The sequence below is a fragment of the Eschrichtius robustus genome, chromosome 3, assembly GCF_028021215.1.
Source record: "Eschrichtius robustus isolate mEscRob2 chromosome 3, mEscRob2.pri, whole genome shotgun sequence".
Lineage (NCBI taxonomy): Eukaryota > Metazoa > Chordata > Mammalia > Artiodactyla > Eschrichtiidae > Eschrichtius > Eschrichtius robustus.
In genome coordinates, this window is record NC_090826.1 from 103,459,349 (window position 1) to 103,603,527 (window position 144,179).

Genomic DNA, 144,179 nt, shown 5'->3' on the forward strand with positions numbered 1-144,179 from the left:
TGCGCTGACTTAGCAGAAAGCAGCCAAAACTTTATCCTCAGAAACGGACAGGCAGGGGAAGTTAGGACCCAGGACTAGATTAGAACTTTCTCTCCCCCAACTGAGCTAACATTTGGGTGTCCTGGATTCCCATCTTGAAAGGTACTTTTATCATTGATCGGTTTTCTCCTTTTTAATGAAAAGAACTATGGTCTAGATTAAGTTCAGGGACTTGAAAACCAATATTAGAAAGACTAACAGTGTAACTTTGAAGTCAGAGAGACCCGTGATTGGATCCTGGCAGTGCCACAGATTAAATCTGTAAGCTTGAAAAATGTGCTTTTCTCTCAGCCTCAAGTTCTGCATGTGTAAAATGGGGTTCGTACTAACTACCTGCTAGGTTGGCCATGATATTAAGTGAGATGATATACATAAATCTCTCAGCACATGAGCTAGGTAGCACACAGTGCTTTACAACTGTATTTTTTAAATTACTTACTAACGATTACTGAACATTTGCTATTTTATTAGTACATTAATTTGTATTAATTAGGATACTTTTGACATCAAATAACAAAAATTGCAAACCGACTGGCTTAAAAATTAAGAAAAAAAGTTTTTTCACATAGCAATATGTCTCCAAGGGGGGAGGGAGGTGTTTCCAGGGTTGATTAGTTCAGTGGATCAACAATGTCACCAAGGACCCAGGTAATTTCCCTCTTTGTCCCTACCATTCTTATCATATTGGCTTTGTCTGCAAGCCAGCTTTTCTCACACCTATAACTTGGCTAACACAACCATCATCACAACCAAGCACAACAGCATCCAAGAAAGAAGACACCATGTGTGCATGTGTTTTGCTTTGTTTTTTTAATAAGAAAAAAGAGACCTTTCCATTTCTGGCCATCAAGCTGTAGCCGATACTGGAATTGCCTTCTGTCATAAACAGCTATCAAACTGGATAAAATATATGAAGAATTCCATCATTGTTCACAAGCAGTGCAGGGTGAGCCCCAAGATAAGGGAAAAAAATTAGATGAGCCCCACCATTGCTTTGGCTTTCTTCCTGAAGACATTTCTGGATTACAGAGCAGGAAGGGGACCCATGCAGAGCAGGCAGCCACTCTGAGCTTGGGAGACACAATCCGAATTTGGGGATGTGGAGTTTGGAATGGGGGGCAGTGTGCTAGAGAGACTAAAGCTACAGAGAGAAAGAACCCCCCGTGATCTGTTTAAGGGGAAACTTTGAGTCTTTGGTCGAATACTAAGCTGTATAAACTCAAGAGTAAAACTGTACAAGGCTGGACAATAAAACAACTCATGAAGCTGCACAACTCCCAGTGTTCACACGGGAATGACAGCTGTTTGTATTCAAGCCAGCTAGAATGGTGAGTCTTCTCTGTATACCTGAGCATTTAGTAGAGATTCCAGAAGGGTCATGCCTTAGTAGTAAGGCTAATAGTAAGGCTAAACTAACCCTAAAGGCTACCTGCCTTAGCAAAGGTTAAAAAATCCTCAAAAGAATCAATCTGTTTTGTAAAAATATATATGTGTGTGTGTGTGTGTGTGTGTGTGTATACACACACACACACATGCCTCATGCAATATTTAGGACATACTTGTTCTAAAAAATTGCTCACTGTTTGTCTGAGATTCAAGATTAACTAGGTGTTCTGTGTTTTTATTTGCTAAATCTGGCTGGCAACTCAAGATAAAATGTACATGCATACCTCAGAGATATTTCAGGTTAAGTTGCAGACCACTGAAATAAGGCGACTATCACAATAAAGCAAGTCACATGAAATTTTTGTTTCTCAGCCCATATAAAAGTTATGTTTACACTATTCTGTAGTCTGTTAAGTGTGCAGTAATGTCATGTCTAAAATATATATATATACATAACTTAATTTAAAATGCTTTATTGCTAAAAAATGCTAACTATTATCTGAGTCTTTAGCAAGTTGCAATCTTTTTGCAATAGTAACATCAAAGACTACTGATCACAGATCACTGTAACAAATATAATAATAATGAAAACATTTGAAATATTGTGAGAATTACCAGAATGTGACACAGAGACACGAAGTGAGAAAATGCTGTTGGAAAAATGGCGCCAATACACTTGCTCAATGCAGGGTTGCCACAAACCTTCAGTATGTAAAAAAATGCAATATCTGTGAAGTGCAGTAAATTGAAGTATAGTAAAGTGAGGTATGCCTGTATTGTGGTTATGGAAGGTGTTAATATCAAGGGAAGCTGGATGAATGAGACACAGGAACTCTGTGCTACCTTTGCAACTCTTCTGTAAATCTGAAATTATTTCAAAATAAAAGGCTAAAAAAGGTTATAAAAGACTTTTAATAAAATGAGAAAATGTAATGTAAAAAACGCAGGAAACAGAGCTGTGTATTCACTATAATATTGTTTATGTATTTTTTTAATGAAATTTATCCTTATGGGGTAAAAAACATTGAAAGGAAATATATAAATATTAACGGTGGTTATTGCTGGATAATTATATTCTGTGTTGTTTTATTTCCTTTTTTTATACTTTTTAGATTTCCAACTTTTGTATAATAAGCATACGTTACTTCTAAGAATAAAAAAAAGTTCTTAATAGTTAAAAAAAAAAAAAGAGTCAAGCTTATCTGAAGGTAATTTAACTGCCTGCCCATATAAAGCCTATCAATCCTTAAAGGAAGATGACAAAATCCAGATACACAACAATATAATGATCACAATGCCTAGCATCCAAGTGCTACTGAACATGCAAAGAAGCAGAGAAATGTGTCTCTTAACCAGAAGAAAAAACAGTCTGTAGAAACAGATTAAAAATGACATCAAGGAGGAATTTTCAAAAAAGGAATTTTAGGGAATTCCCTGGCAGTCCAGTGGTTAGGACTCCATGCTTTCACTGCTGGGGCCCGGGATCAGTCCCTGGTCAGGGAACTAAGATCCTGCAAGCTATGTGGCGTGGCCAAAAGAAAAAACAAACAAAAATTTAAACAGCTATTATAAATATGTCGAAGAATTCAAGGTAGAACATGAAGATAATGAAGCAATAAATGGAAACTGCAAAAATAATGAAAAGAAACCTCTAGAGCTGAAAATACAATATCTGAAATGAAAAATTTGCTGGATGGGCTTACCAGCATAATCAATACTGCAAAAGAAATGATCAATGAACTTGAAGACATAGCAATAAAAGCTATCCAAATTGAAGCACAGACAGAACAATGTTTTTCAAACCATGGGCAGAGCCACAGTGACCTATGGGGTAACATCATGACTAACATACATATAATTGGAGTTCAGAAAGACAAAAAGGGTAGCAGGGGCAAAAAATACATTTGAAAAAATAGTGGCCAAATTTTTTCAAAATTTGATGAAAACTATAAGCCACGGATCTTAAAAATTTTAATAAACCCAAGAGAGGATAAATACAAAGAAAATCTCAGCAAAACACAACTTAATAAAATTTTTGAAAACCAATGATAACGAGGAAATCTTTAAAGTAGCCACAGAAAGATATACATAGTATACAGGAAAACAAAAATTTAGGCTGACAAGGCTGACTTCTTGTCAAGGAAGCCAGAAAACAATGAATGACATCTTTAAAGTGCTGAAAGAAAATGAAAACTTACAATCTAGAATTCTACATCCAGGAGAAATTGTTCCTTCAAAAAATGAAGACAAAATAAAGACATTTTCAGGCAAACAAAAGCTGGAGAATTTATCACCTGCAGTAGTACACTTACAAGAAATATTAAGGAAGTTTTTCAAGTGGAAGGAAAACAATACCAGATAGAAATTGGGAACCAGACAAGGAAATGAAGAGCTCTGGAAATGTAGGCATGTGGATTAATATGAGACATTTTTCCTTACTTTTAAATTACTTTAAAAGGTAATTGATTGTGTAACCCAAAAATAACAATAATGTAGTCTGAGATTTATAACAAATGTAGAAGAAAATTAATGAAAACAATAGCACAAGGGAGGAGAAAGGGAAATGGAAGTAATGTTGTAACCTCTTCTGTTTATATGAGGTAGGCTGTGACAAGTTAAAGATGCAGACTGTAAACAGAAAAACCACTTTTAAAAAGAATAGCAAAGAGGTATACCTAAAAGCCAAAAGAAGAGATAAAATGGAATACTTAAAAACAAAATAAAACTCAATCCAAATAAAGGCAGGAAAAGAAAAGACCAGTTGAGATGAATAGAAAACAAACAGGATCATAGAATTAAACTCAACCATATTGAAGTTGCATTAAATGTAAATGTTTCAAACAATCCAATTACAAGGCAGAGATTGTCAGGACAGATTAAAAAGCACAACCCAACTAGATACAATCTACTAAAACTGCACTTTAAGTAAAAAGTCACAGATAGGTAAAGGTAAGATGTGAAAAAGATATACCATGCAAACATGAATCTGAAAACAATATCTGCAAAACATGTATCTGGTAAAGGACTTGTTTTCAAAACATATATTGAACTTCTATAAGCTATTCATAAGAAGAGAAACAACCCAATTAAAAATGGGCAAACCATTTGAATAGACACTTCACCAAAGAAGATATTCAGATGGCAAATAATCACGTGAAAAGATACTCCACATGATTAGTCACTAGAGATATGCAGATTAAAACCCCATGAAAATTATACTACAGACCCACTAGGATAGCTTAAGTTAAAAATGTCTGACAATACCAAGTGTTGACAAGGGTGTAGAAGAACTGAAACTCTCATATGTTTCTGGTAAGAATGCTAAATAATATATTCCAAAATGTTATCTGGAAAACAGTTTGGCAGTGCTTTATAAATTTAAACATAAACCTAGCATATGATCCAATAATACTACTCCCAGGCATTTTCCCAAGAGAAAAAACTGTATGTCCACATAAATACTTGCTTGCAAACGTTCATAGTACCTATATTCATAATAGACAAAAACGGAAAAGAACACAGGTATGCATCAACTGATGAGTGGATAACAAATTGTGTTATACCTATAATGGAATACTGCTCAGCAATAAAAATGGATGAACTGCTGATACATATAGTAACATGGATGAATCTCAAAAGCATTATGTTATGTGAAAGAATCCAGACATACAAGACTATATCTGTATGATTCAATTTATATGACATTTTAGAGAAGGCAAAACTATAGTGATAGAAACCAGATCAGTGGTTGCCAGGGACAGGGTGTAGAGGGAGGAGATTGACCTCAAAGGAGCATGGGAAACTTTTGGGGAGATAGAAATATTTTTTATTATGATTGTGGTGGTTGTGATTATATGACTGTCTAGATCAGTAAAAACTCATCAAACTGTATATTTAAATTGGTGAATTTTATTATATGTAAATAACACCTCAATAAAGCTTAAAAATAATAATAAAACGAAAATTAAAACAAAACAGAAACCCAGTAATGGTAAGAAAGCTAGAGTAGCTATATTTATATAAGAAAAAGAAGACCTTTCCAAGAACCCCTCCCAGAAGACCTCCTTTAACCTCTCATTGGCCAGAATTTGCTCACGTGTTCATGCTTAAACTAGTCAATGACAAGGGAATAGAATTTATGAAGCTTAGCCTGGGAGCTTTAGAGAGCTCACGTTGTGGAGCGATCAGGAATTACCTGCTGGGCCAGGGGATGGAGGCAGTCTCCCTTGAGCCATATGGTTCAATAGAAGTGGGTGGACTTCTCAGCAACAGTGAAGTTCTATTAGAAAAGAGGAAGGGAGGTATATACTTAGAGTAACTGTAGCAGCTGTAACAAGTAAGCCCTCACATTTCAGTGACTGAACACCTTCCAAGCTAATTTCTCCCTAGCATGACAGGACAAGGCAGGTGTTCCTGGTTGCGGGCAGCTTTCCTTCACGTAGAGATTCGGGGACTCATGTTTCTTCCCCATCTCGTGGCTCTGTCACCTTAGGTGTCTGCTTCCACCTAGCAGATGGGGGAAAGAGACTATAAAGAAGCCACAGAACTACTTCTTAACGTGCTCCCCTCAAAGTTACACATGGAATTTCTGCTCATACTCACTCACGTCTAGATGCAAAGGGAGTGGAAATACAGTTCCCAGCAGGAGAGTTGATTCTCAGTGATAACTCCACACTGTGGAATGGGACACACATTCTGGTGGCAGCTGGGTGTCTGTCATGGTGGAGGTAGAGGTGGGGGCACTCACCACTGAGTGACAAACCAACAGCTTCTACCACAGAAATGTGTAATTTACCATTGCCCAGTTATCCCGCAAACAATAGTATTTTTGTCCCTACTTTACCGATGTGGAAAAAGACCCAGAGAGTTTAAATAACTTGGGTCAGGTCAGAGAGCTTTTGTCAGTGGCAGAGCCTGAATGTTTACATATGTTGTGTGACTCCAGTTCAGGTCTCTTAACTTTTATCGTACATCGCCTGAAGAAAAATGGCACCATTGCTTTCTTCATCATTTGATTTTTGGTGCTTCTGGCTTAGATGAGTGTCCAAAGGAAAACTTTTAAGAATGGGCCACACAGATGAGGAGCAGGTGTCTGCCTTACGCTCACCAAGTTCTTTTTTGTTTTTGTCACAGTGTCATGGACCATGGAAATGCTACACCAGCCCCTCTTTTCTAGAGTAATGTTGACCCATGCCTGGGCAAATAAAAGTTTAGTACGAGTAGGTCTGTTCACATAAATCCTAACTCTCTTATTTGGCAGGAATGACTAGTTCTCACGACTCACATGACAACCCCCCTCCCCACAAAATAACATGTTTCAGGTTTTTTTGTTTTGTTTTTAATACTAGAATGCGGTGAGAAGTGGTCAAATCTTATTTTTCTTGTTTTCATCATAATCTTTGACCACCTCTGGCATTCTGTATATCAAACATGTGCCCAAGACAGCAACAGAAGGATGGTCTAGAGGTAGGAAGGGAGCATGGGCAAAGGCAAGGGCTGGCAGAAGCCTTTTCCAATTTATTAAGATAGTAGTACCATTCACACCTCATTTTTTATTAAAAACAAACACAACATTCTTCCTATAGCTGCCACTGTCAGATGAACAGCCTGGTGGAAGAAACTGCTAAATGAGTTCCTTCTGATTCAAAGTCCTTGGTACATTACCTGAAAATGTGTTTACAGAGGATGAATTTCTTCTCCTAGAAGAGAGAGCCTCACTCAAGCCATTCACCTCTTTAATCAGATCTCAAGAACGTTCCAAGTAAATTTATTTTAAGCAATTTCCTCCTGGAAACCCAGAACAGAGGTGGTCATACCCTCCATTTGAAGTGCTAATAATTCTCACTGTAACTCCAGTCGGCTCCCTTGTCTGCATTTGGCATACTTGGTGAACTCATTTTAACACTCCGTAATCACTTTGATATACTGTGATATCGTGGACAAGTTACTTGGGCTCTCTGGGCCTCAGATGCCTCATCTGTAAAATGAGGGGGTTAGAGTAGATAGTGGTTTTGGATTATTTTTTCCTCAAATAAAATTTTATGTGGCACTCCAGTAGATAAGGGATAAAATTACACGCGGTTCAGGGCTGGCAGGACCGTCACACTGAGCTTGAGCTGTTGCCTGCATAGAATCTGGGGTCGGTTACCATCCATCTGCCCAGGACACTCTCAGACCACGCCAACCCTCCCACCCTTGTGTGCTTGGAGAGAGCGAGCCCTTTCTCATATTTGCTAATCAGCACAGACGAAGGAACGGCACACTTTTCAAGGGTTAGCGGAGGAGAGGCCGCTGCCTGCTGCTCTTGGAAACGATGGGCTTTCTCAGGAGCTCCGAAGACTCTGATGGGTTTCAGTGCCCTCTTCATCCCACCAGTACTCAAGTTCAAGGCTGGCTGACACAGGCGAATCACCTTCCGGCCTTTCCCTGGAAGCAGAGTTCGTTTCTTGTGATTATTACCTCATCGTATTTAATCTGCAAATGAGGAGTTAGAATTTAAAATGTCTCTTGAAGGGCAGGAGGTGTAGAATAGAATTTTACAGTAGGGAGGATAGGAAACTGCTTCCTACATTGTGTCACTGCCTGAACATAATAAAAGAAATGCAAATGAGAAAAGGTAAAGTGAGGGAAAGGGAAAATTATAGTGGCAAGGGAAGGAGGAGCTGGAAGTGAGGTAATTCAAAATTTATGCTGGAAGTCCTATTCCTTTCTGCTAGAGGAAGGCCACAGATTTGACCATAAGCTTTCTAACCACTAACATGAAAAGGAAAACTGCCAGTTATAATATTTACAAAGTCCATAAGGTAAAAAGAAACCAGTTGCTAAGGAAAAGCACAACTCTTTGTAGTACTGAGACCAGAGTAAAATTTCTCCCTGGGTCCTAAGTAGAGAGGCTGTTGCCTGATGTGATGAAGAGGGTCTGTAAACCTGTCCTTAGGACTGTTCCTTAGGACATCCCTCAGTACAGACTGATGGCACATCATGACAAAATGCAATTCAGTGAAAGCAACTTTATGGGGGTGCCGATAGGATATAGCCAGATATCAAGCTCACTGATGGTCTACTTAATTCATAATTCAGGGGTAGATCTCAGGGTACCTAAAGGAACGTACCGACTGCATTGACGCCGGTAATCTTCCATAAATACTGCTCTAGCCATCAATCAGCCCACCTGGGGCAGGTCTGACATCCTCCTGTGAGAGGCTGGGGCCGGGGGCGGCGCATGAGCACATCCACCGTGGCTGGGAAGCAGACCGCCAGGGTTTTCGTGGGCAGGCCGCCAAGATTCTCCTCAGAAAGTAACTTTGCATTCTTTCTAACTTAGAGGCACATGGGTGATCCAGGCCAGCCGCAGAGGCTTTATGTCATAAAGCATGGATACAACAATTTTGGGCCAGAAAGAATTACTGAAGCAGGGGCTACAAACCGGCTTCTGCCCCAGGGAAAGGAAAGCCATTCAGTAAAGTATCCCTAAAGTGGCTGGCTTGCAAAATGCCACTCCCCGGGTACCTTCCAGGAGAGACAAAGTTGTAAAAATGTATCTCTCTGCTCAGTGACTTGCTGAGGGCGATTATGAGCTACAAAATGGATAAAAACCGGGAGATATCTACCAAAACCGGTAGCTTGGTTTTGCGATCATTAATCTGAGTCCCCAGCAGTAGAGTAGGTAGGTAGCAGGGGTATTAATCCTAGTTTTCCATACAGCTTTGACATCTGACCGTGCCCTGTTCTCTAATGCTGCAAGGGCACACACCAGCCCAGCCCAAAGGGGTGGAAGTTCAAGAAAAGGAAACAGCAGGGACAAAGACTTAACTTTGGAAGAGGAACTAGAAAAGAGAGTTGCCTGGATTTAGATAAATCACACAGTCTTGAGGTTGGAAAGGACGGCCTTTGAAGGCAGCTAGTCTAGCGCCCCACCCAATACAGTAATTGCCCCGTGGCCCCCCTTACAGGTAGGCATGTAACCTTTCACTGAATGCTTTTTAGAGAGGAGAGGATAACACCAAATAACATAGCTCCTCTCATCACTGATGACTAACTAGTAATGACAAATGAGGCCAATTCAGTCTCTTAGCAACTTTTACCCAGTGACTCAACGTAACACCCAAAGCAAGTCTATTCCTCCTTTGAAACGCAAAACTTCACCATAATCTGAAGATAACTGCTCAGAGCTCCCTGTTGTCTTCTCCAAGTCTTCCAGAAGAACCTATTTCCATATAAGGTAACTCCCCTCTGGATGAGGGTTGCCAGACTTAGCAAATAAAAATGTAGAATGTCCAGCTGAATTTGTGTTTCAGATAAACAAGGAATACTTTTTCAGTTTAAGTATGCTTCATATGATATTCGGGACATATTTATACTGAAAAAGTATTCTTTGTTTATCTGAAACTCAGATTCAACTGGGCATCTTGTATTTTAGCTAGCCGCTCTACTCTGGATGCATTTTAGTTTGCAAGTGTTTTTAAAATGTAGTGCCTAGAACTTAAGGCATTGTTCCATTTGAACCCTCAAGCAGAGCTCAAGTTGGGTGAGAAAGGCTGGTGGAGGAATGGTAAGGGGAAGGAAGGGGGACACTCCCACCCCCACCCATGCTTCTGCGTGAAGACCTGGGTAAATTACCTTCCAGGGAAGGCAGAAAGCCCCCTCCCCGGCACACCAGCTCAGGGCCAGGGCACAAGTTCAGGCCAGGTGGGCACCTTTGGGTACCATCACATTCGGCAGCCCTAGCTTTCGGTAAATCATCTCCCCCAACATCCCGAGCTCCCTCTAACTATTTCCAACTTCTGCGATGTGGCTGCACTTCCTTCTTGTATTGGACTCTGCTGTCTCTATTCATTGTCGGAGGTATTTTCAGCCCGGGTGATAGTATTTTGGCACAATACTACACACAATAACCGGTGCCTCTCTAATCTACTTACCTCCCTTTCAATTTCCTTTGCTCTTCTGGCATCAATCTCCTCCCCTTCCTTTACAGCATTCCAGGTCTTTTGATACATTTAACTAGATTATAAACTCCTCTAGGGCAAGGGCTATGCATACGCTTAATATAGTCATAATGCCTCACTTTTGTAGAAAGCTTTTATTGCAAAAGCCTTGTCTCATTCCATTTTCTTATTTTTCTTCTCACATTTTCACCCCAGTGTCCCTGCAGGAGTAAATGCTTGGAAGTCACTTCTGGCCAGGAATCAAGGGCAGTTCCAGGCATCTCAGGACACTTTCCTCACTATCTCCCATTTTGGTCTTTGAGGTCAGAGGTCACAGAGCACAGCCCTGGGCAGGACCATGCTTAACCCATTTCAAACAGATAAGGCCCCTTACTGTTTTTGAAGCTTGTCAGATGGGCATTCCACAACTTCCCTCACGGCCTCACCAGCACCGAATGACTCTCACTCATCAGGAAATGAAGGCTTCCTCTCACCACCCCTCCCTTTTTAACTCTTAATTCCATTCTCTAATTCCATGATTAAATCTTAAATTTCTTTTTGAAATTTAGTAATTACTTAGTAATTACTTTTAGTAATCCCCTGTTTAACTTCAATAGGGGAAATAGACACCTGGAAACAATTCAAGGGCAGTTTAATGAAATTGATTAGTGTAATGAAATGTTGCCATTGAACACAGGCCTTTGCTGGCCATTCTGCTAAAGTAGCATCCAGGTCATCTGGAGAGACAGAGAGACAGAAAGAGAGAGAGAGAGAGAGAGAGAGGGAGTATGGGTTGGTGGAGGTGGCAAAGCTAACACACAAGGTCTGGGTGAATCTTAGGATAATCGGCAAAATCGGCAAATTCATTCCATGGGACCTTTTAACATTTCCATGTTCAACTTTAAACAATGTGATTTTACTGATCTCAGCAGGAAAACCTGTTAGGAGTGAGACTGTGGGACCCTCATGGAGTTTTCAGGGGTAATGTCTGCAGACAGATCCGTGTAATCAAGAGACAGTAATGGCTGGCTGTTGTGACCAGAGCCTCTGAGGGTCTCTGTGATCTGGCAGGAAACTCATGGAGGCGGGACTCACCTCCTTGGGGATGGGTGTGGGTCAGAGTTGCTGGAGAGTGAGCCTTCCTGCCCCAGGCAAGCCTACAGACTAAGCAAACTGAGAACAGTTCGTTGGGGCAGAAGCCTTACCTGTATAGGGGGTTACTCACTCTGGCAAATAAATATCTTTCATAATAAAAGCATCATCAGATTCCAGAGTCATGACTTAACAAACTGTGCTGGTCTGCTTCAGGTGCTATGTTCCTTTAGTTCGAAACATATTTTATCCTTTGGTAGTCAGGGCTATGCAAAGGATGTGGTGTTATGACCAAGCATCTGGAGTTATTAATTTAGCCTCATTTTCCGCTACAACAACAGCTGTCTTGGGCTGACTTTCATGACACAGTTAACTGCCCACCACCAACAGGCCACCCATTTTTAGTCCTCAGTCTACTGGCCCTGCCTGGACAGCCTTATTTCTTCTTTCCATTTCAACTAACCACTGTTGTTTCCATGATTGTAAGATGCACCATTAATTTAATAACATCTAGGTGTGGGGAAGGGAGGGGAGAAAAATCACTGTCACATTAAATATACAACATCTATTGTAAGATCACCCCTCCACCTCACAGCTAAAGACCTGCTGATCATTCAAGACTTGGTTCACAGTCATCCCCTCAGAGCTTTTTTGGACAAGCTTCCCCAGGACTGACCACTCCCTTGTGTCACAGCTGCACCTTGCAATGCTGTCACACCTACTAAGTCAGGATGCACAGACTATAAGCACCTCAAGGGCAGGAACTGTTATATTTACCCATGTATTCCCAGGCTCTAGCCCAGTGCCTAGCATTAATTCATTCTACAAATATTTACTAAAGACCTACCATATGCCAGGCACATGCCCAGACTTGCAATTTGTTTGTTAAACAAAAGAGTTTTTAGCAAACATCGACCCTGCAGTGACGTGAGAGATATAAAATGAGCATGTGACAGTCTCTTCGGCCCTTCCATTATTAGACAGAGATGGGAGCAATGTGTATGTTGTCAGCTTGGGCTGATATAACAAATATCATAAACTGGGTGGCTTAAAACAACAGACATTTATGTCTCACAGTTCTGGAGGTCGTGAAGGCGAAGATCAAGGTGCTGGTCCATTTAGTACCCGGTGAGGGCTTCTCTTCCTAGTTTGCAGACAGATGCCCTCTTGCTATATCATCACGTGGCACAGATATAATCTCTCTCGTGTCTTCTTATAAGGGCACTAATCCCATGCATGAGGGCTCCATCCTCAGGACCTAATTACTCCCCAAAGTCCCCACTTCCAAATACCATTGGGGATTAGGGCTTCAATATATGAATTTGGAGGGGCCACAGACATTCGGTCCATAGCATGTGCTAAACCAATTGTGACCAAGTGCCAGAATGTGTGCTTCAGACATTAAGCACTGTGTGTAGTTAAGAAAGGGAAAGATTTGAGCTTCTGGAGAAGCCAGGCCTTACTCTTCTCTGAAGTTCCAGCATCTCCCAAGGCCTAATATTAGGCTTGCATTTAAGATTGATTGAATTAAATTGAAAAATTTGCCAGAGAAATTCTAGAGGATTCTATGGGATGGGAAATGGAAAGGAATTGTAGGGTGGGTAAATGGCATGGAGAAAGGCTTGGTGACAAAAATGAATTGAAAAAAATTTTTTTTGGATTTCCCTGGTGGCGCAGCGGTTAAGAATCCGCAGCAGTTAAGAATCTGCCTGCCAATGCAGGGGACATGGGTTCAATCCCTGGTCCGGGAAGATCCCACATGCCATGGAGCAACTAGGCCCGTGTGCCACAACTACTGAGCCTGGACTCTAGAGCCCGAGAGCCACAACTACTGAGCCTGCACGCCACAACTACTGAAGCCTGTGCGCCTAGAGCTGGTGCTCCGCCAAAGAAGCCACCGCAATGAGAAGCCCGCGCACCGCAACGAAGAGTAGCCCCCGCTCGCTGCAACTAGAGAAAGCCTGCGCGCAGCAACGAAGACCCAGTGCAGCCCCCACAACAAAAATAAATAAAAAATAAAAATTTTTTATCGTGTTAAAATATATATAACATAGAATCTACCATTTTGACTGTTTTTAAAATGTACAGTTCAATGGCGTTAAGTACATTCACATTATTGCCCCATCAGGTATAAATTTTTAAGAGTCTCTTGCAGAAGGGTTCATACCTGGCTAAATTTAGGCACTTTTGTTAGTGGAAATAAGAAACCCTTGTTAGTGGAAATAATGATTATCAGAGTAAAAGCAATGTTCCTCTCCCCAATTGGGGCAGTTTCCCATTAACATCTGTGATTTGTTTTGCATATATTAATGAAAGGCTGTGGTATTCGGGGACTGGGGCACCAGTTCTGCTCCCTGTATGTTTGAATTATCCTTGTGACGTTTTAAACAATGAACACTAATTTTTTTCCCCCAATACTAGGCCTTTTGTGTTCAAATCAAAAGCACAAAGCCCCATTATGGGGGGGAGAAAAGAATCTTTATTGGCAACCAGTTGCGTCCACTTAAAGCAATAAATAAAAAGTCTAAACAGTACATTCCATATGAAGTACTGTAGCTATTAATACACTTGGGTTCCCAGGGTCCGCCCCCCTCCCCCCATGGGTCTATTTGTGGGGAGTGTTAATCAGTGCCATAGGCACCCCTGAGAAGGAAGGAGGTGGGCGAGGAGAGGCGAGGCAGGCCCACCCAACCTCAGGGCAGTGAGCAGAGCCTGTGAGATCTGGGTTCTGGTCTTGACACTTCGCTGTGAATCCCAGGGCAAGGCACCGAACACTTAATAAGGCCTCTGCACCTTGGAGGCTAGAACCCCCGGCCTTTAAAGTCCTTTCCTCTCAGGACTTCCCTGGTGGCGCAGGGGTTAAGACTCGGCACTCCCGATGCAGGGGACCCAGGTTCAGTCCCTGGTGAGGGAACTAGATCCCACATGCATGCCTCAACTAAGGAGCCTGCCTGCTGCAACTAAGACCTGGTGCAACCAAATAAATAACTAAAAAAATAAAGAAATATTTAAAAACAAACAAAAAAAGTCCTTTCATCTCTTTCAGTCATAGCCAGGTCCAAGCGGCTGGTTGGTGAGGTGCTTAGTTCAGGACAAGTGGGTGAAGGTGCGGGGAGTTAGCTGAGGGAATTGGAGCCCCCCCGTGGGTGACTCCAGAGTGGTGGAACGCGGGGTGGCTCGGAATGGAGCTCAAGCGATGGGATTTCCAGACGAGTCTTTCCAAGGCCAACTTTTAAAGGTCGGAGGAAAGTTTGTCGCGGGGCGGGGGCCCCGAGGGGGGAGCTGGGTGGGCTTCGACGCCTCCTCCCCTTTAAGCGGGTGGCCCCGGCCCTGCCTCTGTTACCTGGAGCGGGGAGGGGCTTGGGAAAGTTTGTGTTTGTTGCTGGCAAAGCGCCGGATGGGAGGCGCGGGCGGGCGAGCGCTGCGGTTCCTCCCTCCTGCTTTCGGGAAGCGGTCGGGGCTACACGCTCGGCTCGGCGGGGCGGCCCTGGCGCCCGGCTCCCGGTGCCCGGCCGGCTGGAGGAGGAGGGCGGAGGCGGACGGGCGGGAGCGGAGCGAGGGGCGCACGTCCGCCCCAGCGCTGGGATTTCTCGGCTTGCGAGGAGAGCGGAGCAGGCGCGCGGCCCAGGCGGAGGAGCGCTGACTCTGGAGCAGCCGGAGCTGGAGGAGGAGGAGGAGGAGAGGCGGCGGGGAAGGAGGAGGAGGAGAGGCGGCGGGAAAGGAGGAGGAGGGGGAGAGTCGCTCCCGCCCGGCGAGCATGGGGCGCCTGGCGCCGAGGCCTCTGCTGCTGGCGCTCCTGTCGCTGGGTGAGTGCGCGCGGGGCCCGGCGGGGCGCGGGGGACCGGTGGGGCGCGGCTGCCGCGCGCGGCCTGGGGCGCCGACGTTGCCGGGGCCACTCCCGGGAGACCGGGCCGGGGTCCGCGGGCGGCGGGGCCCGGCGGGGAGCGGGCGCGAATCGCGCGGGGTGCGAGTCGCCGTGCTCCAGGCCGAGCCTCGCCCGCACATGTGCGGGGGGGAGTGGCCCCAGGCCGGCTTCCCCAGGCCCTCCTTACCTGTTAGCCGCCCGCGGCCGGCTCACCTTGACCTCCCGGCCCGGAAGGTGCCTGCGGTCCCGGCCCGCGTCCCCGGCTCGGGAGCGGAAATCCGCGGCTTTGATCTGCCCCGCCATGGCCGAGACCGGCCGAACCGCGCTCCACACACACTCCCCCGCGCCGGGCTGCCTTTCCAGGGAAGCGAGAGGATCCGCCAACTTCCTTCTACGAAGGTCACCGGGTGGCCCCGACCGCTACAGTAAAAATCGGTGTGCGGGTCCCTCTGTCATGTTAGTTGTGGCTAGCTCTTCTGCCTCAGTCTTCTCCTTCAGCTCCTCTGAAGCTGCCTCGCTGCATATTTGCACACAAAGACCTGGGAGCCTTGGCTTCTTCAACTTTTCCTACCTGTTACTTTTTCTCCCTTACTGTCCCCTGTCTTCCACCGTCTCTCAACCTTGGTGCCTCTTGATTATTTGGCCCAGCGCCCTCCCGCAACCCAAGGAATCTTTGGTGTGATTTTTTTTTTTTCCCCTCTCCATCTTCCATTCACCCATATACACAGACACCATCTTCACATCGTATAATATGGTTATATTAATATAACCAAGTGGTTATCAGCCACAGAAATAATCTGCTGATTAAGTGCCCACCATAGATCGGGAAGGCTGACTCTTAAAAGCTTTGCTATCCCTGAAGCCCTTTGGTCAGTGTCAACCAGAACAGAAGGAATTCTGTGATCTGACCAGGGGTTCTCTTCCACACCCCTAGAGAAGGCAGAGCTGAATCTTTTATAAAGCACATGGTGTGTGGTGTCTGTCCCAGCTGCACCCAGGGTAAATGACTACTCTGCACTTACGGTCAGAGGGTCCCAGTGGAGACCTTCCACAGCCACTCCCGTCCAGCTGGCACCAGGCTCCACAGTGTCCCAACTCCCATGACTCCTGCTGCTGGCGGGTGGGGGGCAGGCTTTCTAGCTGCTACTGTGTTCTTTTCCTTCATGTCTGAGGGGTTTAATGGAACTCCCTCCCTAAAAGAGCTCACCCAGCCACATTGCTTTAGCTGCAACCAGGTGCAGAAAGCTTCCAGATCTTTCACCTAATTTTGTAGCATCTCTCTTGTGGTCTGGGATCCTAGTGCTTTTATCCTCTTCCTTTCACTCTGGGACCCTTGTAAGTTTTCCGTTCGTTGTACACTGCTGGTGATAATCCACACCCATTACATAATTGGCTGATGTGTCTGGGTCAGGCAGGGCCACGGCCACTGGTTGCACAGATTGTGCACTGAATGCACAACTCTAGGAGCTGCTGTTCCCTTCGTCCTCTGTGTGAATGACCATCCCAAAAGTTGTGCAATTCACAACCCTTGTACTAGTTAAGAGGGTGAGGCCAGGTAGAAATTTGAAAAGAATGTCCGTGAGTAACTGCTGAGGGAGAAAAAGGGAGAGGGGGCAAAGAGAGACCAGCAACAGCAAAAATAGAAGTGGGGAAAGTATAGCCTGGGGATGTCTTGGAGGTATTCCAGTATATCCTGCCCTGGCTGGACATCTCATGTCAACTACACACAGGCAGTGCGTGTGGTGTCACCAGCCAGTGCCTTGTCCCCGGACAGGCCCTGAACTTCATGTTCACCTGCTAACTTACCGTACCGAATCTCCCTTGGTGTGGCTTCCGTGTGAACTCCAGGAGGCCCTCCCTGTCGTGCTACTCTAGCACTGTACTGATTCCTGAAATCCAATATGTGGATATGCTAGATCATCTTTCCTCTTGTATTGCAACCTGGGCATAATCTTGCTGTCACTCTCTTTGACCTCTACGTTCACACTGTCGCCCAACTCTGTTCCTTTTCCCATAGTGCAGACTCGAGCGTCCTCCCTGTCCTTCCTGTATCTAAAGTTACTGTCCTAGCTCGGGTTCTGACAGCTCCCCACACAGATCTGACATCTACCTGTTTGACTTTTTCCTCCAGCCTCCCTTCTAAGTTCATCATTTTCCTGAAGGCTCGTTTCTGGAGGTCCCACCTTAGCTCATTAGTCCCTTATGATTTTCTTCTGAGGATGTTCTGCCCCGTGTATTCTCTCCCCTCCAGTCTTCTGTCTGATTCAGGTGCTTCATTCTAAGGAACCTGTTTGCTATCCTTTACATAGAATGTATGTGAACCTTCTGGCCTTTCCATTTCCCATGACCTGGGAATGCCTCTCCTGCTTCTCTTCTCTTACCTGTGTATTTCCTTTTCGCCCTAAAACTACTTCCTCCATAAAGCTTCCCTAAATGAGTGTACCTATCACAATCACAACAGAACCCACTCAGCTTCATAAAACAGGTTTTCACTTCCATTGCCTATGTCTGACTCATCTCATCCATCCATTTAATACAGCATTTCTTGAATGCCCAGTGTGTCCGTAAGAGTGTCCCAGACAAATGATCAAGACACAGTGTCTCACTGAGTGGTCAGTGGGGGTGGGCAGACAGTTAATAAAACAGCCAACTACAAGCCAGAATGAAATACCTGACATAGAAACCAAGTGCTGGTAGGAAGCAAGGAAGAGGATGATTAATTTTGACTTGGGGTTGGGGTTGATTTTGCTGAAGAGGTGACATTTGAGCTGAGCCTTGAGGATAATTAGTATTTTGAAAGAAAGGATGGAAGAGGCTTCCAGGCTCTGGGGAAAGGCATCCAGTGTAGATGAGTGAAAGTGCATGGTACATTCAGAAAGGGCATGTAAGTTCCATGTAACTGAAGGTGGGAGGAGGAATACTAGGAGGGCAAATGAAAAGTAGATCTGGGATGGATTCTGAAGGCTATTCCTGCAGTGCTGAAGTCTTCACTATGTGGGTGGGCTTGTTGGCCTTGTGGGTGCTGCCACACAGCCTGTGCTTCTCCCATCATTTATCTCACTATATATGATTATCTGTTCCTGGTCTAAATCCTCACCCTGATTATATCCCATGAGGCAGGGACCAGGTTGGTATTGTTCACTATAGTATTCCTCTTACTAATCGAGTGTCTGGCACAGAGTAGGTGTTTGATAAATATTGGCTGACTGAATGAATGCACGTGTATATCATTTTTCTGTGGGTCATGGGTTGCCATTGAAAATTTGCAGTGTGAGATTGATACAACATGGTGATGTGTTTGAGGAGGTCAGTCCTAGCATGCAGCATGAATTAGAGAGGAAGGTATGAAGATTGTGGAGAGGGATTAAGATACTCTCTCTCTCTTTTTTAAAAAATATTTATTTATTTATTTGGCTGTGCTGGGTCTTAGTTGCGGCATGTGGGATCTTTGTTGCAGCATGAAGGATCTTTAGTTGCGGCATGTGGGATCTAGTTCCCTCACCAGGGTTCGAACCCAGGCCCCCTGCATTGGGAGCATGGAGTCTTAACCACTGGACCACCAGGGAAGTCACTAAGATACTCTCTTAACGTGTGTCTTTTAAAAAAAATACTTGCAAATCCATCGAAGTAGTTTTTAAACAACGAAAACATTACGTCTATATTTTAAAATCCAAATAACATAGAAGGGTAATGTATTATTGTATTGGGTAGGCTAAATTTCTCTAACAAATGGAATCAAAGCACAGTGGTTCAACAATAGAAGTGCCTTTCCTAACTCTTCTTGGGGATGTTTCGGATGAAATGGTTGGGTCTGATCGCTGTTCCACACAGGCATTCTGGCTCCCAGGCTGATGGGCAGTTCTGCTGTCTTCAGCCCATAGTTTCTGAGATCACTTGGGTTGTCGCCGTTGCCCTTCCAGCCCTGTAAAGGGGAAGGAGCATGTAGTCTTCCTGGGCTAAGCCCGGCAGTGGCCCCCATCACTTCTGCACACATTCCATGGCAGAGGATTTAGTCCAGGCCACACTAACTGCAAGGGAAGCCCGGAAATGCAGAGGAATGTGGGAGCCCTGTGCTGGCTACTGTGGAAAAAGAGAAGAACAGATTTGGGGGACAGCTTGCAGTCTCGGTGTCACTTATAAAGGATATAAGGTAAAAGGATGAATGTGCCCACCCTCCCACTGGCCAGGCATAGCCACTCATATATAATGTACATGTGTCCGTAGACTGAATATTTTGTTTGGTCTTTTCTCATAGCTTCTACACAGGGCTCTGCACCTAACAGGCACAGAGTAATAATAGCTGCTATTTATAGCGTTCATACCAAGCGTCGGGCCCTTACGGACATTTTCTTATTGAATTCTCGCGACAACATGTTGAGAAAGGTACTGCTATTTTCTCCATATTACAGATGAGGAAACCGACACCCAGAAAAGTTAAATAACTTGTCCAGAATCATACAGCTACTCCATGGCTGAGCCAGGATTTGATCACAGGACCCAAATTTGGTCTCAACTAAGGAAAGATTGACCGATGTTCACCATAATCTTATTTTGTGTATCACTCAAGATGAGTTTAGACGAAAAAGTAAACTACTGGTTTGAAAGCAAAAGTGCGGTTAAAAAGAGGAAGGTCTGGGGTGAGTGCAACCCAGGCACGATTCCGGAAGGGAGGGGCAGTGCCAGGATGCACCTCATAGATGTGACAGCTCTGCAACCCCTAAGGCGTCACCACCCCTGCTCTGAGGAAAGGGACCAAATTGCAGCTTCCTCCAGAAAGCGCTGGAGGAGAAAGCCTGGCAGGAGGAACCCTAGTCAATCCATCCAGCTCAGCGGTCTTTGAAGTGCTGTGGACTTCAGAGAGTCCTCAGCTCTCATTTTAGCCTTGTTAACAGAATTCCTGTATCTGCCAAGCTGATTAATGCCTGCCCTGGCTATAATTATTCTTATTAGCCTGCTGAATAGGAACTCTAGTTGTCAGTGATCATTCCTTACAAGGTAGTCGTGCTAGTCGGCATTTATATGTCTATTTGGTTTCTGTGGCGAGCTGCTGAGCTGATTTCTACCCCATAGATTGAATGTACATTTTCATACTAGTGCTGTGTCTGGCAGTTAAATAAGGTGTGTGCTTGTCTGTCAGTGTGTGTCTGCATCTCACTTTATCAAATGAAGTTGTGGGGAGCTGTCAGGGCAGTTCATAGCTGTTCTGTTTAATTGCCTTGGTTTCTTAAAGGCAGGGTAGCAAGGCCCTTTGACTCTTCGCTTTGGGAAAATAACTTGAACTGGCAAAAATTCTTCGTAATTTATCTTCTGGAAAAGGCAAAGTGCTGCTGTTGGCACAGTCAGTGCTTTTGAGATCTTGGAATATTTTCCTCCACACCAACTGTAGTCTTTGCGAAGCAACAGAATTAGACCCAGTAGTTAACGCTGTCGTGGACCAGCAATGCTATTTCCAGGACACTAGAGATACTGGCGCTGTGGGCACATTTGTGTTCTTCAAAGGCTGATTTCTCCACAACACTCCCTATGTGTTTGTGCAGGATTATGCAGTCACTAAGCAGCCTGATTCAAGTTTAAGTATGATGTTTGGGGACCTTAATTGCATCCTGCTTTGCACCTTTATAAGTGGCCGAATGTGAAAGTATTTTCATCCCTCAGGATATTTCAGGGGAATGGGGAAACAGTGTTTGGCTAGTGTTGCTATGTCTAGGATAAATTTGGCTTAGAGAACAGAACTGAGCATAAGGGTCCTAGGCACATTTCAGAATGGGTGCTACTTTGGAATCCTACTGAAATAGAGGCAGTAATGCAGACAGGTGGGTCACTTCTCAGACCTTAAAAGTGACACCAAGCCAAGAACGTACTAATAATCGCTCTTCCGTGTTCTTACTTAGGGCTGGACTGGGCCAGAACCTCCCAGCTTGTGGGCCATGGTAAGGGACCCACATGGGGTTCAGGTGGGTTGTAGGTGTGTCAGAGTTAATTACTGGGTCTAATTCTGTTGCTTCACAAAGACTGCAGTTGGTGTGGAGGAAAATATTCCAAGATCTCAAAAGCACTGACTGTGACAACTGACACCCTCAGCCCCTGGAGCCCACAGATGAGAGCAGCCTCGAAACCTGAAGCCCTGTCTACCCTGAGAGCCATACAGCTAGTCCCATTTCCTATGTGTGCCGTGATTGGATGGAAATCGACAGTTCTGTCTCTTACTTGGGGAACCACAGCCCCTGAGCCCCAGCCTGGCCTTAGGATGGGCAGTTTGAAGACGGAAGATGAGAAGCTCAGTGACATGGCGAGTAGCTAGTAGCTCATCTATTTATTCAGCAAATACTGAGAGAGTGCCTGCGGCTCCAGGCCAAGCATTGTGCTGAGTGCTGGGGATTCTGCAGCGAACAGAGCCAACTCAGATCTGCCCTCCAGCGGTGGGACAGGATGCACTTGACGTGTGGTGGATGGTATCCCCGGAAGGTGCAGCACCACCTGGATGATGGAGGCGAGGGTCAAGAGCAAGTTCACGGGAATGCCTGTCGTTGGGGGACAGGAAGTGGAAGGGAGGGTTCTAGAAGGAGTAGTCACAGGGATGGCAGAGAACCAGGAGCTCACTCTATCAGAAGCCAAGCAGAGATGGATGTAGGTAGATTTGTTAAAGAGGGAATAGTCAAATGCTGCAGGAAAACCAGAGAGAGAAAGAGAAGCCTTGGATTTGGGGGCTGTGGAGAGGATGGAAGGGAGAGGTGGAGGGGGATAGGGCAGGAGCTGTGTGGTGTAGGACACATGGTTTCTGCAGTGCTGTCAGCCTTTTTAGCCCTGAGAGTGGCCACAGAATCCCCAGACATATCAGCTTGAGGTCATCTATATGTTCCCTTTCATTCTCTGTATAAATTTTTGAAAGTTTTCCCCATGTTCCTCTGGGTGTCCTCGTCCACGTTGATTGGTGGAATTAACCTTCTCTCTGACGGCTGCATTGAGGCCTTCAGCTGTCAGTTGGAATCTCCAGCACGGGGACTCCGGGGCAGTTTTAGAACCCATCTTTCTCCCATCTTCATCAGCTAAGATTTCAGTAGTTTGTATTACAAATAAACCAATACATGTGTGTTTCTAAACTGTTCCTGCTCTTCAAAATCACATAGGGAGAGGGCTTCCCTGGTGGCGCAGCGGTTGAGAATCTGCCTGCCAATGCAGGGGACACGGGTTTGAGCCCTGGTCTGGGAAGATCCCACATGCCGCGGAGCAATTAGGCCCGTGAGCCACAACTACTGAGCCTGCGCGTCTGGAGCCTGTGCTCCGCCAACAAGAGAGGCCGCGATAGTGAGAGGCCCGCGCACCGCGATGAAGAGTGGCCCCCGCTCGCCACAACTAGAGAAAGCCCTTGCACAGAAACGAAGACCCAACACAGCCAAAAATAAATAAATAAATAAATTTTAAAAATTAAAAAAAAAAAATCACATAGGGAGAGAAAAAATAGGGCTCAGGCTTTGGAATCAGGCCTCCATTTGAATCCTACCCTTCAGCACTGTGAAACTGGACAGGTTTCTTAACCTCTTGGAACCTCATTTTCTACACCTGTAAAAAGGGACTATTACCTCTCTTGCAGGTTTGTCATGAAGATTAAAAATAATGTGTCTAGGAAAATGCACACATTAAACTTCATGTATGTAAATCCCTCGAACTTTGCTACTCGAGGTGGAGTCTTGGGACTAAGCAGCATTGGCAGCACCTGGGAAGAGTCTCAGGGCCCAGTGCGATCTGCTGAGTCAGAGCCTGTGGTTTAACCATCTCCCCAGGGGATTCGAATGCTACATTTTGAGAAACCCTCATCTGGAAGAGTGCTTCACACATGGGTTATTTGGTGGCCTGGGCTTCCTTGGTGAGCTCTGAGGCAAAGACCATGTTCAGAGCGTCAGAGCTAGAGGAGAGTGGGACGGGCTGGGCTCTGTGGGAATGTGGTAGGCGGTCAGTTAGCCATGAAGGGTGGGGCTAGCTTAGGTCTGTAGTGGAGGCACTCAGCCTGGTTTCATGACTTTCTTCCACCAGGTTCAGCAGCCGGGGAGCAAGGCAGGGACATGGTGTGATCTTGCCATGAGAGGAGGGGTCCAGGAATCTGTCAAAAGCTCTGACAGCATCATGGAGACAGCTGGCCAAGGAGTCCAGGTGGGACAGGCAGCTGAGAGGCTGGAAGGCCTGGTGAGTCGCAGAAGGTTTGAGGGCCTGGAGGACAGGATGAGGGTGAAAAAGCAGATTCAGAGGCACAGGGGAGTGGGGGGGCCAGAAAGGTAGGAGGTGAGGGTCAAAAGAGGTAACTTCTGAGTCCAGGGTCTTGGAAGTGCCTATCCGAGGGGTAGTAGGTTGGGTGAGTAGTAGCCAAAGCTTTCACCTCTCACGTCATTTTGGCCAATTTACCTCTAACATCTGACTGGGTCTGGCCGAAGGGATTAGGAGACAAAGCTGTGACGTTTTAGAAGCATTAGTCCCAGGTGTTGTAGGGAAAAGGTCTTAACCTGTGACTAGGATGAATGGGGGTTGGGAGCAGGTATGCTGGGGAGGAACCAACATGAGGATTATTTCCTCCTTAAGAAATTCCTTCCTGGGACTTTCTGGTGGCGCAGTGGTTAAGAACCCGCCTGCCAATGCAGGGGACGTGGATTTGATCCCTGGTCCCGGAAGATCCCACATGTCACGGAGCAAATGAGCCCGTGCGCCACGACTACGGAGCCTGCGCTCTAGAGCCCGCGAGCCACAACTACTCAGCCCGCGTGCCACAACTGTGAAGCCCGCGCACCTAGAGCCCGTGCTTCGCAACAAGAGAAGCCACGGCAATGAGAAGCCCAGGCACTGCAATGGAGAGTAGACCCCACTCGCTGCAGCTAGAGAGAGCCTGCACACAGCAATGAAGACCCAACGACGAAGACCCAACACAGCCAAAAATAAGTAATAAATTAAAAAAAAAAAATTCCTTTTTTTTTTTTTTTCTGCAGTTGCATTTTTAATTAATTATTTATTTATTTTTGGCTGTGTTGCGTCTTCGTTTCTGTGCGAGGGCTTTCTCTAGTTGTGGCAAGTGGGGGGTCACTCTTCCTCGCGGTGCGTGGGCCTCTCACTGTTGCGGCCTCTCTTGTTGCAGAGCACAGGCTCCAGACGCGCAGGCTCAGTAGTTGTGGCTCACGGGCCTAGTTGCTCCGCGGCATGTGGGATCGTCCCAGACCAGGGCTCGAACCCGCGTCCCCTGCATTGGCAGGCAGATTCTCAACCACTGCGCCACCAGGGAAGCCCTTTCCTATCTTTTATATAACACTTATTTTGTGCCAGGCCCTGCATTTTCTATATATTAACTCATTTAGTAGGCTTCATAACCCCACGAGGTAGGTACTGTTATGACCTCCATTTGATAGAAGAGAAAACTGAGTCACAGAGAGGCCAAGTAACTTGTTCAAAGTCACACAAGTGGTCCAGCTGCTTGGGTTCAAGCCCAGATGGCCTGGTTCCAGAGTCTGGGCTCATAACCACAATACACTGTACTGCTCTCTGTCTTAGTACAGATATTCAGAGTCAAACACATGTTGGAAAACATAGAAAGGGATTGCTACAGTTAGTTAAGATGTGATAACATTTGTGTCCTCGTCTTTTAAAACAAGAGGCTGGGATTCTGGCCCTTGATCTTCCACTCACTAGTTTTGTGACCTTGAACAAGTTGCTAAATAGCTCTTAACCTCTGTAAAGTAAGGGGCTGGGCTAGCTGATCCCAAGGCCCCCTTCCATCTCCAGAATTCTTTGAGTTCATGCTGATCCCTGCTGTGGTCCAGATGGGCCGCTTGGTCCAGCCCTGGCTCCTCGCCCATCTTCCCCAGCACTCCTGTGTGCAGCCTGCGCCTTTTATCTCTCATCTGCCTGGCACCTCTCTGCAACGGGGCTTTAGTGCCTCTGAGGGCTCTGGGAACTGTTTGCTGTTCTGTCACTGCAGCAGCAACTACTTCCTCCTCCTAGCCCATCCCGTGTGGTGAAACTGGCATCTTTCCTCATGGTGCTCTAGGTTACCGAGGTATCCCCACCACTAACTGCATTTTTTGATGGACCTCTGAGAAAAATCACAAAAACAGTGAAACCAATAAAGCGTTTCTAGATGGCAGACTGTTCCTTATTACTGATTTTTTTTTTTTTTTTGAGTAAGTTTCGTTGAGGATATCAGCCACAAGTAAGTTGCGGTTGAGTAATCAAGTTTCAGCCCTCAGCAATGTGATTTGTGTTTTCTTCCCCATTTAGCTCTCACGTTGAACCAGTAGATGGTTATGCACCACGGTTCTCCTTTTCCTGACACCCCAAACCACAGCGAGAAGAGACACGGACATCTTTAGCTGGGTCCAAATGTTGACACCACTTTGGATTTTCCACGTTCCTATAGAGTAGGAGAGTTGAAATTCCGACATTGCCAATCAGTAGCCTTAATTGGCTAAGCAATGTGTTCTAGCATTTGGGGACTTTCTTCCTTTTCATTCTCTTAGCCTGGAAGGGGAGGGCGCAAGTGATGTTGGATACATTAACAGTGAAAAGGAAACATTCTGGAAAACCTCCATGCTGTTGGTAGGAGCCTGTGTTATGACCTCAGTCCTTACTGCATGCCGGCTGCTGCCCAGCCCTCCTGGCTACTTTGAGGTGCACCTGTGGATGCTGGTGTCGACCCACGTCTTGGACGTGGGTCTTTTGGGGGCTCATCAAGAACCCTCTGGGAGTGAATTCTCCACTGCATTTGAAGGGGCTTGCTGTCATATGCTATTCTGGAGGCAAAAGGGTGGATAGTGCTTTATAAATGCGCTGCCCCTCTAGGATGTCCTCAGAACAGAATGTTAGCTGATTTGGTGTCTGTCCAGTGTGCTGCTACTTGGCTTATGCTGTAGTGAGGAGTTTTAAAAAAAGGCAAAACCAAACCACTTTTGGCGCAACTGTTCATTTTTTCCATTTTCTGAAGGCTGGCACATCCAAATATTTTCTTATTTATTAGAAGGCATTATAGTCCATCCTCTTTGATTGGGAAATCCATACAGTATGTTCCAAGTTAAGACCATAGTGCCGTGGCAGGCACTTGGTCAGGTTGGTCGAAGTGAACACAGTTGCGAATAAATACATTGTGCCCAACTATTAATATATGACATTCCTGCTTTTCCTTGTGGCCTTATTTTTTAGTACTTCAGCAGCATTTAGAGACTCTTTACCATGTTTGTGACACTGTGACAGATGACAAAGGAATTAGGAAACGGAGTCCAAAATGGAAACCGAACCAGTTACAACTGAAGAGCAGGATGGATTGGTGGTGCTTTTTAAACATCTAAGTGGATGCATTACTGGATAGCTGTGCATATGGAGCTGTCAGAATTATAGGGATAAAACAGGCCGGGAGCTGCTTTATCGTAAGGCTCTGTGGAGCACGTGGGTCTGGAAGGCGGTTTGAGCCAAGAGCAGGAAAAGCGTTTCAGGTAGGAAAATGACCGGCACCGTTTCCCAGAGGCGGGCGTAAATCAGCGTGCGCAGGATGGTGTTCCATTTGGGGATTAGCTGACTTAAGCTGGAACAGTAAGAGAGACCTCAGGGAGCGTGGATATTAAACTCTGGGTCGGGGAGGTTGGAAGAACGGGATCAGAATCACCCTGAAAGTTGTCAGCGGCATTGTCGGCGCCCACAGAGACGCTGAGAACCCACATGCGTGGGGCTGGCGAGGTCTGCTGGGGCCCACAGGAAGCTAGTCTGCTAAATTAAGGTGATAAGTCAGGCCATAAGCCTATTTTTGGTTGTTTCTTAAGAGGAAAATGGCTCACAAAACCATTGCTGATGTTCCCCTTAGGTAGTTTATCGGAGCATCTCTTCAAAAGACTGTCACCAAATAAGAGACACATAAGTTTTAGAGGAAGGATGGGGAATTTTTTCCTATGGAAACAAGGTTTATGCAATCATGTGGTCTATTCATCAGAGTCCCACTTTAATAACAGTTTATTCCGCAAACAAGTTTTTTCCGAACATCAATATGAGTCCCAGAAAGCTTAGTGTTGAACCCGGCTTGTAAGTAACTGGGGACAGTGCTTCTGTTACCGCAGCTCTGGAATGTCACAGAGGCAGCGAGGTGGTATATACTGCCCAGTTGTACCCTCCTGTACAGGCCTAACAGGAGTTATCCCACAGCAGGGTATGTTTGGTCCTAAGAAAATGGCAATGGTAGAGCAAGCTCTGTGTTCTCTCCAGTGTGTTCATTGACAACATTTGGACCTCAGAGTAAAGAAGCCCATAATTAAGTTTTGATGACTCCTCTTGAAGTCTTCCCAAGCATCCCTCACTCCATGCCCTTAGAAACAACTGTGTAATCTGCGTACACATTGCCCCTCTCGTGTTTATATATTGTCTTGGAGTCACTTCTATTTGTTTGATTCTTTGGGGCCCAGTTCAAGCCTCACTTCCTGGGAGAGGTGAGCACGCATTCTGACCCGGGGGGAGGCTGCCTGTAAAGTAAGCACACAGCTGTGTCCGTTCCTTTGTCCTGGGCTCTCGCTGGACCCAGTCTTTCAGATCATGGCCATCGATTTATAATGCTCTGTTCACTAGGTTGAGTGTCTGTCTCACCCCAGACTGTAATCACCATGAAAGCAGGGCCAGGTCTGTTTTTGTTTACCCCAGTGTCTTAGGACTTTGAGTTACTGAATGATGAAATTATGTGTTTAGAAAACACCTATATATCTCATGTGTACATGTATAATACATATTGTACGTGACATATACAACGCATGTATGAAATACATATATAAAGTCTGTATTGTGGGCCTTAAGTCATAAAGGGGACAGAGGTTATCTGTGTGTCCTCACTGTCTTTTTTTTTTTTTTCTTTAATTAATTAATTAATTATTTTTGGCTGTGTTGGGTCTTTGTTTCTGTGCGAGGGCTTTCCCTAGTTGCGGCAAGTGGGGGCCACTCTTCATCGCGATGCGCGGGCCTCTCACTATCGCGGCCTCTCTTGTTGCGGAGCACAGGCTCCAGACGCTCAGGCTCATTAGTTGTGGCTCACGGGCCTAGTTGCTCCGCGGCATGTGGGATCTTCCCGGACCAGGGCTCGAACCCGTGTCCCCTGCACCGGCAGGCAGACTCTCAACCACTGCGCCACCAGGGAAGCCCCTCACTGTCTTTCGTTTGTGTGCTTACTATCTTTTTTTGTTACTACCGTAGCACTTCCGAAGTAATTGCAGGTGCCTTCATTTCTAAGACAGGTTGGTGGGATGGGGTAGGGGAGGAGATGGAGTCCACACATGAAAAGGCAGAGATGAGAAACTCCTCTTTCTTCCTCATGTGATTTTCTCCGTTCTTTCCTTGGCAGCTCGTGTGGAAGACAAACGACTCATGGTCCTCACTGTTCTCTCTCTACCCCCTCCACCCCTTCCTCCCTTTGTGGGGTTGTCACAGCCTGTCCCATCCCCGACTGACATGTGCTCCTTCCTGGGCTTCGTGTCAGTTGCTCACAGCGTGGGGAAGCGTACTTCTTCGGTTCCAGTGCAGGCTTCAAGTGCCTGGTGGCTGGGTTAGTCCAAACCGCAGACTGCCTTCTTGCCATCACTGTTCTCATAAGTGGCCAGCTCTGGCCACGTCTGCGGGAAGGGGCAGGGGGCTGCTGCCTGCAGCATGTGCCTTGTCTCACTGTCGGCCTGGGTCGTAACTACTCCTTATTATCTACCCTGTGCCAGGCTTTAGTCTCGAGCTCCGGGCATATGAGGACATAGTCACAGACCCGACTCCTGTAGCTGCCAGTCTCTATGTGGAGGCATGACATATACCCAGGAGAAGAGGTGGCCTCGAAGAAGTGTCTAAGGGCAATCCCCTGGCGGTCCAGCTGCCACTTCAGGGGGCACAGGTGCGATCCCTTGTCGGGGAACTAAGATACTGCAAGCTACGCAGCACAGCCAAAAAAAAAAAACCCAGAAGTGTCTAGTAAGGATTGTTAGAAAAAAATGCTGAAAGTTTAATGAAAAGGGAGAGCATTCTGGGCTAGTTTAGACAGAGGTGCTCTTGCAGAAAAGGTGGGGCAGCTGACACAATCCTCCATACCTGTTTGTATCACTACTTGTATCCTCTCTACCTGTATATGCATTTTTTTTAGGCTTTAGTGCTATGTCTGGATTGGGAACCTTTTGTAAGGATCCAAAGCACCCAAGTTGTTGGCTTCGCTAGCCCCAAAGAGTGACAATAAAACTGATGTGGCAAAATTTGGGATTTGGAATATTGAGATGATATCACTCCCTGGGGTGCTGAGAACGGGTCTCTTGATTGATTATGCTGTGCGTTACGGTTGCTCAGACCGTATGCTTTTCACTTTCTGTGATGAGCTCATCGAAGAGCTTTTTTGAAAATTCATCGATGAGGGGCAATTTCTGATACAAATGAGATTAAGTAACTCCTGTTAACCCACTTAGGTGATGGTCCAAAGATTAGTTCTGGCTCTAAAGTTCCAGTCTGCAGAAGTTCATTGAGATAGGAGTGATCCCAGCCATTGCATCAGCAAGCATGTTGCTGGGCTAGTTACAATGTGTGTGATGTGGTGATGAGCAGCGAGCCCTCTGTCCGCCATGGAGCTCACGGTCCGGCGAGGGCGGCGGACAAGCAAACGAGCCTGGGATGATCACGGTGGCCATGCCGAGTCGACCCTCAGCAGGCACGTTCTGAACTCTGCTTGGCGCTGGGGGCTGGGGCTGGGGGCGGATCAGGAAAGGCTTCCACAAGGTGGCCTTCATTAAGTCTGAACCATCAGTAGGCTTTGTCTGGCAGAGAAAGCACGGGTTGTTTGTTTCGGGCAGAGGGAAGAGCATAAGTAAAGAAATACACCTGTTTACAAAAGCTTGCTGGTCTTGTGTGAAGAAAACTTTTTGGTGGCTGGAATGGAGGGTTAAGTCGTGGGGGCTTCAGAGGGAAAGGGTGGAGGCTGGAGAGAGAGTCGTAAGATTGTGAAGAGCCTGGAATTGTCACCTAAAGGAGTTTAAGCCTGATGTCCTGAGTGAATGTCTATTTTTCCTGGTTCTGCCTTCCCTAAGTCCCTCATGTCCTTTATTAACTTAACATTTTAAAGAATTCTCATCGTTGGAGGACTCATCTCCTCCCAGCTTTTCTTTTTTCTTTTTTTTATTGGAGTAGAGTTGATTTACAATGCTGCGTTAGTTTCTGGTGTACAGCAAAGTGATTCAGTTATACCTATATAACTTCTTCACGTTCTTTTTTATTATAAGTTATTAGAAGGTATTGACTGTAGTTCCCTGTGCTATACAGTAGGACTCGGTTGTTTATCTGTGTTATATATAGTAGTTTGTATCTGCTAATCCCAGACTCCTAATTTATCCCTCCCCCCACGTTTCTGTGAGGCTGCCACGCTGTTCCATCGTCCTTGACTTTGACACTTGGCTAGGTGTTGGCTCATCGACTCACCTGATGATGTGGTTCTGCACCCAGCAGGTGTGCTGTAAAGAGCTGCTGAGTGAAGGAATGAAATATTGGATCCATGGGGTCAAGGTCTGTTCCTTAAAGGGCATGTGAACTCAGAGTCTTTTTTTATTCAAGTCAAACTACCAAACGGTACTCCTCACTGGGCCTCACTGGGGAAGCTGGCATAGACCTAGACCTCTGTACCACCCATGGCATCTGGCAGTGTGTCTGTAAATATCAAGGGCAGGCTTAAGGCCTTGTTGGGGAGGAGGGATGGACAAGGCAAAGGAAGGGCAGAAAATGGGCATAGGAAACAGTAAAATTGGGGGAAAGAGGACAAAGCTCCTCAAGGGAAGGAGTGGGGGAGAATTTTACTAACAGCTCAGGTGCGTTCATGCCCAGATGCAAGTTTAAACTCCTGTGAATCTCCCATTCTCTTTAAACTAGACTGAACGGAGGACCAGGTGTTCACACAGAACTTGGCAGACTCTGCTGGCCTGTTCAAACATGGGGAGGATTGAAAATGGCTGAGTATTGAGGGGTGCTAGGCAGTGCTGGGGCCTCTAGCAGCTGTTAGTTTTATAGAACACTCTAAAATAATCCTTGTGGCTAGATCTTGCCTCAGCTTTTTCTGTCTCTGATCCTTGGACAGAGAATTGTTTGAATCATTTCATGTTTTGTTGAGTTATTTTGGTTACCCACCAGTACAGATTGCCTCGAAGTGGCTTTTGCGTCTCTGTGTTGTTCTTTGGTCACCTAACTTCTCGGAACCTCAGTTTCCATATTTAATCCTCTCAAGGTGGAGTATTAAGTCATGTGAACAGGATTTGAAAACTCTGAAGCCATGCTATAAATGTCAGGTGGTTTTTGTCAGTTACTGAGTCCTTGAGGGCGAAGCTTTCTGCTCAGTACTTGGCTTGTATGAAGCCAAGTATGTGTGTGTGTATCAGGCTTCCATCAGAGGAGCAGAGCCACTGTGAATATTACGGAATAAGCCATTTAGTAGAGGAATTAGACTACACAATTTTGGGAGGAGCTGGGGCAAGGAAGGTCTGAAAAGGGATCAAGGAAAAGCCACTAGTCATCCCCCCGAAGCACTAGTGGGGGTGGACACGTTATTGCTGGCAGAGGAATCGAGAAGCCAGGCAGAGTGGGACTGCAAGCGGGGCACACGGGGCTGGGGGCGGGGGGTGGGGGGGGTGGGGTGGGGGTGGGTCTGGCATAAGAGTCTGTGTAAGGGTAGTTGCCTATTTATAGCTACCACCTAATGAGTTTGCAGCCAAGCATCTGGTGGTCTTGGAGCCGAGTTGGTCAGTAAAGATAGCATTTGGGAAGAAACCCGGAGCAGAAAGAAGAGCTAGAACAAACTGGAGCCCACCAACACCTGTGCATCTGTCTCTTGCTGCCTTGAACCCTGACGACCACCAGAGCACAATGGCTGTTGCTTCCTTGCCATCTCCCAAATCTCACACAGACTTAACGTCTCTTTTGTCCAGCTCTAACCCAGAACTGCACAGGGAGAAGCTTTCCAGGGAGTGTAGTTCCAGCTTAGCCATGTTGACTCAATACAAACCTGCACAATTTCGTAATGTGGAGTTAAGGGTTTGGCAAGACTGGCCTCCCGGGATCGCTCAAAGGCCATGGAACTGGAGTGACATCGTGGTCAGGTGATCTAGTGCTTCAGTGGTAAGAAGTTCACTTAGTTAATGATCCAGTCCTCAAGAAGTGACTTGCAGCTGTGTTCCTCAGTTGCCTCTCCTGTCTTCCTTGCCTTTCCTGTCTGTAGCGCCAGAGGGAATGGTTGTCTCGGCAGCAAAAGCTAAGGAAAGTTGCATTGACTGAAGAGCCTGTCAGTTCCCATGGAGCGTGAAGTCTTCTATCACCAAGGTCCCGTTTGACCTGGGGAAACAGATGCTTACTGTCCCTCTCCTCTCGTGCTATGAAGGCTAAAAGAATATTTGCAGATATGAACGACTGCAGACCAGAGCCAGAAACTGTCGTGTAAATGTTAAGTGAGAACAAGGTTGAGATCTCTGTACCGCCCTTCTTCACCCCCATGGTCTGGTAGTCACATTGTCCCTTCCTTGTGTTTCTGCAGCCAGCTCAGGTCAGCAAGGACTCAGGAAGTGCCTTCTATGGTCATCTTAGCTCCTGAGAAAATAACACACTTTGTGAGATTTAATGGCCACACCTGGACCTTGTCATCACTCTGAATTCTTTCACCTCTTGATTGTCAACTCTGATATCTCCCTGTGTGACCACAAGTGCTTTGCCTTCCTCCTTTCAGATTCCCTCGTATGTGTGGAACCTGTTCTTCATCCTCACTGTGATCCCCCTGATCTTGAAAGTTCCTTTTTTCCCAAGCCACTTTCACTTCCTGGGCTCTCATCCTGGTGGTCAGCATGCCAGCAGTGAGCTTGTTAACATCCTAAGGACCCTCTGCCACATTTCTTTGCCAGTCCTCATATTGTAGTTGAGTAACCCACACCAACCATAGTCTCTATAAGTCTGAGCTTTGTCATCTTGCTGGGGAAAATCCTACAACCTGCCCACCTGAGTTTCCTACCAATTAGGGTGTCTTTACTGCACCTCAGTGTGTTAGTTTTGTGATGGTTTTCCACTATATTCCTTCTAATTCTTATTCTAAACCTTGTCCACAATCTCCAGGATCTAAACCCCTCTCTGCTACTTCACTGAGACACTGGAGACCCACCTAAGGTTCCTCAAGCTTTTTGCCTCAAAACCTTGCTATATTTTTACCCATCCTTTTCTCCTAAATTCTGAGAAAGGTAAGGGCTCCACCTTTGGCTCTTTTTTCCTTTGTTTGTATACACTCTGTCCCTATGTGATCCCATGCCACTTGTGGCTTTGAATACCATTTATGTGCTGATGACTCTTCAGTGAATGTCTCTGCTTGGACCTCCCCCTTGAGCTCCAGACACATAAATTCACTGCCTACTCCACTGTACCCCCACTCACATGTCCAGCAGGCATCTCAGACTTCAGAGGGCTGAAAGAAATCGCTAGCCTTGCCTGATACAAATTCCTTCCTGTCAGTTACGTTCCCCTGTCAGTAAGTGGCTTCACGGTGCACCCAGGTGCTCAAGCCAGAACCTGTATCATACCAGCTCCTGTCTTCCTCACTTTCCACATTCAGAATGGCAGTGTGTCTTTTCATTTTATATCCAAAATATATCCTGGATCTGACTACTCCTGAGAATCACTGCCACTACAAGCTGAGGCCAAATGTCCATCCTCTTTTGCTTGGTCTACCGTAACTTCTTCCATTCTGGTGTCCTTGCTTCCAAATTGGTCCCACAGTAATCCGTCTTTCACACAGCAACCAGGGTGCTTCCTACAATAAAGCAGGCTCTATCTTTCCCTAGTTTTACGTGCTTCCCATTTCAACCAGCGTCCAAGGCCTCTGCCCCCTCGTTCATTATAATCCAGTCACACTCATCTTTTTTTCTATCCCTTGAACACCAGGCTTGCTCCATCTTAGTGCTTCTCTATTTGCGGGTCTCTCTGCCTGGAGCAGTCTTACCCCAGAGTTCTACCCCTGCCTCCTTCTCATTCTGGTCTGAACTCATAGGTGACCTTCTCAGAGGGGACTTTCCTGACCACACTGGCTAAAAGCAGCCCTCCCACATCCCCAGTCACGAGCACGTTGGCCTATTTTATCTTGATAGCATTTATCAGCGCTCTGGGCTTGTTTCCCCACTCTCTCCTTAACTGGAACACAAGCTTCTTGTGAGCAGGGACTCTTGGCCGAATGTCCGCAGTGCCTAGAAGGTGCTGAGAGGACCTGGGGAGGACTGGCTGACTTTCCAGGATAAACTGCCCACTTGTGCCCTTCATCTCCTCTTGCCTGCTTTGGGGTCTTTTCATGGCTGTACGCTCCCTTACTTACATCTTGATTATTCCTTTCTCCTGGCTGTTACTCTCCAAGTCCCACACCACATTACTGCAAATGCACTTCTGTGGAGGTTACCAGTGGTTACGTGGTCGTCAGTTCAGAAGTCTTTTCACAGCACCTATCTGCCTTGACTCTTCTGCAGGTTTGACATTGTTGCTCATTTTTTCCAAACTGAAGCATAATAGGATTCTCCTCTAGATATTGTGCAGGATGCAGATAGTATAGGAACCAGGTCTTGCCTTAGGAGCTCGCAGCCTCCCAGGAGCAAGCAGATGGGTATGTCCTTAAGTAAAACAGTAGGTATCACTCCAGCCTTTCCTTCTTGGAATTCTTGCATCCCTTGGCTGCTAGGACGTAAGCCTTTTCTGTTTTCTTCCTAACTGGCTACTATTCCTTTTTGCTTTTTTTTTTTTTTTTTGGCTTCTTTTCTTCTGCTTGTGTCTTAAATAATAGGAGCTCACTATGATTTTGTCCCTTTCCCTCTTCTCTGTACTCTGTCCCCCGGTGACCCCATGGACCTTCACATCTCCCAGATCTTCACCAGATCTCCTCTCCAAGCATGTGACTCCACATTCATCTGGGGCTCAGATATCTTCAGACTGGGGGGTTTCCATGCCTGGTGGACCTTTCAACTTGTCTGAATCTCACTGACTACTTTTCTCCTCTGTGTTTCCTTAGCAGCTCTCAGCTTCCCTGGGCATGTCTCTCATCTCGGTTCTATCAATGGATTCTTGTTCCAGCATGACTCTTAGGGCTGCTGCCTTTCCGCTCCTGCCCTTGCTCTTCTTTTGGTTCTTGTACCAACCTTTCCCCCAGCACCCCCCCCCAACCCCCGGCCCCATCATCTCCTAGAGGGCTTCCGACTGACCACCCGTGTGTGTGTCCACTCCAGCCTGCTCTTACTGCACTGCTCCGCCCGCCCTACTCTTCACCACTCCCCACATGTCCCCGCCTAGGCCTTTGCCTATGCTCCTCCCTTTAGCTCTGACCATCTTCCTCCTCAGCGTCCCCTGCCCAACCCCTACTCCCCAGCCATTTTTCAAAGGCCCAATTTAAATGTTGACACTGCATGAAGCTTTTCACTAATCCCTTTAGAGGGATGCACCCTCACTTTCTGAGGAACCCCAGAGCACTTGCTAGTACCTCTCTTTGGTTACTATATCTTTCCTCATGTTAGAGTTTTCACCTGCCCCTTATGACTCAACATACCGTAAGTCCCTTAAAAGAAGGTCCAAGGCTGATTTACCTTCCTCTCTCACATGTCGTCCAGCACGAGGGCTTCTTGCTCAGTAGTTGTTTGTTAAATGAGTCATACTGCATTTGTCTAGTTTATCTCTGTGAGGTCTTAGCTGAAGCTTTTTTAAAAAAATGATTCTAAGCCCTGCTCTAGTAGAACCTTATTTGCGTTTGGATGGGATTTTGAAGTACTGCCATATGTGACTTCATTACACATTCTCTGCTGGCTGGAACTTGTTTAATGTGTACATTGCTGCATTTTCATCACTTAGGGACTGTCTAGATGAAAGCCGGCATGATCCCTTCCTGCCAGGCCTCTCAGTGGCAGTCCTGCAGAGACAAAGGTTTTGCATTCATTAAATCAGGTACCGCAGTAAAGGTTCTATGAGAGTTTACAGGTTTAACCTTCTGTGTATTCACTTCTAAATCACATGTGGACTGGGAACTTCGCATAGCAATCCATAGGCCCCTGGTCTCTCTTAAAGGCCTTGTAAGGACTGGAGAAGGGAGATTTAGCCGTCATTTTACAAGGCAAAGTGAAATACCACAAGCTCTTCGGTTTCGGTATTTCCGTTGTACCTGTTCTACTGGATTCAGTAACTTACAATACTTATCTTACAAATGGCTCCGATTGTAAAATCAGATTGTTTGCTTCTAGGCAGCTCAGTGAGGTGATAAAATTTGAGCAATAATAGGAACAATTGCAAAAATCCTGTGCAGATCTGCTGTACTCTACAGGCCTTGATTTAGAATAATATTGATGATAACCCAGGAAATAAAATCTATTTCCCATGGATATCATAAGGGGGTGGAAGAGGGTGGATAAATACAGTTTCATCTTCATTAGCTCGTCTCTCTTAATGATTCCTCATGGTTGCCAATAGTGCTTATTGAAATAAACATTGCAGGAATAATTGCACTGAAAAACTTGCCCGACTTTTCTTCCCTATCTCCATCCGTTCTACATGATGGAAGAAAGTTGAAAGCATTTAATTATTTTCTTGAGTACTTCAGAGGTAGGCAAATAGCAATCTGGAAACAATTACCTATTGCATGTTAATTATCTGCACTGCTGAAAAGTCAGAGCAGTGGGCTTCCAAAAGTCCTTCCCATATGTTTTTAGAATCAAGTTCTCTTCACCTTTTTTGAACATGAAAGTGTGAGATATAGAGTTAGTGTCACTTAAAATAATGGAGGCAGTCTATCAGAAAAAAATACTTGAAGAAACTGGAAGTTATTTTTAACAATCCCGTTTAGAGAAATGGGATTTCTCTCCTCTATTTCATGTCAAGAATATATATTTCTTCCCTTAGTAACTCATTTTGGTTACTTTGTTGCCTATCTGGTTCACATTGCCTGTGGAGAATTTGAAATATTTTATAGGGAATTTCAAGCCGTTTCTTCTTCCCACTCAGGGCAAAGACAGAATCAACAGAATATGGTAGTATCAACAGTGCAGTTGAAGACAAAATCAACCCAGCCCATCTTTGCCTTGACAGTGCAGTGCATGGGCCAGATAAACCTGGGTTGAGTCCCTCACTTCATAGCTGTTATGACCTTCAGCAAGTTATTTAACTTCTCTGAGTCTCAGTTTCCTTGGTTGTGTGATAGGGGTGGTCTGGCATATAAGAGAGATGCAGTATGTTATTATTCCTCCTCTTAACTCTGTCCTAGCGTTGTGGAGAGAAATCTGATGATGAATCAAAGTGAACACATTACAAAGTAAATACTTGAGAAAAGCTTATATGATTTTAGCTGAAATTATGGATTCTTTGATTAATCAAGTATTTTTTATTATCCCCCTCTCATTAGTTTGTTATCCACTCTTTCATTTTTATGGTTATTCTAGAGCTTAGAACGTACATTGTTGACTTATTAGTGTCTACTGATGATCCTTTTATCAAATGCAAGACCTTAGAAAACATTTAGGCTCCATTTATTTCACTCTTTCCCTTGCTTTTTGTGCTGTTGTTGTCATATATTTTAATTATGCATCTATTTTAAATTCCAGAAGACATTACTAATATTGTATTACATAGTCACCATTCAGTAGATTTACCCACACAGTTACCCTTTCTGTTGCTCTTTATGCCTTCCTACATTTCCATGATTCCATCTGGGGTCATCTTCCTCCTATTTGAAGAACTCCCTTTAGTATACCTTTTTGGTATTTCGTTAGCATTTCTTTTTATTAATTCTCTTTCCCTGGTTGAGAGTTGATTGAAAGCATATTGACTTTGCCTTCCTTTGTTAACGATATCTTTTCTGTGTAGAATTCTCTGTTGGTAGTTACTTTCTTTCATCGCTTTAAAGATATCATTCCAGGGACTTCCCTGGTGGTGCAGTGGTTAAGACTCCCCGCTCCCAGTGCAGGGGGCCCGGGTTCGATCCCTGGTCAGGGAACTAGATCCCATGTGCATGCCGCAACTAAGAGTTCACGTGCCACAACTAAGGAACCTGCATGCCTCAACTGAGGAGCCCACCTGCCGCAACTAAGACCCGGCACAACCAAGTAAATAAATAAATAAAATAAATATTTTTTAAAAAAGATGTCATTCCATTGTCTTATGAGCATTGTTTCTATTGAAAGTCAGGTATCATTGAATTGTTGCTCCCTTCTGTGCCTTTCAGCAGTTTTACAATGATGCACCTAGGTGTGGTTTTCTTTGTATTTGTGCTGCTTTAGATATGTAGTACTTGAATCTGTGTCATGATGTCTTTTGTTGGTTTAAGAAATACCTTAACCATTATTTCTTCAGAAATTAATTCTAATTCTATCATATTCTTTCTCATCCTGGGACTCTGTTACACGTGTTTGACCTTTTTACTGTCTCTCATGTGTCTCTTAGACTCTTTTCTGCATTTTTCATCTTTTTTACACCCTGTGCTTCAGTTTGGATATCTTATACTGACTTCTGTTGCATCTAATCTGATATCAAACCCATTTATTGAGTTCTTAATTTTAGATTTTTTTTTTTTTAGTTCTAGAATTTTAATCTGATTATTTTAATAAAGTTAAGAAGTGAAATCCTGTTGTCTATTTCTTTAATAAATTAATCATAGTTATTTTAAAGTCCACGTCTGATAACACCAGTATCTGGATCCCTGTGCCTCTGTTTCTATCGTCTGGTTTGTTGTCTTTTGTTTTCAGTCATTTGGTTCTGTCGTACGGAATGTCTGGTAGGTTTTGACTGAATATTGAAAAATTGTAGAGGCTCTGTATGATGTTAACCTTCTTCACAAGAAGATTTACTTTTTATTTTTTTATTTTTCTTTCTAGCAGGCTAATACAGTAAGAGAAGCTCACTGTAATCCAGTGAGGAGCTGAGATGTTTTGAGACAAGATTTCAGTATTCTTGAGAGCTGGTTGTTTCTTCAGCTTTGCTCTTACTCCAAAGGCATAGCCCTTTCCAGGGCTGTAATTCAGTCTGGGGTATTTACTATAGTCCACCTTCCTTTGTGAACTCAGATTTCCAATTTTTGTTTCCCCAGTACTGTGAGATGGTCGAAAAATTTGCTTAACCTTTTAGCTTCTTAATATTTATTTTCTGTTTAACTTCTCGGACACTTACCAATCTTCCCCCACCAACTCCTCCCCACCTCAGACTATGACTTTCTTTTTGTGTTTGTTTGCTTGTTTTAGACTATGACTTTCTTAATGGCCCAGAACTTCAGTTGCTGTCTTCTTGGCCCCATGAGGCATTGGCAGTTCTGAACTACTACCTTTTACTACACAACTTAAAATTGGCAAGTATTTCAAGAGAAAAAGCAGTGCATGTTGTCAGGCCCACCTTGGGGTGTTTCTGTGATCTTGGCCCCTTAGTCCCGGATACCTGGATAGATCACCAGTGTATTCAATGATCTGTTTCTTGTGTTTTGTCCATCTTCTGTAGTTGTTCTGTGGTGGGGGCAGGGGGCGGGGAGTTGATCTGATACAAGCTAGTCCATCATAGCAGAAAGTATCTCATCTCCATTATTAGTCTTTTGAAATTTATACCTCACTTATCTCCCCTCCTCCCAAAAAATATATTTGAGGCAATTTACAGTGAAATACACACATACATGCAATAAACCTTAAAATAAGGGTAAAGAAATCAAAAGTACAAGGGTGGCAGAGAAGGCACAGGAAGGTGTAGAGGTAGAGGAAAGAGATAATTATTAGAAATTTAGATTGTGAATGGTTTCCATATTTCACCATCATATTTAGTACTAGACTTCCTTGAAGCTAAGGTACAAAAGGACACATGAATTTTATATATGTTGGGGAAAACAGGACTTGGAAGTTGGAATACAGATAAAAGAGATGATGAAGCAGTAACAATTGTATTCAGGGTTTTTTGTGTGTTGTTTGTTTTGTTTTATTTTGTTTTGGTAGGTTTAGGCAGAAATTTTAAAAACAGGAATTAGTAAGCAGTGCAGGGTTCTGAGACCTATCTGAGAGGGTCTGGGCATCACCAGGGCATGGTGATGTGGTGCTGGGCCACTTAGTAATTGGGATTATGAGAGAGAGGTTTAGCATCAGAGCCTTAATATACTGCACAAAATGTGCTATTAAGGTACCCTAATTTGTGTTGAGTATCAAAGGTGCTTGGGTTGTGGTTACTGACCTGAGTGGTGAGAGACGCCTATATAGTTCTTGTTTTCTGGGGAAAGAACACACAATGGTCCATCACCTGGTATTTTTTTTCTGGTACTAAATTTTAAGAGACTTTTATCATATGGATTCTTGCGTCATTGAACAACACAATTGTGGCCTCAGTAGTCCTTTTAAAACTAATAAAGAAATGCTTTTCATATAAAGGTTTCTTATATTGACCCCTGAAAACAAATTTAAATTGTTTCTTAGTAAAGACATTTTCATAGAAAGCTAACCTAATACAGTTCAGGTGCCAAAGTGTTTGGGACTCTTCATTTGAAATACTTGTAGAATTTGGAAAACCAGAGGAAAATTTTGTTTTTTTCCCCTTAGTCAACTGTTACAAGAGGTTTCAACTAAAATTGGTAATGTGTGGCTTTGCAGATATTCTTTTTGATTTGGAAAGAGCCATATGCTCTATGTTTTACAAGTTGTGTTTATTTTAAAAATATGATTAGCTGTTATTTAACAATATTAAAGGAAATATGTGCTGAATAGCAGACTGCTGGTAGCAAATTGAAATTCTGTTAACTAAACTTCAAAATCTTGCTTTGCACAGATGAGGGGACATCAGTTCTACATGTACGACACTGCTCGGGTTTATATCTTTTTTAGATTAGAATTCGATCTTTCAAGCATCTGTTCCTATCTGCTTGGCTTTTTGCAGCGGCACTGTAACATAGCCAGAGTCGAAGGTACTTCTCCAGGTTGAGTTGAGGCAGGAGTGTCTAAGTGACCCCAAGGGAGATGGGGAAGGCTTCCCACAGGAGGTGGTGCTGGAGCTGCTTCTTGCAAGAGGCTGAGAGATTGCTGGGAGGGCATTCCAGATGAAGGAAGCACAGAAACAGAGGCTGTGAGGCCCAAGAGAGCATGGCATTTCTAGAGACTGAAGGGCCATTTGTTTTGTTGAAGTCTAAGGACTCAGGGGTGGGAGAATGGTAGCTGATGAAGCTGGAATGGTAGCCATGGGCCAGACTATGAAGGCTCTTGTGTGTCTTCTATTCGTTCATTTATTCAGCAAATATTTGTTGAACAACTACTATGTACCAGGCCCAGTTCTAGGCACTGGCATTCAGCAGTGAACAAAACAGATAAAAATCATTGCTCATTTAGACCTTACAATCTGGTGGGAGGAGGCAGATAATAAATAATAGTAAAAGTATATGAATACACATAAAGAATATTAGTGATAAGTGATAAGAAGAAAATTTGGCAAGAATGATGGTGGGTGTGTACAATTTTAAGGCGGTCAAGAAAGGCCTCACTAATAAGGCGACACTAGAATGAAATGTGAAGCTGGTGATGGGGTGGGGTTTATGTCCGAGAGTGCTCTGGACCGAGAAAATGTGCAGAAGCCCTAGGTTGGAATAGGTCTCTCTGCTCAAGAGTCTTAGGAGGAAAGCATGGCTGGAGTGCAGTGGAGGGAGGAGCTTGGAGAAGAAAAGAGGACCAGGCCCTGTGAGGTCTTGGTGGCCTCTGTGAGGACTTGGCTTTTATCTGAGTGACATGGGGAGTGATTGGAAAGCTTTGAGCAGAGTAAGGACGTAATACACTTAAGTTTTTAAAAGATGGCTTGGCTGTGTTGAGAGTGGAGGGCAAGAGCAGAGGGAAGGCAGGCAGCCAGTTGGGAGGCAGTCATTCAGGTGAGAGGGAAGGTGGCGTGAACCAGGGGCATCACAGTGGGGGGTCTGGAAGATAGAGTGTATCCTGTAGGTGATGAGGAGCCATGAGATACTTCTGAGCAGTGAAGTGACATATGATTTGTGCGTTAAAAAGATGATTGGGGTGACTCTGTGGAAGCAGGACTGGAGAGCTGAGACAAGCAGCTGGCTCAGTTTGCTGAGCTCCACTCACTAAGAATAAAGACAGACACCTTACAAGGAATGTGGCCTCGTGCCGAAGAGCCCTGTTGAGCTGGTTGTTAACCCTGGTGAACTTCTTGACAAGGGCTAGAAATTGCAAAGGTTTACATGTTAGGGAATTCCTTTGTAAACCTGTCAAGGAAGCAAAGGGAATGGTTGTGATCAGGTTTATTCTAGAGGCGGCCTGCAAAGCAGGTAACCGCAGACCCTTACTGCGTGCAGGGCACTGTTGTGAGTGCTCTGTGGCTCAATTAATCCTTACACAGCCCTAAGGGTTGTGTCTGCATTTCACAGATGGAAACTGGGCTCAAGGAGAATAAGCGTTAGGCTGTGTTCCCTCTTACGGGTCTCCACCATGAAGCTTCCTTCTTCTTTTTTTTTTTTTTTTTTTTAAATATTTATTTATTTATTTATTTATTAATTAGGTTGCACCAGGTCTTAGTTGCAGCAGGAGGGCTCCTTAGTTGTAGCTCGCAGCCTCCTTCTTTGCGGCAGGTGGGCTCCTTCGTTGCGTCATGTGAACTCTTAGTTGCAGCATGCATGTGGGATCTAGTTCCCTGGCCAGGGATCGAACCCTGGCCCCCTGCATTGGGAGCGCAGAGTCTTATCCACTGCACCACCAGGGAAGTCCTGAAGCTTCCTTCTGAAGGGTCTCTCTGGGAGAGTCAGAATTATCCAGTCATCTCTGAAATTAAATGTAAAAAAGATGGCCTGTTTCCTTTGTGAAATGTGGTGACGATGACCTCACTGCTTGCTGGGTATTATTTCAGTGCCCTGAGTTTCCAGTGACAGAAATTAGCCTAAGGAATATAAGTGGGTGTGAGTGGAATTGCAAGGAATTGAAATGTCCAGGGGAAGACGTGTGCACGTGTGTGTGTGTGTGTGTGTGTGTGTGCATGTGTGCACACGTGTATGTTTGTGTGTATGTGTGTGTGCATGTGGAATGATTTAGAAGGTGTGGCAGATCTAGTGGCTCAGATGATGCCATCTAGTCACGAGGGCACATTCTCTGCGCCTCTTTGGTCCCAGTGTTGACCTGGGTCTCTTCTGCTGTAGATGGCTTCCTCACCTGGTCAGCAGGGCTGCCCACATGCAGCTTCAGGGCAAAGCAGCTCTGTAGTACCCTGATTCCCAAGGAGGTGAAAGTGCCTTCCTGAGCGGCTTCAGCAAACATGAGCAAGGAAGACTCTGACCTGGTTTCAGCCCCAGTGTGCATTCCTGGGACCGGGGGTGCAGGGCATTCCTTGGATCATAGACATATCATCCCAATCTCTGCCTTGATCTTCACATGGCACTCTCCCTGAGTGCTTGTCTCTGTCCAAATTTCCCCCCTTTTAAGGACACTGGTCGTTGGATTAGGGGCCCACCCTGCTCCAGTATGACCTCATTACGGTTTAGCTAATTACATCTGCAACAACCCTATTTATTCCAAAATAAGATCACATTCTGAGGTGCTGGGGGCTAGGACTTCAACATATGAATGTTGGGGTGGGGGGTGGTAGGGAGACACAATGCAACCCATAACAAATGACAGAAACACAGAACTGAAAATAAATAATAGAAGTTCCATTTTATTGAGCTCTTACTACGTGGCAGAGTCTCAGCTAGCCATTTTATTTCATCAACTCGGTGAATCCTTCTTTCCTCGTTTTACAGTGGAGGAAGCCAAGGCTAAGAGAGGTCTCTCAGTTTCAACTTGTCTCCTTGATTTCAGAGCCCATGCTTTCTCCTGTATATCTTAATGCTATACCTATTCATAGAACATCAGGAAAGAGCCATGAAAGTTCATCTGGTCTGAATTGAAATGCTAACACAGGTAATAAACGCACTGCAAAAAAATGTGCTGAAGTTCATTGCAAAGAAGCGATCTTAAAGGACACACAGGTGAGGGTCCCTAAGGGCCCTCCCAGAGGCCTGTGAGGTCTGTGCTCTTGGGGCAGGGAATGCCAGTGAACTCTTGGCTTTGTCCACCAGGCCTGTCATCCCCAGTAAGCCGCTGCATTCCTACCAACGCCCAGCAACCAGCCAGAGCAGGCACTGTCTCCCTTTGTGCTTCCCTATCCTCATTCTGAATTTAGATCTGGGTGAAGAGTAGAGAGAAGGAAATGAGCCAGAAAATAGAAAATTAATACTTGGTAGAGTCGTCATATTTTAAAATTAATTTATAGGCGATGTCAGATAACCAGAGTTAAATCATTTTATCAGCAGGCTGCTCTAGGATTTAAAAATTGGCAGCCATCATTGTAAATCAGGTCTCAGGAGCCCCCAAGGAATGGTCTCTAGGGAAGAATGTTGATATAGGGTGGGCAGAAATGTAAATACTTGATTAGCTGTGTCCTTTTCTTTCACACAAAACCTGAAGTATTTCTACCTCATGTTGAGTGATCACAGTAGGTTAAATAGTAACAGGAGGGAGAAAGCTATTCAAGTTCACGGTTAGCCTACTTTTAGTGCTTCTCTTCCTCCCTGGCAATCCTAGGAGACTGTTGCATGAGAGGTACTCACCGCACCGGGGTATTCCTGGCTTGGGGTCCTTGGGGTGGGCTCAGCCTTCTTCTGCACAGACACTGGCAGCACGCTGGTCAATGTCACATTTCCCCAGCTGGTCGATGTCACGTTTCCACCATGTGCCTGGGAGCCGGAGCGCCCACAGTTTTACCACATTTATACTGGGAAGACCTTATTGGATTCAAGCCCTGCCTTTCACCTCTTGTTGTTGCAGCTCTTTGTCGAGGGCGTGTGGTGAGGGTCCCCGCGGGGAGTCTGGTGCGGGTGGTGGGCACTGAGCTGGTCATCCCCTGCAACGTCAGCGACTACGACGGCCCCAGCGAGCAGAACTTTGACTGGAGCTTCTTGGCCTCGGGCAGCAGCTTCGTGGAGCTCGCCAGCACATGGGAGGTGGGCTTCCCCGCCCAGCTGTACCGTGAGCGCCTGCAGAGGGGTGACATCGTGCTGCGGCGGACGGCCAACGACGCCGTGGAGCTGCACATAAAGAACGTCCAGCCCTCAGACCAAGGCCACTACAAGTGTTCCACCCCCAGCACGGATGCCACCGTCCAGGGCAACTATGAGGATACAGTGCAAGTTAAAGGTACATCCTCACGGGGGGTTGCTGCGCTGGGGGACCGGACTCTCCTCTGCCACTCAGCTGTGCGGGGCTGTGCCGGGAAACTGAAGTCCTCTGGGTCTCTGTTCCCTCCTCTGTCCAATGGAGGAATAATGTCTTACCTGATTAAAGGCAGAGGATGGGCCAGGTGGCCTCTGAGGGCCCTTCCTCTTCACTCCATTATGATTGTGAGCCCTCCCGTGGCTGGTGTGTGATGGCGACTCCAGCTGTGAGCCAGGTTGCCTGCCCTCAGTAATCCCATGGCTGGCCCTCCCACCTGTCAGCTCTGTGGCCGTGGGCATGTCCCATGCCTCAGCTTCCTCCTCTGGAAAACAGTGCCTTCCGTAAAGGTCAAGGGGAGTTAGGACGTGTAAAGCCTCAGAGCAATGCCATAGTAAGCACTCAGTCAGGTTAGGGACGAGAAGGTGATGGTCATGATGCCACTGATGTTCAGGTGTATGGGACTAACAGATACTTCAAAGCTCACGCCTTTCTTTGTGCCCTTCATGATTTAAGTACCTGTTTGTTCTAGAAGTTGTAGGGGTCATATGTGGGGAAAGAATGATGTGGTCACTGCAACCTCATTGGCCTGGCTGTGCAAGTAATCACACCTTATGTATCTGGAATGTTTGGGTTTGTTTGTTTTTTCATTTTCCAAATTCTGTTTGATTAACTCACACATTCAATTCTCAACCCAATGAAGAAGAGAGGGCAGGGTATTTCCCTGATTCACACATGAGGAAATGGAAGAGCATAGGTTAATTGCTTGCCTAAAATCACACAGCTAATTAGTAAATGAGCAAGAACAAACAATTTTAATTTGGGGCTAGCAAAATAGAAACATTATTAGTGTGGTTATTATTATTACTTAAGTATGCATTTATTTGTATCCTCACTTGTTCCAAAAAGAATTATACCAGAGTAGTAGTGTAATTAATGATCAGGAAAGCAGAAGATGTACATGATGATATAAACAGAAGGGGTTGATTCAGGCATTTATTCCTTCTGTAATGATTTATGGACTGCTACCATATTGTCCAGATACTGTTCCCCCATTAGGCTCATGAGGGGATAAAACAGCCATGTCCATTATGCAGGTATTAAAATGTCCAATCTACCTCTTCCATTACCTCTTCTCATCCCTCTACAAAGTCCAAATATGTTTTTGAGAAAAAAGTCCCGTAAGACATTCTTGCGTTGGAGTTAAATAATGCATTGCTTTTGTAGTCATCACACACACGCTACACCTCCACTAGGTCAGGTGCACCCTCGTCTCCATGTGTAATTCTCATCTTGAGGCGTTGGAGGCAGCAGGGGGAACCTACCACCGCCCCCCCCCCCGCGCCACCAACCACCCGGTATCTTTCTGTTTGTTCTCCAGTCTTTGAAAGGCAGGAGTAAGGAGAGACTTTCCTGGGGCCAGGAAAGCAGATGGCTGGCCATGAAAGAGACTGGCTGGTTGCCCAAGTGGAGCCTCTCGTGGCTGCCATGCATGGTCTAGGGTCTCTCTGGCCTTCAGCTTCATGGGTCTTCAAACTGTATATCCGTGGCCTCAGGGATAACTGGTCTTGGGAACTGAGTCATGTTAGCTGGACTCACAGACTGATGTGTATAGTAGAAGGTCATTACATTCATTTGCAATAGAGATAGGTCTTTGTGATGTGTCCTAAACATGTAGCAGGTTTTTTTTCTGTTATTTAGAGTAGTCCCTTCTCAAGGACACTGAATTCGTTTCTGAGTGTGGGATGGCAGGAACACCCAAGGAGATGATGGACAGTGGTGTTTGGGGATTCTCTCATCCAGCCAGGGTAACTGGCAAGCCTGAGAGGTTGTCCCTGCCCTTTGGTAGGGGCCTCCTCGCTGGTTACATCACGTGTGGCTTCCCTTCCTCAAGAGCAGTCACCAACACTTCCCTCCCTGATCTCCGGCCCCCTTTTTCTAGACTACGGAAGAGCCCAGCTTTTCCCCAGTGGGTCCTAATAGTTAAATAGCTGAGGCGTCAGTTTTCCTTGATGGGTTCCTACCCTGCAGATACCCTCTGCTCACCCTAGTCATTCTTAGACATTCCCCAGGCCTCAAGGCACAGGAAGCTCTCCTGTGCTTTTGTGCTCTGCGGATTACACTGCCTTACCTCCTAGAAGATCCCCCAGGTTCTCTACTCCAGCCTGTGTCCTAACAAAGTGCTGGACAGCAGTGGCTGGTTATTTGATTGTGATGGCTGAGTGCCAAGCACTCTCCTGGGCACCTTCCCTTATAACTGGTTTAATTCTCAGTCAACTTCCGGAGATAGGTCTCGTTGTCGTCGCTTTTTAGAGTTGAGGAAAACGAGGCACGGAGGGGTAAAGTGACTTGCCTAAGGGTGGCAGAAGTAGAACTCCAAGGCACAGCTCCCAAAAGGGAGTTTGCACCACCCATTTCTAGCCAGGGGTCTTATTAGTGTCTCCTCTTTCTTCAAGTCAGAAAGTTGAGATCATAGATGAAGCGCAATGGGCAGCCGTGCCCATCTGGGCTTTAGAACAGGGGACGGGAGGAGGAAATTGTGCCGCAAGCCCCGGACGGTGCTGGGCCCTCGCGCGGCGGCTGGGGTGGCGGTGCGCTGACGGCTCCGCTTTCTCCCTGCAGTGGTGCCGGATGCTCTGCGCGTGGCCGCCGGCCCGCAGCCCTCCCCGGGCCCCGGCCTGCGCGAGGGCGAGCCCTTCGAGCTGCGCTGCTCGGCCTCCACCGCGTCGCCGCTGCACACGCACCTGGCGCTGCTGTGGGAGGTGTGGCGCGGCCCCGCCCACCGGAGCATCCTCTCTCTGACCCACGAGGGCAGGTTGCGGCCCGGCCCCGGCTACGAGCAGCGCTGCCGCAGCGGGGACGTGCGCCTGGACACCGTGGGGAGCGACGGGTACCGCCTCTCCGTGTCCCGGGCCCTGGCCTCCGACCAGGGCTCCTACCGGTGCATCGTCAGCGAGTGGATCGGAGAGCAGGGTAGCTGGCAAGAAATTCAAGAAAAAGCCGTGGATGTGGCCACCGTGGTGATCCAGCCAACAGGTGAGCTTCTGGAAACTGTATGTTTTAGACTATGTACTATTCAGGCCAACGTGGTGTAAAGAACTCGGCCGGGAGCCTTTTTCTTCTCTGACAAGATTTCTGCTCCTCCCGGGAGGCCTCGCGTTGACGGGTGAGTGAGGGAGTAGGGTGGTGTTAATGGTTTGGGGAGGATGCATTTGTTTTGTGCCAAATGCCGAGACCCCTGGGAAGCTGCAGGTTACGTAAGATACTACGAGAATTTTGTGACTGAAAGACTAAGTCCTTTTAAGTGCCAGGAGAGGTCTGGCCTGGTGGTCAGAGGGGCTTTGGGGTGGAGCTGCCCCCCAGCCCGCTCCCTTGGCTTCATTTTGTTTGGTGTTTCCTAAATCTCTGCATCTGCGCTTCCCCACAGCTGTTGGGGACGTGTCTGGCTCATCCCCAAACCTCTCATCTGACTTGGGTCCTCTAGGCCTGCCTTTCAGGTCCCCTCAGATGCGACATCCCCTTGTAGATGAGGGATTACCTAGGGCTGGGCCTCTTCTTATGTCCTCTATGCCACATACCCCAGAAGCATTCAGCCCGGGGGTCTGTATGCAAGAAGTTGTTGTCACCTGTGAACCAGCCTTTTCAAAAACAACAAACAAAACCCTTCTTACTCCTGCTAGAGAAGTAATTAAGGAAATGCAAAATACATTTTTGAAAACCCATAAAAATAAAAGAAAAACAAATAGGAAAGAAAAACAGGCCATTTTTGACTCAGTTTCCAACAGGCATCAGTAGAGAACCTACTGTGTGCTCAGTTCTGTCCTGGGCTCTGGGGTCAGAGATGCTCAAGGATCGTTCCCAGGCCTCATGGAGCTTCTGGCTTGGCAGAGAGAAAGTGTAAAGAGCCCATCTCCGGGTGATGTCACTGCTGTGGATGGTTGGATAGACTTGGTTTGCTGGGAGGCTGACATCTCCAGATCTCAGAGTACTCTGCTGCTGTTGCTGCTGCCTCCTGTTTTGTAAACTGGGAAGACCTTGGCTGGACTCATTTCCTGACTATAAACAAGAGTGTGTGGTCGCTCTGTTGCTCAGATTGGAAGGAAAGCAGGAAACGATACACACGGGGAGCGTTTTTCCTCTGCAAGCTGCATTGTCCTGAGCACTCTACCCTGCGTTTACACCACAGCACAGGAGCTGGATTTGGTAAAAGCAGCCCTGACTGGCCACTGAGTGACCGCGGCCGTCAGTGAGGTTGGAGGTGCTCTTGCCGACAAGAGGGGCTGCAGGTCACGCTCAGTCTTGGTTCTCCTGGCTGCAGAAATCACTTTCCAGATGGATTGAGGTCACCTGTCTTTTCGGAAGTGATCTGCCAGGAATCTGACCTAAGAAACCACGGATATTCAGCTTGCATCAAACAACTGTTTTAACGGGGCAGGAGGGTTAAGAATTTCAGCTTGGCAGCGAATTATCTTTTCACACAAGAATTTCAGTTGTAAAGGTATTTTTTTTTTTTATTTCAAACAAGCCACAAAACCCAGAGTATAGTTATAAGACTTGAACACCCTGAGTCTATTAGGCAGGCAGTAGCATCTGGCTCTCACCTGAACCTGAGGGTTCGTGGCTTTTTGTGTCATGGGCGTCTTTGACAGTCCTTTGAAGCTCACAAACCCTTTCTCAGAGTTAATGTGTTTTAATTCATAAAATACATGTGGAGGATGACAAAGGAAAACAATTACATTGAATAGTAATCAAAATATTTTTAAGACAGATTTGTTATATAATAATATAGTGTTTTATTATTGCATTAAATAATAAGATAAAGTGGCAGGCCTAACAACTACTGTAATTTCTGATAAGTGATGAATATAAATGATATTTTAAGATATCTGCAACAATTGTAAGGTGATGTGAAAATATCTGTGATTTCTATTGGGAACAAGGTCCCAGGGACAGATAATAATACACTGGTTTGTTGCTTAGTTTCATAATTAGAGGAGCTGCTATATTTCACATAGAGGTTAGTAAAACAAAGACAATTTGTTTTTCCCATCCATGTCACAGATCCCTTAAATTCTCTTTGTAGACCCCAGGTTAAGAACCACCACACTAGAGTGATGGTCTTTCTCTCATTTTCAACGCCTGCATTCTCCCATAGCTAGCTTTTTTTTTTTTTTTAATTAAAGTGTAGTTATTTACAATATTATGTTAGTTTCAAGTGTACAACATAGTGATTCAATAGTTTTATAGATTTTACTCCATTAAAGTTATAAAACATTGGCTATATTTCCTGTGCTGTGTATTATATCCTGTATCTTATTTATTTTATACTTAATAGTTGTACCTCTTGATCCCCTTCCTCTATCTTGCCCCACCCCCTCCCCCTCTCCCCACTGGTAACCACTAATTTGTTCTCTGTATCTGTGAGTCCGTTTTTGTTCTGTTATATTGATTCGTTTGTTTTATTTTTTAAATTCCACATATAAGTGAAAACATGCACTATTTGTCTTTTTCTGTCTGACTTACTTCACTAAGGATAATACCCTACAGGTTTTGTTGCAAACGGCTAAATTTCATTCTTTTTTGCAGCTGAGTAATAATCCACTGTATATGTACACCACATCTTCTTTAATCATTCGTCTGTTGATGGACATTTAGGTTGCTTCCATATCTTTGCTATTGTAAATAGTGCTGCTACGAACATTGTCCATAGCTAGCTTCTTAAGTATTCTTATTGCATTGTTACGATAAATGGCACAAAGCTACTTAAATGGTGGGGCTGTGTCATGTAGGTGGCAGTAAACCCCCCTATATTAGGAGTGGTCTGGTTGATGCAGATGCTGGTGTCTAATTTATAGGTTCAGTTATATCCAGTTGGAGAAAGCCTGCATCACCACGGGCTTAGTCTGAGGTCCCCTTTTGCATTACGAGTCCTTAGAACTGATTCTTCTTTTCCCTTCACCGTGCTTCATCCTGTCCCAGCAGTGAACCCTCCAATCCCATAGAACATGTGACAACTATGCTTAGTGATGTGACAAGATATTTAGCCACTTGCAGGGAAAAAAAATTAGAAAGTGAACTATACTGTTAAAGAGATGTTTCTGCCAGTATTTCTAAACGCAAGAATCTGTTTTCTCCATGCATACTGTCCACAGCTGCATATTGCCCACTTCTTTCCTCAGCTGGCTCCCTCCTGAGCCTTCTTTTACCCCCAGTAGTGGTGGCCGGCATAGAGGGACAATGGCAGTATTCTGGGATCTCTGACCATGGTTTGTACGTGGGGTGGTTCAAACCACAGCACAGGCTCAGGGCAGCAGTTTCCATACTGACTCCTCTCAAAAGATATCTCATATTATTTTTGGCTCGTTTAAAGGGTGAAGGAGGAGGAGGAATTTGGAAGAAGGTGGGTGGAGGTGAGAAATTAGACTTCAAATTCCTTTTTCTAATACTATGCCCACCTCATTTTCTGTCTTCATCAAGGCAGATCTTGAACTTGGCCTGAATCACTTGTTTGAAATATCATCAGCCTTTGGAAATATTTATATGAAAGTCATTTACTCCAAAGGGCATGGGTTTTGGGGTTGCGTCTTTTCTGAACTGAGTGACAGCATTTGTCACTGAGCTGACCCGGGACCGCAGCTGGTGCTGAGTGACTCCTGCTAGAAGACCAGGACTGTGCTGTGTGTCCACTTGAATCCCCTGGGAGGTGTCGGCTTATTTATCCTCTAAGCAGTTGTTCCTAGAGCATTACCACGTGTTGAATGTTTTTCTACTCTGATTACAGATGTTCAAGTTCTTTGCAAAAAATCCCTTGAATAAACTAAAATGTTTCCATGTAAGAAGCTTTGACAGGGGAATGCTGAAACCACATCTGCCTGGAGACCGTGACACAAAATCCTTCAGTGCTTCGTCTAAATATAGTCTACTTTTAATTATCCACACAGAGAGGGCAGTGGCATGGGTAATCCAGAAATCACTGTGGTTTGGTTTTAGAATATATGCTTTCTCCTTGACTTGAAGGCGGGTGTGTGGAACAGAATAAATGATGCTCTAAGTGCATTGCCTTTGGAAGACTTGACTCGTTAGGCATATTGTCTGGTTTCACTCTCCCAGTCCTACTGTGTAGGATCCTCCCCACCCCCTTTTACCCAGAAGATGGTTTCACCCTCACTTCCTACCCTCCAGCTCCTGGCCCCCAACTAATTATATGTACCGGCCGGAGCTGAGCTGTCTTTTCTCTGAAAGTCACCCAAGGCCTGTCATGCATATGGAGAAAGTATAATTTTAGTTTTGTAATGTTCAGCAGACTTGTTTTCAAATGATAGTGTACGTGATAATAGTGTAGCACTTAAGAGCAGAGTCCCTAGAGGCAGACAGCCGGGATTTGAATCTTAGCTCTGTCACATATTAGCTGTGGCACCTTGGGCAAGTTATTTAACTTCTCTGTGCTTCAACTACCTTATCAGTAAAATGGAGATGATAATAGTACTACCTCGTAGGGTTGTTTTGAAGATGAAATTTATAAAGCACTCAGAAGAGTGCCTGGCATATAGTAAGCATATATATATATAAGTGCTTGCTGCTGTTATTGTTTTAATGAAATAAAAAGAAATATGGTATGTTTCGTTCATTTATTCAGTACATTTCTCAAGCACTTAAAACTGTACAAAGCCTTCTAACTTGAATGTTGCAAATAAGAAGGTAAAAGGAGACGATCTAAGGGGAGGGGGATGGAAGCAGCAAATACGATCGAGATTATCTAGATGTCCTTGTTTTTAATTTTCCAGTTCTTCGAGCCGCTGTGGCCAGGAATGTGTCTGTGGCTGAAGGAAAGGAGCTGGACCTGACCTGCAACATCACAACGGACCGAGCGGACGACGTCCGACCCGCGGTGACGTGGTACTTCAGCAGGACGCCTGACAGCACCTTGCCCGGCCCCCATGTGTTGGCTCGGCTGGACCACGATTCCCTGGTGCACAGCTCTCCTCACATGGCCTTGAGTCACGTGGATGCACGCTCCTACCATTTACTGGTTCGAGATGTTAGCAAAGAAAATGCTGGCTACTATTTCTGCCACGTGGCGCTCTGGACACCCGGGCACAACAGGAGCTGGCATAAGGTGGCAGAGGCCATGTCGGCTCCAGCTGCTGTGGCTGTGACCTGGCTAGGTGAGTGGTTTGGAGGATGGCTCTTCACCTCTCTGGCTTAATTCCTCCTCCGGGATATGGAGAGGAGTCAGGGAGCTGTGTGCTCTGCATTGTTTTGGTCTTCTTGATATCAGGACAAGCATGCTGTCTCCTGCATAGATCCCAAGCTGGGGGAGAGAGCAAAACTGGCTGAAATAGAATCTGGCAGGCAAGGGAAATGTTTAGATAATGTGGCCTCAGTTGTCTCAGTACCCTCATCTGAGAGGTGATATATTCCTTTCGTTGTCGAGATTTGCAGGGTCGGGGGCCCTGCTGAATGGCTCTTTGAAATGGATCTTTGTTGGAGGGAGAACACTGCCATTCTCCCTTTCCTTTTCCTAGACTCCTAGGTACTCTCTGGCAGGAGCTGGGGCTTTTCTAAAGCCCAGGGAAGAAAAAGAATTCCTTCAGTTAATGGGACACGTTTTTTTCACTGAATGCCCTGGAATGCCCAAATGAATTTTTTTTTTGCAGATACCAGTTAAATCCAGGGGGCTTCCTGCTTCCCCTGCTCTTCTGGAGGGCTCTCTCCCCACGTCCGATTCCCAAGGGAGGAGCAGAGTGGCCCTCAACTATTGCCCTCCTTGCCACCCATGTTATTGTTACTTGTCATATATATGAAGGTCATTGTCATATCCTTTTCTTTTTTTTACCATGCTCATCTTCCCCATCTCTTATTTTCCTGAATGCTTGCCCTCCAGGGCTGACTTTTCCTAATTTTGTTACTATCTTGTAATTAATTGCAAGTGAACTTAGGCAGGATGGGGCGGGGTGGAGTGTGGAGTGCTTCGCTTCCCACGTCCATTACTGCAAAGATGGAGACAGGCTTGCCGGTTAGCCTCTTCCCTGTTTTGAGCTTGATCTCTCTACTGTCCCCTGACTGTTCCGAGCCCGCATGAAGGCATTTGGCATTGCTCTGTTAGGAGGTAAAACAGATCTTTAAAGGCTCGGAAATCATTTCCTCCTTTGTCTAACGCTAAACATCCTCCCGCCGTGAGCCCCAGCTCATTTCTCAGCTCTTCCTTGTCTCTGCAGTGAAATCTTCTCCTGGGCTAGTGGCACATTCCCTGTCTGTTTCTTCCTAATAAGCTGTTATTTGGCAAAGATGGGGAGTTGGCAAGTGGGGACAGAGGGGGCAGGGAGAAGATGAGTAATAAAGAGAGTAAGCAGAGGGTCTGTCCAATTCTGAGCGAGACCAGGCGGGGTGTTAGTCATCCCTGGGAGCAAAGTGATTCTTTGATATCTGCAAAGTGAAAGGAGCGGGTTCATCTGGCGAGCTTTTATTCCTGCCGTCTGAACTCCGCGCGAGAAACTCATCATGAAGTACTGAACTGGGACAATGTTAGCCCAGCTAGAACTCTCCTTAGCAACCTTCAAAATAAAACAGATGTTGTCAGCACCAGAAGAAGAGTTTTCATCTCTGGAGCTGAATGTGTCCCGCAGCCCTGATCCTCGGTGCATTGTGCGGTGCTGTCAGATCCCAGCGCAGACGCTCCGCACCCCTCCCCCACCGACTTAGAATCACAGCTCAAATGGGTCTCTCTCTCTCTCTCTCTCCCTTTCGTTTTTTTTTACGACAGTGCTGCCTGCACTCCAATTTGAGGGCCTCTTTGAAGTCCTCATGCACTGATCCCAGCCTACCCCGGGAGGAGAGATGCAGCGACTGTCAGGAAACAGGAGGGGAGCTCCGGGAGGGAATGGGCTCTTTTAGCTGGAAGGGATTTGTTGGTGGCTGTGTTCTCCGGAGAGTGGGAAGAAATAAAGAGACTAAATTGTGGGAAAAGGTTTGGTTATTATTCTGAGGATCCAACACGGTTGTTGTGAAAGCTGTCAGTGTGCTTTTCCCTGGCTGATCTAAGGCCCCAGACCCCACATCTCTCGCAGTTCTTTGCACGTAATGGGCACTCAGTAAACGTTGGCCTGATGGGTAGATAAAACAGCACCAACACATGGGTATGTTAAAGTATGTGCATAGGAAAAGAAGAATTGCAAAGAAAGCAATAACGTTCAGCTCAGAATATTCAGAGATAACTGCACACGGGCAAACCTGCCAGGAGTGTAAGTGGTATTCTTCTCCTGTCTTCCCCTTAAATCTCTCCTCCTTCCCTGTGCCTGTGACTCATACCATTACAGCTCCCTGGACACTTGTCAGGAGGCGAGTTGGGCCTGAGTACAGCAGTAGGCTTTTTCTCCAGGACCTCCTGATTGGATTCTCCGCTCAGCAGTGATCAGGCCTGGCTTGACACTGTGTGATTCTCTCTAGATCTACAACATGTCTGCGTATGCATGTGGATACCATGCCACATGTAAATTGGGGCCTGCTGAGGCTAACTGAGAGGTGGCAATAAGGCAGGAAGTACTCTATTTAGATAGGTCATCTTATGTTGTGTGACTGTGGAATGTTGTCACAAAAGAGCTCTTGAGAAAGCCAGTTCCCTAGGCAGGTATTACAGAAAATGCTCAATTTTGCTACCTGACAGATTAAAAATAATAACTACCATGTATTGAACACTTAACTGCGTGCCAGGGACTGGGCCAAGGGCTTTACATGCATTAAATATTTGATCCCCACAAACAGTGCGAGTGAGGTACTGTCCCAATCCCCACCTGAAAACCACTGATTTTCATTTTGCTCACAATTTTGAGGGTCAGGAATTAGGGAAGGACTCAATGGGGTTCATCTCTGATGTACATGGTGACAGCTGGGACAGCTAGGGCTAGGGATCCCCTTCCAGATGGCTTTCCCATGCACTTGTCACCACGTTCCAGGGCGTCTCTCTCTGTCCCCACGTGGTGTCTCATCCAGGCCCTGTCCGTGTGGCTTGGGTTTCTCATGGCGCCGTCTCCTCAGGACAGTCATTCTTCTTACACGGCAGCTGGCTGCCAAGACACAGGAAGTAGAAGTGCCTGGCTAGTTGAAAGCTATCCCTGGGACTGGCACAGTGCACCCCCGCTGTTTTCTATTGGTCAGAGCCATCACAGAGTCTGTCCAAGTTCAAGGGGGTAGAGAAAGAGACCCCATCTCTTAATGGGAGACCAGCAAGGTCACATTGCAAAAAGGGCATGTGAGATGGGAAACGTTACTGCATCATCTTTGGAAAATAGAATCTATGCAGCGGTTAACGCTTGTTCCTTTTATTTCAAAAGAAACGTTTAGAATGGCTTGGACAGAATTATGGCCCTAGGTCAAGTCTGTCCCAAGTATTTTCATCTTGAGGGGAGTCTGTCCCAAGTATTGTCATCCTATATGGAAACAGTTTGGCTTTGGGGATCAGCTTCACTCCTGAAACTCTAAAGCACAGAGTCCTAAAAGCTGGGTGGTTCTTGTCCTCATTTGCTTGGGCGCACTGAGTAGATGAGGGGTTGAAGTTGATTGGGGTCTTCTCACGTTCCATCATGTTAACCAGAGCGATCAGGGCAATGACGTGAATGGGTCTGTCGAGTCCAAGAGCACTTGTAGCAGCTGGGAGGACTACAATTTTTTAGAGGGTAAGAAAAAATCTCTTTACTTAGGATGGATGCCCTACTTTTGAAGGGAAAAAGATTTAAGTTGGGTTGCAAAACGAAGTCCCATTTAAAGCAGGAGGCACAAAAATAAAATCAAGATCAAAAGGGGTAAAAAAAAAAAAAAAAAACAAAGAATAGGTATTGCAAGATGGTTGGGATGGATTAGTTACTGCATTTGAGCACTGAACTTGCCTCTGAAGTTTTGGAGAGTTGAGGCCAAAGAGATGTGATTATACAGTCCTCCTCTGATGATGGAAAACAAACAAAAGAGAGACAAACTTTTTCTTGGCATTGAATTTATCATGCGCTTTTTATTTATTTATTTATTTATTTATTTTTGGCTGTGTTGGGTCTTCGTTTCTGTGCGAGGGCTTTCTCTAGTTGCGGCAAGCGGGGGCCACTCTTAATCGCGGTGCGCGGGCCTCTCACTATCGCGGCCTCTCTTGTTGCGGAGCACAGGCTCCAGACGCGCAGGCTCAGTAATTGTGGCTCACGGGCCTAGTTGCTCCACGGCATGTGGGATCTTCCCAGACCAGGGCTCGAACCCGTGTCCCCTGCATTGGCAGGCAGATTCTCAACCACTGCGCCACCAGGGAAGCCCGATCATGTGCTTTTTTTATTTAAGGGGCATTCGATAGCATAATGGACAGTGCTTTCAACTGTTCTTTTACAAAAGCTCTAAGTGATTGTTTAAATGGATGTTTCTTATATCCACTCCCCTTAAAAGCTGAAGGCATACATCTTAAGTGTGTGAAGGAGTTTTTGTAAGAAACTGAGTTACTATGGAGGACGAATGTTGCTTTGTGTTGATCCAATTTAGTATGTGGCTAAAACTATAGAGAATCTGGAGGAATGGCTGCTTAATGTGCATGTTAAGCCATCTCTCTCTGCTATCAGATGTCTTAAATGAGCCCTTGGCAAGAGTTGGATACTAATCAGTTCATGGTTGAGCTCTCTGCCTGAAGTCCCAGACTTCTGTGGTGTTAATTGGAGAGGGTTCCACGGGCTTCAGATACATGAGCAGGACACGGCAGAGCTGAGTTGTGCTATTCAGGCTTAGGCACCTGATTTGCATTCTTCCCCACTTGAGGACCGTCCCCTCTTCCAGCCGTGTGCCAGCGAGGACGGTAATTATTTTTCTCTAAAAGGAGCTGTTAATCTGCTAAGTACTTGGTGGAGACTTGAGAGTTCTTTGCCATCTACAGAAGATAAGATTTAGATCTGCAGAATTTTATGGGCAGCTACGATCAGCTGTCCGTCCAGGATTATCTCTGAAGGCAGAAGAGCGATGGAGTCCTGCTCCACCACCTTCTAGGCGTGTTATCTTGGGCTTACCGCTTATGGTTTCTAAGCTTTGGTTTTCTTGGCTTCGTGGGATAATGCATATAGAGTGCTTCACGCAGTGCCTGGCACTTAAGTGCTCTATACATTTTCATGGTGGTGGGGTTGTGATTTATTGGTGTTTTTGGGGGGAGAGTCAATATAGAACATGCTCTACCCCACCAAGTTCTTAACCAGGTAAGCCACGGGGGTGTCTTAGGGCATGGAGAACGAGGAATGTGTGGGTCCAAAGAAAAGGGGCTGAGCTGACCACACCTAGCCCCTTTCTTGCCTCTGCCCCCAAATCTGGTAATTCTCTCTTCTTTCTCTGGGAGGAGTGAGTGAGGATGAAGAAAGAAAAAAAACGGCATGATTGTCACTTTGGGTGTGGGGCATAGGTATTCCATTCAAATAATGTTATCTCTATTGCTCTGAAATGACTAATGCTGACTGCAACCTCATAATAATGGTTCTCCTAAGTGGGGTAAAGTAATAACAGCTCCTTATTTATAGCCTTCTCTTTTTAAATGTTAGAGAATATTTAATTGGGCTTTTTGTTTTTTTGGCTGTGCTGCGAGACTTGCAGGATCTTAGTTCCTAACCAGGGATCGAACCCGGGCACCGGGCTGTGGAGGCCCGGAGTCCTAACCTCTGGACCACCAGGGAAGTCCCAGAGAATATTTAATTGCTGTATACCAATGATGATAGTGGCAACTCTTTGACAATTAGTCAACTCGCTCAGCTGCATCTAACGTACCTGCCCAGTTCAGGGTGATAAAACTGGCATCGGCAGAAAAAAGGGCCCTCTTCCTCCTGTTTCTTCTGACTCGTGCTTGCAGCCTCTTCATCTAATTAGCTCTCCCAAGTTAACTAAGCTTCAAAAGGGGGGTATTAGAACATGGCCCTGTTGTACACAGTTCAGGATCAGTGCCTCAGCTGTTATCATCCCTCTTGTCTTCTGGGATGCAGCTGGCTTTGAGAAGCATGAATAACTGGGTGTGTAATGAGGTTGTGCAATTCGGCCCTAGTGGGAGCCAAGCCACGGAGCCAAAGCCTCTCCTATGATTCTCCTCCCCGCCCCGCGCTGTGCAAGATCTTAGTCTTCGAACTTAACCTCCTTTGGGCTTTGATTTCGGTTTTGGTTTGGTTTGGTTTGGTTTAGGAAAAGTACGTGAAAATAGTATCTATCATATAAGGCTGTTCTGAAGATTAAACGAGAATGCAAGGAAAGTGTATGGCCTGGGTCCCTGGCATACAGGAAGCCCTCCATAAATGCCAGTTATTAGTATCCTTGTACCTTCCTTACGGAATTGTTGTGAGAGTGAATAAATGAGGTAATCTGTGAAATCCCCCGGTTCAGGTCCCTGCATGTGGTAGGCACAAAATATCTGCTTTTACAAATTAACCAATGATTCGGAACATTTTCATTGTTTTGAAAGTTATAACAAAGGAGTTTAATGACCCATAATCAAAACACAAAGTCTTTCTTGCTGGGGCTTGCACTATGGGAGGCCGCAGCTTCAGGAGGTGGTGTGTAAATGAGCAGGTCGTCCTGGGAGCTAGATTAGGGAGAGAGCCTTGTTTCTCGGAAGGTTAGTGATGTCTTGCCTTAGACTGGCCTCAGTATTCTGTGGAAGGGCTTACGATGTGGGTGGGTTGTTTGTTTGTGTTAAACTCTTGGAGTAGAAATTTACCCAGAAGTAGAACAAACCACCAGCTTCAACAGTTATCAGTATTTTGCTAATCTTATTTTATCTCTCTTCCCTCCCCTAGACGCACACACGCACACACACTCTCTCTCTTTCTTTCTTTCCCCTGCCCCCTCTTTTTTTTTTCCTTCTGGAAGAATGTAAAACACATCGCAGACATCATGTCATTTTGCCATTAAATACTTTAGTGTGCATCTTTAACTGATAAGCATTTTTTAAACATAACCACTATTACATTCTTAGATGATTTCTTGATGAGATCAAGCAGAATATAGCAGTAATCAGTAGTGTAATGCTTATGCTGAAAATGAGCATTTTTATGCAAAATATTAAATTTAGTCCAGTTCAGCAAGTGTGTTAATGTCTTTTATGTACAAGGCACTGCATACATAGCACACACAGATGAATCAAGTAGGGGGTCCCAGAACCTGAGAAGAGCCCTATAGAAGGTCCATGAGGCAGACAGACCTGTAACTGAAGTTCAAGGCAATGTTCAAGTGAAGTCCTCAGAGAGCAGGGAACCTGGCGGGTGGTAGGGTCTCTGTGAATGTTTGCTGAATAAGAAGTAGAGGTGGGACAGGCTGATGAGTTCACAGGAGGCTTCCTGTTCAGTAAGAGAGGCTACCTGAAGAGGTCTGTGCACGATGGACCTTGAGGAATAGGCCCAATCTCTGCCAACAAGTTTTAAAATTGTGAAACAACAATAAAGGAAGATTTCCATACATGCACCAAAACATAAAAGAAATAGGAACCCACTCACACGCCTACCATTCTGATGTAGTGGAGTCATATCTTTTCTAGGAGTGTAAGTCAGAAGGCGGCCTCCAAGGCTGGGGGATAGTTCAGATGACATTTGCACATCCTTTAAATCACTGGAACTTATGCCTTGTAAGTCCACAGGAATCCACGTGTTTGTTTGTTTTTGCATTAGGATCCTCCTTTTGCGGGCCTAAGATTTAGTTTTAACAGAGAACAAGGAGACCAACCGGTCAATGAAGAGATTTTGCTCTTCTGCCAAGCTGGCATTCCTGTAACTAGATGCGCATACACTGCAACCCCTGTCCTCTCCTTTCTCCACATTTGGATACATAGATTTAAACAGATCCATCTAGGGGGAGAGGAGGGAGTAGAATGGGGGAATCGGCTCAGTCATTTACTCAGCGCCTTACTGAGCAGGTGTCCCAGGTGCTGAGGCAGAGGCAACAGCGGGAAGAAGCAGCGGAGGCGATGAGGGAGTGGTAACAGGTGCCACCGGCACAGAGTAGACGAGCGTGTACAAGAGGGCAGTGGGCGGTGGGGCTGGACAGAGGGCTTTAGACTCACACTCTGCAGGGCCTTGAATGCCAGGCTGGAGAGTGTGTTCTTCACTCAGTAGGTGAGAGAAAAGCCACCTGCTAGGAGGCTTCTTGAACAGGTGACCTGCTGGTGGTGTTAGCCTAGAGGCGGGTTGGAAGGTTATTACAATAGTCTTGGCTGGTGGTGGCAGAGGGCCAGGACGGGAATGGTGGTCGTGAGGTTTTCACTTCTATGCACAGATATTTATAGAGCACCTACTGTGTGTGAGGCCTGGAATGTGAGAAGTGGAAGAGACACTGAGGAGGGAGAATTGGGAGACTTAGGCACCGTCTGAAGAGAGTGGGATATGGCACACCTTTCAAGAGGGGGGACTGGGAGAGTGAACGGTGGGGTGTGGTACCAGGAGCAGCGGTTGGAAAGTTAGGAGGAGGGGCCAGCTGTGCGTGGTTGGAGTGAGGTTTTAGCTGTGTGTGTGTGTGTGTGTGTGTGTGTGTGTGTGTGTGTGTGTGTGTCTGTCTGTCTGTTCCCCTGCTTTGGCCCCAGCTGTGTCTTAGACTCCAGGTTCAAACACTGGCACAGAGCTCTGTCCGTAGCATCTTGACTTGGTGTCTCCATTGCATCTCAAGAATAACACATTCACAACCCAATTCACCTCACTCCGCACCCACCTCTGCCAGCACACCCCCCACACCCCTGCCACACATACACGGACCAGGCACCAGTCTAAGCACTTTCACGTATATTATTTTAACTATTAATCCTCATGATAACATTATGAGGTGGTTACTGTTATTCTCCCCATTTTTACAGATGAGGCACCAGAGAGGTTAAGTAATCTGCCCAAGGTCACACAGCAAGTGAAGGCAGAGCCAGGATTCAAATACAGTCTGGCTTCCAGACCCCTGGCTCCTCACCACTGCTCTTTACTGCTTCACGGTTTGTTGTTCAGGTTAATGTGGTGACACATGCGAAGGGTCTTCGCGTTGTGCTCGGAATGGAGCAAGCTGCTGCTGCTTCATGAGGACTCTTGATGATCTGGTGTTCCCATTTGGTCCTGACAGGACTGAGGAGGGCAGTCTTGCTGTGCGCACAACCAGTTCAAGCCTGTCCTTTCCACATTAAATAAACTTGGTTGTCCTTGTCCTCACTCTAGTTGCTGTGCTAAAGTCCCACATGAGGAAAGGGTCTGAAACCCTGGATGTGGGCTAAGTTGGGAATACCTCGTCTTATGCGTGTGATGGTGTAAATACATTTCAGTGTTTGTTCCACAGTCAGCAGTCACTGGAGAGGCAGCGTGTGTGTGAGCACGCTGCCCAGGGCCAGGAAACCCCCCAGCTGTGCATTTTAACACATTCACCTGTGAAACGAGGTGGCCGATGACATTCTAGCATATTTCTCTGTAGCGTCCACATCACTGAGGACATTCTCCCATCAGCGGGCAGAGCTGCGCTGGTTCAGCTTTTTATGGCACAGGGTCCAGGCTCACTTGCAATTAAGTGCTTGTGAAGATGACATTTGAGGGAATTCGGATTTTGAGTTCTTTACATTTCCTGGCCACTGAGTCATTCTTGGGGAAGCCATGATGTTATGCATTTCGTTAGAAGTATAAATCACAAAACAACAGTTCCTTGACCTCAGCAGTTTATAATTTGTATGAGTCATAAATAAAAGCAACGTTAAATAAAACTAAACTGTTTGATGGAGGTGATGTGAATACAGTGTTGGCAAATGGAAAGTTCTGTTTAGGTAGAATCATTTGTCTCCTAGCAGGCAAAGCACTACAGGAGAAAAATGTAGCTTTTTCCAGAAGTCTTAGCATCGAGGCAGCAAACATTTATTGAGTGACTACTGTATACAAGGCTGTATGTTTGAACCTTAGGGACAAGACCTTCAAGCAAGGAGTAATAACTGCTTTACAACAGTATCTACACGGCTTATGGGAACACAGAGAAAGGGTGTCCAGGAAGGGAGCACAGAGGCGGTGACATTGAAGAATGAGAGCAAGTTTGCAGGGCAGTCAAGAGGAGAGGCCACCGCAAACAGGTCACCCGGTGGTGCGAGACTGCAGTGACTGGAGAACTTCAGATAATTAGATGTGACACGCAGAGGAGGTATTGGTAGAGGAAAGGAAGCAATGAAGGGGGTCCTCATACCAGTTCCTGGGAGGCTTTGAAATGTGGAGTTGCAGAAATGGATTAAATGCAAACAGTGAACCTCACAGGAGGAGGGGTTCTATACAAGTGAAAAATAACAAGACTGTGACAGTGGCAGTGGGGACACTAGGAGAGCACTTGCTGGCTTCCCTCCCTCCCTCATCAGAATTTGTGCCTGGCAGGAAGCAGGATGGTCATAGTGAGCGGGCTTTACTAGAGCCAGGATCACAGTGAGCTGCCTTCAAGGTTGGCAGAATTGAATGGGAGAGTTACGTGTGTCAGTGAAAAAAATACCGTTTGGGGGGTTTGAGGATGGCCATACACAGGAGGAATGATGACCTGAGGGCCTTGCCTTTTGGGGCAAAGCCAAGGATGGCAGGAACCCGCGACACGGTGGGTTGACTGGCCTCAAGAGCTAGAATGTACTCTGAGGTTGGGTTTCCCAGTGCTGTGCCAGCGGGGGCTTTGGAGGTCTCTGGGCACTGCTTGGCATGCCAGAGAACGTCTTGGTGTAGAGCATGGACACCCAACTTCTTAAGAGATTCTTCTCAGAAGACTCCAACTTCCTGGGGAAACTAACAGCTGGCCTCACCCTCTGGAAAGATCAAGACTCTGACTGGGGACATTTGGCTTCTGGCCTTGGGAGGTTTTCTTGAGGGGGGATAGTGGAGGCAGTGCTGTGAAAGTTTTGCAATAACAAACTCTCCGAGGATCCTTCCCATACAACATAAAGACTTCCGTTTCTATCACTGTAGCTAACAGAATGGGCATTTAATTGTCAGGACAACCATAGTGCTTGTCTTATTCCTTTTGCTGCTGATTCTTGGTAAATTGCTCTGTCTGATTTGATTTTTTTTTTTTTTTTAATCCTGGCCCCTCTCTCTCTTTCAGAACCAGACTATCAGGTGTACCTGAATGCTTCTAAGGTCCCTGAGTTCTCAGACGACCTCACCGAGCTGGAATGCCGGATAGTGGATGTGGGGAGCACCGAGGCGAGCGTCCGTTTCACGGTGTCCTGGTACTACAGGGTGAACCGGCGCAGCGATGACGTGGTGACCAGCGAGCTCCTTGCGGTCATGAACGGGGACTGGACCCTGAAATACGGAGAGAGGAGCAAGCAGCGGGCCCAGGACGGAGACTTCATTTTTTCTAAGGAGCATACAGACACGTTCAATTTCCGAATCCAAAGGACTACAGAGGAAGACAGGGGCAATTATTACTGTGTTGTGTCTGCCTGGACCAAACAGCGTAACAACAGCTGGGTGAAGCGCAAGGACGTCTTCTCCAAACCTGTCAGCATATTTTGGGCATCAGAAGGTAGGCACTTCCTTCTTGTTCATGAACATTTTTGTTTTGTTTTGGCTTAAGTCATCCCACTGTGCATTTTCAGATGCACAGTCACTCTGCAGGTTTCCATTTACACTAGGGATCCAAGAAATTCACACTCCAGTGACTGTGCCTCTTATTCTCAGCACGAACCCCTTTACGATGATGACGCTGAGAAGGGTAAGTCCAACAAGAGGGCTGGGGCTTGGTCGGTGGTTGGAGATCATCTTGTAGGAGCTCATAGGGTGCCTGGGGTACGCCATCGACACTATGGCCCCGCTGGGTGATCTGAAGCCAAACTTTGCACATGCCTTTGGGAGTGTATCCGGGTCCATGAGTTCCCGCTGGATGCAGGCACATTTCAGATGCCCCAGAATGAGTGGGCAGCCCCAGGCCACTGCACCTGCCCCGGAGCGGTCAGTCACCCATTCAGAGAGAGTGTTCCTGGGGAGAGCTGACAAGAACTTAAGGGAAACAGTTTCTTTGATGTGTTTCCTCCCGAATGCTCAGAGCCCTGTGTGCCTTGGGATGTCAGACTTGTCGAGTCTTTTATCCCTGGTCTAGTCCATCACTGCAGGAAGACCAGGCCTCCCGGGTCCTCCTTCGTGCCCCGGATGTGAAGCACCGTACAGCCCACCACATGCTTCTGTCGCCTCATTGCCACGCCTCTGAAATCCCCAAACCCCAAACAGGGCCCTCTAGAACTTGGCAAAATCTCCTGCTTCCTGACCTCATCTCTGAATAGTCCTTTCTCTTCCTCACAGTAAACGTGACCCACCTCGCTCTCCCCAAGGACACCATTTCCCCTGGAGCCTTCCTGAGTGGTGGTGTTTTCTTCCCACAGTGTAACCTGGCCTAGATGAGTCAGGTGCCCTCCTCGTCCCTCACTGCAGCCTCCACACTCTTTTCCCTCCTCCCTAAAAGCATCCAACTTCAGATCTCCTGTCATCAGATCATTCCACCTCCTCTCATTGCCGTCACCTGTCAACTCCTGGGTCCTCCTCATGCATTCTTTGAAGATGCTCAGCTTTGTCTCCCAACCACTCTCCAGTTTTCCTCCTGTCTTGCTAGCTTCACTATCCATATGGGCGCTGGGTCACATTTGGCTGCACATTGGAATCACCTGAGGAGCTTTAAAAAAATACTGATGCTTGAGTCCCACAAGAGGTTCTGTCTTAATTGGCCTGAGGTTCCGTGCAGTCTGGGCATTAGAATTGTCAGATGCTCCCAAGGTGGTTCCCAGGTGCATCTAAGGTTGAGAAACCTTTCATTCTCAGTCCCCTGTCCTCCTTTCTAATCATTATGACCTCTGTCCTATTTGGATATTCACTCCCAAGCTCACACCCTGCATTAGACATCTCACTTCTGATGGCTGAGAGCCCTCCATACTCTCAGTTCCAAACAGCCTATCCTGTAAACACACCTATCTTTCTACATCACTCCCATTGTTTCCCACTGGCCTGTTTTAGATCTCTTGTTGTGGGTTTTTTTGTTTTTTTGTTTTTAATTAAGGCTAAACTAATCTTGGTCTTGCTTCCCCCTCCATCTGTCTGTTCCCCATACCCCTTGCCCACTCATTTCTGTTCCTTTCCTTTGATAGCCAAAGGATTTGATTTGTTTGTCCTCAGTGTCTCTATTTTCTCTCTTCCTGTTCTCTAATCTGGCTTTTGCCCCAGCTGCTTGTGTTAAGATGACTAGTGATTGACATATTGCAAAGTCCAGTTGTTAGTCATCTTACTTGACTTAGCAGGACTTAACACAGTTGATCATTCCCCCTTCTTGGAAATACTTTGGTTTTTCCTTGGCTTGTGGGATCCTACCCTCTGGGCTTTTCTCCAACCTCGTAAGTCTTCTTCTCAGCCTCCTTTGCTGATTTCTGTTCATTTTCCTGATCCTCGAACATTAGATGCCTGAGGACATAGTCCTTGGACTTTTTTTTTGTTTGTTTAACCTTTAGTGATCTCTTCTAATCTCACAAATTTAAACTCCAAGAAAGAATGTGAATGGCTCAGTGGAACCTTAGGAATCAGTGGTTCTGGAGGGACCCCATAACATACATGTCCTCCTGATAGGTTTGGTGGAACAACTATTCCCAAAATAACCCCAACATAAAAATTTTGTTTGGTACCAGATGGGTTATAGAATTATCTCATTAAAGGACAAAAGAGTTGTGTTTAATTCATTTATCCATCCGTTCAACAAATATTTAAGTACCTTCCAAGTGCCTGACACTGAGCTATTATAATACAGATGAATTCTAATGTGTATATGCTTAGGGATTATTTTTTTTGACAGAGAGGCAGGGAGTCACACACTTTAAGTTAGTAGCGCTGGACACTGGTTCAGAATGTTAAAATAGCATCTCTGTGGAAATGACTGGATCTACAAGTGTAAGCTCCAGTCACTTTAGTAATAATCTGTTTTATAATGTTACCATCATATGATGAAACAGAGAGAGAACCCATTGCTCCCTTGCTTTGCTCTTCCAAGCAGGCTGGTTAAGCTAAGTGTACTTTTCCTGTACCCAGTGGAGCCTCAGAGGGGAGAGGCAAATGGCATTGCCCAGAGCCCTGTCTTCCCCAGTTCACTAAGAGCGAGTTCTCCCTCACATCCTTGGGGGCACCAGCAGCTTCCCAAATCCTCGCTCTGGGTGAAACTTCTCAAGGACTTGAAAATCCTTAAAAACGAATTCTCACCCATCCATCCCCTGTTCCCTCACACCCAGTAAATCGAATCAGACAGCTCTGCCTCTTCCAGCGTGGTGGATTTCAGCCTGCTTACTGACACACGTGATTTCTCTTCTGAGTTTCCAGATTTTCTTAAACGCTATTGTGCGGCAATTTGCAAATAAATTCCTATTTCCCTGACATTGTGCTTTCAGATGCATATCCATTTAGCTAATCCTGTTAGAAATCATGTCTTTCTGGTACTTCATTGCAGATTCCGTGCTTGTGGTGAAGGCAAGGCAGCCCAAGCCTTTCTTTGCTGCCGGAAATACATTTGAGATGACTTGCAAAGTGTCTTCCAAAAATATTAAGTCGCCACGCTACTCGGTTCTCATCATGGCTGAGAAGCCTGTTGGGGACCTCTCCAGTCCCAACGAAACCAAGTACATCATCTCCCTGGACCAGGATTCTGTGGTGAAGCTGGAGAACTGGACAGATGCCTCGCGAGTGGATGGAGTTGTGTTAGAGAAAGTGCAGGAAGATGAATTTCGCTATCGAATGTACCAGACTCAGGTCTCGGATGCAGGGCTGTACCGCTGCATGGTGACAGCCTGGTCCCCTGTTAGGGGCAGCCTGTGGCGAGAAGCAGCAACCAGCCTCTCCAATCCTATTGAGATAGACTTCCAAACCTCAGGTGAGCAGCGAACCCTGTTGAACCCTAGATGGAGCTGGAAGGGACCCTAGGGTTTTGATCCAATGGCTTCATTTTTTTAAACAATTTTATTGAAATATAATTCACATGCCATACAATTTATCCATTTAAATATATAGTTCAGTGGTTTTCAGTATATTCACAGAGTTGTGCAACCATCACCACAATCAACTGTAGAACATTTTCATTGCAACCAATAGAAACCTGCACCCTTAGCTGACACCCTTTAGTCCCCCGGCTCCCCAATCTCCTACCCCTTGGCAACCACTAATCTCCTCTCTGTCTCCATAAACTTGCGTATTCTGGACATTTCACATAAATGGAATGTAATATGTAACCTTTGTGTCTGGCTTTTTTCACTTTATTTTTTATTTTTTTTAACATCTTTATTTTGGAGTATAATTGCTTTACAATGATGTGTTAGTTTCTGCTTTATAACAAAGTGAATCAGCTCTACATATACATATATCCCCATATCTCCTCCCTCTTGCGTCTCCCTCCCACCCTCCCTATCCCACCCCTCTAGGTGGTCACAAGGCACCGAGCTGATCTCCCTGTGCTATGCGACTGCTTCCCACTAGCTAGCTGTTTTACATTTGGTAGTGTATATATGTCCATGCCACTCTCTCATTTCGTCCCAGCTCACCCTTCCCCCTCCCTGTGTCCTAGAGTCCATTCTCTACGTCTGCGTCTTTATTCCTGACCTGCCCCTAGGTTCTTAAGAACCATTTTTTTTTTTTTTAGATTCCATATATATGTGTTAGCATATGGTATTTGTTTTTCTCTTTCTGACTTAACGTCACTCTGTATGACAGTCTCTAGGTCCAGCCACCTCACTACAAATAACTCAGTTTCATTTCTTTTTATGGCTGAGTAATATTCCATTGTATATATGTGCCACGTCTTCTTTATCCATTCATCAGTCGATGGACACTTAGGTTGCTTCCATGTCCTGGCTATTGTAAATAGAGCTGCAGTGAACATTGTGGTACATGACTCTTTTTGAATTATGGTTTTCTCAGAGTATATGCCCAGTAGTGGGATTGCTGGGTCGTATGGTAGTTCTATTTTTAGTTTTTTAAGGAACCTCCATAGTGTTCTCCATAGTGGCCGTATCAATTTACATTCCCACCAGCAGTGCAGGAGGGTTCCCTCTTCTCCACACCCTCTCTAGCATTTATTGTTTGTAGATGTTTTGATGATGGCCACTCTGACCGGTGTGAGGTGATACCTCATTGTAGTTTTGATTTGCATTTCTCTAATGATTAGTGATGTTGAGCGTCCTTTCATGTGTTTGTTGGCAATCTGTGTATCTTCTTTGGAAAAATGTCTATTTAGGTCTTCTGCCCATTTTTTTTTTTTTTTAAACATCTTTATTGAAGTATAATTGCTTCACAATGATGTGTTAGTTTCTGCTTTATAACAAAGTGAATCAGCTCTACATATACATATATCCCCATATCTCCTCCCTCTTGCATCTCCCTCCCACCCTCCCTATCCCACCCCTCTAGGTGGTCACAAAGCACCGAGCTGATCTCCCTGTGCTATGCGGCTGCTTCCCACTAGCTATCTATTTTACATTTGGTAGTGTATATATGTCCATGACACTCTCTCACCCTGTCACATCTCAACTCTCCCCCTCCCCATATCCTCAAGTCCACTCTTTAGTAGGTCTGTGTCTTTATTCCCATCTTGCCACTAGGTTCTTCATGACCTTTTTTTTTTCCTTAGATTCCATATATATGTGTTAGCATACTGTATTTGTTTTTCTCTTTCTGACTTACTTCACTCTGTATGACAGACTCTAACTCCATCCACCTCATTACAAATACGTCCATTTCATTTCTTTTTATGGCTGAGTAATATTCCATTGTATATATGTGCCACATCTTCTTTATCCATTCATCCGATGATGGACACTTAGGTTGCTTCCATGTCCGGGCTATTGTAAATAGAGCTGCAATGAACATTTTGGTACATGACTCTTTTTGAATTATGGTTTTCTCAGGGTATATGCCCAGTAGTGGGATTGCTGGGTCGTATGGTAGTTCTATTTTTAGTTTTTTAAGGAACCTCCATACTGTTCTCCATAGTGGCTGTATCAATTTACATTCCCACCAACAGTGCAGAAGTGTTCCCTTTTCTCCACACCCTCTCCAGCATTTATTGTTTGTAGATTTTCTGATGATGGCCATTCTGACCGGTGTGAGATGATACCTCATTGTAGTTTTGATTTGCATTTCTCTAATGATTAATGATGTTGAGCATTCTTTCATGTGTCTGTTGGCCATCTGTATATCTTCTTTGGAGAAATGTCTGTTTAGGTCTTCTGCCCATTTTTTGATTGGGTTGTTTGTTTTTTTAATATTGAGCTGCATGAGCTGCTTGTAAATTTTGGAGATTAATCCTTTGTCAGTTGCTTCGTTTGCAAATATTTTCTCCCATTCTGAGGGTTGTCTTTTCGTCTTGTGTATGGTTTCCTTTGCTGTGCAAAAGCTTGTAAGTTTCATTAGGTCCCATTTGTTTATTTTTGTTTTTATTTCCATTCCTCTAGGAGGTGGGTCAAAAACGATCTTGCTGTGATTTAAGTCATAGAGTGTTCTGCCTATGTTTTCCTCTAAGAGTTTTATAGTATCTGGCCTTACATTTAGGTCTTTAATCCATTTTGAGTTTAATTTTGTGTATGGTGTTAGGGAGCGTTCTAATTTCATTCTTTTACATGTAGCTGTCCAGTTTTCCCAGCACCACTTATTGAAGAGGCTGTCTTTTCTCCATTGTATATTCTTGCCTCCTTTATCAAAAATAAGGTGACCATATGTGCATGGGTTTATCTCTGGGCTTTCTATCCTGTTCCATTGATCTATATTTCTGGTTTTGTGCCAGTACCATATTGTCTTGATTACTGTAGCTTTGTAGTTTAGTCTGAAGTCTGGGAGCCTGATTCCTCCAGCTCCGTTTTTCTTTCTCAAGATTGCTTTGGCTATTCGGGGTCTTTTGTGTTTCCATACAAATTGTGAAATTTTTTGTTCTAGTTCTGTGAAAAATGCCATTGGTAGTTTCATAGGGATTGCCTTGAATATGTAGATTGCTTTGGGTAGTATAGTCATTTTCACAATGTTGATTCTTCCAATCCAAGAACATGGTGTATCTCTCCATGTGTTTGTATCATCTTTAATTTCTTTCATCAGTGTCTTATAGTTTTCTGCATATAGGTCTTTTGTCTCCTTAAGTAAGTTTATTCCTAGGTATTTTATTCTTTTTGTTGCAGTGGTAAATGGGAGTGTTTCCTTAATCTCTCTTTCAGACTTTTCATCATTAGTGTATAGGAATGCAAGAGATTTCTGTGCATTAATTTTGTATCCTGCTACTTTACCAAATTCATTGATTAGCTCTAGTAGTTTTCTGGTAGCATCTTTAGGATTCTCTGTGTATAGTATCATGTCATCTGCAAGTAGTAACAGTTTTACTTCTTCTTTTCCGATTTGGATTCCTTTTATTTCTTTTTCTTCTCTGATTGCTGCGGCTAAAGCTTCCAAAACTATGTTAAATAATAGTGGTGAGAGTGAAGATAGCCTCATCCACCAGAGGGCAGACAGCAGAAGCAAGAAGAACTACAATCCTGCAGCCTGTGGAACAAAAACCACATTCACAGAAAGATAGACAAGATGAAAAGGCAGAGGGCTATGTACCAGATGAAAGAACAAGATAAAACCCCAGAAAAACAAATGAATGAAGTGGAAATAGGCAACTTTCCAGAAAAAGAATTCAGAATAATGATAGTGAAGATGATCCAGGACCTCGGGAAAAGAGTGGAGGCAAAGATCAAGAAGATGCAAGAAATGTTTAACAAAGACCTAGAAGAATTAAAGAACAAACAAACAGAGATGAACAATACAATAACTGAAATGAAAACTACACTAGAAGGAATCAATAGCAGAATAACTGAGGCAGAAGAACGGATAAGTGACCTGGAAGACAGAATGGTGGAATTCACTGCTGAGGACCAGAATAAAGAAAAAAGAATGAAAAGAAATGAAGACAGCTTAAGAAACTTCTGGGACAACATTAAACACAACAACATTCGCATTATAGGGGTCCCAGAAGGAGAAGAGAGAGAGAAAGGACCAGAGAAAATATTTGAAGAAATTATAGTTGAAAACTTCCCTAACATGGGAAAGGAAATAGCCACCCAAGTCCAGGAAGCGCAGCAAATCCCATACAGGGTAAATCCAAGGAGAAACACGCCAAGACACAGAGTAATCAAATTGGCAAAAATTAAAGACAAAGAAAAATTATTGAAAGCAGCAAGGGAAAAATGACAAATAACATACAGGGGAACTCCCATAAGATTAACAGCTGATTTCTCAGCAGAAACTCTACAAGCCAGAAGGGAGTGGCATGATATACTTAAAGTGATGAAAGGGAAGAACCCACAACCAAGATTACTCTACCTGGCAAGGATCTCATTCAGATTCGATGGAGAAATCAAAAGCTTTACAGACAAGCAAAAGCTAACTGAATTCAGCACCACTGAACCAGCTCTACAACAAATGCTAAAGGAACTTCTCTAAGTGGGAAACACAAGAGAAGAAAAGGACCAACAAAAACAAACCCAAAACAATTAAGAAAATGGTCATAGGAACATACATATCAATAATTACCTTAAACGTGAATGGATTAAATGCTCCAACCAAAAGACACAGGCTTGCTGAATGGATACAAAAAACAAGACTCATATATATGCTGTCTACAAGAGACCCACTTCAGACCTAGGGACACATACAGACTGAAAGTGAGGGGATGGAAAAAGATATTCCATGCAAATGGAAATCAAAAGAAAGCTGGAGTAGCAATACTCATATCAGATAAAATAGACTTTAAAATAAAGACTGTTACAAGAGACAAGGAAGGACACTACATAAGGATCAAGGGATCAATCCAAGAAGAAGATATAACAATTATAAATATATACGCTCCCAACACAGGAGCACCTCAATACATAAGGCAACTGCTAACAGCTATAAAAGAGGAAATCGACAGTAACACAATAGTGGGAGACTTTAACACCTCACTTACACCAATGGACAGATCATCCAAACTGAAAATTACTAAGGAAACAGAAGCTTTAAATGACACAATAGACCCGATAGATTTAATTGATATTTATAGGACATTCCATCCAAAACCAGCAGATTACACTTTGTTCTCAGGTGCGCATGGAACATTCTCCAGGATAGATCACATTTTGGGTCATAAATTAAGCCTCAGTAAATTTAAGAAAATTGAAATCATATCAAGCATCTTTTCAGACCACAACGCTATGAGATTAGAAATCAGTTACAGGGAAAAAAACATAAAAAACTCAAACACATGGAGGCTAAACAATACGTTACTAAATAAGCAAGAGATCACTGAAGAAATCACAGAGAAAATCAAAAAATACCTAGAGACAAATGACAATGAAAACATGACGATCCAAAACCTATGGGATGCAGCAAAAGCAGTTCTAAGAGCGAAGTTTATAGCAATACAAGCCTACCTCAAGAAACAAGAAAATCTCAAATAGTGGGGAGAGTGGACAACCTTGTCTTGTTCCTGATCTTAGAGGAAATGGTTTCAGTTTTTCACCATTGAGAACGATGTTGGCTGTGGGTTTGTCATATATGGCCTTTATTATGTTGAGGTAAGTTCCCTCTATGCCAGTTTACTGGAGGGTTTTTATCATAAATGGGTGTTGAATTTTGTCAAAAGCTTTTTCTGCGTCTATTGAGATGATCATATGGTTTTTATCCTTCAATTTGTTAATATGGTGTATCACATTGATTGATTTGTGTATATTGAAGAAACCTTGCGTTCCTGGGATAAACCTCACTTGATCATGGTGTATGGTCCTTTTAATGTGCTGTTGGATTCTGTTTGCTAGTATTTTGTTGAGGATTTTTGCATCTATGTTCCTCAGTGATATTGGCCTGTAGTTTTCTTTCTTTGTGACATCTTTGTCTGGTTTTGGTATCAGGGTGATGGTGGCCTCGTAGAATGAGTTTGGGAGTATTCCTCCCTTTGCTATATTTTGGAAGAGTTTGAGAAGGATAGATGTTAGCTCTTCTCTAAATGTTGGATAGAATTCGCCTGTGAAGCCATCTGGTCCTGGGCTTTTGTTTGTTGGAAGATTTTTAATCACAGTTTCAATTTCAGTGCTTGTGATTGGTCTTTTTATGTTTTCTATTTCTTCCTGGTTCAGTCTCGGAAAGTTGTGTTTTTCTAAGAATTTGTCCCTTTCTTCCAGGTTGTCCATTTTTTTGGCATTTAGTTGTTTGTAGTAGTCTCTCATGATCCTTTGTATTTCTGCAGTGTCAGTTGTTACTTCTCCTTTTTCATTTCTAATTCTATTGATTTGAGTCTTCTCCCTTTTTTTCTTGATAAGTCTGACTAATGGTTTATCAATTTTGTTTATCTTCTCAAAGAACCAGCTTTTAGTTTTATTGATCTTTGCTATTGTTTCCTTCATTTCTTTTTCATTTATTTCTGATCTGATCTTTATGATTTCTTTCCTTCTGCTAACTTTGGGGTTTTTTTGTTCTTCTTTCTCTAATTGCTTTAGGTGTAAGGTTAGATTGTTTATTTGAGATGTTTCTTGTTTCTTGAGGTAGGATTGTATTGCTGTAAACTTCCCTCTTTGAACTGCTTTTGCTGCATCCCATCTTTTTTCACTTTAGCATGATGTTTTCAAGAGTCATCCATGTTGCAACATGTATCAGAACTTCATTCTTTTTTTCAATTTATCTTTAATTTTTTGTTATATATATATATGCATATGTATATATATATATATATTTTTTAATGTTAGAGAGTTGCAGCCTTTTATTTAGTACCTAGAGAATGCCAGTAATTTAACACAATATCTTGATAAATGTTGCTTACAGAGTTTTAACAAGAACAAAAATAAATGTAGTTTCTGTGTCATCTTTGGCATGTTGTAAATTCATAATGCTAGCTGTTTTTTAAAGCAGCAGTGTGAGGGAAAAAGCACTGTAAAATGCAATCCTGGATTTGGTGTTACATGAAAAATGTAGTGCAGTGAAAACTTTAGTGTCAAAAGGAACAGTGCTTTAAAGAAAACATATATAAAATAAATGAGGTATAAACTCCATAATGTAGTCAGAAAAAGAAAATATAATTATCTGAATACTGGGGACCTTTTCTTTCAGTTGCAGCTTTTAAGTTTTTAAGTACCTGTGAATCAAATTTACATGTAACTTTTACTTAATGCCATTTTTGTCTTGAGAAGTGCAAAAACAATGCCAGTAAATATATTTTCTATATGAGAAAATAAGTTTAGGAATCCCAAAGTGCTTGGGACGTGTTGGCAAGACAAATTTTTTTTTTTTTTGGTGGCTATAGCAAACTGCTCTATCTGCATAAACCTATGTAACTCCCAACTACAAATACTACTTATTGTTTTTTAAGAAAATCAAACACCAAAAAACCACACATCCCCTTCTTTTTGTACTGTAGCAATTTAACGCAAAATAAATTCTTCAAACACCAAAAAACCACATATCCCCTTCTTTTTGTACTGTAGCATTTAACTCAAAATAAATTCTCATTAGCACATCATTTTTATGACTGAATAATATTCCATTGTGTGGATATACCACATTTTATTTATCCATTCATCAGCTAATGGACATTTGAGTGTTTCCAGTTCTTGACTATTATGAATAATGCTGCTGTGAACATTTGTACAAATTTTTGTGTGAACATACTACCCTCATTTTTTTAAATAGATCAACTGACACACACCTATATCAAATCCTTCAGGGAACATGGTGGATGGAGTATAAAGATAAGAAGGAACTGAGCCTCCAGAGGGGTTAAGTGACTTGCCAAGAGTGGAAGATTCAAAGCTACGACCCAAGTCTTATCCAGCCCATGGCTTTCACTCTTTGAGGTCCCTAGGACTGAAGATGATGGGTACTGTTCTTGGCCCAACTTATCAGAGCAGTATTTCCATACAGGGGATGAGTATCCCAACCTTATGGGATATACTTCACCTTGCTTTTGGACTAGAAAAAGATTTCCAATTAGTCGAGTCTCCAGAGCTGTGGTGGTATGGGTGAATACATCTGTCAACCTGCTTTGTTAAGAATAACTATTAGTGGTGTTCACCTATGGGAGGGTTAATTAAAATGAGCATTTTGGTGTCCATTCTGAATGATTTTATCTTTGGTAAATAAAATGTTTTTATGCTATAAGGTGGAAAGTTCCACTTTTTTTAAATAGCATACATACATATTCTCAAATGGAAATGTTTCTTATTTATCTGTGAAATTCATTAAGCTCCTTTGACAAATCTGTGTGTGTATCTGTGTTTCAGCAGGTAGATGATTTAAAAGTTTTTGATTCCCAATCTTATTTAGAATATCAAAGTGAAGGATCATCACTTTTGAGTTTAATACTGAATGTTTTCACTAAATCTGCCCTGGGATCCAGTTGGAAGTTTCTGAATGTGTAAATTCATACCCACCTGTAAAGATTCAGGTATTAACTGATCAGTACAATGAATGCAAGATACTTGTTGAACTTAATTTTTACCGTTTATATTAAAGGTAAACTATACCTTAGTAAAGTTTGTTTTCTATTAATATTATTTTGTATGATTATAACTTTTTATAGTGTATAATGAAATAATCTTCTGGCATCTAATAATCTATTAATATGTAGATTAATAATGAGTAAATATTGATTTAAACCCTCAGATTTGGAAAGAGCAGAGGAAACACACGCTTCTTTTGTTGTGTACCTGCTTGTTTGTTTTCTAATAATAGCTTTATTGAGATATGGTTAACGTACCATAAAATTCACCCATTACAAGTGTCAATTTAGTGGTTTTTAGTATATTCACAGATATATATTGTACAACCATCAGTAGAATCTAATTCTAGAACTTTTCAATCACTCCAGAAAGCAAATTCTGTACCCGTTAGTAGTCACTCCCTCTATTCTCTACCCCTAGCCCCTGGCAACCACTAATCTCCTTTCTATCTTTATAGATTTGCCTTTTTTGGACATTTCATATGATGTGAAACATATACGTTGGCTTTTTTGACTGACTTCTTTTGCTTAGCATAATGTTTTCAAGGTCCATCACATTATATCTTGTATCAATCCTTCATTCCTTTTTATGGCTGAATAATATTCCAGTGTGAGGATATACCACATTTTGTTTAGCTGTTCATCAGTTGATGGACCTTTAGATTGTTTCCACCTTTTGGCGATTATGAATAATAATATGCTGACATAAACATTAGCGTACAAGTTTTTGTGTGGACATAAGTTTTCATTTCTCACCTAAGAGTGATGCTGGATCATACGGTAACTCTCTTTAATTCTTTGAGGAACTGCCAAATTGTTTTCCAAAACAGCTGCACCATTTTACATTCCCACCAGCAGTGTGTAAGGGTTCCAATTTCTCCACATTCTCACTAGTTATTATTTTCCATCATTTTTATTATAGCCAACCTAGTGGATGTGAAGTAGTATTTCACTGTGGTTTTAATTTGCATTTCCTTAATGACTATTGATGTTGAGCAGCTTTTCATATAGTTATTGGTCATATGTGTATCCTCTCTGGAGAAATGTCTATTCAAACCATTTGCCCATTTTTAAATTGATTTGTCTTTTTATTGTTGGCTAGTAGAGCTTTTCATAGTTTGAATACAAAAGTCCCTTAACAACATATGTGATTTGAAAATATCTTCTCCTACTCTGTAGTCTTTTCACTTTCTTAATTGTATCCTTTGAAGCACCCAAGTTTTTAATTTTGATGAAGTCCAATTTATCTATTTTTTCTTTTTGTTGCTTGTGTTTTTGGTGTCATATCTAAGAAAACATTGCCTAACCCAAGGTTGTGAAGATTTACACCTATGGTTTCCTTTAAGAGTTTTACAGTTTTAGCTCTTACATTTAGGGCTATGATCCATTATGAGTTAATTTTTGTGTGTGGTATGAAGAAGGGATTCAGCTTTATTCTTTTGCGTGGGAATACCTAGTTGTCCTGGCACCACTTGTTGAAAAGTCTGTTCTTTCCCCCATTGACTTGTCTTGGTACACTTGTCAAAAATCATTTAACCATGAATATAAGGGTTTATTTCTGGACTCTCAGTTCTATTCTGTTGATCCTTATGTCTTTTCCTATACCAGAACCACATTGTTAAATTGCTATAGCTTTCTACCAAGTTTTGAAATCAGGGTGCGCCTTCCAGCTTTGTTCTTTTTCAAAATTGTTTTGGCTATTCTGGGTCCCTTGCATTTCCAGATGAATTTTAGGATCAATTCATTAATTTCTGCAGAAAAGACAGCTGGGACTTTGATAGGGATTGTGTCAAATCTGTAGATCAGTTTGGAGAGTATTACTATTTAACAATATTGTTTTCTAATCCATGAACATGAGATGTCTTTCCACTTATTTGGGTCTTTTAAAATTGCTGTCAGTGGTGGTTGTAGTTTTCAATGTACAGATGTTGAACTTCTTTCATTAAATTTATCCTAGGCATTTTATTCTTTTTGATACTATCATAAATTAATTGCTTTCCTAATTTCCTTTGCAGTTTGTTCATTGCAAGTGTATAGAAACACAGTCGACTTTTATAAATTGGTCTTGTATCCTGCAACCTTGCTGAACTTGTTTATTAGTTCTAATAGTTTTTTTTCTGTTGACTACTTAGGGTTTTTAAATATAGGATCATGTCATCTATTGATACAAATAGAGATAGTTTTATTTCTTCTATTCAGTTTTACTAAATGCCTTCTAATTATTTTTCTTGTCTAATTGCCCTGGCTAGAATCTAGTACAGTGGTGAATAGTAGTGGCACAAGTGGACATCCTTGTCTTGTTCCTGATCTTAGGGGGAACTTTCCCCATTAAGTATCTTTTACCCTTAAGTATCTTGGTAGCTGTGGGTTTTTCATAGACACCAGATATTGAGTTGAGGAAGTTTTCTTTCATTCCTAATCTGTTGAGTGTTTTTATCATGATGAAGTGTTGGGTGTTGTCAAGTGCTTTTTCTGTGACTATTGAGATTCAGATGATTATATGGTTTTTGCCCTTTATTTGTGTATCTGTTTTATTATCTATAGGATTTTATTCCAATTTGTTTTACATTTGTTATTTGATGTTTCTCTAAAACTGTTTTGAGAAAGAGGGGAGACATAAAATCTTTTGTATGTATTTCTAGATGAGGAATGGGAATTGAATCTATTTCTCAATTCTTTAAATCTCAGCATAACAGATGAAATCACTTTAACTTACAGGTTGAATAGACTGCCTAAGATTTTTGCTTTATTTAATCCACGGAGTTGTCATGGCCAGTTCACAGTTTAATTAAGAGGAGCTGCCATCAAATCCAGCACCCAGCACAATGCCATAGCCCCAAATAGTTCCAAGAAAACATTGACTTGATACTGAGAGCCTTTACTTCCTAAAAATTAGCAGCACACGGTAAAACACATGTTAACAAAGAGATTCCTCTGGGTGTCCACCTTTCTGTCCTCTGCTTTCAGGACACTTGCCTCTTGGTATGCGGACTGTGTTCCCCAAGGGGTCTTACTGAGTTGTAACTTCTTTTTTTTTTTTCTTTATTTTATTTTATTTTATTTATTTATTATTTTTGACTGCATTGGGTCTTCGTTGCTGCGTGTGGGCTTTCTCTAGTTGCGGTGAGTGGGGGCTACTCTTCGTTGCGGTGCGTGGGCTTCTCTTTTGGTGGAGCACGGGCTCTAGGCACATGGGCTTCAGTAGTTGTGGCTCGCGGGCTCAGTAGTTGTGGCTCGCAGGCTCAGTAGTTGTGGCTCACAGGCTCCAGAGTGCAGGCTCAGTAGTTGTGGCGCACGGGCCGTGGCATGTGGGATCTTCCCGGACCAGGTCTTGAACCTGTGTTCCCTGCATTAGCAGGCAGATTCTTAACCACTGTGCCACCAGGGAAGTCCCTGAGTTGTAACTTCTACTGATTCAAAGTATCAGGAGGAATAATACGGTTTAAATGTGATGATGTTAAAGACTTTGGCCTTTTAAAAGAATAATAATAAAGTTTTTCTCCTTAACAGAGAAGTTTGAAAATACAGTAAAATACAAGGAAGAATCACCCATAATCTTACCAGAGACTGTTAATTGGTGGTATTCGTCTTCCTAGAATTTTTCCCTTGCATGTTTTCTTCATGACTTTGAAATCAGGCTGTATATGCAATTTTATGACCTGCTTTCTGCCCTCCCCCAACATTATAAGATAAGCATTTTCCATGTAATAAAAATTTCTAGGTAAATACCAACCTTAATGACTACACCTGCTAGAATTTGGTTAACCATTATCCTATTGACGGACATGCAGACAGTCTGTAGTTTTGGCTTTCACAAAAATACTCTCATTTACAGCCTTTTTTTAGGGGCGAGAGTTGGAGCATGGTTTGTGTCAATGTTTGTGTTTAGAAGCTAAGTGGTCCATGTACTCTGCAGACTAGGAATCCAGGGACATGTAGTGACTCTGGTTGTTCACTTAAATTATCTGTGCTGTAGTCTGTCATCTGTGAAGTTAACCAGACACATCCCCTCAAGAAAACAGCATTACCACAGAAATTGACCATAATAAAAATATTTCTAAGCCTGGGATAATGACCCACATTAACAGTGAGTTGTTCATTTCGTTCGAAGGAAATCCACTGCTGTGACTAGTTCACAATGCAGGCCTTTTCCCTGGTCCTTGTCTGCATGGTGAGCATGGCACAAATGCTCTGTTGTTCCCACGGCCATGAGGGGAAATGAGAACAGTAACTTGTGACCTAGAAGGCATTTTGGATTTTTTTTGGAAATATAAAGAAAAGAAAGTGAAATTTGTCCAAATTCGGTAAGGAAATTTGTCCAAATAAGGTAAAGGAAATATGTCCAAATTCCTCTACTGTTTCAAATTAACTAAATAAGAACCTAAATCCACTATGAGGATCTCCTTGTGTTTTATTATCTTGTGTTCTCTTAGAAGGGGCCTGGATACTTTAAGAAAGCCCCATAGTATAGTTCTATTTATAACCATGAAATTTCTAGTCAGAGAAAAAAAAATGCAGCCCCCATTGCTCACCATGGTCGCTACTAACCTGTCCTCATGGATGACCATATATGGCATGAAGTTCCCCCAGTCATTACCACTGAGCCAACTCAGAGCAACTGGCTTAATCCTTTCCCACCTCACTGCTATAAACAGAGCAAATCCAGGGTGGTAGGGACCAGAGGGGAACCATGGCTGAGCCGAGTTAATTGAAGGATGTGATGTCTAGAAGTCGGTAAAGTTTCCTTGTTCTTTTTGCTTTCATCCCATTCCCCACGTCCTGGGACTGCCATTCTGTTACATTCTCCATGCCCTAGACTGAATCTGAGTACTCAGCAGAGCCTGCCCAGGGCTGCCTAATGCCTCAAGGTTTCCATGTTCTACAACCATCCTTCACCCTTCTCCCAGCAAAACACAGATTACTCATGGACTCGGTGTTAAGAAAGCCATCTGATGAATTCATCTTACTATTCATGTTGAAATGAAAGTATAGCCTTTTCAATTTTTTTGCCTCATTGGTTCATATGACCTTTTACTCTCTTTCTCACAGTCATTTCTTTTGGATGTTAAAACAAAAAGGACCTTTTTCTTTCTGGTAATATGATTTTAAAGGTAGTTACACCTGTATTCTTAGCTTCTAGTGAGTTTCAGAATCATTGTCCAGGGCCATCTATCTTTGCTTTCCAGAAAACCCAAGGGAAATCCCCTAGCATTGGTGTTCTGGAATCTTCTTCAGGTTTGCCTATTCCTAGACATTAGGAATTGGCATAAGGTAAATATTAAGCTCTTAGGCTCAGATTGGCCTAAAGCTATGTAATACTCTCACCTAAAAGTGAGCTGTAAAGGGGTTAAAAACAGAATGCAGTACCTAGCCCTTCTCTCTGCCTAAGGAGGGGATTGGAGCTGCAGATTTCTTGCATACAAGGCATACCTTTTTTTTAAAATTTAGTAAGCCATTTATTTGTGCCTAGTTATGAAATAGCACAATAATAATTATGCCTACAGTCAAATGCATCCAACTGACTCTATGGTAAATATTATTAACTTCTAGCCCTAAATTCTTTTTACTTAATTCTTCACATTTTCTTGCTCATACATATGCTCATTGCCTTACAACTTAGAAACTTGGAACAACTCTGCCTTGCAGTGAGTCGATGATACTATGAGGAGTCAGCATGGTTTGTGTAGAAACATCCTCTGGCCTTTGGAAGAAGGAAAGGGGTCTTTTATAAAAGTAAACTGGGTATCAAGTGAGAGTTTCAGAAAGGTATGCAAGACAGATCCTATCGGAGTAGTTTTTATTTTTATTTTTATTTGTTTAGTTTTGTAAATTTATTTATTTTTTCTTTTTATTTTTGGCTGCATTGTGTCTTTTTTTTTTAATTATTTATTTACTTATTTTTATTTATGGCTGTGTTGGGTCTTCGTTTCTGTGTGGGGGCTTTCTCTAGTTGCAGCGAGCGGGGACCATTCTTCATCGCTGTGCGCGGGCCTCTCACTGTCGCGGCCTCTCTTGTTGCCGAGCACAGGCTCCAGACACGCAGGCTCAGTAGTTGTGGCTCACGGGCCCAGTTGCTCCGCGGCATGTGGGATCTTCCCAGACCAGGGCTCGAACCCGTGTGCCCTGCATTGGCAGGCGGATTCTCAACCACTGCGCCACCAGGGAAGCCCTGCATTGTGTCTTTGTTGCTGTGCCTGGGCTTTCTCTGGTTGCGGCAAGCGGGGGCTACTCTTCGTTGTGGTGCGCAGGCTTCTCATTGCAGTGGCTTCTCTTGTTGCGGAGCACGGGCTCTAGGCTCACGGGCTTCAGTAGTTGTGGCATGCGGGCTCAGTAGTTGTGGCTCGCGGGCTCTAGAGCGCAGGCTCAGTAGTTGTGGCGCACGGGCTTAGTTGCTCTGCGGCATGTGGGATCTTCCCGGACCAGGGCTCGAACCCGTGTCCCCTGCATTGGCAGGTGGATTCTTAACCACTGCGCCACCAGGGAAGTCCCTGGGTAGTTTTTAAAAGGAGTTTCCACGTTTCTTCAGTTTCTCACAGCAGATTGGAATGAATCGCCTTCAGTGCTCCCACCATACTTTATAGAAATGTCGTCATTGTTGGCATTACTGGATTTCAGCCTCTTAATAGCAGGGCCCGTCGCCAGCACCCAACACAATGAGGCTGCTCACTCTTTCGGGACCAAAAGCGTCCCTGATTTAGTCCTGAACCCTCTGGCCTCTGAGCCACTCTGGCCTGGAAGTGAACCATGTGCAGCCAGAAACAGCCCAGGCTGTACCAGGATGGGAGGTGGGTGGGCTTCAAATGAGACCATGGTTGTAACCTTAAGATGAAGCTCAAATACTTAATGCACATGTCTCTCTGAATAGAAGGAAAGCAATCTTAGGACACCTATTTTGTGAGTTTCTAGCTCAGTTCCAAGGAAGGGGATCCCACATTTAGATGCCCATTTGCACACCAAGAACAGGATTTAAACAGAAGTGTGAAAGACGATCATGAGGTGGCATTGCTTTCTTCCAGGTCCTATATTTAATGCCTCTGTGCACTCGGACGCGCCATCAGTCATCCGGGGAGATCTCATCAAATTGTTTTGTATCATCACTGTTGAAGGAGCAGCCCTGGATCCAGGTACTTCTCTCCATCCTTCCCCTTCTCCGTATTTCTTTTTGTAAGTGTTTCTCATATCATCCCCACTATGTTACACAGATGTGGAGGTCAGGGATTGGATTGGCTGTTTATTCCCAACTGCCTAGCTCGGCAGTATTCAGTAGGTGTTTAATAAGGATGTGTTGAATGGATGCAACTATCTGTTTGACGATTTGGAAACACAACCAGACATTTGAATGTGCTCTCAGGGTGATCTAGTGGCCGCTTCGGGGGCTGATTCAAGCTCGTTTGCAACCTACAGGCAGAGTCCGGCTCCCTCGCTTTTTGTCTTTCATTCATTCATTCATTCATTCAGCTATTTATTGAACTCCTATAAACAGGTGCTGTTCTAGTTGCTGGAAATAAAGGAGTGATCAAAATGCACCATGTCTGCCCTCATGGAGCTTGCAGCCTAGTTAAGGAGACAAACAAGAAAGAAATCACCATATGATATAATATCAGATAGCAATTAACACTCTGAAGAAATACAGAGCAGAGGAAATGAGTAGCAAGTAACCACGGGGAGCTATTGTAGTTTAAATTCTTAGGAAATCTTTGTAAATCTTTTCTTTGCAGAAGATACTAGTACTGCCAACAGGATACCTAACAGTTGTGGGCCAGCAGCCTTACACTTTTTCTGCTTGGCCCCCTTAGTACCCGGTGCTGTTCTTCTCACTCGTAGACCGTCAGGGTTTGAAAGGACATTAAATGAACGTAGGTGTGTCTCTGTTGCTGAGCAGGACTGTACCCACCTCTGCCTTCTCCTAAAGACCCCGTGGAGACCCTGACTCACTGCCTGGGGGATGCCCATGCTCTGACCTTGGGTGTCTTTGTACTGCCCACCCCATCATAAGCAGAGCCATGGCCTCACACAGATTTGTGCCTCAAAAAGGCCAAATTGTGCAGGGTTCACTGAGTTCTGTGCAGGGACCACTGGATGTGTGTCCCTGGGGTGGAAACTGGAAGCAGGTCTTCATTCTGTGTTAAGGGCAGGCTGTCAGCCAAGTGAGGGTGGGCTGTATTGGATCTGGCGTGACCAACAGGAGAGGGGCTCGGGCCGCCATCCCCTGAGGTCCGGCTACTGCAGGGACTCCAGCTGAAGGTTCAGGTGCGGCTAGTTCAGGGTCAGCAAACCTTTCCTGTAAAGGGCCCAGGTAGAAAGTATTTTTGGCTCTGTGGGCCAGATGATCTCTACAGCAGCTACTCTACTCTGCTGTTGCAGAGGGAAAGCAGCCGAAGAGAGCAATGTAAACAGATGGGCCTGGCTGTGTTCCAGTGAAACTTTATTTACAAAAACAGGTGGTAGGCTGGATTGGACCTGCAGGCTGTAGTTTACTGACCCCTGGACGAGTTGATTGATACCGAAATTGACTCTCATAGGGGACTTGAACGTGGTTGAGCTTTAGAGGTAGGAAAAAAGGAGAAGTGTTTGTGGAAGATGTAAAGAAAGGAAAAGAAAAAAACCCATCCAAAACAACAGAGGGGTCAGCTCTGTCCTGGGGGTTAGGAAGGAGGGGCCTAGGTCTTGACTGAGCCACCGCTTCTGTGGAGACTGCCAGGAAGGGGGGGTGGGCGGGGAGATCCTTTTCCAAAGTTGGAATAGTGTAATACCATTTTTACCCTTAAAGCTCATTTATAAAAATTTTTTTTAAAAATTTAAAAAGCTCATTTATAGAGATATACAAAAATAAATCATTTAAATGCTCTTTCTCGGTAAATTGATGGGTCACCAACTGTGCCCTTAATATAAGTCTTTTCCTCCAGTGTAATTGCAAAACCTATAGGTAGCTGTTATCTTGCAGATCACAATTTTCCAGAACTTTGCACTCTTACACTGCATGGGTGGAAGATTCTGAATAATTAAACACAAGTCGTAATTTCGTTTTTCCTCTCGCATCCTGTGGGCTGTGAAGGAATTCTCTTCTGGAAAGGACATGTGGCCCAAGTGGGCCGAGTGCCAAGGCAGGGGGAGGGACAGGGGCAGACCACGGCCCTTTAGAGGTGGTGCCTTAGGTCAGGTTCCCTAGAAGCAAAGCCTGAGACAAGCGTGCGAGTGATTAATTGAAGATGTGCCCTCAGGAGGAAACGATGAGGGAGTGAGGGAATCAGGATAGAGCAGGGAAAGAAGCCAGGCAGAGATCTTCAAAGCAAGTCTAACTCCCTGTGGGGAGCTCCAGAACATGGGTCGTACCACAGAGTGTGACCTCCTTGAGCTAAGGGACTGGGCTTTTATATCCCGCCCCCACCCCAATTTGTCAGTCATTGTCCACAGTGAATGGCTGGGGAGGGGTCGTGTTTCTTCACCTCCGGGGGTGGCTCTCCAGGAGGTGGCTTCTGTCAGCTAAGGCCAGTCCTCTGGAGAAGGGTACCGGTGTGAGCGCTTAGCAGCCAGCACCTGCAGCATCTGGGGGCCCAGCGCTCCAGCTGTTTGGGGCGGAGCACCAGGAGCATCTGCTGCAGGTGGCAGTACCCTTCCTGTTACAACATCTCTTAGTACAGAACGTGTGTGTTGAACTGTGGCGGTAAGGATGTTCATGGCGGCCAACTTTTATTGAGCGCTTACTATATTCCAGGTGCTGTTCTAAGCATTTTATAAAGCTAACTAACTGTGGGTGCTATTGCAATTTCCTTTTCCAGATAAGGAAACTAAGTCACAGTGAACTTAAGTGACTCACCCAGGTCACTAGGCTAACAAGAGCCAGTGCTGGGATTCTAGCCCGGGTCACCTGACCCTGCAGCCTGGCCACCACACTGTACGGCACGGCGGGACTGGGGTTAGAGTCTGGACACAAGTAACGGGGACACAGCTGTGACTCTTTGCCTTCAGTAACCACCCGGCGCCTGCAGGTGACAGCAACACTGAGCTAGTTTTCACTGAGGACCTGGGAGGGATCTGGGGGCCCACTCTGCCTGGGCACTGTGAGGGTGTGAGGACGTTGACCGCACTCCCTCTGCCCTCAGGGTGTCGGTCTTCTTGCAAGAGATGACCCTCACCCTCGGAACAATCAAATGTTGTGCTCAAGGGCCACGGTGGGTCGATGGGGAGGAAAAAATAATATTTTGGTGCATCAGAGTAGAGGGCTGACATCACATATGTAGAGTTGAGATTTGCCTGTGGCCCTTAACATTTTTAGAGTGAGTTGAAAAGGAATTATCATTTGAATAATTTTTTAGAAATTCTTGCTTTGGTGGATTTCCCTGGCTGTCCAGTGGTTAGGACTCCACGTTTCCACTGCAGGGTTCGATCCCTGGTTGGGGAACTAGGATCCTGCAAGCCATGTGGCATGGCCAAAAAAAAAAATTCTTGCTTCTAGTTTTGCTTATATTCTTTTTTAATATGTAAGAATCTGAATATAATTTATTTGCCTTAGAATGTGCTTTTTGAGGTTATTAGTGTATTTTTACTAAATGGATGTTACTTTTTGTTTAACAAAAATTATGTTATTTAACATGTGTGTAGAAAGCCCCATCAAGCGAATGTAAGGTAAAGCAGTGTTTGTGACCTCCCAGTCCTTTCTTGCCTGCTGGGTGACTCTCAGACCTGACGCAGCTGGTATCACTTGGTAGCAGTCAGAAGAAGAGGTCAGGGGTTTAGGATGTGCACTCTATTTCCACGTTCTATGAGAACTACCACTTGTGCCAAAGCCGTCTTTCTCTTATGCCCATATTAATTTATGTGAGGCTGTTAGAACCTTAATTTTGCAGAGTACTTTACGATTCCGCAGCATTACTCTCTGGGACTGTTAAACTGTGTTCAATTTTCTCAGCTTGACATTTTTTTTCCTCTTGTTTTGAACTTAAGCACTTCAGGGGGAAAAAAAAATCACAGCGAACAATAAAATCTAAACTGTTTACAACTCTCCATTTCGTACGATTCACTTTATGTCCATGTCATTCCTTACGACTTTCGTGTCCTTCCTGTCGTGGGTTCTTCTGCCTGAAATGCCAAAGGACCCTGCTTTCTTTGGGAGACAGAGCGTTCGATGTCACCACATACCAACCTTTCATCCCGTGTTCTCTGGAGGAGACAGTTTGGGGCTGTGCTCCTTCAGCTGGGTAGTGGCAGTGGCGTGGTGAAGAGGGTGCATTCTGGAGCTGGACTCTTGGGTTAAGCCACGCGCTCTGTGACCTCCTGGCTGTGTGACCGCAGTTATTTGGTCCCGCCACAGAGTGGGAAGTGTGACAGTACCTTCATCATGGGGTTGTTGAGAGGATTCGGGGAGACCCAAGGCACGTAGAGCCGTGCTGGCCCACAGTCAGGTTACGGGCATGTTAGCCGTACTTGGTACTTCTGCCTGTGGCACTGACCCCAGCGTTGTGGCTTGGTCATCCATAGACGACATGGCCTTTGACGTGTCCTGGTTTGCGGTGCACTCCTTCGGCCTGGACAAGGCTCCCGTCCTCCTGTCGTCCCTGGATCGGAAGGGGATTGTGAACACGGCCCAGAGAGACTGGAAGAGCGGCCTCAGCCTGGAGCGCGTGAGCATGCTAGAGTTCTTGCTGCAAGTGCATGGCTCCGAGGACCAGGACTTTGGCAACTACTACTGTTCCGTGACTCCGTGGGTGAAGTCACCCACCGGTTCCTGGCAGAAAGAGGCAGAGATCCAGTCCAAGCCCATCTTTATAACTGTGAAGATGGATGGTAAGAATGACACACAAATAACCCTCTTGGTGTTTGGGGAATGTCTTCTCTCCATGCTCTGACGCCGCTGACGGGATCCAGGTTCCCACCCCGTGAAGAATGTGCCTGCTTTCTCTCTAGCCTGGCCCGGGCCTGTACCCAGAAAGAGCACACACAGCCCTTGCTGTTTTCCCAGCTTTGGTATCGTGTGTGCTGGAGCTACCACTGGGAAATGATTTTTAAGACTTACTGGAAAGATTTTCAATGCTTTCTCTAAATTCTGTACACACGCACTTTGCTGTGTCCTCGGGTTGGCACAGATTCTGCCAGGCAGGGGCAGAGACCAGATCAAGAGAGTGGGTCCAGGTCTCTAGGAGGGGCTGCAGGTGTGTTCCTGCCCCTCTTGTCCTCCTACTGGTTCTGCTTCTTGGTAAAGGGGTTTCCTCCTGGATGGGAGGGGGAGCTCCCAGCCTCGTTGGCCCACACTGACCACCACGGTCAGCCTAAAGTGCCATGGTCAGCGGGCCCCCTTCCCACCACTCTGCTCCCTGGCCTCCCAGAGTGTGGGCAGTTGTTCCTTGGTTAATGAGAAACATGTCTTCTCTGCAAAAAGTGTCAGAGTAAACGTTAACTGCAAACACTCATGGAGAGAATTCAAGTCCAGGTGCCACCAAGGATTAAGTAGGAGCCTTTGAGTGTCTTACGCTGATGATGTGTCAGTTTGGCGGAGACTGGAATTGGAACCCCAGCTCTTCCACAGGTGCCTTAGCCTTTCTAATCCTTCGTTTCCTCTCTTGTTAAATGGGATGATAATCTCTCCTGGGGCTGTTGTATTAAATGTCAGGCAAACAACCACAGTGCCAGCCTCCACCCAAGGCGTGCTGGTACTTTGGGGGACGGGGACGTGGGAGTTGAGGGTGTGGGATCTAAACAGTGTTTGTGCATTCCTGCAACTTAGTCACTTATACCATATTTGCCTCTTAGAAATGTCTTGCTTGCAGTCACTCCATATGAAAACTCAGATTTACTAAACAAGTAGGGAGTGATTATTCACTTTGCTAGATAATTTACTATAGTGTTACTTAAAATAGCTCCCCTAGTACACTTCAGTTATCTGATGCATAGAATTGATTTATGTATGGTTTTTTTAAGGATGCATCTGCTGCCGAATGTGTGGTGCCCTTATACTGACTTTTAAAAATCAGTCTCCTGCCAAAACCCTAAAAAGCAAGTTGACATTCAAAGACATTGAAGGAGAATCTTTTTTTTTTTCTGGCTTTCCGCTGCCTTCCCGCACAGAGCTGGGTGGGGAGACATTTGCTCATTTTTTGGACACGCATGGCCGAGCTACTCTTGTCTCAAGCACCACGCCAGGTGCTGGGTACAGGATGCATGAGGTCAGATCCCTGGTGGAGACGCCGTGGCAATGGAGAGGGGAGGCGGCGGTCTTCTCCGAGGCCCCCCCTCGCATCACTGACCCGTTCCCTCTGGTCTTTCCCTCCCAGTGCTGAACGCCCTCAAGTACCCGCTGCTGATCGGCGTTGGCCTGTCCACGGTCATCGGGCTCCTGTCCTGCCTCATCGGGTACTGCAGCTCGCACTGGTGCTGTAAGAAGGAGGTCCAGGAGACCAGGCGGGAGCGCCGCCGGCTCATGTCCATGGAGATGGACTAACCGGGGCCGGGAAAGGCCGGGACACAGGGACGGTCGAGGAGAAGAGGACAGTGATCTTTTAACGTGATGTGTGTTACACTAAAAACCAGTCCTCTCTAATCTCAGGTGGGACTCGGCGCTCTCTCTTTTCTGCATGTCAAGTTCTGAGCGCGGACATGTTTACCAGCACACGGCTCTTCTTCCCACGGCACTTTCTGATAGAACAATCGAGTGTGTGTTTTCCCGACGGCGGCTTTTTAATGGTTAACCTCTGTCTAATTTTTTTCTCCTACTGGTTTATAGATCTCTGGCTTGTGTGTGTTTCTACCTTTTGTTTCGAGGGGTTGCGGTGAGGAAGGGGTGAAGGCGTTCAGAGTTCTTTGTCTCGGGTGAGAACGGAAGGGCCCCGCTTGAGAGCCGGCTTCTGCATCGGAGGCACGTGCTGAGAGAGCTGCTAAAGGCGACCCTCCACCCCTGCCGAGGGACAACACAGACCAGTGCCGAAGGCTAATTTGTGGCTTTTACTACCCTCCCCCACCCCCTATTTTCAGGGGGTTTAGACCACATTTGAAATCTAAACCTGCAGTCCGTAACTTCCTATCGAGCCCAGATGCATTTTGTTCTCTTTTGGTTTTTTGCTTCTCTGCCCCCTTTCCATTTCTTTCGTATCTGCTTTATGTGCGAGTGCTGAAATGGCCCTGGAATTGAGAATTTGGCTGTCCACCAAGCACCTTATCTTGCCACCTTAGCCTTAAGAATGCATATGAAGAAAAATGCACAGCCACCTCTGTCCAAGGCAGTAAGAAGGCCTGCAAGGAAGAGGAAGTTGGGGACAAGGAAAGGAACAGACAGTCACTTCCGTAGTTCGGAGGCCACCGTGCCTCAGGGGGCCCTGGGGATTGCAGAAGGGGGATCCTGGGAGTTAGATGTCTGGAGCTCGTGCCCGGAGGGTCAGTGGTGCCAGGGGTGTGTCAGGCGGAAGAAGCCACCTCTATTCTCTGTCCCGCCCTTTGTGAGAGGCAAAGGCCTTGTGGGTCTGCAGGGGGAACCACGGACACCCCACATCCTTTGTGGGCTGCGTGGGCTCCTTAATGTGGAGGTGAATTGCTGCTTGCAAGACTGACTTCACGGAATCAGAAATTACCTGGAAGAACCATGCATTTTCTATGACCTTTTCAGTCCTTCAAGTCTTTTTAAAATCCCCTGCAGGGGGTTAGTGAGAAAGGGTATATACTCTGTGGTATGTTTGCTTTCCTATTAGGAAGACAAAGGAAACCCAGCAATTTATATTGCCATGTGAACAGCCTACAAAGTAGATCTGAGAGCAGTCCGTTTTGCCTGATCCCTCATACCAGGAGAAGGACAACGGACCCAAAGAGATCTTCCGCTCCCCGAAGTGTCTCCCCCTGCACAGCGCTGGCTTTTCGGAAGCATCCCAGTGGGGTTTCCTGAGCCTCACTGGTGACTCACGCCCCACATTGCAGTCCTCTGTGCTTTTATCCTGGCTCTGAAGGATCTAATACTGCTCTTTCTTCCAAAGGGGAGAAAGATTCGTTTGTTTTGAGCAATAAAGTAATACAAAATGATGGCCATTCATGTGCGGCTCTTTGTCACAATGGGCCAGACAGCCGACGACTCCTCGGGCCCACCATCTTCCCCTCCACTTCCCTCCCTCTGTCACCCACGATTCGTTCTGCACTTATCACCAAATCACCCCCAGGAGGCAAGTTTCCACCGAATTTTTTCCTTTTGGTTTCGCCCACAGAGGGGACCACTCACGTGATAGAAACTAGATTTTGCACTAATGGTAGCAGCACAAATGAATCCCAGGCCTAGCATCTGTGGCGGGAAGACAGGCAGCAGGTCCGCCCCACCAGAGCACGGATGACTAGAGGAAGGGAAGGAGGCCTTGATAGCACTAGATTTGGGTGTTTCCTGCATGCCATTTCCTAACTGGGCCGCTCCAGAGGAGGTGGTCACAGGTGATTGTGCAAACAGGAAATAGAAACAGGTGCTGTGTTAGGAACAGCCAGTGCCCTTTGAACCCTTGCAGTTATCATGCCTCCTAAAAGAAGATTCAGGATTGTTGTAGTACAGGCCCGTGGTAGGAGGAAAGGGTACTTGGCTTTGGACGTGACCAGGTGGCCCCAGGTGTATGTAAAACCACGGATGGGTCACGGCAGACACTCAGTGGCAGGAAAGGTGACACGTGCTCATACACTGTACCTTTTCCTTTCAAACTGCTGTTGCAGTTCAAGGCTGGGGCTGTTAAGGCATTGACCGCCCGCCCCCCTAGCCCCACCCTCTGTCCACTGGGCTGGTACAAAGTGGGGAGAAATCCCAGGGCGTTGTACCAAGGGCCTCCTTCCTTCCAGGGGCATAAACTTGGCTGGAATGTGTGTCCTGTTCAAAGTGTGAGATGTACTCTTTTGTTGTACCAAATAGGGCCCCCACTAAGTGTTCTTCTGGAAGAGGTTCCCTCCAGAAACACTAGTATGAATGGAAGGACCCAGCCACGATTCACACAGATGAAATTGCACTGCATAACACAAAGAAACGATTAAAAGTTTGGCTTTTTTTTTTTCTAATCACAAGTATATCCCCAGAAAGAGCCTAAGCTATGTTCCGATAGAAGCCTCAAAATTACTTTCAGTTGTTTACTTTATAATGTTTACATACACTTTTCACTTTTTTAAAAAAAAAGAAAATCCAAGCTCTGACTTTTTAACAACTTTTCAGGTTTTTCATGGGACGGTGGAACTCTGACTCACCAACTGGATTTAAATCTGAATTTAGAAATGTATTTATTTGTGTGTTTTCTCCCCTCCTATCCACGTGGCTTTCCCTAAGATCCTCGTAAAGGTGGCCCCTCCTGCCCAGACCCTTGCCTGTTTTCCCTGGTGGCTCTTGCTTCTTGCTTTGCAGACTGCCTGCAGCCATGATTTTGTCACTGACATCTGTGAGCCAAAGACTGAGCCTCTCTAGCAGGAATAATAAGCAATACTACACAACTTGCTACTTTCAGAAATTTTTTTAGCTTCACCGATGACAACAGAGGAAGAAGGGAACTGGGATTTGGGTAAGTTCTCCTCCGCTGTTTGACCAAATTCTCAGTGATAAATATTGTGTGCAGATCACTAGGAGAAAAAAGTTGACTTTCTTTCTTTTTTAGCGTGGCACATATGGATCTGCTGAATTTTACGTAGACAAAGAAAGGGTCCTGTGTATTTTTGTCCATATCCAATGTTATATGAACTAATTGTATTGTTTTATACTGTGACCACAAAATATTATGCAATGCACCATTTGTTTTTTTTATTTCATTAAAGGAAGTTTAATTTAAATTGAAGTTGTGTGAGGCACTTGATCTCTGAGGCCCTTTTATCTCCTCCGCATGAGGGGCTGTGACTGAATTCCGGTTGCAACTCGGGCACCTTCTGATCTCTTGGGATCCTATGAAAGCATTGTAGATTTTCACCAAAGATCAAAGAAGAAATGGATTTAACAGGATCAATATTGAGATTCCCACCGAGTGGAAAGGTGAGGGCCAGGATCCTGTTGCTGATGGATGGTCTCTTGGTCTTTCCGTGAATTCCCATGACCTTACAGGACTCCTGTCAGGAAAGAGAGAAGTTAGAGGTTGTTCCTCTCTGCGGATGAGGAAACACACCCAAGTTCTGTGACCATGTTGTGCCTGGGACGGAACGGCTTTTCTGACTCATGACCCAGTCTGGAGCCAAACTAATCCAGAAGGTGCTCGTCCCCGTATTATATAAAAACAGTGCTTTTCCCCAGGCCACTGGCTTCAGGGACCTGCACAGCAGGAAGTGCTGGGAGCCCCACCTCCCTGCTGGCCCCTGCAGCAGCCGCTCAGCCTCGGCTGGGCTTCCCCATGTGTGTCCTGGGCAGGGACCACCTCACTTGTGAGGTCTTCAGGGGCTGGGTCTGTGTCCCGGTTACTAACCTTGGCCCTGATCCGGGCCTATGGAAGGGACTGGCGGTTTATAAATGCACAGTTAACGTCCTGCCGGGAGGGTAGCCCGACACTGCACACTTCTGCATGAAGACGGAAGACTGTTCACATCACAATGCTGACACAGTCGGAGCTGGTCTTCAGCAGTCCCATACCTATTGCTCAGCCTGTTCCTGCCTCAGTTTATATTAAAAGTAAAACAAAAATTTGCTTGCACACCTCCTGTGGCCTAGGCCTTGTGCTAAGCACAGAAAACCTGCCACTTATGTCCTTTCCTAGAGGCCTTCGCAACCTGCTGTTTGCTCGTTCTAGAAACCTCTTTCCACCTGTTCCAACTCCTACTTCTCCTTCAGGTCCCAGGGAGCCTTTTCTGCCCCTCTAGGCTAGGAGAGGAACCCCTGACAGATGCTCTGGTTGTCTGAAAGTGGCCCGAGGGCAGGGACCCCTCACCACTGTGACAATAGCTAACCAACACTAGGATGCTTAGATGTGCCGTACACCTGGGCAAGTGTCTCAGGTCACCCTGAGGTGACTACAGCAGAAGACTTCTTACCTGCTCTTCATGTAACTAGATCTTCCAAGTAACAGCCACTCCATGTCCTCTTACCCACAGACCCGTGTGTGTAGCACACTGCTTTAAAATACAGGTTTTATTATTATTTAGGTGAGGCAGGACCAGTGGATCGGGAGATGACTGCCATTGAAAAGACAGTTTGTTACACTCACAGATTCCAAGAGGGAGGGTCATGCCACACGAAAGGGGGCCACACGGGAAAGCACCAGGGTCCCTCAGGCAGCAGAGGGAGCAAGGGAGAAGCATGGGCAATAGCCTTTGTTGGGGTTTTCACAGGAAGGAACGGGCAAGTCAGGGTAAGCAGGCTTAGGATTGACTAGTTTGGATAATTTCAGCAGCTTCTGGGGCATAGGGAGTATCCCTAGTTATCTGGTGTGATGAGAAAACAGCTATTTTGAGTTGCTGCCTAGGATTTTACAGTGTAATAGCCCTGCTCACAGCCAGAGCCTGGACATTTAGATAAGGACCTGAGCTTAGGATTCCCACCCCAAGTTCCCACTTTGCTTTTCCTGGAGCACCTTTTAAAATAACCACTTTGAGTTGAGCCTGCAGCCTCTGCCCCAACCATCTTATAAGTAATAGGTGCTTGTTACCCTGCTGTTTATCTCCTGCTTGCTGGACACCTGGGACGTCAGAGCACTGCCCTTCCCCCTGCTCACTGGCACCCCCGACCCTGGTTTCTGGGATCTGTAAGTAACAAGTCTTGTGACTTGACTTTGTGTGAGTGTATTGAAATTGCGCCTTCGATCAAAATGACCCGGGGGTTTCACTTCCTCGGGGTGGGAGTTCAGATGCTGAGGGAGCCACTGGCTGACCCCATGTGGGTGGCTGGTGCCTCCTCGTTCAGCAGGTCGTAATCCGCATATTCTTAATTTAATACACCAGCTATCCCCCTCTCCTGCACCCCGCCAACACATCTGGTTCCTGGCCTTGGGGTGATCAGAGCAGGAAACAGCGGTCCTGAGCGTGAGAGCCTGATGGAGGAGGTGGAGGGTGTGTGGACTCCAGATTGGTTGGTTTGCGCGTGGAAGGCGTGCTTACAGGCAAATCAGAATGATTTCCTTTCTCTAGGAACTGGCCAGCCGTGGGAGGGGCAGTCTCTCCAGGATCAGCAAGGTCCTAGGTGTCAAAGCATCAAAAACCAGAAATAAAATGACATGGTTAATATACTCACTGCTTGGGGCTTATACACCTGGGTGGCTCAGCTCCACTGGGGTTGGGGGGCGGGGGGGATGATTCTCATCTGAGTCCTCTCTGTTCTGTTTATTCTCCAGCCTATTTGTGCCACCAGCACTGGTTACTATGATTACATCATTTCATTGAATAATATGTAAACCAATGAAATGTGAGTGCCAAAGAAAGAGGTGTTGATACAATAAGATGAATTCTCTGGAAAGACTAGATAGAGGCAAATTGCTTTCTTTTTTTTTTAAATGCTATCAGTTTAGGTCTAGGCAAAACAACTATAAAAGATTGATGGGAGACAAATCATAAAAACATGGGAGGATCTGTACTCCATTGGCTTCACAAGTGTTTTTAAAATTCTTACTCCATTTTAAAGAAATCAGACCTGAAAGTTGGGGGACTTCCCTGGCAGTCCAGTAGTTAAGACTTCACCTTCCAATGCAGGGGGTGTGGGTTCAATCCCTGGTCGAGGAGCTAAGATCCCACATGCCTCACGGCAGAAAAACCAAAACAAAACAGAAGCAATGTTTTTTTTTTTAAGACTTTTTTTTGGGTTTGTTTTTAAAGAAACTGCATACATCATTGGAGACAAACAATTTAAATACCATGCAGTTTCTGTATGTACAAAACCTAGGCCATAGAAATCCAGTTTCATTTGTATTCTGTTTACACTGTCTTCCTCATACAGCCGTTGTCTGTTAAAGTAGAACACAGGAGAGTGCTCTGGTACAAAGACAAACTATGTACAGGCACCCGGGAAGCAACTGGAAAAAAGCAACTGGTTTGGGGATCAACAGACAAATGGGAAGAAAGAGTCATTTAAGGTGACCTTCGCCCACTGGCTGTGCACAGGGAGAGCCTGAAATTCCATTCACCGAAGCACACACCACAATTTGCATTCAGCAACTATAAATACACGTAAACAGAAGCAAAATCGTAACAAATTCAATAAAGGCTTTAAAAAATAAAATAAAAAATAAAACAAACCTGAAAGTTGTAGCAGAAGACATAGGTTTGGTTTATGCAAAAAGGTGAGGAGACTCCAGACAACAGACCTATGCTCAAAGGAAAGCCCTGGGCCTGTGTTAAGAGATCAGTGAACAAATATATATGTATATGATTGAGGTGAAAATAAAATTGTTAAGAAATATAAGTGTCTTTTTATGATTCCTGTCTTTACCTGACTTTTCTGTTAATTGATCAAACTAACAGCTCTAATTATGAGTTTCTACTGTTACTGTCCCTATTCTTATAGATGAGGAAATTGAGACTTAAAGAAACTAATTTGCTCAAGATTTGAATACAGGTCTTTCTGACTTCAAAGTCTGTACATGTTCTAAATCACTATACCAGCTACAGTGCCTGACTATTTTAGCCATTCAGTATTTTTTGAAGAGATAGAAAGATGAGTAAGAACTGGCCCCTGCCCTTAGGAAATTCATGGTCTTGCAGGAGAGGGAGGCATGTAAATAATTCATTTTATTACGTATAGTAAGTAAAATTATAGGAGTTCACTGACAGAGATAGAGGAGGGAATGGTGAACTTTCTAAGGTGTCAAGAAAGGTTTTGCGTAGGAGATGCAAACCTAGATTTTAAATTTTTTTAATGAATAGGCATATACCAGGTAGAGGGGGCTCTAAGCAGAGGGGATAGCATATACAAAGTTAAACAGAGAGGATGGTAAGATACGTTCAGAGAAATACAGAGGTTCTGTGTCTGAAGGGTGAGGTGGTAGGAGAGAGTTCTCAAGGGTCAGCTCGTAAAGGTCAAGTCAAGGAGTTTGGACTTGATCGTCTAGAACTTTGGGGGAGCCATTGAAACCCTTTAATCAGGACAGTGCTTGGCTCTGTTTGCATTTTAGGTTACTCTGGTGGAAGGGGCCGGGGTGCAGACAAGGTTGGAAGATGAACTGCGTTAATCCAGGTGAAAAATCGCAGCTCTCAATTGCAACAGCAGCAGGTAGAATGAATTCATTAAGGATTTTAGGGAAAACTGGTAGGACTTTATAACTAGATGTGGAGTGTGGAGGCCAGTCATGGGTCTGGGTGGACGCTGGTGCAGTCAACCACAATGGACAATACCAGTGAAAAAGAAAACAATGATTTCAGCTTTGGATGCAAGTTTGAGTTTCCTGCAGGACCTTCAAGTGGAAATGTTCGACACAGCTAGATAATTGGCCTGGAGCTTAAGGGAGAAGTTGGGGGTGGAGACAGATTTGTGATTGTCCTTATACAGGTGGGGCATGAGAGGCAGACGCAGCGTGAGAGGCAAAGGGCTGATGACGGAAGCCTGGAGAAGGGGTCCATCGAGAAGACGACTAAGAAGGAACTTCCAAAGGGGAGAGAGAAAATCCCAGCCAGAGCGTGCTATCAGAGATGGTAGGAAAGAATTCCAAGCAGATCTGCCAATGGTCGGTCATACCCTTGTGCCACAGAAGGACCAAGTCAAGGGAGAGCTGAGCAGTGTCCACCGCTGTGACCTTGGATGTTTGGGTGGAGCCAAGCCCAGATCGTGGTGGGCTGAAGTGCCAGCAAGTTAGGAAATCAAGCAGAATACAGAACACCGGGAAACTCACACATCTGAAGAGGGGAAGGAAGAGGAGACGGTTTGAAACTAGGGTGAAAATGTGGCTATTTAATAGGGTAGGAGGCACCTGAGCTGCTTTATGGGCCAAGGAAACCATGAAGGGGCAACTGTATCTCAGGGGTTCGCCCGTACCCAAAGCCCAGGTAAGTGAACTTCCTATTCCTTCTCCTTTCTTCTTTTCTTTGGGGCCTATTCTGAGTCCTCCCTTCCTTTTTTCAAAATCAGAGTTCGTTGTCAGCTACTCCCTAACAGGGAATTTAAGAAGTAGCTCTTCCCAAGGGAGTATTTGGAAACAGCAAATGGCCCGGGAATCCCATGTGTTGCTCTTTCTCTGCTGCCACCATCCTCTAGTCCCCATCTCCTCCTGCACCCCTCTTCCCATGCCCTGGCCTTTGCCTCTGCCCACAGGAATCTAGTTCAGGCTTTTCCCCACAGACAGGAGGAGTTACCACACACCTGGAAAAGCTCTTAGCCTTGGTTAACTAACTGTCAGCTCCTGGTGCAGCCAGGCTGGTGGGAAGTACAACTTGGTGGGCCAAGTTGTAACCAGGCCCACTTAAGGCTGCCGTTTCTTCCACTGTTCTATGAGGGATTGACTGAGCTCACTGTGATCCCTTCCTGTGGTGTCACTGCTTGGTGTTCCATACACAGAGAAACGAGGCTTAGCCCCAGGGCTTCCTTATACCTTGGCAAGTCCCACACCTGTGGGGTAGCTATCACTTTGACCTGAATTATAGGAGCTCAGGTAGGAAAAGGGGCAAAATCCTGATCAGCTTCCTGCTGACCCCTTCAGGGTTTTCTTTTCCGTCCTCCAGTCACTCACTGTCCTACATATTCTGCCTTCTGAAAGCTTGCAAATGGCAAGCTAATAGAGCACTGAGCCACAAGTAAGAAAGCAGCCATAGAGTGCACCCATTTCCTAGCCATACAATCTTGACTAGGTTAGTTGATTCCTCTGAGCCTCAGTTTTCTCATCTGTAAAATGATATTAATAATACCTATCACATAGTGATGTGAGTTATTCTATAACAGTGCATATGTGAAAATGCCTTGCACAGAACCTGACATGTAAAAGGTACCCGTTTAAATATTTCTTGGGCCTGAATGCTTAGGCTAGGAATCCACGATACTTGCAATTTCTATAATTTTATGGAATTAATATTTGAGCATGTCAAACCTGAAAAAAATACATCACTTTTCATTAATCTTCTAGGAACTTAAGAAAGGATTTTTTTCTTTAGTACATCCTTGTGTTGCTTTGTCCAGCACTGGCCTTCTCCCTCCATCTGAATCAGGAACTCTATTTTTACATTCCTTTCAACTGATAAAATTGCAATGCACTGCAGTGGTTCCCAAGGTAATAGAATAACTGTCTCTCTCACTGGCTCTATTTTTTTCCTTTCTTCTTCTTTTTTCTTTTCCCCTTGATAACAGAAAGCTTCTTTATTTTCCCTCCAGAAAAGAAGCGACATCACCCTGTCAATGTTAAATTCTGGCAGAAATGGAGCCACTAAAATAGAAAGAAAAAAAAATTGGCAACAGCCAAGAATGAGAACTTACATAGCATTTACTTAGTTGTATGTATTTCAGGAATACAGCGTCCTCTGTTTTATTGCCAATGATTGTCTCTGTGGTCAATGCTTATTTCTAAAATAATTCTCTTTTCCGTGCACGTAGCAGATTGATTGCATTGATGGCCCCCATTCTCTACCTCTCTTTTTGCCTTGACACTTCGCCGTTCCCTTCACTAAAGAGATGGAGTCCATTAACCCATCTCTTGCTTTTGGACTTCGCCATGTGTCTTGCTTTGATCTGAGGGATGCTTGTAGAAGGCATGCAATCATAATGCAAGTAGAAGCTTTAAAAAGTACTGATGTGTTTCCCCTAGTCCTTTTGGACCCCTGACATCACTGTGAAAATGTGCCCAGGCTAGCCTATTCGAGGGCTGTGAGGGGGATCCAAGCTAAGGCCATCCTAGACCATCCAGCTCCCATCAGCTGACCCCATAGGCTTGTGAACAAAAATAAATCTTTACTGTTGTATGCCACCAAAGTTTTCTATTTGTTATACAGCAATACCTAACCGATACAGTAAATTTTGGTGCCTGGGGGGTGACCCATGTCTTCTCCAACTGCAATGGTGAAAAAATTCTTGTACATCAAGCCCCACTGATATTATGGTTAATGGCCTGGAGAGGTAGTTTGAAATTGCCATTCTAGGTAAACTGCCCTTTAATTGTTCCCTAAATACAGCCTGTACATCCCTGCCTCGGTACCTTTATACATTTCATTTCTCCCTAGTGGAATGTCCTTTCTTCTCTCTTCTCTGCCTATTAGAATCATACCAGATCTCCAAGGACCTAAAGAAAACCAGCCTTTTCTTAATGCACCTTCTTCTCCCTTCACACCAGCCTCAAACTTTACTCCAAAAGGAGGGCACAGCTGGTGTGTCATTATCCATGCTGGACTGTTTCTCCCCAACTGCCCCTCGGCCCCCCTTCCTCCCTGGTTGTCTCATGTGGCCCAGCCGATCTTGACCCTCCCTCCCACCCACTCACTTCCTCCCCCCCCCCCCACCCCCGCTCCCTTTAGGTGCCCCATTGATTGTTGTGCTTGCAAAATTACCTTGTGGTTATCTGAGTAAACGGAAGTTTCCTGAGAACAAAGGCTTCGTATGTGCAGCACTTAAAATAGCACCCAGAAGATTAAAAAAATTGTTGGATAGGTGGATGGAACAGGGATCTGCTATAACTGTGGCCTGAAGCAGACTAGGCTGTTACTGACCCATCTAAATGGAGGCTCGGCCTGGGGAACTAACGTCCTCAGTAAGCTCGTCCCGTGTATGGTCTTGTCTTCGCAGACTAGGATTAAGTTGGCCTGGGTTCAGCGCCAGGCTAACTTAGTCCTAGTCCGTGAAGTCACTCCCCCGCCATCCTTGGTGCCCAGGCCCACACTGGGCAGATGAAGAGTCCCTTAAATGTCGCTGATATGCACTGATCACTTTCTATATACTAGATGTTGTTCTAAGTGCTTTCAGTGAATTAGTTCATTCAATTCTCACAGCAATCTTATGGGGCACATACTGTTAGTATCTCCATTTTGTTGATGAGGGTTAGAAAAGGTTAATTTACTGTTCTAAGATCAACTATTAAAAATACAGTCTGTGCAGACCCAGACACACCCACCTAGAGTGTGTTATCGTCACCGTCACCGCATGTCTCCCCAGGTTCATGTCTTCTAGGGGCGCTTCTCTCGTTTCTCAGTCCTTTCCTCTGCCAAGATGGGAGGCGAGGTAAGGGCTAAGAAGAGAAAATTGCTGCTTGATTCTTTATTTATTCTGTTTACTTAAATTCCCTTATCATTACCTAATGATATGTATTTAACCAGGAGGAGGCCCATCTTTTCTTATTTTTATCTATCTATGTTTACCTACCCATGAAGATAACTTCCTAAGTAGGTAAATTTGAATGATTAGCAAAGAGCCATATAAAGCAAACTGTATTGCTCTTTGCAAGCCGTGTCTGTTTCTCAGTGGGCTGGAAACCACACTATTGCTTCCCCTTTATCTTTGTAGTGAGAGCGCAACATTTGGCACTCAGCGTCTGAGCAACTTCAGTGACACCACCAGGAAAGGTCTATACTGGTCCAAATGGCACGCTTCCCACGAGTGGCATCTTTTTTTCTCTTTCTGAGTAAGTGTCATAATTCTGTAGGTTACTGTTGTCAAAGAGCTAGTCAAACGGAGACTGTTGGATGATAAAATGGGACAGTTTGGTCTCTACAGGAAAAACAATGCCACACGTCTCTGGTGCTGGCAGTCATTTTTGACTTTTGATGATGTGCTTGGCTACCTAGACATCCTTGAGTTCCAGGAGGTGCAATGTTAGGTTGAGTCCCATGAATCTGATCCCACTGGTTTTTACATTTGTGTGTGTGGCCAGAGCTGCCGATTTTGCTGGCCCTGCCTTCACCTTATGTTCTTGGGCTAACTCATCCCTGGAGATAGGAAGAGGCTTAACTCCTCAGACTGAGAGGTGATGCCTGATGTTAGAACTTGTCTAGATGATAAATGTGCCTTGGGGATGTGGCCGGATGGAAGTGTCATGAGAGCACTTAGGAGTTTTAGGCTAACCTGAAAGAAGGTTCTGGACTTCATCTGTGAGATGAAGTGGGAATTGACTACTAAGAGCCTGAGAAAGGGGCAGGAAGATTCACTTGGCTCTGCTGAGGGGCACCTGGAAGGACCTCAGCCGGCCCAGGGGCATTTATACATGGTTGAGCAGGATGACGAAGGGGGAAGTTTGGGGGTGGATGGGTGAACAGATGAACTGGGGAAGGAATGAAATAGTTTCAGAGCAGACAGAGCAGGTAGCAGGTACTTTTTAGTGCTATGGGTTCTCTAGCATCTGGTGAAGCCCATAGACCCCATCTCAGAATAATTTTTAAATGTGTGAATTAAAATGTATAAGATTATAGGGAAAATCAGTCATATTGAAATAAGGTTATTGAAATATTTTAAAGTAAATTTTGATGTAGTCATTTATTTGCTACATTATTTATGTATTACATAATAAGATCTGGAGGTGGTCTATTAACCACCAAACTTCAAAGTCGTAATGAGTATGAATAATATTTCAAGATATCTGCAATAGATGTAGTGTGATGTGAAAATATCTATGGTTTGTTGTCTACATTCATGACTGAAGAAAATGCTAAATTTCCATTAAGATTAGTGAAAATAAAGATGTAGGGTTTTTTCCCACCCAAGTTTATGAACCTTTTCATCCCCCATGTGGACCCAAGTTAACAACTTCTGCTTTAAAGAGACTGGATGGAGTTAGTGACAGGACTTGGATAATAGGGGAACTAGAAGAGCTTAGAATCAGTGTGACCAAGGCTGTGGCTAATACACAAAAAGGGTGCAGCATTCAACTCAAAGGGGTGCTTAATAAACCTTGGCTTGAGTTGAATTGGGTTCATGTCTCAAAAGACATTGGGTAGTGTAAGGTAAAGATCAGATATGGGGCCTGCTGGGGTGAGAGGTGGCCTGCAGGAGAAGTTACTGGGACCAGTTGCTGGGTAATCAATGCCCACTAGACTGGCTTGGCAGACGTTAATGACCAGGTTCACTGGTGGAATCCTTTGGGGATTGTTGGCTGGTGTCCTGTTCAGGTGTCTTGAGTGTGATTCTCAAGTGTCTGTGCTTTGTGTCTGTGAACCGTGTGTTTGGCTTGTGTATGGGGAAACTGGGCTTACATTGTGCAATAAGTCAGACAACTGCAAATTCTCTCTTTGTCTTTTTTTTTTTTTTTTTTTTTTTCCCCTAGTGAGTAAGCTGAAAGGCCTGGGAAAAGGAAGTAATAACCAAGGTTCAAAAAGGGGAAGCTTCAAGCCTTTCAATTCCCCATTTAAACCATTACCTAAACTGGGTTATATATTTATTTCTTCTAAATTTAAACTCTTCCTAAGCACAAATTTTGTGTAGAGCCACAGTTTTTATGTGAAAAACATATATATCAGGAAGTAACTTGAAAAAAAATTTTGGAAGCCTGCTATTTGTCATTACAAATACAGAGGGAATAATGAAGGAAATTAATTAAATGATGGATGATCAACTGACCAATTGCATTGTTTAGCAAATGTATACCTTGTCCTAATTAATTTTTTAAATAAATATATAAAGACTGATGAATCCTGTTAGAATATGGGGCCAGATGAGGTTAAGGTCATGGGTAAATGAGCTCTTGGACTTAGCTTTGTCTGCTTGGTCTGTCACCCCTCACCCTGAATAGCTGCCCTACAAATAAAAGTCATTAACATGGGAGGGTCCTGGGGAGGGGCTACTGTTTGTCTTACTGGGGCTGTATTCACGAAAAAAAAAAAAATCCACTGAATTATGGATGGAAGCATTCTCAGCCTCCAAGCAAAAAGGGATTTTATATGGGTAAAGAAAGAGAAGTCGCTTGTTGTGTTTGATGTTCTCCAGCTAGGTTTTGTATAAGGTGGAAGCATTTGAAGTTGCTGTTTTTGCGTATCAAAGGTGGCCAGGTGTTGGCCACATTTTATATAGGTCAAATAGCTTCCATTCAAATAATACTGAAATAGAAAATTTGGCAATCCCAGTAATGTGTTTGGAAAAAGTCAACACCATTAGGAAATTCTTCGTGTTACAAAAATGTGACTCCAATGCAGTATGTCAATGCCAAGCTCTGTGTCCATCAGTCAACAAGAATCTGACCTGCTGTGCAGAGGTGCCTAACCCTCTGTCTATTAAAAGAGAAAGCAACGGGTCAGTCCTCTGAGGTATTTCACTCTTTAGGAGGAGAGATATGTACAACATCCCACAGAAAACAGATTTATAATAAGATGCTTCAGTGTATGTATGATTCCCCATGCATGGCCATTTGAATTGGCCTCTGTCAGTCATTCCTTTTTACCTCCACAATACCTATTAAACCTTCACACTGTTTCTTTCGCTTTTCTGAGTACCCTCCCAATCATGTTCTTGACCTCGTGCCTCTACTAGCACCTTATGACACTCATCATCCTCTCTCTGGCTTCATCCATGTCTCCCCTCTACAGCTCCTCTGCCCGTAGACATGCAGAGGTACCTGTGTCCATCCTCCCTCACTGCTCTGCCCCATCCATCTACTCTTTCTAACTGCCACCCTATTCTTCTCTTTCCCTTCTCCGTGATGCTTCTTGTAGTTTATGCTTCTTGCAGTTGCTTCTTACCCTTGAAATACTCTGCTGCTGCTCTATGGAAATCTCTTTTACAAAGATTTCCACTGACCTCCTCATCATCAAACTAAAAAGACTTTCGTCTGCCTTTAGAGTCCTTACCCTCTCAGCGGCATTCAGCAGTGCGGACAAGCTCTTTCTTCTTGGACTGTTTTGCTCCTTTGGTTTTCAAGCTACTGTGTCCTTGCTGCCCTCCCACCTGATTCTTCCCTCCCTGATTCTTCCTTCTGTAGGTTTTGTTCCTCATCCTATCCCCTAAATAGAGAGATCCTCTAATAATCTCTCTTCAGCCCTCTCCTTACATTCTCTAACACTTCCCAGTGCTTACATGTAGCTGACCTAATCTGCATCTACAGCCCAGAACTCTCCCTAGTCACAAACAAGCATTTACAGGAAGCAGTGAGGAAACAATGGACACAGCCAGGAATTTGACATTTGTAAATCCAAGTTCAGTTCTGGCTGCACCATTTACAACTTTGACAATGCTAAATATGGGAATATCTCAGAGTTCTTAAGAGGACTGGATTACAAATATTTTCAAAGGGTTGAGTAGATTTTAAAGTATAGATAGATAGCTATAGCTACAGATATAGACATATATTTAAATATTATTTCTAAATGTTTGCTGGATTTCCTTCCTGTTTGTTCCATGGTACTCTAATTTAGTATTTCCAAAATTAAATGCCCTGTCTTCTCCTTCACCCTCGAACACACAACAGTACCTTTTCCTGATATCCTTATTCCTGTTAACAGTGCCATTACTCCCAGTCACCCTTACAAAACCTGGTATCATCTTTGATTTCCTCCTGCCTTCCATCCCTCCATCTACCCCTTCTACCTCCAAGCATCTAAGATACTGAAAAACTCTATAGATCTTATCTCCACAGTGGCTCTTAAATTATAGCCACTTTCTTTCCATTTCTATTGCCTTCATCACTCCTCTCCTGGGCTACTATCATTACCTGATGTCTACTTCTAACTCCATCATCCTACACACCGTCAGGTTAATTTTACTAAGACCTTTCAAATACTTTCAGTGGGTTCCCCATTGCCGAATCAATCAAGTCCAAACTTTTAAACATGATAGTCAAGCCCTTCATGCTTTGGACTCAAAATTCCTACCCACTCTTACCTCTTTCTATTAATCTTCATGTAACCCTCCCCCTAATGCAACTGATTACTCTCTATTTCCTGAACAATTCTTTTGATTACTACTTATACAGTCTTTTCATGAAATCTCCTTCACCTAAAAGGCCCTGTCTCTCCACTTGAATTGTCATAACCTTCTCCAAAGTCCATTTTTAATACTATCTCTTCCATATACCTTACCTATTTCCCTCCCCCAAAATGTAATCTCTCCTTCCTTCAAATTCCTCAAAGCGCTTTTATCATATTTCTTTCCAGGACAGATGACTACCACCCTACTTGACTAAACTGTAAAATCAAGAAGTCAGAGACTATCCCACACTCATCTTCATATCTTAGTCCTTGAAGCATCAGAAACACTATAAGTGGTTGAACAAATATTTATTGAATTAGTAGGCGAAGCAGTAGAAAATGAAGTGCTAGTTTTCAAAATAAAACGTTTCACATGTGGTACCATCTCTCTGAAAAGTCATAAAAAATGTTAAGTGTTGCCTAGACACCAAAAATAACATTGTGGAAACACGTCCTGACATAAACATCTTAGTGGTACCTCAGAAATCATATTTTTAAAAACATTTTTATCTTGAAATATAACATATAAGAAAAGTTAGTAAGACATAAATGTGCAATTTAACTAATAAATAAAAAGTAAAAACCATGTAACCACTATGCAGGTCAAGAAATAGAACATTGCTAGGACCCTAGAAGCACCCACCCACCTTGCCACGCGTCCCATCCAGACACACACACACACACACAATCACTTTCCTGACTTTTGTGATACCTACTTCCTAGCGCTTTTTTTTAATAGTTTTACCCATTACGTTTGCATCACTAAACAATACAGTGTGGTTTTTTTGCCTTTCTTTAAATTTTGTAGAGAGTATAGTAAAAAAGATTCTAAAGTGTTCAGCATCTTTCATTAAACACAGTGATCCACGTTTCTGCAACCAGTTGCAATTCACTCACTTTCATTTCTGTATAAGATTCCATTTTATGAATGTACCACAGTCTGCCTGTTCTACTGTTGATGGACATATGAATGGTCTCTAGTTTGGGGGCTGTAATGAACACTGCTGCTGTGGATACTTTTTCACGTGTAGCCTGGTACAGTGCTCACATTTCTCTAAGATGTATGTCTAAGACTGGCTGGCATTGCTGACAATGTTTTAAATTGTAGTATAATTGTTTGGTAAATAATATTTTAAAATTTTACTACTGTATGGCATGGGGAACTATATTCAATATATTGTAATAACCTATAATAGAAAAGGATCTGAAAAAGAAGAGAGATATATATATATGTGTAACTGAATCACTTTGCTGTACACCCGAAACTAACACAACATTGTAAATCAACTATACTTCAATAAAAAGTTGTATGTTTTGAAAAAAAATTAAAATTTTTTTCTCATATGGTCTAACTTCTATTCCTAAGTGCTTATTACAAAAGGAGCATAATATACATATATCACATTAACTGGGATTTATGAATAAATTAGTATATTTTAAATGATTACTGGAAATTTGTGTGATTGGTTGATTGATTGGATGTTTGTTTTCCAGTTTTGCATTGATTGTATCCATATGCAATTTTTAGTTGACTGTATCAGGTGACTCTTACTCTTTCTCCCTATTTTTTTGCAGGTCCCCTCCTATCAGAATTGTCTTCATTCTAAAGTTCCTATACTCAGCCTATACTCATGATCTCTGTTATGTCATTTTCCCCTCTCTCACTTTTTTTTCACTCTGGTCTCCTTTACTCTTTGTCCTTGTGGATTCACAAAATTCAGCAGATGCTCTGCTTCTTCCATGCCTACTTATGAACTCTATTCTGTTAATTCTGTAATACCAGCAATTGCTCCCTGGTGGACTCTTCTGATGTCTTTCCACTGGGCCCTAGGCCCCGAGTGGAAAGATCTAGCTCACCCTGTGGCATCTCTGTCATCTGTTCTTTGTTCTTTCTGTTACACAAAATAAACTAGGCTATGATATTAACATAATAAATAAATACATACCTTTTAATTTCTAAAAAAGGCTTGATTTTGAAAATGTGTATGTCAAAGGAAATGTTACCATTGAATAAGATTTTCTCCTTTAAACCTAATACTTGAGATTTGTCCCAACAGGAAACATTCCATAGTGGTCCCAACTGAAAACTTTGGGTAAGAGAACAACTAAACTAAATCTGATCCCAGATCCTGTTGGGCTTGACAGTCATCTTTTATGAAGCTTTTCAATAAAGCTGTAGTGGCTCTTTAAAAAATTACAAAATGGAAAACCCTCGGCGGTATAGAAAGGAAGTGCTGCTGTTTCTTCAGATGCTAATTTTAGCTAGTCTTGCATCACACCTGGCCGGGAGCTACAGATATTTCCAACCAACCGGCAGGAAAAAGCATGGCACCAGGAGCAGTGCCATAAACTCTGCCTCTCCAGCAATCATTTCTGTGAGAAAAGCTCGATGACAGGTACCTAGGAATTGGAGGCTTGAGGAAGTATATTGAGGAATTTTCCCGTAAAATAATGTAAAAGGTGAATTATTATGCATCGTATTTACTTCAGGTGCACTTAGATAAGCAGATATGTTTTATGAAAGTGGTCATGTTACATTGATGAAGCTAAACATTTTTTTTTTAAGAGACTAGAGATTACTATGGAAGTTAAACTTATAAAAGGACAATTAACTCATCAAGCCATTCCACTGTTCCTCATCCTGAAGAAGGTATTGAACATTTGAGTTGATTATAGCTCATAACCTACGATCTCATTTTCTAGAATTGTAATACAGGGAGCTACATAATGTGACACATTGGGAACTGGAGCACTAATCTATTTTTATTCCCCTTTCTTTCTCCTGCTTGCAAGCTAAGCTCAGCACTGGCCAGAGAGAAGTAACAGTTCAGAAAGGACCGCTGTTCAGAGCTGAAGGGTACCCCATCAGCATCGGCTGCAATGTAACTGGCCACCGGGGACCTTCTGAGCAGCATTTCCAGTGGTCTGTTTACCTGCCGACAGCCCCGACCCAAGAAATCCAGATCATCAGCACCAAGGATGCCACCTTCTCTTATGCAGTGTATGCACGGCGGGTGCAAAGTAGGGAAATCTACGTGGAGAAGGTCCAGGGTAACTCAGTCTTTTTGCACATCTCCAAGCTCCAGATGAAGGATTCTGGCGAGTACGAGTGTCACACACCCAACACTGATGGAAAATACTATGGGAGTTACAGTGCAAAGACGAATCTAATTGGTAAGCTGTGTGCCCTCCTCTTCTAGCCAGCCCCTGAGAAGCCAGATTCTCCATCAACACGATGCCTTGCAATGTGACATGACTTTATATTGTGCTGTTTGTTTTGGCAAAAGAGCCCACATACCCCTCCGGATATTTTGGATTTTGTCACAAATAGGTATCTCATATTCCCTAAAACTCTTAATGCATTTTCCCAATTGACTTTGTCATGATGAGTTAGATAGTACGTGGTCTTCCTAGGCCTTGCCCACAACTATTCATAGGTTGATAATAGCACAGCATTAGACAAAGCTTTGAGAGTTCTCATGGTATGTCTCTTCTCAGAGGCAGAATATTAACTTGATAGAAGAGCCAGTATTAATATATTTAATATATGTTTATATATAATTAATATAATACCATAGGAAGTAAGTCATTAACTTGGAAGTAATTATTCTCAAACTTCCATTCTCTAACATAGTTACCTATGGGGCAAGGGTCATATTATTTGAAATTACCCTTTTGTCCCTTTGCCAAGAATATCTTATTACTCCCTTTTCAGCCTAGCAAACTCCGACATATACTTCTGAACCCAGTTTAGGTATTACCTCTTCTGTGAAACCCATTCTGTCTCAGGCAGTATTCCCGTCTTTGTTCTTTCTTGATGCTCTGTTCACACTACTGTTGTTAGTACTCACCCAGTTTATGTGGTAATTGGCTACTTACATGACCCTCTCTGACCTCACCTTGAGCTCCATGAGAAGAGAACATTTACCTCACTCTCTAGCACAGTGGTTAGCTCTGAGTAGATGCTCAATAAACATTCATTTTTTGAATCTAAGTGTTGCTTTCACATAAACTTAGGCTGTGTGATTACCTTTGAGGAAGGAAAGAATGGTAGGGTAGTAAGATGGTTTTCAAAACTTTGGTAAGGGTTGCATTTTGGCTCTGAATGATAAACTATAACAGATTATTTCAGAACTTTATTTTATAAAGGAGCAGGTGAAGGCCCAAGGAAGTGAAGTAACTTCCTCCAATTCATGGAGTCAAATAGGGACAAATATAGGATCAGAATATAGTCTTCTAGCTCCCAGTGCTTTTCCCATTTAAAACCTCTGTGTCTGAATAGCTAAACTGGTTACAGCCTGTGCTAAAAATGTAAAATCAGGGTCAATACAACAGTGAACCAATAGCTTTGCCGAGTTCCATAGTCTGTATGTATATAGATACCAATGTTCCTGTTGGCAATAGGGAAAGCATATGGCTGGTGGAAAACCAACTCAAAGTATGTACTTTACAGATGTTGGGTCAGGGCACCATCTTCATCTAAGGAGGCTAGTCTGACAGGTATTCAGTCAATTACAATCATTCCTTTGCATCCAGTCATTCCAGATACCCTCTCTGCTGCCATGACTTCCCAGACTCTCAGTAAGGAGGAAGGTGAGCCATTGGAACTTACCTGTGAGTCATCCAAAGCCACAGCTCAACATACTCACCTCTCTGTCACCTGGTACCTGATGCAAGATGGAGAAAGAAGCCAAGCCAGCAAGATTATTTCCCTCTCCAAAGATTTTATGTTGCTCCCTGGGCCCTTGTATACAGAGAGGTTTGCAGCTGGTGACGTGCGGCTCGACAAGCTTGGGGTCACTACCTTCAGGCTGTCCATAGGGAGGCTCCGGCCCTCAGATCAGGGCCAGCTGTTCTGTGAGGCAACTGAATGGATTCAGGATCCGGATGAAACCTGGACTTCCATCACGAAAAAGCAGACAGATCAAACAACTCTGAGGGTCCAGCCAGCAGGTAATTATCTTCTCGGGAAATTCATTAACAGCTAGTAGTGGGTATTTGGGGGATATCTTTTTTCTTTCTTTTTTTTTTGGCTGCGCCACATGGCTTGCGGGATCTTAGTTCCCCGACCAGGGATCGAATCCGTGCCCTCGGCAGTGAAAGCGCAGAGTCCTAACCACTGGACCGCCAGGGAGTTTTCTCTTTTTGTTTTTTTCTAATCTTTTGTTGGATCAAAAATATTATTAGAAAGTTTGAGTAAATTTTGTTTTTGTCATCTGGGAAGCATAAGTAAGAAGGACAGATTTAGGGCTCTGTCCATGGAAGGTTTTATATGGGATAAAATCTGTTGAATGTTAGGTAGATTCCACAGCCATGCATGGAAATAGTTTTGTTGCCATTCTTGCCAGGCTCTGTGTAAGCACTTTATCTATAATACATTATCGAATTTAGTCCTAACAACCACCCTCTGAGGCAACTAGTCAAGTCCCCATTTTTGAAACATGACCCTGAGCTTCAGCTAAATGCTCTGCCTTAGCTCGCTCTGCTGGAGCTGGCGTTTGAAGACAGGTGTATCTCTCCAAGGCCCTCTCCCCACAGACACCTGCGCCTCAGAGTAGCCTATTTCCAACGTGAAGCCTTGTCTTAGTCACTGCTCCTTCCGCCTTACCCCTTTTCCTTGGAACGGTGTCACTCTTCATGATCCATTGACACCTTCGCCAAAGCAAGCAGGAAGCCTCCATTTTGATTCCTGGTCTCTCCACATGGGCTTTGGTCCCGTAGGAGGAGGTCTATAACCATATATATCCCTGCTAAAAGCAATGATCCAATAGTGGATCATTGAAGTTTTCTTTCTTTTTTTTTAGGAAGAGTGTTATTCTGTTCTATTAAAAATTGTCCTGATGGTGTTACGTGTCCAAATTATACTCAGGGAGTCCTTTGGAGACACATCACATGTGCTTCTTTCCCCTCTCTTTGAAAACAGTTTTTAAAAATGTAAAGCTATTTTAAAATTTTATTTATTTAGATCAGTAAAAATTGTATATGTTTAAGGTGTACAATATGATGTCTTGATATCTGTATGCGCTGTGAAATGACTACAATCAAGTTCACTAACGTACCCATCACCTCACATGGTTGTGTTGTGTATGTGGTGAGAATTCTTGAGATCTTTCTTAGCAAATTTCAAGTAATACCACACAGTATTACTAACTGTAGTCACCATGCTGTACATTAGATCTCCAGAACTTATTCATCCCGCATAACTGAAACTTTGTACCCTTTGACCATTATCTCCCCATTGTCCCCTCTCCCCCAACCCCTGGTAACCACCATTCTACTCTCCACTTCTATGTATTCATTTTGTCAATTTTTAGTTTCCACAATATTTGTCTTTCTGTGTCTGGCTTATTTCACATAGCAAAATGTCCTCCAGGTCGATCCATGTTTTTGAAAATGGCAAGCTTTTCCTTTTTTTCATGGCTGAATACTATTCCATTGTGTATATATACCACATTTTCTTCATACATTTTTCCTTTGATGTACACTTAGGTTGTTTTCATATCTTGGCTATTATGAATAATGAACATAGGGGTGCAGATATCTCTTTGAGATACTGATTTCATTTCCTTTGGATATGTACCTGGAAGTGGGATTGCTGGGTTATATGGTAGTTCTACTTTTAGTCTTTGAGGAACCTCCATACTGTTTTCTATCATGCCCATACCAATTGACATTCCTTGTACACTAACAGTGTACAAGGGTTCCTTTTTCTTCTCCATCCTCACCAACACTTGCTATCTTTTGTCTTTTTGATAATTGCCATTCTAACAGATGTGAGGTGATATCCATTTTGGCTAGTAACCCTTTTTCAAATACATGGTTTGCAAATATTTTCTCCCATTTTGTAGATTGTCTCTTCACTCTGTTGATTGTTTCTTTTGTGTGTGCAGGATCTTTTTAGTTTGATGCAATCCCACCATCTATTTTTACTTTTGTTGCCTGTGCTTGTGGGGTCATATCCAGAAAATCATTGCCCAAGATAATGTCAAGAATGTTTTCCTTCTATTTTCTTTTCTTTTTCTTTTTTCTTTTTTGGCTGTGCCATGTGGCATGTGGGATCTTAGTTCCCTGACCAGAGACTGAACCCGTGCCCCCTGCAGTGGAAGTGCAGAGTCTTAACCACTGGACTGCCAGGGAATTCCCCCTTCTGTTTTCTTCTAGTAGTTTTTCAGTTTCAGGTCTTATGTTTAAATCTTTGATCCATTTTGAGTTTATTTTTTTAATATGGCACGAGATAGGAGTCCAACTTCATTCTTCTGCATGTGGATATCCAGTTTATTCAACACCATTTATTTGAAGAGACTATCTTTTCCCTGTTGTGTATACTTGGCAGCCTTATTGGAGATTAATTGACATAGATTCATGGATTTATTTTTGGATTCTCTTTTCTGTTTCATTGGTCTGTATGTCTTTATGCCAGTACCATACTGTTTTGATTACTGTAGCTTTGTAATGTATTTTGAAATCAGGCAATGTGATACCTACAGCTCTTGCTCAAAATTCTTTGGCTATTCAGGGTCTTTTGTGGTTCCATATGAATTTTAGAATTGTTTTTGTCTATTTTTAAATGCCATTAGAATTTTGATAGGGATTACAATGAATCTGTAGATTGCTTTGGGTGGTATGGATATTTTAACAATATTAATTCTTCTGACCCATGAACATGGGATATCTTTCCATTTATTTGTTTCCTCTTCAGTTACTTTCATCAGTGTTCTATAGTTTTCATTGTACATGTCTTTCACCTCCTTGGTTAAATTTATCCCTGAGTATTTTCTTCCTTTTGATGCTATTGTAAATGGGATTGTTTTCTTAATTTCTTTTTCTGATAGTTCATTGTTAGTGTATAGAGATGCAACTGATTTTTTTTTTGTATGTTGATTTTGTATCCTGCAATTTTACTGAAATTCTTTATTAGTTTTAACATCTTTTGGTGGAGTTTTTTCGGGTTTCTATATGTAAGATCATGTCATCTGCCAACAGTGACAGTTTTACTTCCTTTTTTCCAATTTGGATGCCTTTAATTTCTTTTTCTGTCTAACTGCTCTGGCTAGGACTTCCAATACTATGTTGAATAGAAGTGGTGAGAGTGGTCATCCTTGTCTTATTCTTGATCTTAGAGGAAAAGCTTTCAGCCTTTCACTGTTAAGTGTGATGTTAGCTGTGGACTTGCCATATATCACATACACTTTTAACTTCGGAAAATTCCACTGGATGTGCTCAGCCAAAACTGAGAGCAAGAAATCACAATTTACATCGATTCAACATAGTATAAAATATTTTATTTAAAAAGATACATTACTGTGTACTTTACACATCTATGCATGCGTCTTGCTTAATAGGATTGCATTCAGAAAATCAAGTATGTTGTTCTTTCTAGGTGATTTAAAGAGTAGTCAAGGGCATATTTTATTTTATTTTTTTATTTTTTTTTTTTTTAATTATTTTTTATTTATTTATGGCTGTGTTGGGTCCCCGCTTCTGTGCGAGGGCTTTCTCTCGTTGTGGCAAGCGGGGACCACTCTTCATCATGGTGCGCGGGCCTCTCACTATCGCGGCCTCTCTTGTTGCGGAGCACAGGCCCCAGACGCGCAGGCTCAGCAATTGTGGCTCACGGGCCCAGCTGCTCCACAGCATGTGGGATCTTCCCAGACCAGGGCCCGAACCCGTGTCCCCCGCATTGGCAGGCAGACTCCCAACCACTGCGCCACCAGGGAAGCCCAAGGGGCATATTTTAATTCTAGACATTTCTTTGGCTTACCTTCTCCTCAGAACTGATCTCACACATGAAATTCAATCCCTGTACTATCCTAACAGGAGGTAGCATCTCTCTCTGGTATTGAAAGGATAGATGCAGTGGCCTCTCTATATATCTGCCTTGCTTTTGTTTCCTAGTGAGAGATTTTCAAGTCAACATCACAGCTGAGAGTACGGTTCCTGAAGGAAAACCCTTAGAACTGGTTTGCCTGGTCGTGGGCGGTGGCCAGGACCCACAGCTTCAGGGCACTTGGTTCTTCAATGATATTGAAATGGCCCACATTGATGCTGGTGGAGTTCTGGGTCTGAAGAAAGACTATCAAGAAAGAGCAAGTCAAGGACAGCTCCAGGTTTCAAAGTTAAGCCCCAAGGCTTTCTCTCTCAAGATCTTCTCTGTGGGCCCAGAGGATGAAGGTGCCTACAGATGTGCCGTGGCAGAGGTGACAAGAGCTCAGATGGGCTCCTGGCAGGTGCTCCAGAAAAAAAAGTCACCAGACAGCTATGTGCACCTGAGGAAGCCAGCAGGTAGGTGAAGTCGGGGCCAGACACGATTGGGCTGCTTTTAGATGCCCTCCTTTGTGAGTACAGGATGCCTTCATGGACACGGGGTAGGTCTCCTGAAGTCAGGTGTCAATCAGATCACTTTGAGGTGGAGTGGAGTACTTCAAAGGAAAGCACCCAAACCAGCTGAAGACCTGAGTCCTATTCCTGAGCCATTAAATGGGCCATGATCCTGAACACACTATGTACTTCACCTCTAAATCTCAGCTTCTTCAACTGTAAGATAATGCCATCTAATTTGACTGTCCTGAAGTACCTTCTTGCCGTCTTAGATTCTTTGATTCTATTTGCTGTTATTTCTAATTTTTGTCCATTGGGTATTCTTTCAGCAGAGAACATCTGTATTAATGAAGCCCTCTGTCTCCTTGTTGCGTGTGTGTGTGTGTGTGTTTTGAGTAGATTAAGAGGAAAGAGCTTACACTTGCCCCCTTCCTGGGAAATAAACACCCACATTACGCCTCCTACTCCTGCGACATCTTTCAGGTGTCTTTCATCAATTCTCTATTATCTTAAACTGATACTAAGTCTTAATTCTGCACCAAAGAATGACTCAGAGTAAGAAAAGAAGAAGTAAATGATAGTGGGCAGACTCTATTGCCTGCATGTTGCTATGATGTCGTGAGATGCCTATCCAAATGGGTCTGAGTATCTGGAAGGCCACTCAGTTTCTGAAGGCTGGGTGACCTTAAACGTGTTTGAATTATCAGTGCTTTTTGTGTGGAGAGAAAACTGATAAATCTGCAAGTAATATTAGGATCCTCTGGGCTGGATATTAAATTCAAAGTCTAGAAAAATGAATTGCCCCAAATTTTTGGTTTTGCAAAAACCAAAATCAAAAACAAAAACAAACTAAAAATGAAGATATCCTTGTTGTACTTGCTCACTGGAGGCCTCTCCAAAGATAGAAGCATTCCCCTTCCATCCTCTTCTCCGTCACCCCATTTGCTGGGAGTGAAGACGCACAGCTTTGGCCTAGAGTGGCGAGCCAGGAAGTGTGTTGGTGGTAGTTTTTACACTAAACATTTGTTCTGACTTGCTAGGATTCAGAAAAAACTATGTAGGCGTGTTTACATATTTACACAGAGCTAAATCTCAACTTCGTGTATCTGTCTCTGCTGGAGCAGATCTGTAAATCTTTCATAAACTCAGGACATAGGAATTTGTGCTAAAGAGACCTAAAGGTGTGCTTCGTGGCACACAGATCACAAGCCTATCAAGTAGGTAGTCTTCCCAAGCTAAAAATAATCCTTTGTGCAGGCTGGAGTCCAGCCTGTTTCTTTTTACGTAGAATAAAAAAAGGTTATTAACAGATTTATTAAAGATCCTGTTGAGCATTTGGTTTTGAAACTCAAACCATTACTTCAAGTATGAGCAGCGTTTTATCACTCCATGAATGTTTTAAACAGAAGAGGGTACTCCCTACTGCTATGCATGTATACCTTACACATGCGTGGTAAGTGTGTTACTTCTTACCGAGAGGCAGTAACGACCACAGTACACTAAGGAAACCACAGTTAAAAAAACAAAACAAAACAAAACTGAAGCTGGTTGAAACTAATCATAATGGTTATATTTGAGTAGTGAGATTATGAGTAATAATTTCCCCTCTAATTTCTAAACTTTAGTTATGAGTCTATTTTTAACTTGAAAAAAAAATTAAGTATAATTATGCCTCTAATACACAAAATTTGGAAGCAAGTTATATATATGTAATAGATAGATAAATAGATATAGACATATTAACCTATTTGTGGACATTAGCCTTCATTCTGCCTTTGTAACATATACATTTATACATAAAGTGGTTAAAGACTGAACTCCTTCCTCAGCAGGGAAGATCAATTTGCAGATTCATTTAGATCCTATTTAAATTCCTAATGCCAGTTCTATTTTGTTTTCCTGGGAATTCCCTGGTGGTCCAGTGGTTAGGACTCCATGCTCTCACTGCTGAGGGCCTGGGTTTGATCCCTGGTCGGGGAACTAAGATCCCACAAGGCCAGAAAAAATAAATTTGAAAAAAAATCTATTTTGTTTTCCTTTTCTGGCTTTGAACTCCTCTGCTTTCACAAAGTGCCTATCATTACGCCCTAACGCTAATAGCTCACCTTTGCTGGGTACTTCTCCTTGCCAGCTGGAATAAGCCCTTTGCATGTGCCATTAATTTAGTCCTCTCACAATGCATAAGGGAGGTGTTATTATTACCCCCATATTTACAGGAAAGGAAATTGAGGCTCAGAGTGGTCCACTATGTTGTCCAGGATAATTCTGACTCCAGTGACCTTGACCTGAAGCTTGAGGCCGGGCTGCCTAGGATGCATGAGCTTGAGGGATCTTTACATTGCCCACAAAGCACCCAGGACAAGGCCTTGCACAGGAAGTATCTGTTGAAGGAATATCTGCATTTCTACACATCTTGAATTTCCCATCTGGAAGCCAGATTTACATTTATTGTTTTACACTATAGTTCAGATATAGGAAGGCTCTCCCTTCAACAATATGTATGAATGAATATATGATTTGAAAAAGAGAAATGTATATGTATGTATATATATATATAGGTAATTATATATATATTTAAAAAATACTTGGGGGGAAATGTATATATATACTTATTGTATATATATATTTATATATATATACATTTTCCCCCAAGTAATTATTTTTTAATCACAGTGTTTTGAACAGAAATATAATTAACAATACTCCTTCACTGTTCAGAATACATACTAATTGGGGGAAGGTAAGTAAGGAGAGGAAGGTCATTTTGAACTGTGAAAGTCTGAATTCTAAAAAAACTAAACATTTAAATAAACACAGCTTCATTACTTTCAGCCTCATACACCAACCGTAATTAATTTAACAAAATATTACCAGATGTTTTCCCAACTAGATGTTCCTAAGGAACAAATCACTAAAAATTAGGGCAAATTATAAATTAAGTGTAAATAAGTTCTCCTGGTAATCTTTCTGCTGTTTCCACTATTTAAGTGTTGATGAAATCTTTTTTTCCGGGGGTGGTGCAGGAGTGAACAACCTGATCGGATTTGTCACAAAGTAGTCAAGTCCTAATTAATGAGATTTCACTGTTTTTTAGAAAAATTTTCATTTACTTGAAATAATTTTTTCTTTTAAAATCTGTAATCCACAGCAAGACATGTGGTCGTGTCTACCAAGAACAGGCAGCAAGCAGTGTGGGAAGGAGAGGCATTAACCCTTCTCTGCAAGGTAGGTGGAGATGAAAGTCTCCTGTCTGTGACCTGGTGGCACATCCCACAAGACCAGACACAGCCAGAGTTTGTGGCTGGAATGGGGCAGGATGGCACCATGCAGCTGGGTGCCTCCTACGGGGAACTCGATAACCACAGCAACACAAGGCTGGAGAAAACGGACTGGGCCACCTTCCAGCTGGAAATCACCTCCACCACCATCACAGACAGCGGCACGTATGAGTGCAGAGTGTCTGAGAGGACCCGGAAACAGGCCAGAGATCGGAGCTGGACTCAGAAGATGTCAGTCACTGTAAAACCTCTGAGTAAGTGTCAGGGAAATCCTTTTCTGAACTTACGTATCATCAGTATCTTCCTTCTGCAGTGCAATGCTGTGGAATTCGATTGTCTGTCACCCTGAATCCCCTAGTTATGGTACGTGTACCCCAGGACACAGAGCAGAGCCTCTGGCTACCATGTCTGTCAACTGATCTCTGAAGTTTACTCGTCTTCTTTTTTATTTATTTATTTATTTATTTTTGGCTGTGTTGGGTCTTTGTTTCTGCGCGAGGGCTTTCTCTAGTTGTGGCGAGCAGAGGCCACTCTTCATCACGGTGCACGGGCCTCTCACTATCGCGGCCTCTCTTGTTGCGGAGCACGGGCTCCAGATGCGCAGGCTCAGTAGTTATGGCTCATGGGCCCAGCCGCTCCACGGCACGTGGGATCCTCCCAGACCAGGGCCCGAACCCGTGTCCCCTGCATTGGCAGGCGGACTCTCAACCACTGAACCACCAGGGAAGCCCTTTACTCGTCTTTATAAAGATCATCTTTAGGGTGCAACTTGTAAGCTGTTATTCAAGGCTAAAAACAAAATCGTATGAATTGGAATAGACTTAGAAAAGAGATATGCCAAGTGGAGCGGAGCCTCGTGCATTCAGGCTTCTGACAGCTGCAGCCCTGGGATGGCAGAGTCTCCTGGAGCAGGTGCAAAAGAGTGATGGTGCACCCAGGAGTGGGGATGAGGGAAGGAGGCCAGCCAGTGGGGCCGGGGAGCACCCCACCCACTCAGCAGCAGCTGTCTAAGCAGCAGACTGGAGAAACACTGCCTGTTTGTTGTCTCTGCTGAGAACACTCTTTAGAAGAGGGTCAACTTTAGAAAATTGAGGTCAGACTTCAGGACAGACTGTACTGTGAATCAGCTTCTACCCCCACGTATTTGATACTCCCAGTGTATGAACGCATAGTTCAATGTGAGGAGGCAATGACTAGGACAAATTGTACCTCGATTTGCTGAATGTATTAGAAATTGTGTTTCACATTTCTGCCCACAGAGTCAAGTTTACAAGTTAGTCTGATGAGCCGTCAACCGCAAGTGAAATTAACCAACACCTTTGACCTGTCCTGCATAGTGAGGGTTGGCTACTCAGACCTCAAGGTTCCACTCACCGTGACATGGCAGTTCCAGGCAGCTAGATCTCGAGCCTTTGATCTGCTTCTTCGAATCACCCATAATGGCACTATTGAATGGGGGAACTTCCTACCCCAGTTCCAAAAGAAGACGAAGGTTTCACAGTCTTTATTTCGTTCTCAACTCCTAATCCATGATGCCACCGAGGAAGAAGCAGGAGTTTATCAGTGTAATGTAGAAGTTTATGACAGAATTTCCCTACACACAAACGGCCCCGTGAGGGCTTCTGCCATCTCTCACCCATTGAGGATCACTGTCACTTTACCAGGTAAACACTACTTGAAATTAATCCCGCTTTTTTTTTAAACATTCCTCCCATTTAGGGTAAGTTATAGAATTAAAGCATAACATACCTTTTCCCCAAGTTTGTATTATAAGTAAGCACCGTATGTAAGTGATATCCAGGAAGGGAGAGGGGAGGGATAAATTAGGAGTTTGGTATTAATAGATACTCACCAGTATATATAAAATAGATAAACAATAAGGACCTACTGTATAGCAGAGGGAACTATAGTCAATATCTTATAATAACCTATAATGGAAAAGAATCTGAAAAAGAATATATATGTGTATAACTGAATCACTTTGCTGTATACCTGAAACATTGTAAATCAACTATACTTCAATTAAAAAAAGGAACCAGAAACAAAACACACACACACACACACACACACACAAAAAGGGATATCCAGGTTAACATTAAGTTAATATGCACAAAATGGCCATACTGGTTTGTTTTTTTTTGTTTTTGTTTTTTTTGGGCTGTGTTGAGTCTTTGTTCCTGCAGGCGGGCTTTCACTAGTTGCGTTGAGCTAGGGCTACTCTTCATTGCGGTGCACAGGCTTCTCATTGCGGTGGCTTCTCTTGCTGCAGAGCACAGGCTCTAGGCGCACGGGCTTCAGTAGTGTGGCACGCGGACTCAGTAGTTGTAGCACATGGGCTTAGTTTCTCTGCGGCATGTGGGATCTTCCCAGACTAGGGCTTGAACCTATGTCCCCTGCATTGGCAGGCGGATTCTTAACCACTGCACCATCAGAGAAGTCCCGCCATACTGGTTTTTAAAACATTGAAATACTTCCACACTGATGAATAATAACTGTTGCCCCTTCCCCATTTCCCATAAGTCCCCACTGCTCAGCAACTAAAGGGAACCACGTGGCACAGCAGGGGACCTCTAGGACCAGATCCAGTGGTGAGGCATTCTTTCGGATTGGTCAGTACCCATGCCTGACCAGTCATTAAATGTTCAGAATGTGTCCCCTGGTGGTATGGATAATGTAAATCCCATTAAATACATTTATCCATTCATTTTGATATGTTAATATGCAAGAGTTAGAGAATTTATGATTACAGTCAAAATAATTTACCTTGTCAGTTGGTAATAGAGGATAGAGATTAAAAGTAAGACACAACTTGGCAAATTCTGCTGTGTCAGTATCTTTCATGACTTCCATTCTCTTAGGGCAGAGTGTTCAAGAGGCTTTGATGTCATTTAGATCTGACAAGCACTGGATAGAAACATCACTTTAGACAAGGCACTTTAATCTGTCCAAGCCCAGTGACCCCATGTGTAAATTGCTGATGTGCAATTTAAAGATGGCGACATGTTCCTAGTACAGTGCCTGACACACCAAGCAGATGCTCAAACATAGTAGCAGTCATTATCTCAGCTACTGAGCAATATTTTTGGTAATAGTAATGATCTCCTTGTTGATTAACTCATGCCTTAATTTACTTGTCCTTTCTGATGTATTTCAAATTGTTGGTTTAATCCTTTCTTCTTAAAACTTCTCTTCTCTTGGCCTATGACACAAGATTTTCTTGGTTTCCTTCCTAACACTCTGACTGCTCCTTCTCATTCTCTTTTGCAGAATCCTCCTCCTCCACTGACTCATCCCTTTGGGTTTCATCCTCAACTTCCTCTCTTCTCATTCTGTACAGTGTCCCAAAGTGGGCTTATTCCTACCCAGGGATTCAGTCTATATACTGACAAATCCCAAATTCATTATCTTGAAATACTTCTCTTCTGATCTCCAGACTCATCAATGCAATTGCCTCTAGGACATGTCTACACTCAATATGTCAAAACATAAATACACCATTATTATCCCTCCAGAGCTACTCCTCTGACATTGTTCTCCATGTCCCCACCATCCATCAGTGATCCAAGCAAGAAACCTGAGTCATCCACTACTCCTCCACGTCCACCTCATGTCCAAACTCCCATTACATGGCAAGCAAGGTCCTTTACAATCTGATACATTTATGTCTTTCCTGCATCATCTCTTTCCACTTTCCATCTTGAATTTGAGCTCCAGCCACACTGAACTACTGGCAGTTCCTCAAATACTCTAAGCTCTCTCTCATTTTTAGTCTTTGTTCAAGTTGCTTCTTTTGCATGGAATTCCTTAACCCCTTCTCCATCAGATTAATTCCTATTAACCCTTAAGACTTAGCTTGGAGATATCTCCTCCAGGAAGCCTCCCCTCACTCCCATATTGGGGTTACACAGTCCTGCTGTGTGCTCTGACAGCCACTTCTGCATACCTCTGTCCCACCTGGGTGACACAATCCTATAATCTCTAAGCCTCTGTCCTGTACTAGTCTCTTCCTCTAAGCAGACACTGAGGGGAGGGATCCACAGAGCCTGGAATAGTCTGGCACATAATATAGTATGTGCTTAATAAATGTTTGTTGAAGGAAGAGTAAAGGGACCTACTGGCAGTATCAATAAGCAGTCACAAAAGTAGAACTGGTGATGTCAGCAAGAAGATAAGAATAAGATTTGGAAGCCAGGCTTTACCATTCATCTTTCTGACAAAGCAGGAAAGCTCTGGGTTAAAGGATAGTTGACTCCACATCCGTACAACGTTCCCACAGTCGAGTGGCTGCAAAGAGACGCACAGTTGTAATAGCCCACGTACAACTTCCTCTTGTTTACCCATGTTTGCCAGCAGATACAATTAGACTTAGGCAAATTGTGGATCTAGGAGTATCTGGATAGTGAACACACAGACAAAACATTAATAGGGCCACTTTCCCTCAATTTGATTTGTGAAATGCTACAGAAGAGAAGATGTCCGTGCCAAAATATTGAAGCATTTTCTTTTCTTTTATACTGGAGTATAGTTGATAAACAATGTTGTGTCAGTTTCAGGTGTACAGCAAAGTGATTCAGTTATGCATATACATGTACGTATCTATTCTTTTTCAAATTCTTTTCCCATTTACGTTATTACAGAATGTTGAGCAGAGTTCCCTGTGCTATACAGTAGGCCCTTGTTGGTTATCTAATACTGAAGCATTTTCATGTGGAAGAGATTGGCTTTTCTGCATGACACTTCCTCCCTGCCCCACACTCCCTATCCCACTCCTCCGGGGCAGGGGTAGAACTAGGACCAGTGGATGGAAGTTATGGAGAAGTAAAATTCAACTTGATATCAGAAAGAGTTCTCTAGTGGCAGCATGTCCAAAGGTGGAATGGGTGCTTTGTGAGTTAGTGAGTTGTTCAGAGGCTGAGTGAGCAGTTAGTGGGGCTGCTAAAGAGGGAATTCACACATTTGATGGATGTAGGAGGTATGGCCCTAGTTGACCTCCAACGTCCCTTCTACCTTAAAGATCTACTTTCTAGCAAAGTAACAAAGGTAATGGTACCATTCTTTTAATTTAGAGAGCAAGCTGAAAGTGAATTCAAGCAGTCAAGTCCAAGAGATCTCCATCAACTCCAACACAGACATAGAGTGTAACATCCTGTGCCAATCCACTGGAAACCTTCGGTTGGCTGTTATCTGGTACTTCTCTGCCATGTCCACTAATGCACCCTGGCTGAGGATCCTGGAAATGGACCGAACCCACGTAGTAAAATATGGGGATGAATTTCAGACCACACGGAGAAAACAAAAATTCCACGCCGAGAAAGTTTCCCAAGACTTGTTTCAGCTACACATTCTGAATGTGGAAGACAGCGATCAGGGCAAATATCACTGCGCTGTGGAGGAATGGCTCTGGTCTACAAATGGCACTTGGCACAAGCTTGGAGAAAAGACGTCAGGTCTAACAGAATTGAAACTCAGGTCCACAGGTAAACCTTGCAAGTATAGTCTCACGCATCTTTCTGTAGAATTGCCATCTCTTCTTGGGCAGCTGTTCTATGAAGTGATTAGATGAAGGTAAAAATATGACCTATAGTCATAGGAAGAGTGCCCACCTGCACAATGACTGCAGGACTGGATAGCCCACCAGAGCAGGCGGGGGTCCCTTTGAGTCAAGCTGAGATTTGGAGAAGCTTAGATGGGAGCAAGATCCCTTTGATTGGTTTGCTTCTCAGCCTGGCAGGCTGGTCTATGCAGCGACCCAGGGTATCGTATCTCCAGCTCTCTGTAAAACAAGCTGTGTCATTCCAGTGGGGCTCTACTGTAATTTGGCAGAAAGAGAGTAATACAAAGCATATTTCTCCCACTGTGAACAGAAACTGTACAACTCTATAGGGATGTATGGAGAGACTGCTTTTCAACATTTGGCTGCCTAAACATAAGGCAAATAGAAGTAGTCAACTGCTGGAATGGCTTACTGAGGGCATCTCCTCCTCCTCAGGAGATCTTTAAAAATGAAATAGAAGTTCCATTCATTTGCATTAGTCTAAGAGTGCCGTGGTCTAAATGTGGGCAGGGTTGATTAGATCTGTCAGCATTAGTTAGGTCACCTCCAATGTTGATTAAAATTAAATGAACATCACAGCTAAGGTTCAGGAACTGGCCGAGATCCAAAAGCACAATGCAAATAAGTTAATCTAGTTTGGCACTGAAAATTCTATTTTCAATGTAACATCAAAAAATAAGATTATAATGAACATTGCTATGTGTTAGGCAATTAGGAATCCAAAGATAAATAAGGCAGAGCCTAAAGGAGCTCACAGTCGGTTGGGAGCAGCAGGGGCAAAATAGCAGCTGAGCGCGAGAGTCTCTTCCTGCCGCTCTGGCCGCCCTTCTCCATGCCCTTCAGGCACGTCTTCCTCTCCCTGCTCAATGCAGCTGTTCATCAGGGACACCTGAGCCCATTTTTCCTCTTACTCTCTGTGCCCTTCAAAACCTCTTAAATACCACCTTGGTGGTACCAACGACCACCTTCGATGAAACAGCTCTAAGTTTTTATGCTTAGCCCCCACCTCCTGAGCTCCAGGCCTTTCTACCCATCTGCTTGTTGCACATTTCTACTTGGCTGACCCAGAGAGCCTCACACTCAGCATATCCCAAATCATCCTTATGTCCCAAATCATCATGATGGCGTTTATCATCTTGGCCATCCCACAAGGCTCATGGCCACTCCATTCTCCATCTGGGTGGCTGGCATCCCTTTCTCCCAGTTGTCCAAGCTGAATCTTGACAGTGTGCGCCCACCCCTTTAAGAAGTGCACACCATTTCTTAGCTCAAGCCAGCGCTTCCCATTCAGAAATGTGGGACCAGGGCTGTTCAATCTTTTAGTCTATCAAGAAATGCCTAAAATCTTTTTATGGTGGCATCACTCATGTTGGAATGTCCATAATGAATTCAAATTCTTTTAAAATACTGAAGATGTCAAATAAAAACATATTTGTGGGCTGTGTGTGGCTGGTTGAGAGTAGCTAGCTTTGTACCCTGGTGTAGGAAGTAAGTTAAGGAAGAGGCCCCAGGGAAAGATACTGAGAAGGATTGGTAAGAATTGTAGGAGGGATGCTTTCTCTGAAATCAAAAGAGGAGAGGATATCAGAAGAAAATGGATTTCAGTGACAGAAGCTGCAGAGAGGACAAAAAAGACTGGATGGTCTCTTGCGCTGGGAAATCGGGCTTTTTCTGCAGACCTTGGCCAGAGCCTAGTGATGAGATTGGAAAGCTGATGGCAATAAAGTAGGGAGTAATTTGAGGTGAGGAAGCAGAGACAGTACCATGTAAACTAATATTTCACATGCTTCTCTACAAAGGGAAAGAGAGAGTAAAGATGGTAGCTAAAAAAGAATCTAGGATCAGGCAAAGATGTTCTTTTCAAGATAGATCAATAAATATGTTTGTAGGAGAGTTGAAAATTTAGTGCATACTATAATTTATTTTGTGTGTGATTACTCTAGCCTTCCAAGTCCTTACCTGTGAGTTAAAAGGCGAACATTTTAAAAAAGTAAATGTCAAAATCTGTTTAAAACTTAGTCTAATCCAATAACGTAAATAGTCTCCTTGAGTGATATTCTAACGCATGTATGAAAATGCGCAGTCTCTTGGGTAGCCTTCTCTTTCCCTGCGTCTAATACCTGAGGTGATATCCAGTGCATGGGAGGAGGGTAATTTGCAAAAAAAAAAAGAGGTAGTGATGGAACATGGGACTTGAGGGGCGGGCTGGAAGTTTTGAATGGCCTTTCTGGGAAGCAGAAGGGAGAGCTGAGCTGGGAGAAGTAAAAGCAGCAGGGCAGAACATCCGGCAAAGCTGGGTGGTTTTCAGTGTCAGGTCCAGCAGGCAAGAGGCAGACTGATGAAGGGAAGTGGCTGGTTTGATTCATAGCAGAGAATGTTCTGGCAAATATGGAAGAAGGATAGGGGTCAAGGAAAAGTGTTAAAGATGAAGGACCTGATATCTAAAAATTATAAGATGGCATCCCTTCAATGAGAAGTAGACTTTTCAGAGGAGGTGTCCTATCTAAGAGCTGGGTTCTTCTCGAACTTACCGCCATGTTATTTCCTAGGAAGTAAGGTACGCATCTCCAAAGTGTCCGGGAGAGAAAATGTCTCCGAGCACAGCGAGGTGGCCATCCGCTGCAGCCTGGAGAGTACAGGCAGCCCAGCCTCCCTGTTCTCTGTGATGTGGTACTGGAACAGAGAAAATTTTGGAAGTAAAATGCTGGTGCACCTGCAACATGACGGCTTGCTGGAGTATGGCGAAGAGGGGCTCAGGAGGCGCCTGCACTGTTACCGTTCATCCCCTGCAGACTTTGTCCTGATGCTGCATCGAGTGGAGATGGAGGATGCTGGAATGTACTGGTGCAGGGTGGCAGAGTGGCAGCTACACAGTAACCCAAGCAAGTGGGTCAACCAAGCATCAGACGAGTCACAGCATGTGGTGCTCACGGTGCTGCCTTCAGGTAACTAGCGGTTCATCTGCCATGGCTCGTGGTCAGGAGAATCTTTTGTCTCCCTTCCTATGCTTTCCCACCCAGCTATGTTTTGCTTCTTTTCAGGCTGAAAACAATTTACAGATTCCCGTAAGAAAATGACTTCGCCATTTCTCTCAACAGTAACTCAGTTTGGGCAGACAAGGTTACATGAGGTTTTGGCATGGACGTTTAAATGTCAAGGGCATCTGACCTCCTCCCCCACTTTCCCTCTTGAACAAAAAAGCCATCAACATTGTATCCCTTTAAATAACCAAATAATGTTTGAAGCAGACATCCTTACCTCTTGGCTGATTCTCCAATCTCAGAAGGCTGACCTGTGGTGGGAGTGGGATGAGCAATAGGGACATGGTGACTTTGTGTTTGATCTGCTTGAACCAAAATCAGCTGTATCTAAATGCTCCCTGAGTCAAAACGAACCCAACAACAAAAAAAAAGCCTTTCTCAACAAATAAGTGGCAAGCTTCTTACTGATGTGTTCAACAAGCTATCGGATCTTTGGTCATGATAGTCATTGGGTGTGCCTCTCCTGATTGCACCTTGAAAGTCATCGAGGGAGGAAGTGTGTCCCATAGAACTTGTTTACAGGCTCTGGCAAAAAGACAGCTACTTGAAGACCATTGGCCAAAGGGTGACCCTTCTCTGTGTGAGAAGGTCAACTTATTCTGCTGAGTGCTCAGCTTTAGGAGGTGTGTAGAACAAGAGGTTGTGAAGGAGGAGAGGGCTTCCTTACAGCCAGTGCAATGCCAAGCATGCAATAGGCATTCATTAGGCAAAAATTCCTCCAGCCAGACCAGTAAATCTTCCCAGGTGATTAAGGAGCCGGTAGATGTAGACTGCTCATCCTCTGAGCCATCTCTTTCTGCTGGGGTCTAAAGATAAGGCGAGAGGTGAGCTACAGGTTAAACTTACAGTGAGAGAGGGTCACTGGAGAGGTGGAGGTGTGGTCTTGGTGCCCCATCCCAGGAAGAGTAGAAAGGATCAATAAAGATAACAGCCCTACAGCACCAGCTAGCTTTGGGGATAGTCTGTAGGAGGGAAAGAGGGCTACTGAGAACGGATGACACCTTCTCAGAGTTGGGACAGTTGCATCCCAGCCCCAGCAAGACTTCTAGAGTAGAAGTCAGAGTTATCTAACTTGTTCGCTGGGGTCCATCATTCTCTTCCCCTGACTATTCTTCAGCAGGATTCTTCTCCCAAGTATCCAGGCAGAATTTATCTTCCGATCAGCTTTTCTTCCATTTCAACAATTATAGGAAGTCCCCACCCTGAGCACATTCCATACATGTTTTCCCACTGGAATTCCTAGGCTCTGTAGATTCAGCCGTTTTTGTAGTAGAATAAATAGATGATAACTGTAAAAAGTATATATTCTGTGTCTAAAAAGCACATCTCCTCTGAGACAGATGGGATCGTTCAAAGCATATATATACTGTTCATCTTTGTGGAATTCTTATAAAACAGGTGTAAGGTTTTTAAAAAGATGAACTCTGGAAAGAAAATGTTACAAACTGAATGGTCTTTGTATTCTTCACAACTGAAGGAGCTGGAAAGCCTGTACCATGAGAACCTGAGGGTTTTCATTATAAGTACAGTTAAGTGTTCCCGAGTGAATCTTTATAATATAGCATCTCACTTCTTCTGCCTGGCTGTTCCTTTCTGGTAGTTGGGAAGACAGTGTGGGTGATGAAAAATCCCAGGGTTTGGAATCAGACAAGCCTAGTCTCAAATTGCAGCTCTATCACCTCCCTACTAACTATGAAGTCATACCCTGGTTACTCAGCTTTCTCATAAAATGAGGATTATGGTACAAATGCATATGAAGTATCTAGCACAGTCCCTGGCATATTGTAAGTGCTCAACAAATGTTACCTCCTTCTCCCCTTATACCTCCAAACGTGCTAGCGACGCGCACACACACACACACACACACACACACACACATCTACCTATGTATATATCTATTTATGTGATAAAATATTTTAATTTGTTCAATAAATAACTATATGAGTTTCTGAGGACACACAAAAAAATGTATTACGGAGTCTGTTCCCACAGAGCTGAATCTGGTGGGGAAGTAAAGTCCAACATGATACGTGTCATGAAAGTAGTAGTCTCATGATACTAAAGAAGGAGTAGAGGCAGGGCTGGGATGAAGAGCTGGCTGGGGAAGAGATCTGGAAAGGTTCCCCAGAGTATGGGGCCTATAAAAAGGAAGGCACCTGTTTTGGGAAAAGGAAAGTATATGCAAGATGATCAGAGAAACTGTGGTGGGATGGCAAGAGAGGAGGCTAGTGGGGTGGAAAGGGTACAGATGTCAAGTGGGTCTTTCGTATGGAGCTAGGGAAGATGAGCTTTCTCATGGAAGTTACAGAGTGTCATTGAACAAGTTCAGGCAGGAGGGTGACACATCCGATTTGCATTTTAGAAAGCTCTTCCTGGGAACAGTGTTAAAAATGAATTGAAAGGGAGGTAGGCACAGAGAAGGGAGAACTATTTGAAATTGATAGTAGGGACCCAGGTGAGACAAGATGAAGGCCTGAATTAAGGCAGTGCCTGTGAGGGCTGAGAGAAAAACAGGCATTCTGCATTCCGTAGTAGGAGATGGGGTCTTCAGGATTTAGAGACTGATTAGGTGTATGTGGATGGTGAACGAGCAGAAGAAGAGAATCGAGGATGAATACCAGGTTTCTGGCCTAAGGTGGATAGTGGGGACAGTCACTAAATGAGGTAATATAGGAGAAAGGACTAAAGGGGAAGATGAGTTCAATTTTGAATAAGTAGGACTGGAATTGAGTTTGGAGTACCGGTGAGTCATCTAGGGAGATCTGTCCAATAAACTTCAGGATTTCCAAGTGAGATCTCTACCAGAGTTATAGATTAGAAATCATCAGCTTATGGCCTATAATGATGCCCAAGGATGGATCCCTGCGATACACTGCTGTTTCTCGGGGGACTGCAGAAGAGGAACCTGTGAAGGAGAATGGAAGGAGTAGCCTAGAGGTAGGAGGAGAACCAGGGTTTGGTGGTATCATAGACACCAAAGGCAGGAGGGTATCAAGAGTAGGGAGAGCCGACAGATTTGACTAGTGCAAAGAGGCCAATTAAGACAAAAATAGGAAAATATCCATTGGGTTTAACAATATAGGGCAATTACAGAAAAATAGTGAGAAAAGTCAGACTGCAGGGAGAAAGTGGACACATCAAATCCAGTTCATGCTTTCAAGAGCTTTGATGTAAAGGGAAAGAGAGAAGACAAGAGCAAATGGCAAGAGGTGCAGTGAAGCTTTGCCTTGTTCTGTTTTGGTTTGAAGATGGTAGGGACTTGAGCACTTTTACATCTAGAGAGAAAAGAGCCAGTAGAGAGGAAGAAGAGGAAGATTAGAAGAGAGTGGATATGACTGACAGTCCAACAGCTTGAGTGAACTTATACCACCTCCTTCATGTTATCTGTCCCAGATCAACACCTACTAATCATTCACCGACCAACTTAACTGCCACTTTCTCAGTGACTTACCTTATTTTCTTAGTCATCCCACCTGTTTAACATCCATCATCGGTGCCAGACGATACCTTCTGAGAAGGCAAAGACTGAATGTCTTGTTCTCAGCACGAGCACAGTGCTTGGCACAGAAACAATACTCAAATACTTACTGAATCCGTGTAGCTGCCCTCCTGGTCAGGACCAGCTCTGTGTATTAATAAAGTCCAGTTGAAATACAATAGGCTACCAATTCTCACTTCTCAAATGGTTTTCTACCACCTTTATTTGGCAATTCTGGGTTGGGTTAGTTTAGGACTACTTGATAGACCTGTGAAGCATATGGCTCCTGTGAAGGCAGAAAAGTTGAGAGGTATTTCCCTGGTGGAATGCACCTTGCATTCTTCCTCTCCATCTTACTTCCTTAGCTATGACTAAGCCAAAGCGGGGGCTACAGCTACTTGAGTCTTTTTGTATCTCATTCTAGAGAATTCTCTGTGATTAATAGGCAAGGTTATAAAGCTTTCTGGGGACTGGATTATTTGTAGTAGAATGGTATTTGTCACTATTTCCCAGCTTTTGTGGGGGTAAGGATATATTTAGAAAGTGGATTCTCAAAGAGATATGCCCCTATCACACCGAGGTTTCTGGAGAGAACATGCTATTTATCAACGCTACCCCGGTGCTTCCAACAAGGCCTGGCACGTAGCGCTCAGTTCAACAAATGCTTGATGAAAAATGAGCGAGCGACTCTTCAATGGAGTTGAAACTGATGCTGTAAGGGGCTCACTTACCCTGGGATGCACTTGTATCAGGTTACCTAATCCTGCTTTCAGTTCTTGGCGGGAGCCACCCCTCCCACATGGCCACACCTGGCCTGTCAGCTGCCCAAGTCTGGGGTTGGGGGTGAGCTGGTAACCCCCTCACCGTCCTCCACCTTTCTTCTTCTAAAGTCGGTACTTCTGGGGTAACATCAGAAAGGAATGCTCCTCATGGTGTGTTTGGCTGGGGGTAGAAGCAAGTTACAAACTAAACCTGGTGATGAAGTGTTCTCATTATACTTTTGGCTCTGCCTTACAGGCCTTGTACTTGGAGCACTGAGCACTTTCTCAGATTGCTTCAAAATGCCAAACCTTAATGGTTTTGAATGTCACTAATGCTAATCCAGATAAGGGTGAGAGGCAGATGGTGGGAATGGTGACTGTGGGATCCAGAGCAAACACCGCCCTCCCAGGAGAGGTAATTTAGAAGCACTGGAGCTGACAGTTTCTAGCTGTTGGCCAATTCGGCACTGCGACGGGCGCACTTTGTCGCCCTTGGATGGCAGATTGCTCTAAGCCCGGCCCCATTTAGATAGTCAAGCCCTCTGGCAGTCCCTTCACACTGAAGGTTAGAGTCTCAGTGGCAGAAACTCCAAGTGCCAGGTTTCTTTCCACCTTCTGTGTGCCGGCCCCAACCCCCCAACATCACACCACCATCCTAGCAATGGTGACACATGGGTGCCGCGGACTCTTACCTCCCAGTTCTCTGCCTCTCATGATTGGAACAGGAAGCCGGAGTCTCCCAAGTAATCATTTGACTCTCAGCTGAATGTCACCCAGCCCTGGGGACAGAGAGATCAGAGATTTAAGGGAGAGACGTGGAAGGACATGGCCAAGTCTGTGGTCCCTGAGTGAGGAATCAGCAGGTTCAGCCCTCTTTTCTGCCTGGTCTCTTGGGAAAAAGTTGCCTATGATTTTCCTAACTTTCTTAGTAGCTTTCTAGCTGGTATTTACTTCTTGCTGACTCAACAAACGTGCTAGGCACTGTTTAATGCTTTATTAAGCATTATCTCATCACAACTCTAGAAATTATTATCCTCACTTGATTGACTAGGAAACTAATGATTAGAGAGAGAGGAAAAGTAATTTGTCCAAAGTCAATAGCGGTAAGTTGTAGAGGCAGGATTTGAACCCAGCTCTCTTTGAGACATAGTAGGTGCTCAATCCCTACTCTGCACATGAGTAGTGTGAAGCAGCAAGGCCAGAACTCTTACCCACTCTACAGCTCTATTCTCTTTCAGCATTTCAGTCTGTACCTCCTTCTTAACCATATGCTTTCAAATGTATTCAGGTAAGACCTGGGAGAAATATTGTAGTCAAGCAGGGCCTTGGAGAGGAGGGTCAGGTAGGATGTGGAGAGGAGATGAGAAAGAATTCAAAATCTATCTTTATCATTGCCCACGCTTTCAAAAACAAAAACCAGATCTAGGGTGGAGAGTATAAATGAGACCAGAGAAGAACCGGGCAACAAACCCCCGTAGCTCCTTGCCAGCCCTGTTCAGAGCTGCCAGGCTAATGTTCAGTGATGATCTTTACTCTGGGTAACATGATGGCAGCTACTCCTGGGTTCCTGTGTGCGCAAATCACTCATGCAATTGACTCATTCTTTAGTGTCCATTGATAACCTACGAACAAAGTGCTGCACAGGAGGAAAAGATGCGTAAGACACAGGCCCTCTCCTCCCGGAGTTTACAGTGCAGGAGCTGGACACAGGTTTAGATTCTTTCTTAACCTCCCACAAAGAGATGTCCTTCAATGTGCAAAATGTATCTGCAATGCCGAAAATGGAATTCTTGCAGCATGAGGTTGGTCGCACTGACCTCTAAACCTGTCGTCTTCATCTCTAAGCGTCTGTAATCCCATGAATCCTACAGCTTAACCTCTGAAGAAGAAAGTGCTTAGGTCATTACAATTTTCCAATAAAAGCACAGCTACTATTAGCATCAGATTTTTCAGAACAGCCCTGATTTTGAATATCCTGCCATAAATAAATGTAGTCAGAAGACTACATTTAATAGTTGGTGTCTCTTTAAGCATATGTCTTTCTGCATCGAGAGACTAAATCCCTGTCCTTTGACTAGTAACTCGAGGCACTGCTTCCTGGAGCCTGTGGCATTGGCAGTTCTCTCGCCTTTGCTTCCCTGGCTGTGTGGCCAGGAACCCCTCGGGGGCTGCTGGTGCGTGCTCTGCGTGTCCATGTGTTGATGGCGCTTCCCCTCGGACTGCAGCTGCCGGATGCTTCAGCGTGCCTTTATATGGTAGCCTTTGCCCATGTGGTTGCAGTGAATCCAGTTTAATTCAGATCAGCAAACGTTATCAGGCACATGTGCTAGGCACTGCAAGGACTGTAGAAACAAAGGACGCTGTCAGACCTACTCAAGTAACTGTGATGATAAAGATGGTTAAAAGGGGATGAAAGAGGTCTAAACAAAGGCATGTGTGAGAAGAGGATAGAAAGAAGAGGAAAACTGTGCCTGAGGAGAGGTGGAAGGCCAGAGTGATGGAGAGTGAGGCCAGTAGGACCTCGAGGATACAGTGCAGTGAGCACGCCAGGGAGAGGTGATGGTAAGAGCAAGAGGGGAAAGGAGCTGAATGGGGGTGGGGGAGTGTGAGAGCAGTTTGGAGATTCAGGAAGGGATGGTCCTTCTTACTTGTAGTTGCTGTTGTTTTATAAGGACAGTGCAGAGCGTGCATGTGCGCGTGTGCGCGCACGTGTGTGTGCGTGTGCACGTGTGTGTGTGTGTGCACATGCGTGTGTGCGTGTGTGTGTGTGTGTGTGTGTGTTTTCAGAAGCAGCAGTGGGAATAACTCAGTTAAAAATTCAGGACCGGCAACAGAGTTGGGAACGAGGGTTGAATTATAGATATCTTTTCTGAGGAAAGAAGATTAAAGGAGAGGTTTTGTTTTTTGTTTTGTTTTTCTTTCTGGCTGTTCATTTTAAGTAGGTCATGGGAACCTCTGGTGGTTGGAAATTGTTGGGTGAGGGGGAGTCAGGCTGGAACAGACCATCCTGGAGCTCTCTTCTCCCAGCTCCCTTTTCTTTGCTCCTCACATGTGGTTTAAGGGGCACCCTGCCATTTGGCCCCGTTATTCTTACATATATTTTCCTGTAACGATAAATCCCAGAAGTGTTTATAACTGATGAGTGCAAATAAGCTGGAGACTAATTATTCTCTTTATTTTCTTCCTTTTTGTTGCAGAGCCCACGTTTCCTTCCAGGATCTGCTCGTCAGTACCTTTACTCTATTTCCTATTCATCTGCCCCTTCGTTATACTCACCCTTCTGTTCATTTCCCTCCTCTGCCTGTACTGCAAGGCCAGGAAGTTGTCAACTCTGAGTCTAAACAGACAGAAAGAAAAGGCCCTCTGGGTGGACCTGAAAGGGGCTGGAAGCAGGACCACACACAGATTGGAAGAGGACGGTGAAGACAGCCGAATCCCGAGAGGCGCCTGCAGCCCTGTGGAAAGAGCGCGGACTTTGGAACTGGACTGACCAGGAGAGGAGAGCCCCCTGGGTCTGTCCTCCTCTGAGTCTGTGGCCTGGGGCGAGGTACCTAGGACTCAGAGGGAACATCTATTGAGCGCGTATGGGGTGCCAGAAACCGTTAAGTGCTTCTTTGTGTGTCACCTCATCTACCCATTGCATCCCCCCACCAGGAGCTAGGTGACTCCATTGATAGTCTCCATTGATGACCTATGAACAAAGTGCTGCACAGGAGGAAAAGATGCGTAAGACGTAGGCCCGTCTTCCGCTGGCCACACCTCACGAGGCTTAGGCTCCCCATGCAAAAGATCTGTAAGGAGAGGAGTACCTCCCTCACACAGCTGCTGGGGATTAAATGAGATCCCACGGCAGAGCCCAGGGCGATGCTTCCCTCTCTCATGTCACTGATTCCCTGGACAACGCTCAGTGGTCCTGCCACACTGGCTCCAGGTCGTCTTTTGCCTCCAGATAAGACGCGTAGGAAAGGACCTGATGCCAGCCTGGAAAAGGAGTTGGGACTATGCCCTTCATTCACATCAAATCCGCCTCCCAATCAGACTGTGACTTCCTTCAAGGCAGAAATCCCAGTTTCTCCTTCACTCCATCTCCATCCCATCTATAAATGCCACTGACGAGCAAGCTCTGCATAGTAGGTGCTTAATCAGTATTGGTTCTTTAGTGAAAGGATAAGGTATTTTGTAGCCTGACTTTCTTTCCCTTCTTTTTTTCTTCTTTCTTTTCTCCATAAGACTTATTAAGTCATTGCTAAGGAAAAGCTTTACAACAAAATTTTACAACAGTGCTCCAATCAGCTCCCCAAGGCCTCATATCTCCCTTTCCTCCCCACACCCAAAGGTCCGTCTGGCTCCTGGCTCTTCTTAGCCAAGGCCTTATTTTCCTTGACCTGACAGCACTGGGTAGCAGGAAAGGGGGCTGTGGCAGTTATCTGAGGGCAGAGGAGTTAACAGTGCCGCCATCCCGTCCTGCTCCGGCAGGGGCTAGGAGTTCAGGGAGAATAGGCATCTCAGCATCCTCTATTCTCAGCCAGGAAAAGTCAGGGGGAGGGGGAGGGGGAGTGTCATGGCTGAAGGCTTCCAACCACTGTCCCCTAGGAGATAACAACTGTCCCCACTGGGCCTGGGGTCCCCCTCACCTTTGTTTCAAAAGCAGCTTAGGCCCTGGTGTAGCCAGAATTGGAAATCAATCAGTGCCACCTAACAGACTTGAGAAAACCCATCTATTTATTATCTGTGTGACCAACAGGGTTGCTTTAACACTCATTAATTTGCATTTCCAAGGATAGCAATGTATTTTTAATTATTTTATCAGGCACACACGTCCTCTCCAAACATAATTAGTTCCTCTGCAAGGGGATTATTGGTGGCTATGAGAACTCCCACAGCAGGCCTACCGGTTCCTTGAATTCATCTCCCTTTGTAGCCTCATTTGAAATACTCCAAATGTTTTTTTAAACAGGTCACAGCATTTATTTCTTCTCTCTCAGGTACGGGAGCAAATTTTTCCAAAAGCAAAGCTAATGTCAAGATTTCTTAACATTGAAGTGTGATGTTCCCCTTCCCCCCCCCCCCGTTTTTTCCAGAAACCCGTATTTTAATTGAATATTGAAAGGAAAGAGAATGGAATTGAGCCCCATCAGAGAATCAGAATAGATCCTGGTGCTGCCCCCATTTCAGGTACTCTTACCCCCAACCACTGTTCTCCCTCCTTCCCTGGATACTGCCTTTCCGCTCTCAGCTCAAACACCAGTTTGTCACATTTGAATTCAGCACAGAGACTGCACAGACCAGACACTCAAATATCCGACTGCCCCACCCAGAGCAGAGCATGGGAATGATTACTGCCCAGTGAGCACCTCCTCGGTGTCCAGCACTGGCATGGGTGTGAGGGATCCAGTGGTGACTCAAGCAGACTCAACCCTGCTCCCCTGGGACTATCACCTAGTTTTTTCTGGATGCTCTATTTTCATTAATGGGAACTAGATAGAACACGTTGGATTTTCTAGGAAGTCACACCACACCATTTGTCTCATAGTAGTTTTCAGGTAACTGAAACCCCAGCGTCTTCTTTCTACCTTTCTGAACTTCTTTAGAATAAAATTTATTTTCATCCAATTCAGCAGGCATTTTTACGTGAAACCTCTTCTCTCTCCAATTATGCCCTTGGTCATTTTAGTTTTTCAGACTTAACAGAGAAGTTTACTTTTACTCATTGATTTCAGCTTTTCTATTCTATGTCACCACCTGGTTTTATTTTCAGCTTCTTGTGTTAGTAAATCCTCCTTGGCAACAGGACAAACCTCTGTCTCAGGAGTTGGCTACCTATAGCCCACAGGCCAAATGTGGCCCACTACCTGTTTTTTAAAATGCAATTTGTTGGAATACAGGCACTCCCATTTGTCTAGATATTATCTATGGCTACTGTCATGATATAATGGCTGAGTTGAGTAGTTGCCACGATAGACTCTATGACCTGCAAAACCTAAAATGTTTACTATCTGGCCCTTCATGGAAAAAGTTTGCCACTCCCTGCTCAGTGGCAGTGGCTAATGTTCTGTCAGTTTTAGCCATGTATTATGTTCCTGGGAAACTTGATTTGAGGTGTTATATCTGTATCTGTTATATATCTGATGACTTTAATAAATAATCTTAGGCTCTCCAGATTGGTGTCTAGTCCAAGAAGTTCTGAAGCATGAATCCTCTCTACCACACTCCCACTAACGGTGAGAAACTCATCACCCCGAGGTATTCCACACCATCAAGTCGAGTTGCAGGACAAGATGACACAAAGAGGAATAAGGCATGACTACGCTCCTTTCATTATTTTCAGTCTATTGAGATACATGGATAGGAACAATTGATTTATGGCGGAAGATGAATGCAGTTGGTAGAAAGTCATGTGCCATAATAGTTTCTCACAATGGTACAGGAGTTGTTCATCATCCCAGAATTTCACGGCATCTCCATGCAAAAGGGGCTGGTATTCCTTTCCTGCAGGTAAGAAATTGAAGCTCAGAGAGGTTGGGTTTATCCAGGATCACTCCACCATATGCAAAAGAGTAAGAGCTCAAAATTAGGCCCACTGACAAAAAGTTCTGGACTCTTTCCACAATCAACACTGTGCTCAATCCATTGATATCAGAAAAATCTGGTGATAATAGTATCCACCTCATATGAGGATCAAATCAGATACTTACATGAAGATAGGTTTTAAACCATTTCAAGTCATAAATGAAAGTAGGCATAACCCAAGTTTCTCCAGGCCTTACCCATCTATGCACATAAATGAAACTGAATCAGCAATAATAATCCAAGTTCTACATACTTTTGCCCCAGAGTCTTGGCCATCTATAAAGTGTTCTTCAAGCATTTCTAGGGCTTCCTGCTGTTCTGTTCACATCTATGGGATCCCACTGCAGCAAGGATGCTGGAGCACGTGAGATGCCAAAGCTGGACGGTGGTAAGCAAGGAAGAGTGCCTAACCCTCATTTTGTCTTTGCATGATACTCTGTTTGGATTGCAAACAGGTCCAAGATTGTGTGTGCCCCCATGTCTCTAAAGATTTTCTTGTGAAAACAGTTCCTTTAGCATTCGTTTAACATCTCCTTTCTCCATAGGGTCTAGACACCAGACTGTCTGGGACCAGTCTGCGAGACAGGTTTCACGCTATGCTCTCCATTTCTTATTCTCGGCTCCTAGGAACCTCTGAAACGTCTTCATCCCAGGCCCCCTTTCTCCTGCAACATGGGTCATGCAAATTGTGCTTGTGGGAGGCTCCCCACTCATCAGACAGGTCCGGAGAAGTTGGCATTCCCAGTAGGCTCAGCTCGGGCTTCTGTTATGCTGGCTTTTAATTTTTACCCCCTAACGCAGTAAAGTTCTATGGGCAATGAGAAATCAGAGACAACTTCACAAAGGAGGTATCATTTGAACTTTAAAATGTCAAAAAATATTATGACAGCAGAAGTTGGAGTAAACAGTGGTCTGGGGGCAGAGTTAGCTTCAAGTAAAGCATAGTGTATAGAATAGCTTTGGTTTGATTTAAGTGTCAGATTTATGGAGGGGAGCAATGGGAGATAAACATGGAAACGTAGTTAGGGCAAACTCTAACTACGGTTGGGGAAGGTCAGGAAAAGAAATCATGAACATGGGTAAGAACTTGGACTTCATTTGGTGGACAGGGCAGGCCATTGGATGTTATTTAGTAGGGAAAGAGCAGCTGTTCTTTAAGAGAATTGAAAAAGCAGCAGCTTAGGCGATGGATGAGGGTCGGGGCGAGGGCTGTGGTAAGGCGAAGCAGGGTAGCCATCCTCAGCAATCTCTTCTACTTTCCCAAGTTGTATAATGGAGATAATACCAATTTTGTGAGGGTTTTGAGAGCTGAACAAAATTATCAAAACGTTTCTAGTATTATATCAAGCTCACAGAGGTAGCTAATACATATCTGTTAAATACGACACATGTTATCAGATTCTTCTGTTTAAAGAATATTTGTTAACCAAATTTTCTACTCAAAAGTGTAAGGATAAGACAGAGTTACATTGTTCATTATTTTAACTGGCTTTCTATTTACTTTATCTTTTTGATACTTGCATTTTTGTTTAATTTACTTGTTAGAAATTTGGAGTTTCTACCATGTCATCTCTGAATCCAAGGCTCCTTCTGCACCAGTTCTGGCTGCCAAATAGAGATGTTTTGACTAGAAGCATATTTATCACATTGAACAATTTGCTGAGATGGAGGACCACATTGGATAAGGAATTATTAATAAGTTCATACATTGTAAATAACCAGCAAATGAAAACTCAAGTTCATTACATCAGGATGGCTAAAATTGAAAAGACTGACAATATCAAACGCTCGTAAGAATTTGGAGGAACTGGAATTCAATACGTTGCTGATGGGAGTGTAAATCTGTTCAACTATTTTGCAAAATAGTTTGGTAGTTTCTAATAAAATTAAACATACATTCACCCTATGACCTATCAATTCCATTCCTTGCATTTACCCAAGAGAAATGAATGCCTATGTGTACCAAAAGACGTACACAAGAATATTTATAGCTCTATTCATCATTGCTAAAAACTGGAAACAAGCTCATTGTCCATCAGTAGTCGAATGGATTAATTATAGTTTATATATACCACAGAATACTGCACATTAAAAAAAAATGAACAGGGCTTCCCTTGTGGCACAGTGGTTAAGAATCCGCCTGCCAATGCAGGAGACACAGGTAGGAGCCCTGGTCCAGGAAGATCCCACTTGCCGCAGAGCAACTAAGCCTGTGCGCCACAACTATTGAGCCTGCGCTATAGAGCCCGCGAGCCAAAACTACAGAAGCCCACGCACCTAGAGCCCGTGCTCTGCAACAAGAGAAGCCACCACAATGAGAAGCCCGCGCACCGCAACGAAGAGTAGCCCCGGCTCGCCGCAACTAGAGAAAGCCTGCGCGCAGCAACAAAGACCCAACTCAGCCAAAAATAAATAAATAAATTAATTAATTAATTAATTTTAAAAAAATGAACAAACTACCAACTTACATGACAATATGGATGAATCTCACAGCATTGTTGAGTGAAAGAATCCAGACACAAAAGGGTATGTAGTCCAAGAATGAGCAAAATGAATCCATGGTGACAGAAGTCAGAATAATGATTTCCTCTGGCGAGGGGAGCATTGACTGCGAGGTAGCATGAAGGAAACTTCTGAAGCAACTGAAATGTTTTTTATCTTTATCCAGGTGGTGGTTTCATGAGTGCATGCATATGTAAAAAGTCACTGAGCTGTCTTAAGATTGAGTACTTCACTGTATGTAAATAACTGAACTTAATAATATATAGTTTAATACATATTAATATAAATATTATAATACATAACAATAGTTTACTATATGTAAATAACTTAAACCCGAGTTTTTAAAAAGGCATCTTTTGGGACTTCCCTGGCAGTCCAGTGATTGACACTCCACGCTCCCAATGCAGGAGGCCCGGGTTTGATCCCTGGTCAGGGAACTAGATCCCGCATGCCACAACTAAGAGCCTGCATGCTGCAATTAAAAAAGATCCCGCGTGCTGCAACTAAGACCCAGCACAGCCAAATAAATATTTAAAAAATAAAAAAGTAAATTAAAAAGTATCTTTCTTTCAAAAAGTATTTGAGAACCAACTAGATGACCAACACAGAAAAAGGGATTGTAATATAAAAGAGAAATAGTTTTATTTATTCCATAAGCATTTTTCTGATATCTAACATGTACCAAGACATACACTAGGAGCTAGGCGTGCAGAAATAACTGACATCATCCATTTCCACAAAGAGGAAAGGGGAAAGAAATTAATGAGTTATGAGGACTGAATCTTTATGACAAACCTGTGAAGAAACTGAGATTAAACCACAAACCAGGAAAAAGCAGTTAAAGTGTCATGCCTAAGGTCACCTAGCATTAAGGGGCAGAGCGTGTGCATGGACTCCAAAAGCAACGTTCTGTCACAGTATGCTTCCTCTAGCTGTAGAGATTCTGCCATCTCATCATGAGCAAAGATCTGTACACATACAAGGTAATGAGAGGATCATTGGGACGGAAAACAATGACAGGTGCTTGTTTTGTCACACGCTCTCTAACTGCTGGTTGGCTCTAGAAAGGGGAGATGAATTTGGATTGGAGGAGCAACTCCTCCAATCCAAATTCATTCAACCTTTGCACTCTTTGCCCTGGTTCCCACAGATTTCCATTCAGCTCAGCACATGTTGATTGAATGGCTACTCTGGGCTGTCTTATGATGCTGTTCAAATAGACACACGAGAGCATGTTCTGTTATGGTCTCCCGTGACTAAAGGCAGATGTTATGAGTTCTTCAGTCTGTCTTTAGGGAATCTTTGTATTGTTTAATGGTCTGTCCAACAGCAGCTACTTGTACCACCTGCTGGCAGCAGGAAATTGTTTGAAGATTCTTCTGTTCTCAATACCCAAGATAGGACCAGCCCAATAAAAGGACCCAAGTGTTAGAATGGCCTTTCTTCCCCACGTGTGGGCCAAATATCTTCTAGCCCTAAAATTGACAAATAGGGCTGCTTGTGCAAAAAGCACCGCTATTGAAGCAAAAAATTGAGCATGTTACAGGAGTCTGAAGCGGTTGTGGGCTGGCCTTAGCTTCCATATTGAGTAAGGGTTACTGGCTCTGTGTAGTGTCAGCTCCTAACACACACATCTAAATTCCTCACTTGAAACCTTTTTCTTTTTTTAAATTTTATTTTTATTTTTAAAATTTTATTGAAGTATAGTTGACTTACAGTGTTGTGTTAATTTCTGCTGTACAGGAAAGTGATTCAGTTATACACAAATATATTCTTTTTCATATTCTTTTCCATTATGGTTTATCACAGGATACTGAATACAGTTCCCTGTGCTATACAGCAGGACCTTGTTGTTTATCCATTCCCTATATACTAGTTTGCATCTGCTAATCCCAACCTCCCAATCCATCCCTCCCCCCACTCCCCCTCCCCCTCCCCTTTGGCAACCACAAGTCTGTTCTCTATGTCTGTGAGTCTGTGAAACCTTTTTCTTGATTGAAGGAAGGTATTCAGTGTGGCATGAAGTATGAATCATTCAAATGCAGTAAACCAGGAGACTTCCCACCTGGCAACAGAGGGCTAAATGGCAACTGTGATATATAGTAACCCTTCCACACAAAAGAAATAGTCAACATATAAATCCTCCTAAGAAGTAAGCTGCAGCAAGTCTGCTAACCACTCCCTCTTAGGGTCTTCCAGTTTGACTTTTTGGTTCTTTTAGGTGGCATGCCCAATGAACACTTAGTTTAATAGTCAGGAATGTGAGATCTGGATTTAGATGGCTAGGTTCAAATCTTGATGACATCACTCACTGGCTGTGTAATCTCTGGCAGTTAATCTCTTTGCCTCACTTTCCTAATCCATAACTATGGAGGGAATAGCCATTCCTTCACATCATTTTTTGTAAGGATTAAATGAGATATGTATGTAAAGAAATTAAAACTCATAAATGTTAGACATCATCCTTATCATCATCAACAAACTGGCCATTTTAATCCTTTTTACTCATGAAAAGGAAACCAGTTACCTGCATTTAAACTCCTAATTTTCAACGCAATAGCAGAGAGACAGGGTATGGAAGTGAAATGCAAGCATTGGCTTTGCCACAAAATAGGATCATCGCTTGGGTCCATAGTGCAAGAGGCTAATTTAGGGAAAGATAAGTGTAAAGTTTCAGGAAAGAGTCAGGATATCAAGGTAACATGGACAGGGGAACGTTTAGATAAAATTGTCTGAGGGCTTTACAGTTAAGTGCGAGGGCTGTGTAGTTTAATCCAGGAGTTCCAAGGGAAGATATATAAATATATAGGAATTAATGGAAAATGAAGTAACCAGAGACTCCTATCCTGAGATACTTTATACCTGTATTAATTAGCTAATTCAATTTACATGTAGATTTGAGTGCAAATGGCACATTTGGGAAACAAATGTTATGGCAGATAGCAAATAATTAGCTTGAGAATTTGTATTAGTCTGCTCGGCTGCCATAACAAAATACCATAAACTGGGTGGCTTAAATAATGGA

General features: G+C 44.1%; 2 protein-coding genes across 2 annotated transcripts; both read left to right on the forward strand.

Moving 5' to 3' along the window:
* The first annotated feature begins 15,119 nt into the window (after positions 1-15,119).
* Positions 15,120-91,967, forward strand: PTGFRN (prostaglandin F2 receptor inhibitor). Its single transcript, XM_068540583.1, has 9 exons — positions 15,120-15,247; positions 45,111-45,479; positions 48,117-48,530; positions 53,279-53,659; positions 64,554-64,979; positions 67,929-68,348; positions 83,978-84,085; positions 88,440-88,745; positions 90,230-91,967. Exons 1-9 carry the CDS (start codon positions 15,199-15,201, stop codon positions 90,394-90,396), a joined length of 2,640 nt encoding a protein of 879 aa, XP_068396684.1. The 5' UTR covers positions 15,120-15,198; the 3' UTR covers positions 90,397-91,967.
* A 10,375-nt stretch (positions 91,968-102,342) lies between these two features.
* CD101 (CD101 molecule) lies at positions 102,343-135,572 on the forward strand. The gene is made up of 9 exons (XM_068537568.1): positions 102,343-102,385; positions 109,446-109,826; positions 111,189-111,605; positions 115,548-115,934; positions 119,119-119,502; positions 120,508-120,912; positions 124,315-124,725; positions 127,352-127,747; positions 135,280-135,572. The coding sequence occupies exons 1-9, from the start codon at positions 102,343-102,345 to the stop codon at positions 135,570-135,572; spliced, it is 3,117 nt and encodes a 1,038-aa protein (XP_068393669.1).
* Positions 135,573-144,179: the final 8,607 nt, after the last annotated feature.

What these genes read in the sequence shown, in the direction of transcription:
- CD101 (XM_068537568.1), top strand. Translation starts at nt 102,343, where the DNA reads ATGGCACGCTTCCCACGAGTGGCATCTTTTTTTCTCTTTCTGA. An exon ending in TCTGAGGGTCCAGCCAGCAG is followed by an intron (nt 111,606 to 115,547) that starts GTAATTATCTTC and finishes TTTGTTTCCTAG; the next exon opens with TGAGAGATTTTCAAGTCAAC. An exon ending in ATTGAAACTCAGGTCCACAG is followed by an intron (nt 124,726 to 127,351) that starts GTAAACCTTGCA and finishes GTTATTTCCTAG; the next exon opens with GAAGTAAGGTACGCATCTCC.
- PTGFRN (XM_068540583.1), top strand. Translation starts at nt 15,199, where the DNA reads ATGGGGCGCCTGGCGCCGAGGCCTCTGCTGCTGGCGCTCCTGTCGCTG. An exon ending in GCTGGCGCTCCTGTCGCTGG is followed by an intron (nt 15,248 to 45,110) that starts GTGAGTGCGCGC and finishes TTGTTGTTGCAG; the next exon opens with CTCTTTGTCGAGGGCGTGTG. An exon ending in AGGAGCAGCCCTGGATCCAG is followed by an intron (nt 84,086 to 88,439) that starts GTACTTCTCTCC and finishes GGTCATCCATAG; the next exon opens with ACGACATGGCCTTTGACGTG.